At 43.6% G+C, this 144179-nt stretch overlaps 1 protein-coding gene across 2 annotated transcripts; it reads left to right on the plus strand.

The window, feature by feature from the left end:
• Positions 1–6590: 6590 nt before the first annotated feature.
• On the plus strand, positions 6591–80112 carry LOC123764085 (solute carrier family 49 member 4 homolog). 2 transcript variants are annotated; one of them, XM_069329846.1, is made up of 12 exons: positions 6591–6634; positions 11660–11743; positions 12505–12602; positions 12727–12880; positions 19237–19327; positions 32231–32343; positions 37623–37769; positions 51775–51910; positions 53277–53385; positions 61513–61699; positions 77825–78007; positions 78967–80112. In XM_069329846.1, the coding sequence occupies exons 2-12, from the start codon at positions 11704–11706 to the stop codon at positions 79116–79118; spliced, it is 1410 nt and encodes a 469-aa protein (XP_069185947.1). In that variant the 5' UTR covers positions 6591–6634; positions 11660–11703; the 3' UTR covers positions 79119–80112. The 2 variants fall into 2 exon arrangements, with proteins under 2 accessions (XP_069185947.1, XP_069185946.1); XM_069329845.1 differs by having other exon boundaries at positions 6626–6766.
• Positions 80113–144179: the final 64067 nt, after the last annotated feature.

The raw sequence follows: 144179 nt of genomic DNA on the forward strand, positions 1-144179 counted from the left end.
TAGTACGCGCAGCGTTTCGGGCAGGTCCTTAATCTAAGAAAATTTTAAGTAGGTAAATACTTGCAAAATTTATAAAAAAAAAATGATAACAGTTACATGGCAAGAAAAAAAAAGATGGGAGAAAATTGTAGGTACAGTATATTAAAGTACATAGGTAGCTAAGATTGATTGCAATGACAGCTTGAATGGTAGTTGACAAAAATTGGTAGGCACAATACAGCATATGGCTAGCACATAAAAGAAGACAGCAATGAACACAATGATAAGGTTGTTTGGGTTAAATACATAAAAATTAGGAGATTGGGTAACACTAGGTACAGAGCAAATTTAAAGCTCAGTGTAGGAAACTAAGAAGAAGAAATTAGGTACTTTTTGGTTTTGCTTTTAAATAAGCCAAAAGTTTTACAGTTTTTCAATTCACTAGGGAGTGAGTTCCATAGACTAGGTCCCTTAATTTGCATAGAGTGTTTACACAGATTAAGTTTGACCCTGGGGATATCAAAGAGATATTTATTTCTGGTGTGGTGATAATGGGTCCTATTACATCTGTCCAGGGAGAGTTTCAGAGCATGGTTTGCATTTAAGAACAGGGTTTTGTAAATGTAGTTGACACAAGAGAATGTGTGGAGGGAGTTAATATTTAGCAAGTTTAGGGATTTAAACAAGGGAGCTGAGTGTTGTCTGAAAGCAGAGTTAGTTATTATTCTGATAGCAGATTTTTGCTGCATGATGATGGGCTTAAGGTGGTTTGCAGTGGTAGACCCCCATGCACAGATACCATAATTAAGATAGGGGTAGATTAGTGCATAATATAGTGAGAGGAGAGCAGAGTTAGGAACATAATATCTGATTTTGGAGAGTATACCAACTGTCTTAGAGACTTTCTTAGTTATGTGTTGAATGTGGGTGCTGAAGTTGAGTCTCTTGTCTAGGAATAGGCCAAGAAACTTGCCATCATTTTTATTACTGATGTTAATGTTGTCTATCTATAGCTGAATTGCATTTGATGATTTGCTTCCAAATAAGATGTAGTAAGTCTTTTCGATGTTTAATGTTAGTTTGTTCGTTGACATCCATAAGTGGACTTTTTTTAATTCATTATTCACAACATTATTTAGTGTATGTGGGTTGAGGTTTGAATAGATAAGGGTAGTATCGTCAGCAAACAATATAGGTTTGAGAATATTAGAGACATTAGGCAGATCCAGGTGCAGGCGATGAGTCACAATAACGTGGCTGAAGTAAGTTGACCAGACCACACACTAGAAGTTGAAGGGACGACGACGTTTCGGTCCGTCCTGGACCATTCTCAAGTCGATCGACTTGAGAATGGTCCAGGACGGACCGAAACGTCGTCGTCCCTTCAACTTCTAGTGTGTGGTCTGGTCAAATTAGGCAGATCGTTTATATATATATAAGAAATAGAAGAGGTCCTAAGATACTGCCCTGTGGCACTCCAACGGTAATTGGTAGAGTGGAAGAAGTTGTATCATTGATGGTTACATATTGGCGTCTGTCACTAGGATAGGATTTTGTTATATATAGTTGTAGGAAGGAAAAGGGGAATGTCACTGTTGTAGCGAGTAGATTATCCCAATAATATACTCGCTCCAAATGCATTGTTAATATTCCTGTCAACCTTTGGAGATGAATGAGGTGAGGCGTTGCCCGGGCAACACGGTGAGGTGTTGCCCGAGCATATAAGCAGCAGAATAGCAAACATTAACTAGTCTACTTTCCAGTGTGATCTAGAGCAGACACTTGCGAGATACTGTACCGACGCTCAGTGCGCTCAACTCACACCAACGTATCACCTGTGTACTTCTGTATATTCGACCAAATATATATATAGTATCTTAGTATCTTACTACAGCATGATTTAAATGATCTCCGTGAGGAAAGCAACCTTCTGAAAACTGATGAAGCCATTAAAAAACAGGAGGAAGCCCTCAACAAAATGACTGCATGTATCAGTACATTTTCAGCCCAGCGTTCTGTCTCCCAGGATGAACAAGACCAGCAAAAGCTGCTAGACTCTGTTATAGTGTCGTCCCAAGATATACCTGTGGAACATGATGGTGAAAACTGTGTCGAAATAGCTCTGGATCTCATAAAAGACAAATTGCAGCTCATTCTAAACAAATCTGACGTTATTGCTGCCTACAGAGTAGGCAAAAAGAATCCATCAAGTCACAACCAACGGAAAATTCGCCTGAAGCTGTCTTCCCAGTTCACGAAATCCAATCTAGTCCGGACAGCTGTAGCCCAACGGACGGGATTATACATCAACGAGTGCTTGACTAGGAACAGACAGCACCTCCTCTACCGCCTGCGTCAAATCCGTCAAAAAAACCCAGATGCGATTCATCAGTGCTTCGTTAGAGATGGACTGATAAAGGTGAGAAAAACCGCAGAGGGCAAAATGTTCACAATTACTAAAGAAGAGAACCTCAACGCTTTCCTCTCCCAATGTGGTTTGTCTCAGCTCATTATCACTCCCAGTGAATTAACTTAATTAACCCCCTGTCAACTAGTGGGGCTAGGTTTCCTAAGTCTCATTGTTTCATTTTCTGACTTAATTTTTAACTTACTCTTAACTAGTCATTTACTGAAATTTTTTTAATTGAGTGCATAAATAGTTCTTCAGGTCTTATTAATTATACAGTCATAACTGAACTATTTATAGTTAATAATCATTAGCTTAAATTTGCCTATGCTTATTATTCAACTTTTCTTTGATTCCATTTATTACCTAGGTTGCCTAGCCTCGCCATGCTCCCTTACTCCATTGTACCCCTGGCTTTGCCTGTATCTCAAATTGTAAATTGTTACTTACAGTGTACCGAGAGTACTTGTAAGCAATCTACCTCATTTTTCATTTTTGCTCAATTTGTTTTTGTATTGCTTAGTCTTGTTTATATTTTTGTTTTGTATTTCTATATCTTGTGTTTTGTATAGTCCATGTTTATATGTTTTTTCGTTAATCTCATTTATTACCTAGGTTGCCTAGCCTAGCCATACTCCCTTACTCCATTGTACCCCTGTAAGCCCCTTTTGAGTTTGCTTTGTTCTGTATTGTGTACATCTTTTTCCCTATTTTATAGCTTATTTCTACCTTGTTATTTGCCTTTCTTCCCTTGTTTTTCCTGCAATCAGCTTTTTTTATGCAGACAAGTATAGACCCTGAACTTAACCTCTTATCCACTATCTATGACAATTATCACTTTAATGATCTAAATTGCAGATATTTTGCAGCACATGATGTAAACAATGTATTAACTCATAATCACAATATCTCTGTAATCAATTTGAACGTTAGATCCCTAGGTAAACACTTCGACGATGTTAGTGCCTTGATTGAAGCTATTGACAACAAATTCTCTTTTATTATACTTACTGAAACATGGTTGAAAGAGGATACTACTCAGCTCTTTAACATGCCTAACTACTCAGCAATTCACAACTGTCGTCAAATTCAGAGAGGTAGTGGCACTGCTCTTTACTACCACCAAGAACTAACATGCTTAAAAGAAATTAGAACCAGAGACTGCTATGGGGAGTATATCTTCGCCAGCTTCAGAGTCAAGGGTGCCGAGTCTGTCCTGACTGTGGGTGCAGTTTATAGAATTCCTAACACTGATGTGTCCGAATTCAACTCAAACCTTAGAAATCTAATACTTGATAACAGACTGAACAAAAACCACCTAATTATCGCAGGGGACTTTAATATTGACCTCTGCGAGCCTGAACACCCCACTGCTGTTAGCTTCCTCAACTGTATGAATTCCTGCTTCCTCATACCCTTAATCACTAGACCTACTAGAATCACTGATAGCACTGCCACGACGCTCGATCACATCTGGACAAACGTAACCTCTCCGCTTACTTCAGGTATAATCACCGATAGCACTACAGATCATTACCCCACATTTCTCTTAACTAACATTAGCAAACCACCTCTTGAGTCAAGAGTGATACGTTTTAGACTACACAATGAAACTGCTATAGACAATTTTATAACTGCTGCTGATAATGTCAACTGGGAGTCCGAGTTAGGTAACATAGTGGACATCAACCTTGCAGTACAATCTTTTCTTCAAAAAACTCTTAGCCTTTATAATACCCACTGTCCTATGCTTACAAAACAAGTCACAACCAAAAGGCTTAACAATCCCTGGCTTACAAAGGGAATACTTAAATCTATTAATAAAAAACATGACCTTGAGAAGAAGTATAGGTTAGGAATTGTCTCCAAAGAATTCTCAAAGAATTACTCATTATTGCTGTCTAAGATAATTAGACGAGCCAAAACTAAATACTACGAAGATAAATTTACCCAAATAAAGAGCAACATTAAACAAACTTGGAGAACAATTTCTCAAATATTGGGATCAAAGAAGTCTTTAAATAACAAACTGACTCTCCTGTCTAATAACGATGGTCAGCTTTCAGCCTCTGATTCTGCTACTGAGTTCAATAGGTTCTTCTCTTCCATTGGTTCATCCCTTGCAAATGATATTCCATCTTCCAGTACAGACATTAATGACTATCTTTCAGGTAACTATCCACAGTCTCTGTACCTAAAGCCTATTAATTCCACTGACGTCAATGAGATAATCCTTTCCCTTAAAACCAAGTCTAGTGCCCTTGAGGAGATACCAACTTTAATTTACAAAAAAGCCTCCAGATCTTTAGCCCCTGCTATTGCTTTGCTCTTCAACAAGTCACTTGAACTCCAAACCTTCCCAGATATTCTAAAAAAAGCGAGAGTAACGCCTGTCCACAAATGTGGTAATCTCACAGATGTTAACAACTACAGACCTATATCTATCCTGCCAAACTTGTCAAAAAATTTTGAAAAACTAATCTATAAGCAGCTTTACTCATATCTAGCCAAACTCAATATACTTAGCCCTTGCCAATATGGCTTCAGACCCAAAAAAAGCACTAACGATGCACTTATTAGTATGCTTAACTCGATTCATACAGCTCTTGATAAAAATGAGTTCCCTGTTGGGTTGTTTGTGGACCTGCGTAAAGCTTTTGACACTGTCAACCACCAAAACCTTCTTCTTAAATTACATCATTATGGAGTCAGAGGACACTCCCTACAATACCTCAAATCCTACCTTACTGACAGGCTCCAATATGTTTCTGTGAATAATACAATTTCTCCCACCCTACCCATCAACATTGGTGTTCCTCAGGGCAGCATACTTGGCCCTCTCCTCTTTCTCATCTACATTAATGACCTTCCAAATGCCTCCCAACACCTCAAACCAATTCTATTTGCTGACGACACAACCTTCATTTACTCCAGTCCTGATCCCCTTGCTCTAAATGCCACAGTAAATACTGAGCTAAATAAAGTCCATCTGTGGCTAACTGCCAACAAACTCACCCTTAACATTGACAAAACCTTCTATATTCTGTTTGGCAATAAATCCTCTAATCAAATAAATCTCAAAATAAACAATACCCAAATTTGTAACAAATTAGATGGCAAATTCCTTGGCATTCTCATTGACCACAAGCTTAATTTCCAGGGACACATTCTAAACATATCAAAAAAAGTTTCAAAAACTGTGGGCATTCTTTCTAAGATCAGATATTATGTACCACGCCCTGCCCTGGTGACTCTCTATTACTCTCTTATCTATCCATATCTCAACTATGGTATTTGTGCTTGGGGCTCTACTACCCAAAATCACTTACGTCCTCTAATTACTCAACACAAAGCTGCTATTAGGACAATATCCAATTCTGGCCCCAGACATCACTCGGTACCCCTACTTAAATCTCTGAATATGTTAGACATTAAGTCACTGCACATTCTCTCATGTGTATTATACATATATAAAACGCTAAACTATAATGCCAATCCTGATCTCAAAAGCTTCATAGAAGGTTGTATCAGAACCCATGAGCATCACACCAGAAATAAATACAGTTTTGATATTCCTAGAGTACGACTTAATCAAACTAGAAATGCTCTACAAATCAAGGGGCCCAGAATGTGGAATGACCTTCCCAACCATGTTAAAGACTGTACCTCTCTCAACCAGTTTAAGTTAAAAGCGAAGCTATACCTAATAAATTCCCTGTAACCTACCTTACCCTTCTATTGTCAACCAATGTCTGTTTTTTTTCTTTAAAGAGCGCTGTTTGTCGACATAATTGTATTTGTGCTGCTTTTTCATCTATGTTTTCATTTCTTGTTTTCATTCTACTCATTATGCTCAATTAGTATTAAGCTTGTCATTTAAGTTTATCATGCCCGAAACGCTTTGCGTAATAGTGGCTTTAGGCATTGTATGTACTAGCTCTACCTATAAGTCAAACAATCCTTGTAAATATTTATTGTATGTATGTACCTTACCTAAATAAAATTGTATTGTATTGTATTGTAGTGTCTGTATTTATTGTCACCATACTTTACGTAACAATAGAACCGTTACACTGTTAATAAGTTATTTTAATTAAAAAAAAGATTGATGTATTTTGAAGTACCTTACGGTACAAACGGTATATTTTCAACCGAAGTAGATTTTTTCCGAGATGTGGGAAGAGTGGAAGCAGTGTCCTCTAGCGTGTATATGTTGAGAGGTGTGAGGCGGGGAGCAGCTGGACAGAGGTAAACACAGGCAGTGTACGTCAGCTGGTCTCAGTGGGCGGACGGTGGCTGGTGCTGACGGACGACCTCTACTCTACACTCCATCACCTCTCTTTATCTGCCCCTTTACAACAATCATACTCTACCGATATAGTAAGATTTAACCATAGATGCGATAAAATTACCCCAAAATTATGATGAGCGCTCTCAAGAGTTCATTCATCACGTGGACACAGTGCATTGCATCAAATCTATTTACTGCTTGTAATTTTTAAGATAAAATATATATGTATAATTTAGAGTAGCCAAGCTAATCACATTGGTAGTGAGACAGGATGTGCGCATTCTTGTACTAGGACCAGCAAGCTGCGAGGTTATATTTCGTCACGAGTGAGGCCCATCACCTCACTCGGCCCTGTTACTGTTGGACAATAATGTCCAACAACCACTTGCTGGACATTACTGTGGGATAACCTGTGGGATAACCTGTGGTGGCCACCTGGCAGGCGCGGCCTCGGACACTTTTCAAGTGGTATAATTGTGTCGATAATATATATATATATATATATATAGTTATACATGTTTAATATAGTGGCGTGAGTCAGCCAGGAGAGTCATGTGACAACCAAGTCCTCCCAAAACATTAAAAAATATTTGATTATGACTATTTTTATCGCTCTTGTGGCTATATATTATTTATATTATCTGAGTTTTATACCACATTTCAAGATGGCTGGGTATACAACCTCATCTTATCTAAAATTGTTAAGAAATAAGTTATTTAAAGATTAAATATAGGAGTAAGGTGTGGTGGTAGTTGTTAAGTTAGGGGGGGTAGTTTAACACTGCTCTGAACTCTAAATGGCTTCTGCTCACTTTTTAAAACAAGTGACAACAAAACATTTTTTTTTTTTTATAAAGAAAATGTGGGACACAAAGATCTAACCCAGCCTAACCCATGCTAGCAGTTAAGAATATAGTATATTAAGGGTAGATTAAGGACCTGCCTGAAATGCTATGCGTGCTATTGGCTTTACAAGAATGTCAAAACATTTAATGCTATGTACTCTCATAAACCCAATGTATATATAAATATAAATAAAATATCAAAATAGAAATACAAAATAAATAAAAATAAACATAATTTAAAAAATAATTTTTTTTATTTATTTATTTACACTAGATATTAGAGTTCTTACATTCTTGTAAAACCACTAGTATGCATAACATTTTGTGTAGGTCATTAATGCTAATTTTCCCTGAAATACGACCCGCCAAATCGTTTAACAACCGGGTACCCATTCACTGCTGAATTAAGAGGTTACAAGTAAGGATTGGTGCCCAGTCAATCTTCGCCGGCCATGAAACAAACCGAGGCCAAAGCGCTTGCAAGTCACCGGGTGAGTGCTTTACCACTGTGCCATGGGGACTGCATAAAGAATATACTGTAATTTAATTGTAAAAAATGGTTGCAAAATATGAATACAGTAAATACTTTTAAAATATATGGACAATGTATGGACAAAACAATAATTGTGCAAAATTCAGGTCTGTAAAATTACCATACTTGCCGGAAAAATGGTTATCATCGCCGGTTGCCCCATTTCTAACAGGACTCTTTCAGGTAGTTATGTTCTAGGATTTCTGGGCAGTTAGGTTAGGTTTTAAGTCAAGAGAGAGTTGCAAATGAGGAGGCTCCATGTGTACCTTTTTTTTTTTTTTTTTTGAGATATATACAAGAGTTGTTACATTCTTGTACAGCCACTAGTACGCGTAGCGTTTCGGGCAGGTCCCTGGAATACGATCCCCTGCCGCGAAGAATTGTTTTTTCATCCAAGTACACATTATACTGTTGCATTAAACAGAGGCTACAGTTAAGGAATTGCGCCCAATAAATCCTCCCCGGCCAGGATACGAACCCATGACATAGCGCTTGTGGAACGCCAGGCGAGTGCCTTACCACTACACCACGGAGACTGTAACTCCGGAGAACCACGGAGACCTAACCGGAGACTGTAACAGTGTATCTTGTATCTTGTAGCCATCAGTGTACCTTGTACACTGATGGCTACAGTCTGAATGGTTTAGTAGTCACCCTTGGAGGTCTGGTTTCAAGTTGAGGCTGAATGTTGAAAAATTCTCAAAACAGGTAACATACAGAAATAACTAGGCTGTTAATTTTTGGATTAATCATTACGATTAGTGTAATTTTAATATAAGATCTTTAACAGTGGCGAATCTGTTGTTAGGGTGAGGTCTGATACATTGCATTGTACCCAAGACGGTTAACCTAACAATCTAAAACCTACCGTTATCTAATTTGCATACAAGACTGTTTGCCACTGGATTTTAAAACCGACCTAACCATTAAAACCCGAGCCAAACCAACCTAAACTAATAGTCCTTTCCTAATGATATATTGTAATATATGGTTTTGACTAAATATATAGTTTTTGACTAAATATTTAGTTTTGGCTAAATATACTTAGACTAAAACTTAAAAGTAATCGAGCTTAAAGTATAAATTGCATTGAAAGAAAAAAAATAAAAGATAAAAAAGGGGGAACATGGTAGAAAATAGCCAATATACAAGTTGGTCAACAAACAGCATTGTTTAAAAAAATGAGTAAGACATGGGTTGACATTTAGGGGTAAGGTATGTTACGTTGAGTTAATTAGGTAGTACCGTACTTAGTTTTCATCTTAAACTGGTTGAGAGAGGTACAGCCTTTGACGTGATTGGGAAGGTCCTTCCACATTCTGGGTCCCTTGATTTGTAGAGCATTTCTAGTTTGATTATGTCGTACTCTTGGAATATCAAATAGGTATTTGTTTCTGGTGTGGTGCTCATGGGTTCTGTTACAACAGTCTAAGAAGCTTTTAAGGTCAGGATTGACATTACAATTCAGAGTTTTAAATATATAGAGTACACATGAGAGGATGTGCAGTGACTTAATATCTAACATATTCAGAGATTTGAGTAAGGGTTCCGAGCGCTGTCTGGGGCCAGAGTTTGATATTGTTCTAACAGAAGCTTTGTGTTGGGTAGAGGACGTAAATGATTTTGGGTAGTAGAACCCCAAGCACAAATACTGTACCATAGTTGAGATAAGGATAGATGAGAGATGATGATGATATAGATTCAGCTACTCGGAACAAGTTCCAAGAAGCACGGGCTATGGTGAGCCTGTAGTGGACTTACCTGATACAGGAGCGGTGCTGAATGTGCTGTGGTTAGATGAGAGAGTAATAGAGCGTCACCAGGGCAGGGCGAAGTACATAATATCTGATCGTAGAAAGAATGCCAACAGTTTTCGAAACTTTTTTTTTGCTATATTTAGAATGTGTACCTGGAAATTCGGCTTGTTATCGATGAGGATACCAAGTATATATATATATATATATATATACTGTATATTATGTATTTATGTATAATACAATACCAGATGATAGACATTCTTAGCTATTAACGACTTTATCTGTGAATTGCGGCCTGGTCTATCTTCATAGCTTACATACATTACTCATAAGGACTATCAGTAGGATGTAGGTAGGTCAGGTACGTAGTGATACTGATACATAACACTTACTATATTATTAATTAAACAGATAAGATGTAACTTATTATCTTTGTCTCGACTTTGAATGAAAGAAAGTAAATGTAGGTAATGTATGTCTTGAATTAGAGATCAAAGCACTGTAAAATTCTTTTTTAAATAGCATTATTGCAGTTAATTTTTTTTTATAATGGTTTTGTAACTTCAGTTTGTGCAGTATAAATTATAGTAGAATGAAATACAATATTCAGCGAAAGATGGAATTAGTGTAGCATGAAAAGTACTATGCAGTACACGTAACCAAAAATATGATTTGCAGAAAGATCAATATGCATGGAAGAATTTTATTTTAAAACTATTTTACACACATGGCAGGCCTTGAATTGAATTTGTATGGTTTTCATTATAAAGTGGTACCTTGGTTTTTCAATTTAATCCGTTTCCAGTGACAGGTCTTGTGCCAAAAATTCACAACCCAAAACACATTTTCCCATGAAAGGTAATTTAAATTTAATTAATCCATTCCACACTCCCCAAAACATTAACTTCTAAATACATTTCATACATAATACACACAAATATTTTGTACTGTACTATAGGTATAGCTTGCCCTTTATTGTACTGTACTATAAGGTATAGCTTGCCCTTTATTGATGACTCTTGTTGACATATGGAAGATGGTGAGGAGGAGAGGTGTTTAGAAGGGGGAGTCCCCTTTCATTATAACATCAGATAGTGATGACTTCTCTGGGGGTGCTTTCTCTCCTATGGTTTGCAGGCATACCACTAGAACCTGCTTGTGGCTTACTGCTTGCTTGTCTTACTAAGAATCTGTCAAAAGACACATGTTTTGTCCTACATTTTAACACTTGTCTGTAGTGAGACATCACATTGTCATTCTAAAGGTCACTGCAATGGCCTGCTACAGCTTTATCTGAGTTTTTTCAACAAAGCATTGCAGTTTCTTCCCAAACTTCACGCATTTATTAATGAAGAAGAGACATCCTCTACTCACAACTATTTTCTTAGGTTGAACCTTATCATGACTTTCTTGGGGCCCATGGCATTATAATAATTACTTTCATGCTCAAAAATAAAAAAAGCAGAAAAACAATTAACTTCTTTACAAAGAATTCAAGCGCGATTGTCACTAAGTGGGAGGCACTGGTAAACTGAAGCATGGTTGCTCGTGCCATCAGGAACCATGCGCTCAATTGACCTATACATGTATCAACAAAGTCGCAAGGCGAGGCAAAGGTCGTAACATGATTCAAATTTTCCAACAAAATTGAGACCATAACCCAAGGAATTTATAAAAAAGGATGTTCGCTACCCGAGGTTCCACTGTAGTTGTAAGATAAGCTGGTCCTTGAGTGTACAGCCTCTTAGATAAAGCTTTTGGCAGTACTGTATGTACAGTATTCACATCTGTGCACTATAGTTGCTCAAAATTATGTGTAACTACATCATTCACATCTATTATTTTCAGATTGCTCAACATCACTTCTAGGTTAAAACTACAGTATATTCAGTATGCCAGATTCCAGTGACTTAGAGACACTCTTGCCTGAAGGTATGTGTGTGTATTAGTCATGGTCACATTTTTTCAATTAATTATCTTATAAAAGACTTGAATTTGTTTACTTCTAGTACAGTATTTTATTGCTTTCAAATATGGAAAGTTACAATCTTTTTAAATGTCAAATATATATTTAAAAATATAATTGCTGTTAAACTATTTTTATGTGCATGTTAAAGCTCAGAATTTTTAATAGTGTATTTCCTTAAAAATAATGCTTTTTAATAAATGATGATAAAAAGATCCCTTATTGTCTCTTAAATGAGATTCATTATTTGGGCATTTCATATTATGGGCATATAATTAAATTTACTTTTTGTACTTTGCTCATGCCCTCATTTTTATTGATATCGGAAAAATGTCGGCCAAATTTGAGAAATATCAGGTAATAATTAGTGGCAGCAGTCTTCACACCTTAAAATTTTACTCCAGATTTGAAACGCCTTGTTCTCTAATTTTGTGAGTGTCTGAGATCAGTCCATTATCACCACACAGTAATCTGTATTGTTCCCTTCATTGGGATTGGGATGTGTACTTGTGTGTTATGTTTGCTTAGCCAGGTTAAAAAATAACATTTTTATCATCTATGAGTATATTTAGTTAATGATTATTTATTCCTTTTATCGTAAAAGTATTAGCTGTCCCAAATGACAGCAGAGTACAGTATATTACTGCATATGCAGTATTTGTTTCATTTGAACTCATTTAAGTTTGTATTTCAATTTAAAACATGCATTCTGTACTTTATTTTTCAGTTCATGAAGAATCTTTGTTGATATCAAGTGTTGAAGTGAAAGTATACAAACGACGATGGTGGATTCTCTTTTTGTTTGCTGGGATTGGATTCATGCAGGTAAGAGATTTATTTAATTTGAATGTAAATGTAGTTACTTTATTGAGTAGACCTAAACAGTTTTATTGGTGTTTAGTACTTGATGTATCTTCACTCTTTCAAATTTTATCATTGTGGTTTTCAGTGTGCAGTCTGGAACACATGGGGACCAATCACCTCTTCTGTAAAGATAGCTTATCCTAACTGGGATGATGCTGAAGTTGCTTTGCTTTCCATGTGGGGGACGATCACAATGATCATGGGGCTGGCCCCTATGACACTGCTGCTCCAGACAAAAGGTGCGTTGCATGGTAGAAGCTTGGGGCTCTGCTGAAAATACACGGCACAGACAAAAGCTGTACTTATATTGTTACTTTAATATTTTGTGTATATTGCCAGGTTTTTAAGGGTTTGAGGGACAGAGAGACTGAGAGGGACAGAGAGACTGAGAGGGACAGAGAGACTGAGAGGGACAGAGAGACTGAGAGGGACTTAGAGGGGAGAGGGACAGAGAGGGGGGGGGGGGAAGAGACGGGGTGAGAGGGGGGGGAAGAGACGGGGTGAGAGGGGGAGAGAGAGACGGGGTGAGGGGGAGAGAGAGAGAGAGAGAGAGAGAGACGGGGGGGGGGGGGAGAGAGAGAGAGACGGGGAGAGAGAGAGAGAGAGAGAGAGAGAGAGACGGGGGGAGAGAGAGAGAGAGAGAGAGAGAGAGAGAGAGAGACGGGGGGAGAGAGAGAGAGAGAGAGACGGGGGGAGAGAGAGAGAGAGAGAGACACGGGGGGAGAGAGAGAGACACGGGGGGAGAGAGAGAGAGACACGGGGGGAGAGAGAGAGAGAGACGGGGGGAGGGAGAGAGAGAGAGAGACGGGGGGAGAGAGAGAGAGAGAGAGAGAGAGAGAGACGGGGGGAGAGAGAGAGAGACGGGGGGAGAGAGAGAGAGAGAGAGACGGGGGAGAGAGAGAGAGAGAGAGAGAGAGAGAGACGGGGGAGAGAGAGAGAGAGAGAGAGAGAGACGGGGGAGAGAGAGAGAGAGAGAGAGACGGGGGGGGAGAGAGAGAGAGAGACGGGGGGAGAGACGGGGGGAGAGAGAGAGAGAGAGAGAGAGAGAGAGACGGGGGGAGGGAGAGAGAGAGACGGGGGGAGGGAGAGAGAGAGAGAGAGAGAGACGGGGGGAGGGAGAGAGAGAGAGAGAGAGAGACGGGGGGAGGGAGAGAGAGAGACGGGGGGAGGGAGAGAGAGAGACGGGGGGAGGGAGAGAGAGAGACGGGGGGAGGGAGAGAGAGAGACGGGGGGAGGGAGAGAGAGAGACGGGGGGAGGGAGAGAGAGAGACGGGGGGAGGGAGAGAGAGAGACGGGGGGAGGGAGAGAGAGAGACGGGGGGAGGGAGAGAGAGAGACGGGGGGAGGGAGAGAGAGAGAGAGAGACGGGGGGAGGGAGAGAGAGAGAGAGAGACGGGGAGAGAGAGAGAGAGACGGGGAGAGGGGGGGAGAGAGAGAGAGAGACGGGGAGAGGGGGGGAGAGAGAGAGAGAGACGGGGAGAGAGAGAGAGAGAGAGAGAGAGACGGGGAGAGGGGGGGAGAGAGAGAGAGAGACGGGGAGAGAGAGAGAGAGACGGGGAGAGAGAGAGAGAGACGGGGAGAGGGAGGGGTAGACAGAGAGAGAGACTGACTTGACTGGCTTACTGTCAATCAGTCAGATTGACCCGAGTGACTGACTTGACTGACCAGACCTGACCTGACCTGGCTGGGGCCGGGCTGGACTGAACCGGACATTTCAGTCTCGGAAAAGAAAAAAAGTCTATGGAAAGGTTCTTAGTGAGACAAATATGCAATGAGCCACAACTAGGTATGTAGGCAAAACGTAGGGGAGAGAGTACCCCCAGAGAAGTCCTCACTGCCTCTGTTCCCACCCCCCCTCTCCATACTGTCTTCCATATGCCAACAGGTCATCACTAAAGGTAAGCTATAACTAGTACATAATAAACACAAATATTTTGTACTATAGTATGTATGAAATGTATTTTGAAGTTAATATTTTTGGGGGTGTGGAACGAATTGATACAATTTACATTATTTCTTACGAGAAGATTTGTTTTGGGTTACGAGCCATCTCTGGGGGAACGGATTAAATTCATAAACAAAGGTACCACAGTACAGCCTCTGTACAGTGGGGATATCCAAAGAGAACTTGATGAGAAGCAGCCATGAAACTCTTGCATCTGAAGAGACGGGCCTACTACAGACCATATGGCAGCAGATACCACCCTCTAGGATGATACCCTATATTACACATACCCCAACAGTGTTAAAAACATACAGGGAGGAAATCAATAAATTATGGCAATGGATGGAAGACACCTTTTAAGGTTCACCCAGCATGAAGGAACTTCGCTTTGAACCCCCTTCCCCACCCCAATTGCGGTTTTTCACTTAGACATGCTGGTAAGGGCACATTTTCCTGCCCACCTGAGCTATTTTTGGAGGGACAGTGAATGGGAACCTAACCTTCGCCTAATTGAACCCCTCGCCTATCCGAACCCCTCGCCTCACCCGACCCCCACCTCACCCAACCCCCACCTCACCTAACCCCACTTCACCTGATCCCCCCACAACACCTGATCCCCCCTCACCTGACCCCCCCCACACCTCACCTCCACCTCCACCTAACCTCCACCTCCACCTAACCTCCACCTCCACCTAACCTCCACCTCACCCTCCCCTTATCTCATGTCACCCTCGCTTCACCTCACCCTCATCTCGCCCTCGCCTCGCCCTCACCTCACCTCGCCATTACCTCCTCTTGCCCTCACCTCACCCTAGCCTCACCTCACCCTCATCTCATGCCATTCTCACCTCACCCTCATCTCATGCCATTCTCACCTCACCCTCATCTCATGCCATTCTCACCTCACCCTCATCTCATGCCATTCTCACCTCACCCTCATCTCATGCCATTCTCACCTCACCCTCATCTCATGCCATCCTCACCTCACCCTCATCTCATGCCATTCTCACCTCACCCTCATCTCATGCCATTCTCACCTCACCCTCATCTCATGCCATCCTCATCTCACCCTTGCCTCTCCCTCACCTCACATCGCCCTCAACGCACCTAACCCTCGCCGCGCCCTCGCCTCACCTCGCCCTAGCCTCGCCGCGCCCTCGCCTCACCTCGCCCTAGCCTCGCCGCGCCCTCGCCTCACCTCGCCCTAGCCTCGCCGCGCCCTCGCCTCACCTCGCCCTAGCCTCACCGCGCCCTCACCTCACCGCGCCCTCTCCTCGCCCTCGCCTCACCTCACCTCGCCCTCCCCTCGCCTCGCCCTCACCTAGCCTAACCTATCCTGCAAACTGAAGATGATACTCTACAGACTGAAATACACATGGTTACAGATGCTTTAATATTTATGGAACCAAGCAACCACAAGAAGGCATTTCATTATGCAGGCAATGAGTCACAATAACGTGGCTAAAGTATGTTGACCAGACCACACACTAGAAGGTAAAGGGACGGCGATGTTTCGGTCCGCCCTGGACCATAACTGGCCGACCCCTCACAGTGTTCAAGAGAGAACTGGATAAGCACCTCCAAAGGATACCTGATCAACCAGGCTGTGACTCATACGTCAGGCTGCGAGCAGCCGCGTCCAACAGCCTGGTTGATCAGTCCGGCAACCAGGAGGCCTGGTCGACGACCGGGCCGCGGGGACGCTAAGCCCCGGAAGCACCTCAAGGTAAGGTAAGGTAACCATTCTCAAGTCGATTGACAATCGACTTGAGAATGGTCCAGGACGGACCGAAATGTCGTCGTCCCTTCACCTTCTAGTGTGTGGTCTGGTCAACAGGCATTTCATTACATTCAATGCTGGCGTATTGTCAATCCTTGGTGTGTGTGTGTGTGTGTGTGTGTGCGCGCGCATACTTGCCTAATTGTGCTTGCGGGGGTTGAGCTCTGGCTCTTTGGTCCCGCCTCTCAACTGTCAATCAACAGGTGTACAGGTTCCTGAGCCTATTGGCCTCTATCATATCTACACTTGAAACTGTGTATGGAGTCAGCCTCCACCACATTACTTCCTAATGCATTCCATTTGTCAACCACTCTGACCCTAAAAAAGTTCTTTCTAATATCTCTGTGGCTCATTTGGGCACTCAGTTTCCACCTGTGTCCCCTAGTGTGTGCCCCTTGTGTTAAATAGCCTGTCTTTATCTACCCTGTCAATTCCCTTGAGAATCTTGAATGTGGTGATCATGTCCTCCTAACTCTTCTGTCTTCCAACGAAGTGAGGTTTAATTCCCGTAGTCTCCGCGTAGCTCATACCTCTCAGCTCGGGTACTAGTCTGGTGGCAAACCTTTGAACCTTCTCCAGTTTACTCTTATGCTTGACTAGATATGTACTCCATACTGGAGCCGCATACTCCAGGATTGGTCTGACATATGTGGTATATAATGTTCTGAAAGATTCCTTACACAAGTTTCTAAAGGCCGTTCTTATGTTAGCCAACATGGCATATACCGCTGATGTTATCCTCTTGATATGAGCTTCAGGGGACAGGTCTGGCGTTATATCAACCCCCAGGTCTTTCTCTCTCTCTCTGACTCCTGAAGTATTTCATCTCCCAAATGATACCTTGTATCTGGTCTCCTGCTTCCTACCCCTATCTTCATTACATTACATTTGCTTGGGTTAAACTCTAACAACCATTTGTTCGACCATTCCTGCAGCTTGTCCAGGTCTTCTTGAAACCTCAAGCTGTCCTCCTCTGTCTTAATCATTCTCATAATTTTGGCATCGTCAGCAAACATTGAGAGGAATGAGTCTATACCCTCCGGGAGATCATTTACGTATATCAGAAACAGGATAGGTCCAAGTACAGAGCCCTGTGGGACTCCACTGGTGACTTATGCCAATCTGAGGTCTTGCCCCCTCACTGTAACTCTCTGCTTCCTATTGCTTAGGTACTCCCTTATCCACTGGAACACCCAGTTACCCCTGCCTGTTTCTCCAGCTTATGCATCAGCCTTTTATGGGGTACTGTGTCAAAGGCTTTCCGACAGTCCAAAAAAATGCAGTCCGCCCATCTTTCTCTTTCTTGCTTAATCTTTGTCACCTGATCATAGAATTCTATTAAGCCTGTAAGGCAAGATTTACCCTCCCTGAACCCATGTTGATGGGTTGTCACGAAGTCTCTTCTCTCCAGATGTGTTACTAGTTTTTTTCTCGCAATCTTCTCCATCACCTTGCATGGTATACAAGTCAAGGACACTGGCCTGTAGTTCAGTGCCTCTTGTCTGTCACCCTTTTTGTATATTGCCTGGATTGTATATTACCTACTTTGCCTATTGCTACATTAGCCGTCTTCCATATTTCTGGTAGGTCTCCCGTTTCCAGTGACCTACTATACACTATGGAGAGTGGCAAACAAAGTGCTCCTGCACACTCTTTCAATACCTATGGTGAGATTCCGTCCGGCCCAACAGCTTTTCTCACGTCCAGCTCCAATAGGTGCTTCTTGACCTCATCTCTTGTAATTTCGAACCTTTCCAAGGTCACCTGGTTTGCTGCCACCTCTCCTAGCGCCGTGACTTCTCCTTGTTCTATTGTAAAGACCTCCTGGAACCTTTTGTTGAGTTTCTCACACACCTCTTTGTCATTCTCTCTGTACCTGTCCTCACCCATCCTAAGTTTCGTCACCTGTTCCTTCACTGTTGTCTTCCTTCACATGTGACTGTGTAATAGTTTTGGTACGGTCTTGACTTTGTTAGCTATATCATTTTCATACCTATTTCTCAGCTGCTCTTCTCATACTAACATACTCGTTCCTGGTTCTCTGGCATCTCTCTGTCAGGTGTTCTGTTATTACGGAAATTCCTCCATGCTTTTTTGTTCAGCTCCTTTGCTTTCATACATTCCCTAGTAAACCATGGATTCTTCTTTTTCTTCTCTGTTTTTTCCTGTTGGGTCGGGACAAACCTGCTTACAGCCTCCTGACACTTTTGGGTAACATAGTCCATCATGTCTTGTACGGACTTGGTTCTGAATTCTGTGTCCCATTGTATATCCCTAAGGAATTTATTCATCTCCTCATAGTTTCCTTTTCGGTACGCCAGCCCTTTGTTTCCCAGTTCTTTTTTTGGGGAAATAATTCCTAGCTCAACCAGGTACTCAAAGCAGAATACACTATGATCACTCATTTCCAGAGGGGCTTCCAACTTAACTTCCCTTATATCTGACTCATTTAGGGTAAATATCAGATCAAGCAAGGCTGGTTCGTCCTCTCCTCTCATTCTTGTCGGTCCCTCGACGTGTTGACTTAGAAAGTTTCTTGTTGCCACGTCCAACAGCTTAGTGCTCCATGTGTCTGGTCCTCCATGTGGGTCTCTGTTCACCGAATCTATCTTCCCCTGGTTGAAGTCTCTCATGATTAGTAGTCTGGATCCATTCCTGTTAGCCACAGAAGCTGCTCTCTATTATATTGATGGTGGCCATGTTGTTTCCATCATATTCCTGTGTGTGTGTGTGTGTATGTACATATATATATTAATTATATAATAACAAATGACTTGATAATGGTCCAGGACGGATCGAAACATTGTCTATTCTCTATCTTCTGATGTGTGGTTTGGCCATCATAATAACTAGAACTTTCCACTGTTGCAGGTATTCGCGTTGCCTTGCTGTTAACAGCTTTTCTAATGGCTCTAGGAACCTCAGTTAGGTGTATTGCCACAGAGGAAAGAACCTTTACTATGTAAGTTAATTAAGAAATTTGTCATTATGGAAACTGATTATGAAAATTACTTTTTTTTTCTCAAACTTGTTAGGTGTATTTCCATGTGTGGAAAAAGATGCAAACATACAAATATTGCTTTTCATAGCTGCTTTTTTTTTTTTTTTTTCTTAATTTGTGAGTGCTAACACCTTAGTTGTTTCTGATTATACCTGTGTGCATCATGTAGGTGGTGGATCTAGTTGTGAATACAGTTAATCTAAAGGATAAGATAAATGACTTAAGTTTCTTTGATCACTATAATTTCTGAGCTTGCTTATTCAGCTGCTGGCAAATGATTTCCTATTGGTGGGAACAATAAGCCTGTTACACTTAATGAGTCCCCCACCCGAATGCCAACTTCTGACCTTTTCCAGGATGCAGCCCACTATAGTTGCCTAAATCTTGGGTACCTATTTACTGCTAGGTGAGCAGAGACCTTGGGTGAAAGGAAATGCATGTCCTGGTGCAAAAATCGAACCTAAGGACCTTCTGGTTATGAACCGACTGCACTGACTAAAACAAAGGTCAAGGTCAAGCCAGGTCTTAGCTTTTTGAACAAGTTTTCTGCCTGGGCTTTGGTGCCTTAAGGGTGCGGGTTGTTGTTGCAGAGTTTAGAGTTTTCAAATCCCCCTTCCATGTACAAATTTGATTTGAGGGAGACCCCCCTTTCCCCCTGGGTTCATTTCCGAATTCCTTTGGGTTCTTTGGTTTTGTCTTTCCGGAGGTTTTCTGCCTCTTGGATTTCCCTTGCGGATGTTTGGGAGGCTCTTGGTGCCTACCTCCTGTGTGACCCGGAATTTGCCTTTCTTATGGACTCGGTCTCTTTTGAGTTCTGTTCCTCTTCCCCATACTGGGTGCATTTTGAGGTCCCTATGTCTTCCTGGCTTGCAGACTGCCCTCTCTGTGCCGAGGGCTTGGCACAGTTTTTGTCGTACCCACGAGCTTGAGTGGCATGAGGTCTCATCGGTGCTGCAGGTTTTCTTGGGAGGCTCTCTTGAGTTCCTCAACGACGTCCTTTATGCCTCTGCATTTTCTCGTGAGGTTGCGTTGCAGTAGTTGTACACTCGGATCCCTGTGCTCTCGGGTGCCTTGGTTGCTGATGATCACCGTACTTGTGTTCATTTGGCTTCGGTCTTGCGCTTCTTTAGCCTTCTGGAACTGTCTCCGGACTGGCTTGCGGAGGATGTGGAGACGTCGAGTGCCGGGTCTTCGACTAGGGTTTTTGATTCCTTTTTGTCCGTTGTTGTTTTCTACAGACATTGCGACTCAGTTTTTGGTGGTGGAATCATCCAGTTGCCATCCTATTTCTGATTTGTTGGTGCCTTGGGGAAAGGGGGGTCATTCTCGCTCTAACTGGGGGGAAGTTGTTCCAGGGCTCGGGCTTTGGTAGCTCGAAGTGGGTCATTGGTGCCAGCTTCTGCACCTGCGTCTCATCTGTGACCTTCTTTGTCTGGTTGGCACTGTGGTTGTTCTGCTTGGAGGTCGGTTTCCCGGAGGTTGCGTCGGCCCTTTCGCAGGCGCCTTGTTGATGGGGCAATGGGGGGGAGGGGTGGGTGCGGTTGGTCCTATTTGACTGCGCTTGGTTCCATGATTCGTGTCCTCCGGCTTTGGTGTCACTGGGCGGCTGCTCATCCTCCTAGGAGGTTCAGTCCTGGTGGGGGCAGGCTTCCTCCCTGTCGCTTTGTCGGGTCATTCTGGAGTGGGTACGCTTGGGCGTGATTGAAACAATCTTGTTCCTCAAGTGGGTTTCTCGGCTGTTCCAAGTTCCGAAACGGGACAGCACAGATCTTTGGTTCATTTTGGATTTGTCCCGTCTGACCCTTTGGATTCCTTGATCCTCCTTTCGGATGACCATTCTCTGCCAGGTCTGGCTTCTTCTCAATCCGGATGCTTGGATGGTGTCCCTGGACCTCAAGGATGCGTATTGGCATGTTCCTATTCATCCGGGGTTCAGGGACTGGTTATGTTTCATCGTGGGGCATCAAGCTTATTGCTTTCACTTCCTTACATTTGGGCTGAATCTGGCACCTCACATTTTTATGCATCTTACCCGGGGATATGATGGCCCGTCTGCTTCTCCTAGATGTTAGAGTGTTGGCCTACCTCGAAGACTGGTTGGTCTGGGCTCCCAGCCGGTCTGCATATTTGGGATTTGGTTCTTTCCCAGCTCGTCGTGTTCGGGTTCCTGGTGAACTGGAGAAAGTGCCATTTGGTTTCTTCCCAGGTTCGGACTTGGCTGGGCCTGATTTGGGATTCTTGGACGGCGTTCGTGTCCCTCCCTCCCTCCTGCGGCGTTGCTCCAGCTGCGGTCCCGCTTTCGGCTGTTTTTGGAGGGGTCCCAGGTCACCTGTTGCTCTCTTGAGCAGCTGTGTGAGAATCTGAACTTCACCTTGCTGGTTTTTTTCCGCTGGGTTGTGTTTAGCTTCGGGGGCTGTTCTGGTTCCTTCAAAGCAGTCCCTTCTACTGCTCTCACGATTGCTGGGTTCATCTCAGAGGCCTTGCATTGGTTGCTGCATCTCCGGCTTCCTCTTCAGATTTTTGGGGAGTTCATTGCCTTGGTGCCTACCCGTTCCTTCGCTCAATGTGTTCACGGACACCTTCCCAGCAAACACAAATCATAACTGACCCTACTTTCTGCCTGTTACAACTTGTAATAAAGTTGTTACATCTTGGTACAACGTTTTTATGATGTATTAGAACGTTGTTACAACTTGCTATATTAGTTGTTACAACTTGTTAGGTGTTAAAACTTGTTCTAACGATGTAGCAATGTTGTAGTTTCATTATGTGTTTGGCAGGTCGTCCCTTAGCTGGGGTTTTGTGACCAGTGTTCACCAGGCCGTTCAGGGTCGTTGGGGTCTGTCATTCCATTGGGCTCACAGCACGGTGCAGGAGTTCGCGGCGGTGTGGCTCTTACTGCGGCGGATTCGGCTCGCTTGAGGCTGTGTGATCCGGTTCCATTTGGACTATGCCCCAGTGGTTTATTGTCTGTACTTTGGAGGGGGGTGGTGATTTGCTTCGACCCACAGTTTTGTGGGGCTGGTTGCTTTGACTGGCTCATCTACTGAGTTTTCTGGGTTTAGCTCTCCATGCAGTTCACATCCGAGGGGTGTCCAACGTCCTGGCAGACGCCTGTTCTGGTTCATTCCTCTGTCTGCGGAGTGGACGGTCGATGTAGACACCTCCAGTTAACTTTACTGGATGTTTGGGTACCTGGACGTGGACCTCTTTGCATCAGCTTGGTCTCGGTGTGTCCCAGTGTATGTGGCACCCTTCCCTGACTGTGAAACCTTTGCGGTAGATGCTTTTTGGCTTGATTGGTATAGGTGAAGTGTTCCTTTATCTCTTTCCCCTGGTCTAGCTGTTGCTTCGGGTTCTGGCTCAACTTGAATCCTTTTGGGGGCAAGTGATTCTCCTGGCTCCATGGTGGCCAGCCTAGCTTTGGTTTAAGGCACCGCTTGCTCGGCGTCCGAACCCGTGAGGTTTTCCGTGGGGTCCTCCTGTTTCAGCAGGTCGGGCCAGTAAGGTACGTTGCTGGTTTGCCCTACTCCTCCGCTCTAAGCATTTGGTGTTTTTGACACGAGTGTATTGTAACAGTTTAGCTGTTTTAAGAAGTTTATAGACCTTGTTTGATATTGTATACAGGAGCACATCCTAGTTGTGAGAGGCAAAGGGTAGTTTCTACCTGAGTTTCCAGAAAAGGGTTGTCCAAGGGGGTTCTGAGCACTGGAGGGCTTAAGCACAATTGTCATACCTTGCCTGTGAGGATAATTTATCAATTTAGAGAAATTCACACATTAAAGGGTATTGCAGTTAACAACTTCTCTCTATGTTTAGTGGTTATGTTAATTTAACGTCATGTTTGAGGAAAGAATCAGTCCCTCTAAGTCATCAAGGGGCATAAAGAGTTCATTTAGGATACAGTAATTATTTTCTGGGAGACACCAGACACGTATCGATTTAACAGTTCAACATAATATCCGAGATGGTAAATAGGTACCTACCATCTTGCTTGTTAATTCATGTAAATAAGAGAAATTCAATTGCATTGAATATTTTAATTAGCCTGGCTCAAGGGTCTGTGTAATTGTAATAAGTTTTGGAATAGGAATATGGTAACCTAAGTGACCAGAGAATGTGAATCTAGTAGGGTAATTATCTTGGAAAAATTAGTATTGGCTACTAGACCAGGTCAGCCTCACAGGGTGGAGAGCAGTCTTTAGTCAGTGTGGCGGACTGGCATCTGAGGTCAACCTCTACCTCCAGAAGGCCAGGCTGAACATCTGGCTTGGCTTGTGATAACGGTAAAGTGCTTACGAGTTGGAAACAGATTCTTTTAGATTCATTAATCAGTGCCTTTTTAGAAAGGCACTGATTTTAGAAAGAATTTCAGAAATTTTAGAAAGAATTTCAGTTAGAATATATATTTCAGTTTAGGGAGTGTTCATTTGTCCCATTATAAATATTTGTTTAAAAAAATTTGAGTGATTTCTATTTGTGTAGTGAGTTTTCCCTATAAATATATAGTCTGAATCACGGAATCCACGAGCCGGTGGTTATTGAATGAGTCGCCGGTGTACTTTTCAAGCAAGCCTTGTCTATTTAATATTGTATATATTCCCTTGATTTAAATTTTAAATATATTCCTTGATTTAAATTAATTGTAGTTTCGATTTAAACCACACTTAATGTAAATTCATCCTTCCCTTTTCAATTAATTGCGGATCAACCTTCTAGGAATTAATGTGCAATTGATAGATCCAGCCTGCAATCAATTAATAGTTACTGGTCACTCGTGTTGGTGGTGGCGGCGTTCTCCGAGTTTGCATTATAGCCGAAAAGTACGTCGTCTTGGGGGTTGAAGCATTTAGGCAAGTAATTGGCCAAGTTCACGAGGGTTGGACTGAAGTCTACAGTAGAAGTCTGGTTTCTTAAGTATAGTTAATTAACGATCAGCACTTGACCAGATTAAGTGAGGATAAAGGATGGGCCCCCCCATTACAGTATCACCATTTGTATGATGATCAGGTGGCTTCTCTGATGGTTTCCCACCTGCGGTATTCCTCTCAGCAACAGTATGAAGTCTCTTGGCATTCTTTCCACTATTTCCTTTCCCTTTGTAGGTTGTAGTCTGTTTCTGAGCATATTGTTTTGTCCTTTATGTCTTGGCTTTTTCAGGACCAGCATCTTATGCCGAATACTGTCGCTTCTTATCATGCAGCGCTGGCAGAGCCACTCCAGCTTGTGTTTGGGGTGGATGTCACTTCTGCTCTGTTCTGCAAGCTTTCTAGTACATTTTCTGGGGGGAGCCCTGTCAGCTCCCTGGAGCTATCCAGGCTGAATGGATATGTATAACTTTCTGGCATCAAAGTGCTAGGAGTTCTTGCCTACCGGGGACCACGAGCCAGAACCTGGCCCTCCCAGAGAGGCACGAGGTGCAATGGCCTATAGAAACCCCCTTGTAGTTGGGAGCATTCTATGTCTGCCATTGACCAGGATAGGCACCCAGAAAGGTAGGCGCCCCAAAACAAACCCCTATTCTGGTAAAAATATTGCTACCGAAAGCCGAACGAGTGGACAGAACTCTCCAAACAAAATTATCTAACTAGCATGACGTCATCACGTCGCCGCGCCACTGTCTGCGCAAACCCCCCTCCCCTCGCCCCGGGAGGGGGAAGGGGGAGCCCCAGACCCTCCACGCCGGCGATCCAACTGGCAGTTCTTGGCTGATGGAATTACTGGCTGGTCAAGTGCCTCTGGCTCTGGTTTTTGTTTCAGTTCTGAGCCTTGTGGTGTGGACTGTCTCTACCGGTGGGGTGTGAGCCAGGAGTAAGATTCCACGGTACTCGGGCTGCATGCGCCTAGGGCTATCTTCCCTAGGTTCCCTGTAAGTAGTGCCCTTGGGGCTTGGGGCCACCTTCCACAAGTCACCTTGGGTTCTACCTCCGCTGTATCCTTTACTGCTCGGTACTGGGCCGCCCTTGGAGTCGGCTGGGGGTTTGTTGCCCTGGTTTGTCTCTGGGTAGATGGTAGTTATCGTCACTGGTAGGGGCACGGGGTACTGCACAGCTAGTTTTCACCAAAACAGCGGCCGGCTCTGTTCCGCCTGGGTATGTTGTCCTCTTGCGGGGGTTTTTCTTTTGTTTTTGTTTTTGCCAGGTGGGGGGGGGGGGTCTGCCTTTGTGGTCTCCCATTCCTGTTCTAGGTGATTTCTTTCGATTCCTTCTGTTGGTGGTACTCCTCGCTTGGCCCCTGTGAGTGGACACGTCCCGGGGGTTCAGCTTTAGCAGTTTGTTGGTAGTATTGGGCGCCGGTTCGCGGTACCCTGCCTGGGCTTCGCTTAGTGTGTACCAATGGCTAAGGGCCCTGGGAAACCCCACGGGGGCTCCGTGGTCCTATAGGTGTGTCCCCAGAGTCCCTCTCGCGTCCTGCGAGTTTGTCGGTTGATTTGTCCCCTTGTCTCAGGGTGACACTCACCGGTTGTGCCTCCACCGTGCTGCCTGTTGGGTCATTGTTTTTTGTGACCCGGAGTCGTACGGCGAGTGTTGTCGGTACGTGCTCCCTTTCACCCAAGCCACTGGTCATGTTAATCGGGTGCTGGCGGCTGCGGCATTACTTGCTGTTGTGTGGCTGCGACGCTCTTGGTTGTTTGCGGCCCTGGGTGCCCCGAGGCTGCCCCGTTTTGGTGGTTGGGGTCCGGACTTGGGGGTGGGGGTCGCTTCGGCCCTGGCTCCTTCCGCTCCTTGTCCTTCTGCTCCTTGTCCTTCTGCTCCTTGTCCTTCTGCTCCTTGTCCTTCCGCTCCTTGTCCTTCCCCTTCTGTTCTACACACTTCCTCCCTTGCTTCCTGCTCCGAACCGTAGGAGGGTTTCAGGGTTGGGGCGGGGTCTGGTTGGGTTGAGACTCGGGGGTTTCCTCTTCCGGGGTGGCAGCGGAGGCATTCGAGTCAGTTCCTCCAGTCGTGCCGTATGGGTCTGACCAGTGGGCTCCCTTCCTTAGTGTTTGCACGGCTGCCCCGGCTTTTCCTTGTGGGGCTTTGGGGGTGCGGCTCAGCCCCGGGTCATGCCGTCGAGGTTCCCGGGGTTAGGGAGGGGTTACCTGGGGGGCCTCGGCCCCCCAGGTAACCCCCTCGGCTCGGCGAGAACCGCGTTGATGGATTTATATATTGTCTTGTACATACAATGCCTAAACCACTTCGTATCGTTGTCCCTGTGTGTCCCTTGCTCAGGGGTGCTTGTCGTGGTTCTCGTTGGTTTGCGAGTCTCTTCGTACCTTCCAATATTATTGGAGCGTCTGTTGATTTTCGATGAGGTTTCCCTCTAGTCTTTTGTCGGCCTCGTTGGTTACTTTCCGTCATCTGTTTTCTTTTGAGTTGTTTTCGCCTTGTTTTGTTTTCGTGTCGTCTCTACTTCCATTTTCGGCGTTCTTCATCTTCGTTACGCACGCCTTCCTGGTGTTTGTACGATGTGTGTTTACGTTGTCTGTACGTTGTGTGTACGATATGTGTGTCCGCCTGGTGTACGAGCCACGCCTCCCGGTGGACGGGTGGTGCATTCGTACCTCGTGTGCTGGGGCCGTGGTGTGCGTTTTTATTATGGGCGGTATGCTTGTGTGTTCGCGTCGTTTCTCGTGGTTTTTCCACGGCTTCTTGCTTGTTTTCTTCCTCCGGTCGTGGCCCTCTGGATGCTGAGGGTGTTCCGGATTTATGTCTGGGGGTGTCACTTCGTTCCTCTGCTTCCGGGTGTGGGATGGCTCGGCGTGGCTCCGCTTCCTCCCCCCTCTGTCCTGCTCTTTCTTCTGCGGGGCGCGTGCCTCTGGACGTATTTTCTCCTTCGACTTCCGTATTTTATTCAGGTAACAGTACATAACATGCCTACTCCCTCGAGTATGCTCGGCTTTCGGGCACACCATTAGCGCTCTCCTGGTATGTTACTTGGCTCGCCTGTGTTGTGGCACGGTCGTGTGTCTGCTCTGCAGGTGAGGTTGGCATGTTTGGCGCTTCTGTCGGCCATGGGCTGGTTCTCACTTTTTGGTGGGGAGCTTGCCTAGTTGTGCTTGTGGGGGTTGAGCTCTGGCTCTTGGGCCCCACCTCTCCTGTCAGTTGACAGTTGTGCAGTTTCCAGAGCCTCCTGGGCTCTGTCTTCTTTACGGTTGCTCCTGTGGGTGGAGTCTGCCTCCACCACATAGCTTCTTAGTGCTTTCTGCTTCCTTTCCTCTCTGACATTGATCGGGTTCTTTTTCGTGTCTTTTTTTTTTTTTTTTTTTTTTTTTTTTTTTGAGATATATACAAGAGTTGTTACATTCTTGTACTGCCACTAGTACGCATAGCGTTTCGGGCAGGTCCCTGGAATACGCCCCCGCCCCGAAGAATCGTTTTTTCATCCAAGTACACATTTTACTGTTGCGTTAAACAGAGGCTACAGTTAAGGATTTGCGCCCAGTAAATCCTCATCGGCCAGGATACGAACCCATGACATAGCGCTCGCGGAACGCCAGGCGAGTGTCTTACCACTACACCACGGAGACTGGCTGTGGCTCTGTGGCTCCTTTGGGTACTCGGCTTCCTCCTGTGTCCCCTTGTGCATACGACCATACGGACACAAGACCAGAGGAACTGCAGAGGGCCTATTGGACCGTACGAGGCAGCTCCTATTTCTTACCAACCATTCCCTCTCATATACATGTCCAACCCACTTTTGCACAAATCGTGGGGCCCCACAACCACGTTTCGCTGTAATTGGTTCCGCGAATCGCCGAACCTGTTACCGTGCCGGTCATTCCTCAGGTCTTTCCCGATTCTACGCTTATCCCTTTTATGGCCATTGTTTCGTGTCCAAAATGTACTGCAAGGGTGGCATGTGCCTCTGTCCCAGTTCTTTTGTTTCATGACGATTGGTGACAATAAACACAACCACTCAGAGGCTACATATGTTTTTTGTTGCGTATACAGTGGTATGTGGGTGTTATTTTGATGGGCAATGGTGCGAGTTCAGTGCACTGGGAGTCGGTACGGTTTCTTGCATGTGTCTGTTCTAGACCACACTTGCAGGTCGACTAGTTATTATTCACTACTCTGCTGCTTCTATGCTCGGGCAATACCTTGCCGTTCTCCAAAGGTTGGCAGGCATATTAACTGGAAGTTTGGAATGGTTTGAGTTCCATGATTGGTCCTCCGTAGAGCTTTGCTTCTCTCATTAGGTTCATGCGTTTGGAGCAAGTCTCTTATTGGGATACTCTGCTCACTCCACCACCCTTGTTCACTGCTCCATCCTTGTTTACTCTTCCCCGCTTGGCGGGATTGAGTCGATGGCTCCTAAAAGGGGTGTTTGGCGTGGTGTGTTTGGTCACTTTGCGTGGGTCTTCAGTGACTTTTGTCCCTGTCTTTTGTTCTTTGTTGTCCTGTGGGGCTCTGCCCCGCATTTCGGGGCCTTTGGTTTCGTTGTCGACACCTGGGTCTTTTCCCTCTAGGGACACTCATTCCTTGCCTAACTTCGGTGCCTGATTGCACCCTGCTGTCCATGAGGTCTGTCAGGTATGTACGCCCTCTACACAATTTGTGGTTGGTCGTGTGCCTTACTTCCCGGCCGCTCCTTGGGCTGTATTCAGGGTTTTCCTTACCTATTCCTGTTTTTCCTCCTCCCATGCTCCACCTATTTGTGTATCTGGGTCAGTGCTTTTGGCCTATCCTGTTTGGTGCTCAGGTGGGCCTCTGTCCATGTTCAGTTCCCTGCTTTTGGACTTCTCCGGTGTTCCGTTTTGGTACCAAGATCCTGCGATTTTCTGTGAGACTTCCTGCAGGCTTCGGTGTTGCCCTTTTGTGGGGGGGTTGTGGTCTTTTGGTCTGCCGCTCCTGCCTTTCTGGTTCCTTTTCTTGGAACCAGGTTTGCTGGGTTCCGGTCCTGGCTCTGGTTTTTCTTTGTTCCTTTTCCGGAACGGGTGTGTTTGCTTTCCTGCGGTTCACGTCCTGGGTAGTTTTCCTCTTGGATGCCTGTGGGACGCGTGCGTCTTTCTTTCCTGCTGGAGCTGGTTATCTTGCTCCTTTGGGTTGCGGGGTTGCAGTTTTTAGATTCGCATTTTGCGTCTTCGTATATGGTGCTAGTTTCTCGTCGTTTGTGTCGGCACTGGTGGGTTCCTTATTGGTCTCCCAGCTGCGTGTTTCGTCTCGGGGGCGGTGTGTGGTTTTCCTGGCGGTCCTTCCGGTTTTCCTATCACTACGAAGGGTCCTTCGGTCTTTGATAAGGTTGGCTTGTCTTTCCTTCGGGGTTGTTCCAGGTCTGTCGTCTGGGCTCGTGTCTTGTCACCTTGTATTGGGTGGTGCTGGCAGAGCCGCTCCTGCTTGCGTTCAGTGTTGCGGTTCCTTCTGCTCCGTTCCACGTGCTGTCCTGGGCGTTGTTCCCCTCTGGCCTGCTCTTGAGTTCTGGTGCCGTCCTGGTAGTTGACCTGGGTGGTCTATTTTCTTCTCATTTTGGTCTTTGTGTTGTCTGTGGTCTTGGTTTTTCGGTTAGGGCGCGTGGCGTCCACCTCCCGGTTCCTTCCCTGTTTTCCTTATCTGTGGTGAGGTAGCTCCGAGCAGCCGATGGGGCTCCCCCCTAGAAAACCAGCGTTGAATGTAATGAAACGCCATTTTCTGGGCGAGTCCCGGAGGCTCCCCAGCATTCCTCCCTTCCTCCGGTTGGCGGCATTTTTCGCGTATTTTGACATCCAGCCTAAGAACTGCCAGTTGGATCGCCGGCGTGGAGGGTCTGGGGCTTCCCCTTTCCCCCTCCCGGGAAGGGGGGGGGGGGGGGGGTTGCGCAGATGGTGGCGCGGCGACGTGATGATGTCATGCTAGTTAGATAATTTTGTTTGGGGAGTTCTGTCCAATCGTTCGGCTTTTGGTAGCAATATTTTTAACAGAATAGGGGTTTGTTTTGGGGCGCCTACCTTTCTGGGTGCCTATCCTGGTCGATGGCAGACATAGAATGCTCCCAACCACAAGGGGGTTTCTATAGTTCATTGCTCCTCGTGACTCTCTGAGGGGGCCAGGTTCTGGCTCGTGGTCCCCGGTAGGCAAGAACTCCTAGCACTTTGACTGATGCCAGAAAGTTATACATATCCATTCAGCCTGGAGAGCTCCGGGGAGCCTCTGGGACTCGCCCAGAAAATGGCGTTTCATTACATTCAACGCTGGTTTTTTCACCTCCGTCCTGCTCATGCGTTGCCTGAGCCATCCTGGTCTTTGGATCGGGTGCTCTCTCTTCTCCTTGGTTTGTTGTGGCCCCCCTTGGTTCAGGATTGTTTCAGGAAGGCGTTATTGTTTTTTTTTTAGCCTCTGGTGATTGGAGTGGGGAGCCTCATGCTCTTTTTTCTTGCGCTGAGGTTCATGCTCGTTTGGCCTCAGTGGGTCATTTTGCTCGTTTGCAGCCGTCTCCTTCTTCTCTGGTGAAGAATGAGACTGGGATTCCGGAGGGTCCATAGGTTATTAGTGCTTGGTTGGTCAGGCTGGAAGTGCATTATGTTTTGTGTCCGGTGGCGGCTCTCTGCTTTTATCTGTCCGCCACAGGTTCTGTATTCGTCGATGCACTTTCAGTAGATCTGGTGTCCCTCGTTCCATATTCCAGGGCTCAGGTTATCTCGAGATGATTTCGTGGCTTAGTGTCCCCACAGCCCAGTCCTCAACCATGCCTCCATTTTGTTACACATTGCCAGGAAGCAGCCCATAGCAGCTGTCTTAACTACCAGGTACCTATTTACTGCTAGATGGACAGGGGCATCAGGGGTGAAAGAAACTCTGCCCATATGTTTCTGCCTCCTCCGGGGATCAAACCTGGAACCTTAAGACTACAAATCCCGAGCGCTGTCCTCTGGTTGTCCCGACTCAGCTGTCAGGGGTCTCTTAGGTCGTCTGCAGGATTATCACATCTAGCCAGCCTGAGGTCTAACTTCATGCACGTAATGTGTGGAAGGTCGCTTCTGAAGGCTTCCTACCACCCTCCCTCCCAATGGTCAGCGGTTTGTTATCAGTCTATGAACTGCCGGTATCAGTGCTTGGCCGCCTGGGCGGGGCCCTCTCCCCCCTCCTGGGGGTGGGGGGGGTCACCTACGAGCAGGCGTGCTGGTTGAGTGGATATTTGTTAGTTTGTCGTTTCTTCTTAGGAGGAGTCCTTGGGTTCTGTTCGGTCTTAGGTTGCAATGTTTTACCAGTTGGGGTTTGTAATGGTCCTCCTACATTTCTGGGCGATACCCCCGGTTGATGGCAGACATGACTGTTCTCTTACAAAGTGGAGTGTTCATAAGCTGTTGCTCACTTTGCCTATTTGAGGGACCCAGATTCTGGCTCGTGGTTCCCGGTAGGCAAAGAACTCCAATTAACTGATGCTCTAGACTAACATAATGGATATCAGTCCATTACCTGCAGGGAGCCTCTGTAGCTCGACCCAGAAAATGGCATTTCATTACATTCAAATGTTGGTTTTTTGTTTTGCTCTCTTACTCGGTGTGAAGAGAAACTTCATTCTTGTATGTTGTAGTAATTTAGGTTTTACTTGGCAGCTTTTGTGTTATGTCAAAGTTCCTACTTGATCAGTAATTATTCCTGGAGTAAGCTCCTTTTTTTTCTCTCAAATAGGAACACTTGTAAAGTAGCTGAATGTGATTCTTTATTCGTCTACACTACATTGCCAAAGGGAACTAAAGTATAAATAATATATAAACTTTATAAACTTTATCCATAATTTGTCATTTGTTGTAAACCCTCACAACACCACATCCTACAGCATAATGTCATCATTCTGTCTTGTCGGGTATTGAACTAGACAATATTAACTTTAACTATTATTAGACATGGATAGAAGCATTTTTCCCTATAAGAACTCTCCACATATTGATCTGAATGTCTGTTACAGTTTGGCTCACGTTGGGGCTGTACTCAATGGGTTTGCTGGAATTATAATTGGTGCAGCCCCATCCTTGGTCTCCTCGAGGTGGTTTCCGCCAAACGAGAGGACAACTGCAACAGGTAAGTGCACAGACCAGTCGTCATCAGTGCGGTAATCTTGCTTATTCATTCTACTATCAACCCATATGCACTTTGGTATACTGTGCATCTCTAACTTTTTCTGTCTTCTCTGCTATTAGATCTTTAAGGAATTATTTTATATTTTCAGTGCTTTGGCTTGAAGCACTTTAGCTGTTACTTTAACAAAATATATTAATGTTTTTGTATATAAAATGCACTTAATGACATAATTTTCCAAAGACATGGTAAGAATTTTAGATTAACTAAATTTGTGTACATTTCTGGGGGGAGCCACTTCGGCTCCTCAGAGCTATCCAGGCTGATATGTATGTCCCTAAACTTTGACATTAGTCAGTGTGAATGGCGTTCTAGGCCTACCGGGGACCACGGCCAGAACCTGGTCCCCCTCAGAGGCACAAGGAGCAATGGCCTATAGAAATTCACATGGGATTTGGAGCATTCTATATCTGCCATCGACCATGACAAGCACCCAGAAAGGTAAGCACCCCAAAACAAACCCCTATTCTGGTTAAAATGACTAAAATAGACCAAACTAGTGGACAGAATTCCCCAAATGAAAGAGCAAACGAGCATGACATCACACGAGCCGTGACGCATGTCTGCCGCAGCTCCCCCCCCTTTCTGGGAGAGGGAAGGGGGTAGTTGACCAAACCACACACTAGAAAGTGAAGAGACGACGATGTTTCGGTCCATCCTGGACCGTTCTCAAGTCGAAGGAGGAAGCCCCAGACCTTCTGTGCCGGCGATCCACTCGCCAGTTCTTCTGCTGATGTGTTTGGGCATGGTTGTGTGGCTCCAGCTCCAGTTCTCTCTGTTGTGCTGTGCATTGTGTCCAGTACTGCTCTTACGGTGGCGTGCGAGCTGGGAGTATTATTCCAAGGTACTTGGGCTGCATGTGCTTATGGTTACCTTCCCTGAGTGCCCTGTAAATACTGCCCTCGAGGCTTGGGGTTATCTTCCACAAGCCGCCTTGGGTCTACCTTTGTTGGTCTTTTGCTACTCGATGATTGACCGCCCCGAGTGTGTTGAAGGGGGGGGGGGGCGGCAGGGGGTTTCCTCTCGTTACCTTGGGGTAAGAGGGGTGGTTTTTGCACTGGTAGAGGTGCAGGGTACTGCGCAGCTAGTTTTCACCTATGACTGTGGCCAACTCTGTTCCTCCTGGATAAGTTATCCTCTTGCAGGGTTTTACTTTTATTTTTGTTTTTTGCCTGGTGGTGTAGCAGTTTGTTTGGTAGTCTTGGGTGCTGGTTAGCAGTACCCTGCCTGGGATTACCATTAACAGTACCAGTCTAGAGACCCTGGGAATCCCTGCGGGAGCGCACGGAGTCCGATGGATGCGACCCCCTGCGTCCTCTCTTGCTTTGTGAGAGTTTGAGAGTTGCTCAAGCATTGTTACTTGTTTTGACTCGATTTGCCCAATCTACTGATGACATTCTTCGGGTTCAGACGGCTCGGACGTTGCAGACTAGGTAAATTTAGGTTGCTGCAACGCACTAGGTTGCTTCCCCGGATGCCCTGCTTTGCTTATAAGGACCTGGACTTAGGAGTGTTGGTCGCTTCGGCCTTGATTCGGTCCGCAACCCTTCGTTCTTCCCCTGCTGTGGTTCATTCTGTCCTCCCCCCCATTCCTGCTTCTGGCTCCTAAGCGTCTGAGGGATTCGGGGTCAGGGCAGGGTTTAAAGGTTTCAGAGACTCGGGCTGTTGCGGGGACTGCCCCTTCTGGAGTGGTGACGGAGGCATTCGAGTCGGTTCCTCCACCCGTAATGCCATGGTCTTACCAATGGGCCCCCCTCTCTTCCTTCTTTTTTGGCTGCCCCGGCTTTTTCTTGTAAGGCGGGACTTTGGAGGATGACTCGCTCCTGGGGCCTGACGTGGAGATTCCCAGGGTTGGGGAGGAGCTGACTTGGGGGCCTTGGGCCTCATTGGTCCCCGTCTGGAATTTCCGATCCTCTGAAGGGGGCTTACTGTTACAAGGAGTGGGGTTGTGGGGTTTTCTTTCCCGCTCCTCTGTGTGCGAGTTAGATTTGGGTTCGGCTCCTCCCCGGGTTCGGTTCCATATCCCTGCGGGTCCTTCAGTGCTGTCCTTCCAGAGGTTTTTGGCTTCCCGCGTCTCGCCTGCTGAGGTGCAGGCCATTACAGCTTACTTCCTGCGCGACCCGGAATATGCCTCTGTAATGGATCAGTCTTCCTTCAGGTTTGGGTCTTCGTCTCCATACAGTACTAGGTTTGTTATGAGGTTCCAGAGTTGTCCTGGCTAGTGAACTGCCCGTTGTTGTCGTTGGATGCTTGGGGTGCTTTTTGTCGTACCCGCATGCTTGAGTGGCGCAAGGGGTTGACTATGGTCCAGGTTTACCTGAGGGGCGACTTTGAACACTCTAATGAATGCTTGTTGGCTCCTGCCCTTCTGTGGGATGTGGACGCAACTCGCCTTCATGTGTGAGTGCCTTCCCTGTCGGCTGCGCTTGTGGCTGAGGTCTTGAGTGCTTGTGGCTTGCTGGCTTTGGTTTTGCGTTTTTTTCCCTTCTGTAGTTGTCTTCAGATTAGCTTGTAGAGGCACTTCCATTCCTCGGTCTGGTGCCTTGATCTCGGCAACCCGTTCTCGCAAATTCGTAAAGTCAATATTGACTTATTAAATATGTGCATAGGTGATATATTAAACATAATAGATACCCTTAAAAAGATTCATAGAAAACACCGACCTTACCTAACCTTGTTAGTATCTTAAGATAAGCATCTTATTGCTTCGTAATTACAATTATTACTTAACCTATACCTATTATAGGTTAGGTAATAATTGTAATTACGAAGCAATAAGATGCTTATCTTAACATACTAAGTAGGTTAGGTAAGGTCGGTGTTTTCTATGAATCTTTTTAAGGGTATCTATTATGTTAAGTATGTCACCTATGCACATATTAAATAAGTCAATATTGACTTATTAAATTTGCGAGAACGGGTTGGATCTCGGTTGCTCGTGCGTCATCTGCGCTGTTGAAGCTGTTTGCACAGATCCTGCGGGATGAGGTGTCATGGGTTTTTTGCTGCGCGTCTCTTGTGTCAGCAGATTGTGCTCGCTTCATCCTTGGAATCCGATTGAGGGTCCCGGGTGGGTTCCTTCCGGGGGTTCGTGCCAGGGTTCGGGGTTCCGCTCATCGGGGTAGGCCACAGATGTCAGTTTCAGAGCCTGCACCGCCTTTGGAACCATCTCCGCCTGGTTGGCGCAGTGATAGCTTTGTGAGCAGGTTGGATTCTCATAAGGGGTGTTGGCCCTTTTGCGGTTCGCCCCATTGATGGGGGCGATGTGGGGGAGGCTTGCTCTATTCGCTCACACCTGGTCTCACGATTTGTGGGCGTTTTGGGTCGTTTCTCGCAGCCTGCAGTGGCTTTGGGTGGATCCTCCTCCTCCTCCGTGGGAGGGTGCGGGGCTGGTGGGGCAAGCCTCTTCTCCTGCACTCTGTCGGGTTGTCTTGGAGTGGATCCACTTGGGCGTGGTCGAAACGACGTTGTCTCTCAGGTTGGTCTCCTGCTTGTTTCCAGTTCCAACAAGGGGATGTGCAGACATGCGGTTCATGCGGTTCATTCTGGACTTGTCCCATCTGAATCCCAGAGTTTCTTGCCCCTCTTTTTGGATGACCACTCTGTCCCAGGTTCAGCTTCTGTTGGAGCTAGGCGCTTGGTGTCCCTGGACCTCTAGGACGCTTATTGACACGTCCCGATTCATCTGGGGTTCAGGGACTGGCTCGGTTTTGTTGTGGAGTTACCGCTTGAGTTGTCTCTCTTCGGGTTGAACCTGGCACCGCTCATGTTCACACGCCATATCCAGGTCGTTGTGGCCTGTCTGCGTCTCTTTGGTGTTCGGGTGTTGACCTATCTCGACGACTGGCTGGTCTGGGCTCCCGGTTGGTCCACATGTCTGCTCGCCAGGTGTTTGGTGCTTTCCCAGCTAGCCGGGGTTGGGATCCTGGTGAACTGGCAGAAGTCCTATCTGGTCCTCCTCCTAGTTTAGTTTGACTTCGTTGGCTGTTCTGGTTCCTTTGGGGACATCCCTTCTGCCTCTCTCGTGATCGCTGGGTTCATCCCCCCCGGGGGCTTTGCATTGGCTGCAGTGATGCCAATACGTCAGGCTGCAAGCAGCCGCGTCCAACAGCCTGGTTGATCAGTCCAGCAACCAGGAGGCCTGGTCGACGGCCGGGCCGCGGGGACGCTAAGCCCCGGAAGCACCTCAAGGTAACCTCAAGGTAAGGTCGCCTGCTCTCTCTTCGGGTTTTTTGGGATTCAGTGCCATGGCGCCTACCCGAGCTCTTGCTTGATGTGTTCATGGACGCTTCGTCTCTTGACTGGGGCTTTGTGACCAGTGCTCACCAGGCCGGCCAGGGGCAGTGGTGTCTGTCCTTCTGTCGGACGTTCATAAGTTTGCTGCGCTTGCTGCCGTCTTTGGTAACTTTTTTTTTTTTTTTTTTTTTTTCTTAAGGAAATTCTTGCATGAGCCTTAAGCCTCTGGCTGGTCAACTAAATCATTCGGGCATGGGGGTTTTTGGCGGTCGAACAGGGTTTTGGCTGCACGCTACCCTGTAAATATTCCTGAACCTAGTCAGGCCTGTGTCGCTTTGGTTCGGTGGTTGCAGCCTGTTGTCTCGACTTTTGAGTTGAGGTGTGAGCACCGACTGCCTCCTGGGTAAGTTCTTCTCGGTTTTGTCTTTGGTGAAGTAGCCCTGGGAAGCCGAAGGGGTTCCCCCTAGAAAACCAGCATTTGAATGTACTGTAATGAAATGCCATTTTCTGGGCGAGTCCCGGAGGCTCCCCGGCAATCGTCTCTTCCCTCCGGTCGGCGTTTTTTGTGTGTTTTTGATATTCAGCCTCAGAACTGATGGATGGATCACCAGTGCGGGGGGTCTGGGGCTACCCCCTTCCCTCTCCCGTGGAGGGGGCGAGCTGCGCAGACATGCGGCACGGCGCAGCTCATGTGACGTCATGCTCGTTTACTTGCTTTCACCTTTCTGGGTGCCTGTCCTGGTCAATGGCAGATATAGAATGCTCCAAATCCCATGTGTATTTCTATAGGCCGTTGCTCCTCGTGCCTCTGAGGGGGCCAGGTTCTGGCCTTGGTCCCCGGTAGGCCTAGAACTTCATTCACGCTGACTGATGCCAAAGTTTAGGGATATACATATCAGCCAGGATAGCTCCGAGGGAGCCTCCGGGACTCGCTCAGAAAATGGCATTTCATTACATTCAATGCTGGGTTTTTTGCTTTATTTCAGGAATCGGATGTACCTTCAACCAGTTAGGAAATGCTGGTGGTTTCTTCCTGGGTCCATGGCTTGTTCATTTGCCAAAAAATGAAAGCCATATTGATAGTGACGATATAGATAACTTGAGAAAAAATATACGAGACTATATGTGGATCTGTGAGTAATGAATCAAAGTTGCTCACACAGCTATGTATCGCCATGCAGTACTCCTGGCATGGCCATTTCCTACCTTTCCTGTTACGTCATCTTTCTATTTCTATATGTCCTCATTTATTAAACGTTTGTATCTTATTCTGTAATAATTATTTAATTCTGCCAAAATTTGATTAAGCTGTTTAAGCCATTGTCATTTTATTTCCCATGTTTTCTTTTTCAAACTTCCTCTGTCTCTCAATCTTTTAATATAATTAAATTTTCTTTAAGAAAATAATTTTCTTCTGTTTGACTGCCTAATTTTTACTTGACTAAGACCAGATGAAGTCTGCTATGACATGGCCTTAGATGCCATGGAAGACAAAATGCTGATGTAATATACACAGATTTTGCAAAAGCTTTTGGCAGATGTGACCATGGAATTATTGCACACAAAATGAGTGCAAAGGGAATTAGTGCCAAAGTAGCGATAGTGTCACAGATGACTGAAAATCTATGTACAAGGTTCAGATATCAGCGAACACAATGCTAGTGCATCTACACATCACACAACATGAGTTCATGTTCCTTTAGAAAACATTTTTGTGGAAAATGATTCAGGTTTATAATTGAGTGTCAGGAATTGGATAATAATAGCAGTGTTGTGGCTAAATTTAGTGATGTGCTTAGTATAATGAAGGCATCTTACTTTGTCGGGTCATGCCGTCTGGTCGTAACGTGTGGCTCTATACTGTAGAGCGATTTCATTACCACCCCCACCAGAACTACTTGGTGTTTGTTATGGTTTATCAAAATATAGATAGCTATATATGATGTGTGTGTATAGTGTAATAACCAAAAACTGGGTTTTCTTGTTCAATGAATATAATATTGTGTGAATATTAGTGACAACTATATGTATACAGCTATATACTCTCTTTGATATAAATAGCATTATTGACAGCCCAATGCATTGTTGCACTTGAAAAACAAGTTAATTTCAATAAAATAAGAAGAAAATAAAGTTCATTGTGTGTTCTAAAGACTTGGTGCAAAAATAGTGTGGTGTTAGGCTGACCTTAGATCGTGGTCGAGATTATAACTGTCACCAGACCAGCTTAGCAGTTCGTTATGGTGCACAAATTGTATATACAGTAGTATAGTTCTATGTAATGTGTGTATAATGTAATAACAGCAAAAACAATTGTTTTTCTGTGGAAAGCCCCTTAGGCTTCCCGGAGCTATACCAGGCTGATGTGTATATATTAGACTGTGGCAACAGTCAATCAACAGTCAATCGAGTTCTAAGCCTACTAGGGACCAGAGCCAGAACCTGGCCCCCTCAAGAGAGGCACGAGGAGCAGTTGCCTAAAGACACGCCCGTGTAATTGGAAGCAGTCTTTGTCTGCCATCTACCAGGTCAGGCAACCAGAAAGGCAGGAATTCCAAAACAAACTACTGATTTAAATAATTTGCAATCCGAAAGCCGGACTAGCAACAGAACTCTCCAATCAAAACCAAGGAAACAAGCATGACGTCACCACACACTCCGCGCATCCGTCTGCACAACCCGCTCCCCCCTCCTCCCCAGGAGGGGGGACGGGGGGTTCCCAGACCTCCACGCCAGCAACTCCCCTCAGTTCACAGGCTGTTGTGAGGGTGAACGGTCGATCGACTCTGGCTCCATCCTTTGAGCAGTGCTGCAGTGCAGTGTTCCGTTTTGGTATTGTGCGAGCCAGGAGTAACACAAGAGTACTGGGGCTTCATGCACTTAGGGCTACCTTCCCTAGGTGCCCTGTAAGTGCTGCCTTTGCAACTTCAGGGTTATCTTCCCTGAGCCGTTCGGGAACTACCTTGGAGCGGTTCTGTTCTGTTGCTGCTTGGTGATTGCCCGCCCTTGGGGTTCTGCTGGGGTGGCTCTTGCTCCTGTTTTCACTTGGGTAGGAGGTAGTTTCGCCGCTGGGAGGGGCGCGAGTTACTGTGCAGCTGTCTGATAAACGCATAGCGACCGGTTCTGTTCACCTGGAGATGATGTGCTTTTACGGGGCTTTTCTTTTGTTTTTGTTTTGTTTTGCCTGGCAGGGGTCTGCCTGGTGTGGCGGTAGGACCACTTGTAGGATTTTGGTGGCCCTCCACTAGGTCCCCATGCTTACACACGTTGCAGTGGTTCAGCTAATAGTTTGTTTGCTTGGTAGCTCTGGGATAACTGGTTAGCAGTACCTCGCCTGGGCTTCCCTTAGCAGTTAGCCTAAGGGCCCTGGAAACCCCCTTGGGGGCTCAGTGGTCCGATGGAAGATGCCCCAGGGTCCCACCTCGCCTTGTGCAAATTTGAAGGTTGCTCTGTCCCCTTGACTCAGGGTGACACTCGCTGTCTTTGCCTCCGCCATGCTGCTTGTTGGGTCAATGACACCTTTGACCTGGAGTCCTGCGAGTAGTGTTCCTTGATTGTACTCCAATTCACCCAGTCCAATGAGATTGATATTCGGGTGCCATCAGCTTCGTCGTTGCATGCAAGTTACTGCAACGCGCAAGGGTGGTTGCCTTTCCGGATGGCCTGCAGCTACCCCGTGTTGGTTATAGGGACCCGGATTTGGGGGTGTTAGCCGCCTCGACTTCGGTTTCATCTGCACCCCCCTAGTCCTTCCCTGGCTGTGGTTCATCCTGCTTCACCCCCCCCCCTCCATGCTCCCAAACATCTTAGGGTTTCAGAGTCGGGGCATTGTTTACTTGGTGGCGAGTCTCGGGCAGCTTCAGAGAATGCTCCTTCCGGATCGGCGGCGGAGGCATTCGAGCCTGTTCCTCATGCTGGAGCCCTAGGGCCGTGCCAGCAGGCCCCCTTCATCCCGGCTTTTTTTGTGGACTCTGCCTTTTCTCCAGAGGCAGAGGATTTGGAGGACAGCTCGGTGCCGGGTCCTGACGTGAAGGTTCCCGGGGCTTGGGGAGGAGTCGACTTGGGGTGCTTGGGCCCCGTTCGACTCCGCTTGGGTGTTGGTACCCTCAGCGTGGGGCTTGTTACAGGGGGAGGGGTTTTCCTATATCCCTCCCTGTGCGATTTTGATATGGGTGCGACTCCCCTGGATTCAGTTCTGGGTTCCCTTGGGTTCCTTGGGTCCCGCCTTCCAGAGGTTTTTGGCTTCCTGCATCACGTCAAAGGTGGTGCGGGAAGCCCTTGCGGCTTACCTCTTGCGAGACCCGGATTACGCCTCGGTTATGGATCCTTCTTCTTTTGAGTTTGGCTCCTCTTTTTCTTTCTGGATGCGTTAAAAGGTGTTGGAGTCTTCCTAGTTGGCGGACTGCCCCTTCTGTTCGTTGGGGGCGTGGCATTCGTTCAGTCGGACCCATGTGCTTGAATGGCGGGAAGTGACTACGGTTGTTCAGGTTTACCTAGGAGGCAAATTTGAGCACCTCAATGCTTGCTTGTTCGTCCCCGTACTTCCTTGTGATGTCAGTCAGGTTCAGCTTCACGCACAGGTTCCCTCCTTTCGGTGTCCCTGGGTAGCCAAGGACTGACTTGCGTGCCCGTGGGCATTTGGCTTCGGTCTTGCGTTTCTTTTCTCTGCTGGAGCTGTCTTTGGACTGGCTCGGCGAGGATGTGCAGGAACTGGGATCTGGGCCGATGTCTGGTGTGTTTGCTTCGGCAGCTCGAGCGTTGGCTGCCGTGTTGAAGTTGTTTGCGCCGATTCTGAGGGAGGCGGTGTCCCTGTTCTTTGCTCTTAACTCGCGTGCTGACAGCCAGTGCTCATCCACTCTTTGGAATCAGCTTGGGCCCTGGCTCTTAGATTTTGTCCCCTTTTTGTCTTTTGCTGTTTGCAGAGTCTGCAGAGGTGCATTTTCTGCAAGCAGCTTCATCTAGTTGTCGGCCCTATGTCGAACTTGTTGGTTCTGTAAGGGGGGGGGGGGGGGCGTGGTGGTCCTGTCCGGAAGGGTTGTGCCAGGTCTCGGGGGTTCCTATGGTCGTCGTAAGCCAGTAGTGCCAGATTCTGGGCAGGCACCTCTTCTGGAGCCGTCGGCGTTGGATCGGCGCAGTGATCGCCCCGAGTGTCGATTGGGCTCTCGTAGGGGTCGTCAGCCCTTTCGTAGGTCGCCCCGTTGATGGGGCAATTGGGGGGGGGGGAGGCTCGCGCTGTTTGCTCTCACCTGGTCCCACGACTCGTGGGCATTTCGGGTCGTTAACCCTCCTGCCTGCGGTGGCCTTGGGTTGCTCCTCCTCCTTCGGGGGGATCGGGGCTGGCAGGGCAGGCTTCTTCTGCTGTGTCGAAACGACAACATCCCTCAGGTGGGTTTCCCGCCTGTTTTCAGTTCTGAAACAGGACTGTGCGGATCTGCGATTCACACTGGACTTGTATCGTCTGAATCCCTGAGTCTTTTGCTCCTCCTTTCGGATGACCACTCTGTCTCAGGTCCGGCTGCTTTTGGCGCCGGGTGCCTGGATGATGTCTCTGAACCTCAGGGATGCATATTGGCACGTCCCGATTCATCCGGGGTTCAGGAACTGGCATGGTTTTGTCGTGGGGCGACAAGCTTACCGCTTTCGTTGCCTTCTATTCGGCTTGAATCTGGTACCTCAAGTGTTCACACACCTTACCTGGGTCATGGTGACCCGTTTGCGTCTGTTAGGGGGTTCAGGTTCTGGCTTACCTCGACGACTGGCTGGTGTGGGCTCCCAGCCAGTCCGTGTGTCTGCTTGCCAGGGATTTGGTTCTTTCCCAGCTCGCCAGGTGAGAGTTCTTGGCGAACTGGAGGAAGTCCCATTTGGTTCCCTTTCGGGTTCGGACTAGGCTGGGTCTTGTGTGGGACTCTCGGACCGCTTCCTTGTCTCTCCCTCCTGCGACGCTGTTGCGGCTACGGTCCCGCCTCCGGGTAGTTTTGGAGGGCACTCGGGTCACGCTTCTGTTGTTCGAGCAGCTGTGCGGGAGCCTGAACTTTGTCGTGCTGGTCTACCCATCGGGTTGGATCTGGCATCGGTAAATGTTCTGGTTTCTTTGGGGTCGTCCCTTTCGCCGCTCTCACGATTGATGGGTTCGGATCCCGGGAGCCTTGCGTCGGCTGCTGTATTGCTGGCTTCCTCTGTGGGTTTTTCGGAGTTCTGTACCATGGTGCCTCCCCAAGCCCTCACTCGATGTTCACAGATGCCTCGTCTCTCGGCTGGGGCTTTGTGAAAAGTACTCACCAGGCCGGCTAGGGTCAGTGGGGTCTGTCCTTCTGCCAAGCTCACAGCATGGCACAGGAGTTTGTGACGGTGTGGCATTCGCTTCAGAGGATTCGTGTCGCTCGAGGGGCAACGATCCGACTCCATTCGGACTGTTCCCCGGTGGTTCATTGCCTGAACCGCGGGGGTTTGATGCGGGGTCGAACTAAGGCCACCAGTCCTTGGTTCTCGGGGTTTGACTTTCTTTGCGGTTCATGTTCACAGAGTGTCAAACGTCCCGGCGGACAGCCTGTTTCAGTTCATTCCCTTTTCCGTGGAATGGACGGTTGACGCAGACTCGTTCAGTTGGCTCTGCCAGACGTACGGGCGCCCAGAGGTGGACCTCTTCGCATCGGCATGGTCAAGGCGTCTTCCAGTTTGTGGTACCCTTCCCAGACTGCGAGGCCGTCGGGGTCAATGCCTTTCGGCTGGACTGGTTGAGATGGAGTTACCTGTACCTCTTCCTACCAGTCTGGTTGTTGCTCCGGATCCTGGCTCGGTTGGAGACTTACCAGGGGAGATTGGTCCTGTTGGCTCCTTGGTGGCCGTCCCAGCCCTCGTTTCAGCCGCTTATTGCTCGCTGTCCGAACCCGAGGATCTTCTCGCGGCTCCACCTTTTTCAGCGGATCGGTCCGGTCCGGTACGTGACTGGTTTGATCTTCTCCTCCACTCTTCGCGCTTGGTCTTTTTGACGCGGGTGTATCACCACTTGTATGGTGATCAGGTGGCTTCATTGATGGTGTCCCACCAGTGAGTTTCGTCTAGACGGCAGTATGAAATTTCCTGGCGGTCCTTTCTGCATTTTTTGTCTCTTCGTAGGTTGTCTTCGGGTTGTTTTGTCCTTTCACTCTTGGTTGTTTCGGACCGTCATCTTATGCCAAATACTCTCGCCTCGCATCATGCGACGCTGGCGGAGCCGCTGCAGCTTCCATTCGGGGTGGATGTCACTTCTGCTGTGTTCTGCATGCTTTCTCGGTCATTGTTTCGCATCCGGCCTGCTCATGCGCCGCCTGAGCCGTCCTGGTCATTGGACATGGTGCTCTCTTTTCTCTGTTCTCCTCGGTTTGCAGTGCCCCCCTCAGTTCAGGACTGTTTTTCTAAGGCTCTTTTCTTGTTGGCATTGGCCTCTGGGGGATCAGATCGGGGAGCTTCATGCTCTCCTCTGGCGCAGGGGTTTCTGCTCTTTCGGTCCTGGTGGTCGTTTCGTTTGTTTGCAGCCTTTTGGGTGCACCCGGTTTCCCTTCTTCCCTGTTCCAGGGCGCGGGTCTTCCTGGTCGTCCGCAGGATTATTCGGTCCAGCTAGCCTGCGGTCTATCCCAGTGCCCATGACATTCATAAGTTTGTGGCTTTGACTGCTGTTTTTTGGAATATGTCCTTTGCTAACATTCGGGCACGGGGCTTTTGGAGGTCAAACAGGGTCCTGGCCGCACGTTATCTCGTTAATGTTCCTGGCCCTTCTCAGGCGTGTGTAGCCTTAGGTCGCAGGTTGCAACCAGTTGTCTCGACTTTGAGTTGAGGAACGAGTGACGACCGCCTCCCGGGTAAGTCCCTCTTTTCTTTATCTTTGGTTAGGTAGCTCCGGGAAGCTGAAGGGGCTCTCTACAGAAAACCAGCGTTGAATGTAATGGAACGCCATTTTCTGGGTGAGACCCGGAGGCTCCCCGGTATCCCTCCCTCCCTACCTCCGTCCGGTCGGCGTTTTTTTCACATTTTTGATACTCGGCCTCTGAACTGAGGAGAGTTGCTGGCGTGGCGTTCTGGGACCCCCCCACCCCTGTGCCCCTCCTGGGGAGGTTGCGCAGATGGATGCGCGGAGTGTGTGGCGACGTCATACGTGTTTCCTTGGTTTTGATTGGAGAGTTCTGTTGCTAGTTCGGCTTTCGGTTTGCAAGTTATTTAATCAGCAGTAGTTTGTTTTGGAATTCCTGCCTTTCTGGGTGTCTGACCTAGTAGATGGCAGACAAAGACTGCTTCCAATTACACGGGGGTGTCTTTAGGCCATTGCTCCTCGTGCCTCTCTTGAGGGGGCCAGGTTCTGGCTCTGGTCTCCGGTAGGCTTAGAACTCCTTTGATTGACTGTTGCTACGGTCTAGTGTACACATCAGCCCGGTATAGCTCCGGGGAGCCTCTGGGTCTTGCCCAGAAAATGGCATTTCATTACATTCAACGCTTGTTGATTGTTCTAGGAATATAATTTACATGTTATGTGTGCTCTATATTTTTTAGTATTTTTCTTAGTTCCACACATGTTACTATATAAATTCCTTAAACTGCACACTATTGAATTATTGTATGAGTGTTAGCCTTTCCATTGGAGACTTTCGACACTGTGGAGAGGTAGGGGGGGGGGGGCCCTGCTGCATGGGTGACAGCATCTCCACCGAATCAATCTACCCTGACTTTGTGCCTTGGAGAGGCCACTCCAGACCAACAACCAGAGTGCAACTCCATAGTCTCCTGAGACTGATGGATGCCTAGTACTACTAGTGCAAAAAAATAGATAAAAACCATTCAGTGACATTAAAAAATTATGAAAAAAATTTCTTTGCAATTCTGCCTCACAGTGGGGATGGTGCAGACTGCAATGAGGAACTGCCTGAATATTGCCAGACTTCCTCGCTCCATTACTGCCAAAGAATGTCATGTGCACCCCAGAGGTTGGAAGAAATCATCCAAGTGACTGCCTCGAGAGTGAGACACATCTGGAACTGGGTGGTCATCCAGAAACGGGACAAGTATTGATCCGGATCAACATCAACTGGTCAAGGAAGAAGCGGAGATCCAGCGAGTCCTATTTCGTGACCATGAGAAGGCAGGAGACCCACCAAAAAAAAAAAAAAAAATATGTTTTGACTATGCCAGAAGCCACCCAACCAGAGATGACCCATCCCTACAGAGATGACCCATCCCAACAGAGACGAGGAGAGAAAGCCTATCCGAACAGCCCCAAACCCCTGCGAAGAGAGGGGACTGACTAATACCATCTCAGGCGAACAGAAACAACCTGAAAAGCCCATGAATCATGGGACCAGGCATTGGCACACTGAGCAAGCCACCCACTCCACTTCCCCCATCATAGTGGCAAACCGTGAAAGTGCTAGTGTGAATCCCGAGACAGCTTTGCAAGCAGAATGAGCACAACGCCAGCCACACACAAAAGAACTGGTCGAGGCACGTGCCTGCAGCCAAGTCACTGGCTCCAATAATGGCCTACCCCAACTAACTGGTGCAGCTCCTGCCCACCCAGGCCACTTTAAAGAACGAGAACGACCCTGCCAAATACACTGGTGCCGCGGTTAACAAATTTAATCCATTCTGGCACCGAGCTCATCATGTAAAATGCTCGCTTTGCGAAACGAATTTCCCCATTTAAAGTAATGGAAATAAAATTAATCCATTCCACTACTGAAAAACATCAATATGATATTCGATTTGTTTTATTTTTCATAGAATATAGAGCAGCCTACCTAACATACACTGAACAAACCTTTGTGACTTCAAGTTTTTTCAATTTAATTTTTTTTTTTTTTTTGACACACTGAACGAACCTTTTTACCCTCCTCGTTTTTTCATTTTTTTCATTTCTAAAAAAATAAATCGATGCTTTGCAACATTACAGCGGTTACCCATTTACATCCCAGCATCATTAGCATCTTTAAACAAAATTTCATTGATTTGCATTGTCGGAGGTTTCCGAGAATTTGAGAACCAGCAGTAACGCTAGAAAGCACCACTTTGTTTTCTTGTTAACACTTTCGCGCGCCCAGCGAAGGTAAAAAAAAAAAAGCGGTATGTGCGTGCGGCGTTTTTGTCGCGTAAGCGTAAAAACAAAAATGTGTATACTCTTTTTACTCTCCTGACCTTAGTTCTCGAGCTACGTATTTCATTTTGGTACCAACGTGTTCGCAATAAAATTCTATAGAAGAACATCAGTAAAAAAAGTCACGAAACGTATAGGGATACCAGCACCAAATAAATAACTACGAAGATGACTCGCCGTGAGCGCTCAACAGCAACAAAATGTTTTTACTCTTGGGATTGTTATCACCTCCACACTTGTCCTACAGCGTTAATTTTGGTATCAATGGACTCGCAATGAAATTCCCAACATGGTGATATGAATATAAACATAGAATAATGATCGCGGCCCACCCGCAAGAGTGTGGGAAGTGGTGAAATTGTTACCCGGTATCGGTGACGGGACGACACATGTGCGATACGGCGCTTTGAAAGTTTATACTTATTTCACTGTCCCGACATTATTATTCTATGTACGTCATTCATTTTTGTGTCAATGTGTTCGCAATAGAATGTTCTATGAACCCGTAGGTAAAAAAGATCAACAAAGCGTAAGATAGAATAGCGCCAAATATAAAACAACGCTGGAACATATCAATGAGCGTCAAACACACACGAAATGTTTTTACTTTTGTGATGTTTGTCAAGTTTATACTTGTTGCACACAGTAATTTTTGGTTGTACATTGATCGGAATAAAATTCCCTAAACAGACATATGCATATAATACATGATATGGGGGAAGCATTACCAGTATAAACGGCTAAAGTCACCCACCTGCAACCCGTTTGGGGCACTCATGCAGACACACGCTACACCCAAAAAAAAATCTATGAAGGTTCGAGTCTACTTATGGCAGTTTATGTGATAGTGTTCATTCTGGTATCAAAATACTCGTTTCAGTTTGTAGTTCATGCGATTTTCAGAATCAACTGAATCGCTGGAGGTTCAACATTTGAGTCGGAGTCATCTGACAAAACCGTCTCGTCAAATGGCAGTGTGCCAGACATCTCGGGTTCTGATTCGGTTGCTGCTTCAGCTTGAGGTGTTGAAGTGAATAAGGGCAGCCTCACACCAGATGGTCGAGGAGTTTGCATGGCATCAGCATAGGCAGGACCTGTGTCATCATTTATGTCTGGAGCGTGCCGCAAGTGTTGAGATACTGTTGCTGTTTGAGGCCACTCTTACGGGTCCCAGCACAATAGGGCCCAATTTGCCACCTCGTGGAACTGTATCAATGTTAGCTTTTTTTGATCAGTTGTGTTGTATTTGTACAAAACAAAGGCATTATGCAAAGCCATTTGCAGGAAATAAAACGTTATCTTTTAGGTCCACTTGTGAGTTTTCCTGGTAAAATGGTAATACCATTTGATCGAAGTGGTCCACACATTTCATGAACTTATTGTACCATGCAGCCTAGTGGTGAGAAAGAGAGCCTCATGGCGCGCAGTTTGAAACAAACCCAAAGTAAATCGGATTAAAATTGAATTTTATACAAATATTTTTTTCAGGACATCATTTTATGTCCACATCGCGGAAGCGGGTAGGTGGATCAGGACTCCGGGCGGAGTCCTGATCCGCACAAAGTGTTAACAGAGTGGAAGCTCGTCAATCAAGACAAATTGTCTGTAAGTGGCTTGCTCGTTACCGGAAATGCTCGTAGATAAAGCCGCTCGTCATCCGAGGTTCCTCTGTATGTAGAAGGTCCTGAATAAGCGGACAAGAAGAATTAACAGAGGACAAAAATTGAGTGACCGTATCCTCAAGGAAGAGGAACAGAGAAAGGGAGAAGTGGAAATAACGGTGAGGGCCCAAGTTGAATCAAGAGAGAAGGCCAGTAGAACCAGCCAACAAACAAGCCACTCTGAGAAGAACACGGCCTCTGCATCCTGGAAATAGGCACTCAAAGCAGGGAGAACCACAGAACGCCACAGCAGAAGCAAAGATCCCCATCAAGAGGACTACTCCCGAGCACCTCAACATTCTCCAGAAGCCAATCAGAATGACGCTCAAGGAGACTAAAAAAGCACACGATGCAGCCTAAGTGCTGATAGCCATGCAGGCCACCCACCACCACCAAAATGACAACTGAGGAACGTGCACATGAAGCTGGAGGATGCCCACATTCCAAGGCAGAGCAGGGGGCAAACAGGCAAGTACGAAGGGGGGCTCAGAAGTGAAGCCCTGCCCCCCCCCACCTCCACCCAAAAAAAAAAAAACCTGAAACATGATTGACACCCCGTGCCAACGAAGCATGTGAAGTGACAAAAGCCGCGCCAGACGTCAAGCGAAAACAACAAAATGTCCACTAGCCAAGGTAACTCACAATGCACCCAAGATGGGGAAGAGGACCCAAACTTAAGAAGAGGCAGGGCCCAATGGCGAGGCATAACTGGGTCATGCATTAAGCATGTAAGTACGGCTTCGTGAGACCGTTTAGGGACACGAAGACAACCTCTGGAAGAATAGCATTGGAGGCCCAAAGAAACCTGGAAGCGAAACCTGAGGGAGCAGCATTGAAATCCAATTTGTACAGGGAGGGGTATATGAAATCTCTCCCCTGCAACAGAAGATCCTCGGTGGCAAATGCGAGGAACCATGAAAGGCAAAAATGGGATCCAATGGATCCCACACTAGTAGTAGTAGTAGGCATCCTTCAGTCTCGGAAGACTATGGAGTTGCGTCCTGACAGGGCGCAAAGCCTGGGTAGGTAGATATGGAGGAGAAGCTGTTACCCATGCAGCAGGTCTCCCCTCTCCACGTTGCTGAAATTATCCAATAGAAAGGCAAATGCCAATACACATGGTTCCAGCAACGTCGCAGGAGCTGCCAAAACGAGGTCGACGTCAACAACGAACTGCCTTAGGGGCTCCAACTCCGGATTTTTCCTCGAGATTGACTCCTGAAGCCTTTCCCAAAAAAGGGGTATGGCCGCAAGGCAGCGGAGGTTTAAAATCAGGGTTTTCCTTCCCCTAGATGGGCTGCCTTCCCAGGCTATCGAGTCCCATCTACCTGGAGCAGCTGGTTTTATGGCGCCAGAGGCACGCCCTCGCTCCTTCTCCTGTCGGTAAAAGCAGTTCCACCGGACTTAAAGACTAAGCCACCTGTGCAGGCCAGGAGTTGGACTTGTCAGAGGCTATTGGAGATGCATGCCGTATAGGAGCATTTTATAGGTCATGGAAGCTTGTCCCCCCATTACCACCCCCTGGCTATGACAACCCCTTGGAACTAACTCCCCCAGAAACTGCACCAGAGGGCCCTGGCGTTGCATTATTATCTACGTCCACTGCCCAGGATAGAGTGAGAGAGACGGAGTCCAAAGGAGAGGCTTCAAAAGAGAAGTGGCTAGCCGATAAGAAGACCTAGAAGCCTCGATGGGACCGAGAGGCTCAACTGCCTCCATGCCCGAATCGGAAAGAGCAAACCTCCGGAGGTAACCAAACCATATTCCGAGAAAACTCTAGCCCAACTCCAAAGCCACCATGCACTACGGGGCCGGGAACAGAGGAAGGGTAAACCCCGCCAGACAGGAAGGGAAGAGGCAGTGTGGACTGAGTCAAGGTGGAGGTGACCAACACCCCCAAGCCCAAGGCCCCTAAATACCAGGCGGGGCAGCTCTGGGACATCCAATCTAGATCTCAACAAGACTTAAGATGAAGAGCGGTCAACACCTGATAAGCTCGAGCTTATCAGACAGCCTAGTAAGGAGAGCAACATGTTAAGAACACACACCACACGACACAGTCGAAGGTATCACAGACTAAGCAGGCAACATAGTGGAGGCAGGTGCAATGAATGTATGAATATCATCTCTTGACATAGCTGATAAATGTCTCTCAACTCGTCTATGGTGAGGGCATGATTTGGGGGCAGTCATTTCCCTTAGGACCCATAAACCTGCAGGGGATTACCAGCACCTGAAGGCTACAATCCAAAGAGGGCACTAGGACACTATGCTGGAACTTTCAAAAATGGCATGTTAGCTGACACAGCCTGGTTAAGGTGGCTATGAAGGCCGATCTCCGTGTGCTGAAGTGCAGTACGCATACAACCAGTGCACTTCACCAGCTAAGATACTCCAGCCTGGGGAAAGACAGAAGCCAAAGATGGCAGACTTACCTCAAGGTGAGGGACTCCACATTTGAAGAGGTCCTCTAGAGAAACATCATCCGAACACTCCAGGAAAGATGGCCCTGGCCGTGCAAAGGCAGCCCCAGGGAGAGCACAGGGAAGATAACCATGAGCACATACAGCTCTAAGTGCTCTCGACTCCTGGCCCATACTACATGAAAGTGTAAAGTCCAGCCACTAAGGCAAATGACCATGAGAAAGTACGCTGGGGCCTGAACAACAGAGGGAGCACCCGATGCATGCTATTATCAGAGAAGAACTGAGGGTGGAGCAGCTGGCTGACCTCAGCGTACCCCCCCCCCCTGCCCCCCCAAAAAAAAGAAAAAAAAGAAAAGAAAAGGGGGAAGGTGGAATGAAATCATGATCATGAAATGATTTCATGAAACAAGCAGGCACTTGTTTCATGAAATTTTGATATGTTTACATTGTTGGAGGAGTTCTGTAGGTGTTTCTATAGGCTGCGATCTCATTTAAAGCCAACAGTAGTTTGTTTTGTTTCACCGACTTTCTGGGTGTCTTCCTCTGTGATGGCATGAACGAGTAACTTAATAAATGCCACTGCTCCCTGCTCCTCTGTGAAGGGGACCAGGTTCTGGCTCTTGGTCCCTGGTAGGCCTCAGAATTCCTTGACTGGTGGGACTTAGTAATGTGACTCACTTTCAAAGATAGTAGCTTCAGGGAGACACCAATACTCGGCCAGATATACAAAACATTCAGTAAAATAATAATTGGATTAATGAAGTTGGTAGTACAATATATAATTTTTTATTCCTGTCACTAAATTATTACAATATAGTACTGTAATAAGCTTAGGTTTAATAAAATGTTATTTGCTGCAGCATAATGTATTAGATAGGTTACCTATCTTGTCTGCTTAAATAACAAAATTATAATTAGTCCCTCTCATTTTCAGCTGCAGGCATCTGCATTTCCCTCTTCATTGGGGTTATATACTACTTCCCAGACAAACCTAGGAAGCCTCCATCTCTCACTTCCTTCATCCGTGAACAACCCAATCCGTTTGTAAAAGACATAAAAATCCTTTTGAGGTAAGTGCTCTCCTTGACAAACTTTTAAGCATGGTTGATAGCTATAACATTACTCAAGATGCTAGCAAATAGACACAAGTAAGCAACATTGAAATAGGGAGCAAGTTAGGAAAAGTGATCATAAAGAAATGAGTACAATATAATGTGGTTATATAAATTGTGTAAGAAAACAATCATGCGCCGATTCCCTGAAGTTACCCGAGGGCCACCAACTCTAGTGGCCTCGATATTGACAGGAAGCAGGACCTGATTAATATAGATTGGAAGACTTTTAAACACAGAGGGTTGGCAGTCCTTCAGAATTCTTGACTCCAGCAACAGGTGGCCTCACACTGATTTATACTATCTGCTTGATGGGGCTCTGGAAGTTCTTCTACCCCCCAAGCTTGGCCCAAGGCCAGGCTTGACTTGTGAGAGCTTGGTCCAACAGGCGGTTGCTTGGAGCAGCCCCGCAGGTCCATATATTCACCCACAGCTTGATTGGTCTGGTACATCTTGAAGAAGACTATCTAGTTTTCTCTTGTAGATGTCCACAGTTGTTCCGGCAATATTTCTTGTACTGTACTCGCTACTAATACAGTATAGTAGAAACTAATTTTACAAAGTGTCTAGAAATATCTTGCTTTTAGCTCGGGAACATATTTCATAATTATATGAAGCTCATAGCATAAATGCAGTTGCCATTTCATTTTTTAACAAATTAATTTATGAGAGATTATGAAAAAAAAGCTTTATCAGTTTTAACACAGAAAAAATCAATTTTGTCGATACCTATTACTAAAGCATATATACACAGGCGTTCTCTGACAAAATAAATTTTTTTTTAGTCGAATACCAAATAATTTGTATTCAATTAACACCCACTGATAAACTACATGAGAAGGGGAATAGTAATATACACTACTGGTATATCGGTGAAAATTTAAAGTGTAGCATCAAATAAATTTATGAAAACTAAGGTGTGCACAAACTGTTTAGTGAGAAGACTTTACAAAATGAAAGGAAGGAATATCTGGGCAAAAATATATATTAGTGACTAAGCTTAGTCACTGGTGCAGCTGTACTAATAAAATAATAATGCATAGTGCAGTATTTTATTAAACTTCATTGATTATTTGATTGCTCATGCTGCAAGCATTTGCAAATGCAATGGACAGTGTGGAGTCCTGGTTATTTCAGACTATCTAGTCCGTTGTACTGGAGTTTTTATAAGCAAAGATTGGTGGTGTTAAGAGCATATTTTATACAATGTATTGAACTGTACTGCATTTGTGAATTATTGAAGTTTCAAAAAATATTTAGGGCTGAGGACATTAAATAACATCATACATTTATTTGTTATTAACTATTTGTTAACATTTTGCAGTAACAAAAATATTTGGTTGCTAGTGGTGCCATACAGTATTACCCTTGGGATCAATGTAGCCTGGTCCAGTGTCCTTGACATCAATCTCGCTCCATTCGGCATTTCACAGGTTAGTAAGATAGTTTCATATAATAACATATGATTGCGAATTAGACATAAATAAGTGTTCAAAAGCATCTTCACATAATTTTATTGCACATTTAAGAAATTTAAATAAATAAATTTGCAATACTGTACTAGGAATGTTAAGGAATTTGCTGGCATAGAAACGTTACTTAAAATTAAAACATGTTATTTTCCCCTTATACTGCACAACACATCAGTAGCTGTGGTGAATAACTGTAGAGGAATTGCACATCACAGCTATTGGTGTGTTGGAGTACTGCACAAGATTTAAAAGTCCCGCGGCTACATGGGGTTCACATAAGCTTCCTCAGAGCTCTTGTAAACAGACACCTTTAAAAAAAATAAAAAATCATGGTCAAAATTTCTGGGTGTCAGTACTGAGTGAGCCACCAAGACTGGCACACTCAGCATGAGCTAACAGCACTGCTATTCAGCTTGTGACCACAGCATCGCCTAAAAATGTCAAAATATATATGAAACTGGTATTATTTAGCGATGATAGTATTACAGAAGGCTCCCCCCCCTTGTCTGTGATAAAAAAGACCAGGATTCTGATAATAGGATTTCCTTCGGTCCTGGTGGTAGGTTTGTTCGGTTGCAGCCATCTCCTTCGTTTCTGGCGAAGAAAGAGACGGCTGCTTTCTGGAGGTGTCCTTGGGTTGTTGATGCTTTGTTGGTCAGGCCGGGGGTGCATCATGTGTTTTGTCCGGTTGCGGCTTCGCCGTATTTTACACGCCCCGGCTTCGGTGACCGGGGATGCACTTTGGATTGACCCAGTTTCTCTCTCTCCCTATTCCCGGGCTCGGGTCTCTCAGGTTGTCCACAGGGTTATTAAGTCTAGCCAGCCTGTGGTCTATCCCTGTGCCCATGACTTTCGTAAGTTTGCTGCTTGGGTTATCTTGGGTTAACATTCGGGCACGGGGTTTTTGGAGGTTGAATAGAGTCCTGGCCTCTCGCTACCTTGTCAATGTCCCTGGACCTGGTAGGGCCTGCTTTGCATTGGGTCAGCAGTTGCAGCCAGTTATCTTGACTTCGCGTTGAGGAGTGAGGACCGTCCGCCTCCCGGGCGAGTCCCTGTTTTTCCTTGTCTTTGGGTAGTTGGCTCTGGGGGAGCCAACGGGGATACCCCCAGAAAACCAACGTTGAATGTAATGAAATGCCATTTTCTGGGTGAGTCCCGGAGGCTCCCCAGCATCCCTCCCTTTGGTCTGTGGTTTTTTCACGTGTTTTGACCTCCAGTGTTAAGAACTAGTGGTTGGATCGCCGGCACGAGGGTCTGGGGTTCCCCCCTCCCCCCTCCCGGGGAGGGGTGGATTGCGCAGACAGGGGCGCGGCAATGTGATGACGTCATGCTCTTCTGCTAATTTTCGCTTGGGGGAGTTGTGTCCACTCGTTCGGTTTTCGGTACCAACAGTTTCACCAGAATAGGGGGTTTGTTTTGGGATGCCCACCTTTCTGGGTGTCAGATCCAGTCGATGGCAGACATGGAATACTCCCAGCCACATGGGGTTTCTATAGGCAATTGCTCCTTGCGCCTCTCTGAGACATTCAGGTTCTGGCTTGTGGTCCCCTGTAGGCAAGAACTCCATGCATATAGACTGATGCCAGAAACGTGTACATATCCATTCAGTCTGAATAGCTCCGGGGAACCTCCGGGACTCCCCCAGAAAATGGCGTTTCATTGCATTCAACGCTGGTGTTTTATCACAGTCGGGGATCTTCTGTAATATCATCGCTAAATAATATTTGTTACATATATTTCTGGGGGAAGCCCTGTCGGCTCCCCTGGAGCTATCCAGGCTGATATTGCTAATGTCAGACTTTGGCATCAGTTATGTGTATGGAGTTCTTTTAGGCCTACTGGGGACCACGAGCCAGAACCTGGCCCCCCTCAGAGAGGCACGAGGAGGAATAGAAACCCCCATGTGGTTGGAAGCATTCTATGTCTGCCATTGACTGCGTCAGGCACCCAGAAAGGTAAGCATCCTTAACCCTTAACATGCTCGGGGTTTAATATCATGTCATCCCCACAGGCGCATGTCATTTTGAAAAAAAAAAAAAATATTTTTTCTTCCTAACCTGTTAATTTGTGTTCACTGATCACGGGAAAAATAATAAAAAAATCGTAAGTGGCATATATTGCCCGCTATAGGGCGGGGAAGTCTGGCAAATTATAGGCGCTGACTCAGCGTGCGTCCCAGGCAGTCTGTTGCTCGCCAGCTGTCAGGCCAGAGTTGCCACAAAGAGATAATTACCGAATTATTTCAATGTCTCTGATTGATTTTTCATACTTTTTTTGCTGTAATATTATTCAATAGTGTGTAGTTTGATATATTTATATAATAAAATGAGTGAATCATTGCTGTACTCAAAAATATGGTATGCATATTGTTGATTCAATTTTGTTCATCAATCAGTGAACAAATACTTTGTCGGTTATTACATTATAAGCACAGGTTATATATAAGTATCTGCATGTTTTGTTCACTATAACGAACCACTAAGTAGCTATTATGAGTCAAAAAGTAACGAGGAGTGACCGCCGTTTACCAGCCAGCCACTCCCGCCCTCCCTCCAGTCATCTGACTCGCCCACATTCTCCTCCTACGATAATGTTTTTGCTATAATTCACTATATACAGACGTTATATATAAGTATCTACATGTTTTGTTCACCATAACTGTACATCTAAGCTTGTATGGTGAGTAAAGGCACAAAGATGTGGCTACTCACACAGTCAGCTGATCGGCAGCCGCCCTCAAGGCCAGACGCACTAATATTTCTCCTCCAACAATATTGTGTGGTGGTATTACGCTATATACACACATTATATATAAATATCTACCTGTTTTATTCACCATACTTGTACAAATAAACTGGTATGGTGCCCAAAGACCATCGTGGTAACCAGTAAACCACACCGACGCCACCGCCCTCACCAAAATGGCGGCTCCAAACCTTCTCTTGCTGTTTATACCCTCTATACACACGTTATATATAAGTATCTACATTTGTGTTCACCATAGCGAACCACTAAGCTGGTATGCTGAGTGCAGTCAATAAAAGGTGGCCGCACACAGTCAAAAGACATCGCCACCACCCTCCCTCCCACAGCATTACTCCTCCCTCCATGGCGCACAGCGCTAAATATCACCACAATCCTGCTATTATCAGAACCCTGGTCAGTTTTATCACAGTCAGGGGTCTTCTGTAATAATATCATCACTACATAATAGCATGAACAAGTATAATTTGGCATTTTTAGGCGATGCTGTGGTCACAAGCTGAACAGCAGTGCTGTTAGCTCATGCTGCATGCGTCAGGCTTGGTTGCTCACTCAATACTGAGGCCAATAACACCCGGGAGTTTGGCCCACGATTTTTTTTTTAAATGGCGTCTGCTTACAAGAGCCCTGATGAAGGTGTGGTGAACCCCGTGTATCCGCGGGCTGTTTAAATCTTGCGTAGTACTCCAACACATCATATGACGTGATGCGCAGTTGACTGGAACAACGTCCAGCACGTCATATAACGTGATGCGCACTCTAAGGGTTAAACAAACTCCTATTCTGGTTAAGAAATTGCTACTGAGAGCCGAATAAGTGGACAGAACTCCCAAATTAAAAACGAGCTAACGAGCATGACGTCACCACGTTGCCACATCGCCATCTGTGCATCTCCCCCCTCCCCCCTCCCAGGGAAGGGGAAGGGGGAGCCCCAGACCCCTCGGGCTGGCTACCCAAGACCCCAGTTCTGAGGCTGACGCTCTAGGCAGAGGTCGTATGCTCTGGCTCCAGACTTGGTTTCAGCTCTCTTCCTTGTGGCGTGGTGGTTGTCTTTTAGGGTGTTTGCGAGCCAGGAGTACTTATTCAGTACTCGGGCTGCATGTGCCTAGGGTTTCCTTCCCTAGATGCCCGGTAAGTACTGCCTTTGGGGCTTGGGGCCACCTTCCACAAGTTCCTTGGGTTCTGCCTCTGCTAGGCTGTTTACTGCTCGGTTTTTGCCCGCCCTTTGCGTGCTAGGGTGTTCTGACCCCCTTGTTCACCTTAGGGTAAAAGGCAGTTTGCACTGGTAAGGGTACTGCGCAGCTTGTTTTCACCAATCATAGCGCCCGGCTCTATTCTGCCTGGGTACGCTGTCTTGCGGGGTTTTTCTTTTTTCTTTTTGTTGCCTGCCTGGTGGGGGAGTCTGCCTTGGTTCTTGCCCCCTGTGTACTGAGTACTCTTCTCTATTTCAGTGGTACCCCTTGCTTTTTCCCCGTGAATGTACACATCTTGGGGGTTCAGTTCTTGGAAAGTTGTTTGGTAGACTTGGGCACCGATTAGCAGTACCCTGTCTGGGCTTCCCTGAGCATGAGTTCCGTCTCTTTGGGGGTGGTCGCTTCAGGTGACTCGTTTGCCGAGTTCTCGGGGTTTGGCTCTCCTGGCGGTTGACGTTCAGGGGCTGTCAGATGTCCTGGCGGATGGCCTGTCTCTGTTCATTCCCCTATCCATGGAATGGACGGTCGACACAGACTCGTTCAGTTGGCTCTGCCTGACATATGGGCACCTAGAGGTGGACCTCTTCGCAACGACTTGGTCGAGGCACTTTCCAGTGTATGTGGTGCCCTTCCCAGACTGCGATACCTTTCATAGCAGGCATCGACTGTGGTATCGATGCCTTTCGGCTGGACTGGTCGAGTTGGGGTTACCTGTACCTCTTCCCACCGGTTCGGTTGTTGTTCCGGGTCTTGGTTAGCTCAGAGAAACTTACCAGGGATTAGTAGTCTTATTGGGTCTTTGGTGGCCGGCCCAGCCCTTGTTTTCAGGCGCTTCTTGATCGGTCAGAACACGAGGGTCTTCCTGCGGCTCCGCCTCTTTCAGCAGATCGATCCATTCTAGTATGTGGCTGGTTCAATCTTCTCTGCTTCTCGCGTCTGGTCTTTTTGATTCGGGTTTATCACCATTTGTATAGTGATCAGGTGGCTCAGTTGGTGTCCCACCTGCAAGTTTCGTCTCGACTGCAGTACCATATGAGATTTCCTGGCGGTCTTGTTGGCACTTGTATCTTCGTAGGTTGTCTTCGTTTCCTGGTCGGGTTGTTCTGTCCTTTCTCTCTTGGTTGTTTCAGGACCGTCTTCTTATGCCTGATACTGTCACCTCGTTTCGGGTGGTGCTGGCGGAGCCGCTGCAGCTTGCATTTGGGGTGGATGTCACTTCTGCTCCATTCTGCAAGCTTTCTCGGGCTTTGTTTTCACCTCCGACCTGCTTGTGCACCACCTGAGCTATCCTGGTCATTGCACCAGGTGCTCTCTTCTCCCTTCTCCTCGGTTTCGGGTGTCCCCCTCGGTTCAGGACTGTTTTCTAAGGCTCTCTTTCTTGTTGGCATTGGCCTCTGGAGGTCAGGTTGGAGAGTTTCATGCTCACCTATGGCGCAGGGGTTTCTGCTCTTTCGGTCCTGGTGGTCTTTTCTTCATTTGCAGCTGTCTCTTTCTTTTCTGGCAGCAGAATGAGTCTGCTGCTTTCCGAAGGGGGTCCTTGGGTCATTGATGCTTGGTTTGTTTGGCCAGGGGTACATCATGTTTTGACTTTGTGGCTCTTCGCCGTTATTTGCGCGTTACGGCCTTTGTGGCAGAGGATGCCCTTTGGGTTGACCCAGTTTTCCTTATTCCATATTCTAGGGCGCGGGTCTCCCAGGTTGTTCGCAGGATTATTCTGTTTAGCCAGCCTGCGGTCTTTCCCCCGTGCCCCCGCCGTTCGTAAGTTCGGCATTCGGCTGCTGTTTTGGTAATGTCCTGACCTATCTTTTGGGCACGGGGCTATTGGAGCTCGAACAGGGTCCTGGCTGCACGTCACCTTGTTAATGTTCCTAGTCCTTCTTGGGCGTGAATTGCCTTGGGTCGCAGGTTGCAACCTGTTGTCTTGACTTTAAGTTGGGGAGTGAGTGACGACTGCCTCCCGGGCGAGTCTCCTTTTTTTTCTTATCTTTGGTTAGGTAACTCCGGGGAGCTGAAGGAGCTCTCCATAGTAAACCAGCTTTGAATGTAATGAAACGCCATTTTCTGGGTGAAACCCGGAGGCTCCCGGGCATCCCTCCTTCCCTCCGGTCGGTGGTTTTTCGCGTTTTTGATACTCGGCCTCTGAACCGAGGAGAATTGCCGGGATGAAGGTCTGGGACTGCCCTCTCCCATCCCCCTCCCGGGGAGGGGGAGGTTGTGCAGACGGATGCGCGGCGGTTGTGGTGACATCATGTTTGTTTCCTTGTTTTTGATTGGGGAGTTCTGTTTGCTAGTTCGGCTTTCAGTTTGCAATTTTTGACCAGCAGTAGTTTTTGAAATTCCTACCTTTCTGGGTGTCTGACCTGGTAGATGGCAGACAAAAACTGCTTCAATTACACGGGGGTGTCTTTAGGCCATTGCCCCTCGTGCCTCTTTTGAGGGGGGGGGGGGGGGGTTGGGCCAGGTTCTGGCTCTGGTCCCCGGTAGGCCTAGAACTCCTTCGATTGACTGTTGCCACGGTCTAATATATACACATCAGCCTGTTATATCTCTGGGGAGCCTCCGGGTCTCACCCAGAAAATTGTTTCATTTCATTCAATGTTTTTTTTTTTTTTTTTTTTTTTTAATATCTGTGATCAGGGAAGGGTATTTAACATTTTCAAAAACAAAAACAAATTTTTTGCCAAGAATTTATTTCCTGTACACGGGGGAGGGGGGGGGGGTGTTGCCATATTTGGAGCCCGAGCAGCACAGTGGTTAAGGGTTGATGCCCATGGTTCAGTCTATAATTTCAGATTCTAACTGTATCTTTTGTTTCTTTTATTCCCAAAAAATTGTCTCGATAAAATAAAAATTCTGTAATATTATTGTAATGCCTGCTGATTTATGTATTGAGTAACAATTTTATAAAAATAGTGAAGACTAAGGGCTTGCATTAAAAAACTCTTCTGGCAATTACGTAGGGTTGCAAATCCTTAGCATATCCATTTTAATTATGATTTGTAAATACTTTCCAATACTTGTATTTTTAGTTAATCTGATTTGGTTTTAGGTTTTCATATTAAAAAAAAATACACAAGAACTAGTTGTATACTAGTTGGCACCGTATACTACTATACTAGTTGGCACCGTATACTACTATACTAGTTGGCACCGTATACTGCTATACTAGTTGGCACCGTATACTGCTATACTAGTTGGCACCGTATACTGCTATACTAGTTGGCACCGTATACTGCTATACTAGTTGGCACCGTATACTACTATACTAGTTGGCACCGTATACTGCTATACTAGTTGGCACCGTATACTGCTATACTAGTTGGCACCGTATACTGCTATACTAGTTGGCACCGTATACTACTATACTAGTTGGCACCGTATACTACTATACTAGTTGGCACCATATACTACTATACTAGTTGGCACCGTATACTGCTATACTAGTTGGCACCGTATACTGCTATACTAGTTGGCACCGTATACTGCTATACTAGTTGGCACCGTATACTACTATACTAGTTGGCACCGTATACTGCTATACTAGTTGGCACCGTATACTGCTATACTAGTTGGCACCGTATACTACTATACTAGTTGGCACCGTATACTGCTATACTAGTTGGCACCGTATACTACTATACTAGTTGGCACCGTATACTGCTATACTAGTTGGCACCGTATACTACTATACTAGTTGGCACCGTATACTACTATACTAGTTGGCACCGTATACTGCTATACTAGTTGGCACCGTATACTACTATACTAGTTGGCACCGTATACTGCTATACTAGTTGGCACCGTATACTACTATACTAGTTGGCACCGTATACCACTATACTAGTTGGCAACGTGCCATCAGTACCAATTTTCTTGCGGATGAAAAAATCAAAATCAAATATTTAGTTGACTGATTTTTGACAATTAAAGCTGAAAATATAGCTAATAATCTAGGCTTTTAATATGGCAGTAGGAAAATGATGGAAATGACTGGCACCCCCATAAGAACTCTGTTTTTTTTTAGTTTACATTTAATAATAATAATAATGGGTTGAATATTATAATAATAAGTGTTTGAAGGTAACAGCCAACATGCAAATGAAGAATTAAGATGTTGATTAATGTCTTTCAGGATGAAGCCAGCTGGTTGGGCGTTTATGTAACATTAGGCGGTGTTGTGATGGCTATATTAGGTTCCAGATTTTCTGACCTTTTATTCGGGTACATGAAGGTGACAATTATGACGCTAATGGTGGTTGCGACAGCAGGATACACCTGGTTTCTTCTAATAATGAATCATTGCCTTCCATACAACAAAGGTAAAGTACAGTTATGTATTTTAACTGATGGCAATTTCTTTGTATCGTTCTCTTACCATGAGTGATAGTTTTTGTCAAATATATTCAATTTTAATGGGTGACTCAGACCATATTTCTGTGGGGAGCCCTGTTGGCTCCCTGGAGCTATCGGACTGATAATAGCTATATTAGTCAGATAGCTCCAGGGAGCCTTCAAGGCTTGCCCAGAAGATGGCATTTCATTACCTTCAACACTGGTTTTATATATTCACTCATATCCTGGATACCAAGGATGAATGGCAAATCATTAGTAAAAGATGTTAATGTAGCTTTTATATATTTTTCACTTCTCAAATGCATATGTAAATGGTTTCATAGGGGTGATTTAACTGATAACAACTCTCTCATTTGATATTTACCTGAAATTATGAGGGTCACTGATGTCGATGGTGAGGATTTTTTCCAACTGGATTTTGAATTGAAGTAATGTCTTGGCATTTACAGCTTCAGTGGGTAGGCTGTTTCTATGGGTTTATAACTCTATTGGTGAAAGGCCTCTCCTGTTTTCTGTGCTATATTAAGGTTTGTTGATCTTGAATCTGTTCCCTCTTGTATGTATTACAGGCGATAGGGGGAGGGGGGGGAGGCTTGCGCTGTTTGCTCACACTTGGTCCCACAATTTGTGGGTGTTTTGGGTCGTTTCCACCAGTCTTTGGCGGCGTTTTGTGCCTCCTCCTCCTCCAGGGGATTTGGGGGTCATGGTGCAGGCTTCTTCCCCGGCACTCCTTCGGGTCATCTTCGAATGGGTGCGCTTGGGTGTGGTCGAAACGACTCCGTGCCTCAGGTGGGTTTCCCCACCTATTTCCAGTGACAAAACGGGACTGTGCAGATCTACTGTTCATTCTGGACTTGTCCCATCTGAAACCCCCTAGATTCCTTGCCCCACCTTTCGGATCACTACTCTCACAGGTCTGGCTTCTCTTGGAGTCGGGTGCCTGGATGGTGTCCCTGGACCTCAGGGTACACCATCCACTGTCATGGTGTCATTCCTGCACGATGGGGGAATTCGCAGCAGTTTGGCTGTCGCTTCGGAGGGTTCGGGTTTTTGCTCCGGGGGTTCATTGTCTGAACCGCGGTGGTTCTCTTTGGTCCTTGGCTCTTTGCAGCTGGTCGCTTTGAGTGATTCGTCTGCTGGATTCTCGGGGTTTGGTTCTCTGTGTGGTTCATATCCAGGGAGTGTCCAACGTCCTGGCGGACAGCCTGTCTTGGTTCATTTCCCTGTCTACAGAATGAACGTTTGACGCCAACTCCTCCAGTTGTCTCTGCCGGACGTACGGGCATCCAGAGATGGACCTCTTCGCGTTGGCAGGGTCTAGGCACCTCCCTATATGTATATGTGGCGCCCTATCGCGACTGCAATGCTGTCGTGGTGGACGCCTTTTGGTAGGACTGGTCAAGGTGGGGTTCCCTGTACCTCTTTCACCCCGTCCAGCTGTTGCTTTGGGTCCTGGATCATTTGGAGACTTGCCATGGGTGAATAGTCCTATTGGTCTGTTGGTGGCCACCCCAGCCTTGGTTTTAGGTGCTGCTCGGTGTTCGAACCCGAGATGTTTTCCACGGCTTTGCTTCTTTCAGCAGATCGGACCGGTCTGGTACATGGCTGGTTCGATTTTCTTTTCCGCTCTTTGTGTCTGGTCTTTTTGATGGTTTATCACCATTTGTATGGTGATCAGGTGGCTTCGTTGATGTCCCACCTGAGAGCTTCGTCTCGACGACAGTATGAAGTTTCCTGGCGTTCTTTGTGCCATTTTCTTCTTTTTTGTAGGTTGTCTTTTATTTGTGATCGGGTTGTCTTGAACTTTTCAGAACCCTCATTTGATGCCAAATACTGTCGTCTCAAATTGTGTGGCGCTGGCAGAGTGGCTCCAGCTTGCGTTCGGGTGGGTGTCACTTCTGCCCTGTTCCATAGCTTTCTTGTGCTTTGTTTCACCTCTGGCCAGTTTGTGCTGCCTGAGCCATCCTGGTCTTTGGACAGGGTGCTCTCCTATCTCATCTCTTCTCAGTTTGTAGTGTGTCCCGTTTGGTTCAAGATTGTTTTCCCAAAGCTCTTTCTGTTGGCATTGCCTTCTGGGGATTGGGTTAGTGCGCTTCATGCTCTTCTCTGGCACGGGTTTCTGCTCTTTCGGTCCTGGTAAAAGTTTTGTTCAGTTTCAGCCTTCTCCTTCTCTTGCGAAGAACGAGATGGCTGCTTTCCAGAGGGTCCTTGGTTCATTGATGCTTGATTGGTCAGACCAGGGGTGTGTGGAAAACCTTCCAACATATAGTTTACTATAAACATAAAATAATTAATAATTTGGATGAATATTATTGAGTGGACTGTATGAATTTTAAATGTTAGATAATGCCACTTCCACAAATTTTGGGGATAGATTTAATACTGCTAGATCTAACTAATAAACATAATATATTGCATAATTTCAATAATAAAATTTTATCAGGAAATAAGGGTTATGGAGTTAGTAAACTAACTACAATATCATAACAAGTAATGATCAGCTTAGCTGCCGAGTAGATAAGGAGAAGTGTGTCTGACAGTCCACCGAAATAGGTAATTACAGGATTCTACCGAAGTTAATTACCTAAGTGTAGTTACAGGATGAGAGCTACGCTCGTGGTGTCCCCGTCTTCCCAGCACTCTGTCATATAACGCTTTGAAACTACTGACGGTCTTGGCCTCCTCCACCTTCTCACCTAACTTGTTCCTACCGTCTACCATTCTATTTGCGAAAGTCAATTTTCTTATATTTCTTTGGCATTTGTGTTTAGCTAGTTTAAATCTATGAACTCTTGTTCTTAAAAGTTCCAGGTCTCAGGAAATCTTCCCTATTGATTTTATCAATTCCTGTTACTATTTTGTATGTAGTGATCATATCGCCTCTTTTTCTTGTCTTCTGGTTTTGGCATATTTAATTCCTCTAACCTCTCCTCGTAGCTCTTGCCCTTCAGTTCTGGGAGCCACTTAGTAGCATGTCTTTGCACCTTTTCCAGTTTGTTGATGTGCCTCTTAAGATATGGGCACCACACAACTGCTGCATATTCTAGCTTTGGCCTAACAAAAGTCGTGAACAATTTCTTTAGTATATCGCCATCCATGTATTTAAAAATCTCAATGTGATGGCGTCATGGACATGTGGTTCACCAGTCAAGGTGATCTGCTCTCGTCGCCTTAATTCCACGCTGTGAAAGGCATAAATTGTAATTTCTATTGAACTACAGTTACATTAACTAATACCCATTGAAGGAATTAACCGATTCCCAGTATTAGACTTACTAGGTTTATTTGATTCTACATCCTAACGATTGGATAATCTATCACTGTGTTCATGGCCATAAAAATGATAAGATTACTCATCCAACTGGACGTGGTGTCCTCGATGCTAGGTGAAGCAGGCAGCAACGTCTGGAACTCATTAACCCTTAGGCCGCTAAGAGGCTTTTTGCCTTCTTCACCCACAGGCGCAACAAAAAAAAAATCCAAAAAATTCTTTTGTCTTATAAAAGTATTTGTGTCCCTGATCACGGGAAAAATAAAAAAAAAACAATCGTAGGTGGCATATTTTGGGCGCAATATGGCGGGGAAGTCTGGCAAAAAAGGGGCGTTGACAAAGCAGGTGCCAGACGAAGTCTGCTCCGCCCGAGCTGTCAGACGGGAGTTGCCACAAAGATATTACCTAATTATTTCAGTGTGTCTGATAGTTTTTTTTTTTTTTTTTTTTTTTTTTGCAGTAATATTATTCAGTAGTGTGTATTGTGATATATTTATATAATAAAATGTGTGAACCATCGCTGTACTCAAAATTATGGTATGCATATTAGTGATTCAATTATGTTCATAAAACAATAAACAAATAGTTTTGCTGTTATTACACTATATACACATGTTATATATAAGTATCTGCAAGTTTTGTCCACCATAATGAACTACGAAGTTGGTATTGCGAGTCAAAAAGCAACAAAGAGTGGCCTTCACTCACCAGCCAGTCAGCCACTCGCCACCACTCCCTCGCTCACCTCCTCACTTGCCAACATACTCCTCCAACCATACTGTTTTTGCTTTTATTCACTATACACAGATGTTATATATAAGTATCTACATGTTTTTTTTTCACCATAACTGTACATCTAAGCTTGTATGGTGAGTTCAGGTGATAAGAGACGTAGCTACACACAAAGTCAGCTGGTGGCGGTCAGTCACTGGTTCAAGGCCAGACGCACTAATATTTCTCCTCCAACAATACTGTTTGTGGTGTTATTACACTATATACACACATTATATATAAGTATCTACGTGTTTTATTCACCATACCTGTACAAATAAGCTGGTATGGTGCCCAAAGACCATAGTGGTCACCAGTAAACAACATGACATGTTATGCAGGCGACGCACCGCCCTCACCAAAATGGCGGTTCCTAACACACTCCTATTGCTGTTATTACACTCTATCACATGTTATATATAAGTATCTACATTTGTGTTCACCGTAGCGAACGACTAAGCTGGTATGACAAGTCCAGTCAATAACAGGTGGCCACACACAGTCAGCAGACGACGCCACCACCCTCCCTCAGCATTACTCCTCTCACCATGGAGCATAGTACTAAATATTACCACAATCCTGCTATTATCAGAATCCTGGTTAGTTATATCAGTCAAGGGTCTTCTGTAATACTATCATCGCTAAATAATAGCATGTATGTATATATTTTAACATTTTTGGGCGATGCTGTGGTCACAAGCTGAACAGCGGTGCTGTGAGCTCATGCTGCGTGCACCAGCCTTGGTGGCTCACTCAGTACTGAGGCTCTCAAACTTGGGAATGTTGTCTGCGATTTTTTTCTAGTTGGCGTCTGTTAACTATTGGTTGTGGCTGGACTATAGCTGCCCCTATCCCTTGCGGGGCATTTAAAATCTAGCACTAGACATTCCAACATCTATTGATGTATTGCGAGGTATCGGTAAAGTTACCCCCATCAGCTATATATGTATTGCGCGGTCTAAGGGTTAATGCACGGATGATCCTTATATTTTGCAATGCTAAAGGGCGAGCTTCTCGAGACACCAGCCAATATGGCTATTACTCAGCAAAAGATGGCTTAGATTTTCATCCCCTTTTTGTCCGTTGCTGTTTGCAGAGTCTGCGGTGGTGCATTTTCTGCAGGCGGCTTCATTAGTTGACGGCCTTTGTTGAACTTGTAGGTTCTCCAGGGAGGCCATGGAGGTCCTCCCCGGAAGGGTCGTGCCAGGTTTCGGGGTTCCTTCGGTCATCGTAAGCCAGTAGTGCCAGATTCGAGGCCGGCACCTCCTCGGAGCTGTCGGCGTCTGGTCGGCGCAGTGATTGCTCTCGGCGTTGGTTGGGCTCTCGTAGGGGTCGTCGGCCATTTTGCAGGTTGCCCCGTTGATGGGGCGAAAGGGGGGAGGCTCGCGCTGTTTGCTCTCGCTTGGTCCCACGATTCATGGGCATTTAGAGTCGTTTCCTACGGTCTGCGGTGGCTTTCGGAGGTATCGAGGCTGGCAAGGCGGGCCCTTTCTCCTGTGCTCTGCCAGGTCATCCGGAAGTGGATTCGCTTGGGTGTGGTCGAATTGACAACGTCCCTCAGGTGGGTTTCCCCGCCTGTTTTCAGTTCCGAAACGGGACACTGTGGATCTGCGATTTCGGAGTTCTGTGCCGTGGCGCCTCCCCGAGCCCTTGCTCGATGTGTTCCCGGATGCCTCGTCTCTCTTGGCTGGGGTTTTGTGACAAGTGCTCATCAGGCCAGCCAGGGTCGGTGGGGGTCCGTCCTTCTGTCGAGCTCACAGTACGGCGCGGGAGTTTGCGGTGGTGTGGCATTTGCTTCAGAGGATTCGGGTCGCTCGAAGAGCAACGATCCGGCTCTATTCAGACTGCTCCCCGGTGGTTCATTGCGTGAACCGTGGGGTTCAAAGCGGTCCTTGGTTCTTTGGGGCTGGTTGCTTTGGGTGACTCGTCTGCTGAGTTCTTGGGGTTTGGCTTTTCTGGTGGTTCATGTTTAGGGGTTGTCAAACTTCCTGGCGGACGGCCTGTCTCTCTTCATTCTGTTTTTTCACGCAATGGAAGGCCAACGCCGACTCGTTCAGTTGGCTCTGTTGGATGTACAGGCGCCCAGAGGTGGACCTCTTCGCATTGGCGTGGTCGAGGTGTCTTTCAGTTTATGTGGCACCCTTCCCAGACTGCATGGCTGTCGGGGTCGATGCTTTTCCGCTGGACTGTTCGAGGTGGAGTTCCCTGTACCTCTTCCCTCCGGTCCGGTTGTTGCTCCGGATCCTGGCTCGGTTGGAGACTTACCAGGGGAGTAGTCCTGTTGGCTCCTTGGTGGCCGGGCCAGCCTTTGTTTCAGGCACTTCTTGCTCGCTGTTCGACCCAGAGGGTCTTCCCCTCGGCTCCGCCTCTTTCAGCAGATCAGTCCGGTCCGGTACGTGACTGGTTCGATCTCCTCCTCCACTCTTCGCATCTGGTCTTTTAGACGCGGGTGTATCACCACTTGCATGGTGATCAGGTAGCTTCTTTGATGGTGTCCCACCTGCGAGTTTCATCTAGACGGCAGTATAAAATTTCCTGGTGGTCCTTTCGGCATTTTTGTCTTTGTAGGTTGTCTTCGTTTTCTGATCAGGTTTTGTCCTTTCTCTCTTGGTTGTTTCAGGACCGTTATCTTGAGTCAAATATTGTCGCCTCGTATCGTGCGGCGCTGGCGGAGCCGCTGCAGCTTGCATTCGGGGGTGGATGTCACTTCTGCTCCGTTCTGCAAGCTTTCTCGGGTGTTGTTTAACCTCTGGCCCGCTGCCTGAGCCATCCTGGTCTTTGGACCGGGTGCTCTTTTCTCTCTTCCCCTCTGTTTGTGGTGGCCCCCTCGGTTCAGGACTGTTTTTCGAAGGCTTTTTTCTTGTTGGCATTGGCCTCTGGGGGTCGGGTTGGGGAGCTTCATGCTCTCCTCTGGCGCAGAGGTTTCTGCTTTTTTGGTCCCGGTGGGTATTTCATTCGTTTGCAGCCTTCTCCTTCTTTTCTGGCGAAGAATAAGCCTGCTGCTTTCCGAAGGGGGTCCTTGGGTTGTTGATGCTCGATTGGTTCGGCCGGGGGTGCATCATGTTTTGTGTCTCTGGCTCTTCACCGTTATTTGTGCGCCACGTCCTCTGTGGCTGAGGACGCTCCTTGGGTTGACCCTGTTAACCTTCTCTCAGCTTGTCTGCAGGATTATTCGGTCCTGCCAACCTGCAGTCTATCACTGTGCCCGCGCTTTTCGTAAGTTCGGCATTCGGCTGCTGTTTTAGTAATATGTCCTGGCCTATCTTCGGGCATGGGGCTTATGGAGTTTGATCAGGGTCCTGACTGCACGTTAACTTGTTAACGTTCTTCTCGGGCGTGTATAATCTTGGGTCGCAGGTTGCGACCAGCTGTCTCAACTTTAAGTTGAGGAGCGAGTGATGACCGCCTCCTGGGCGAGTCCGTGTTTCCTTATCTTTGGTTAGGTAGCTCCGGAGAGCCAAAGGAAGGCTCCACAGAAAACCTGCGTTGAATGAAATGAAGCGCCATTTTCTGGATGAGACCCGGAGGCTCCCCAGCATCCCTCCCTCCGGTCAGTTTTTTTTTCACATTTTTGATACTCAGCCTCTGAATTGGGGAGAGTTGCCGACGTGGAGGTCTGGGACCCCCCCTTCCCCGTCCGGGTTGTGCAGACGGATGCGCGGCGGGTGTAGTGACATTATGGTGTTTCCCGGTTTTTAATTGGGGAGTTCTGTTTGCTTTTTCGGCTTTCTGTTTTCAATTTTTTGGCCAGCAGTAGTTTTTTAAATTCCTACCATTCTGGTTGCCTGACCTGGTAGATGGCAGACAAAGACTGCTTCCAATTACACAGGGGTGTCTTTAGGTCATTGCTCCTTGTGCCTCTCTTGAGAGGGCCAGGTTCTGGATCTGGTCCCTGGTAGGCTTAGAGCTTCTTCGATTAACTGTTGCCACGGTCTAATATATACACATCAGCCCAGCATAGCTCCGGGGAGCCGAAGCGGCTCTCCATAGAAATATATGTAACTGGTATTATTTAGCTATGATAGTATTACAGATGATCCCTGACTGTGATAAAATCCCTCTCTCGTGGGGGGTTTGGGACTGTCGGCTTGACGCATACTGTCACCTTGTGGTGGAGTCGCTGCAGTTTGCTTACGGTTTTATTATTCCTTCTGCTCTCTTGCACGGGTTTTCTTGGGTGTTGCTTGCCTCCGGCCTGCTCATGCACCACCTGCGCCATCCTGGTCTTTGACCAGTGTGCTCTCGTTCTATCATCGCCTCGGTTTGTTGTATCCCCTTCTGTTCGAGTTTGTTTTTTCGTAGCTCTTTCTTGTTCCTTTTGCATTCGTCTCGTTCTTTTTTGGCGATGAATGGGTCTCCTGCTTTGCGGAGGGGTCCTTGGGTTGTTGATGCTTGGTTGGTCGGCAACACAAGATGCACCAGAGGTGCATCTTGTGTTGCCCCCTCCACTATTATTTAAGTGCCACGGCTTCTGTGTCCGGGGACGCGCTTTGGGTTGATCTGGTTTCTTTTCTTCCCCTGTTCGCTGGTACGGGTCTCTTAGATCGTCCGCAGGGTTATTAATTAAGTCTTAGCTGGCCTGCGGTTTCTTCCTGTGCCCTTTACGTTCGTAAGTTTACTGCTCTTGCTACCATCTTTGGTTACATGTCCTGGGCTGACATTCGGGCACGGGGGTTTTTGGCGGTCAAACAGGGTCCTGGCTGCACGCTACCTCGTTACCGTTCCTGGGCCTAATCGGGGCTGTGTGGCTTTGGTTGGCGGCTGCAGCCTGTCTCGACTTCGAGTTGAGGTGTGGTGCACTGACCGCCTCCCAGGTATGTCCCCTTCTTTATTTTGTCTTTGATGAAGTAGCTCTGGGGAGCTGTTGGGGCTCCACCCAGAAAACCAGCATTGAATGTAATGAAGCGCCAGTTTCTGGGTGAGTCCCGGAGGTTCCCCAGCAACCCTCTCTTCCTCCAGTTTTTTTTTTTTTTTTTTTTTTTTTTTCCATACAGTATTTTGATATCCAGCCTTAGAACTGAAGGTGTGGGAGTCTGGGGCTTCCCCTTCCCCCTCCTGGGGAGGGGGGAGTTGTGCAGACACGTGGCTAGTTAGACGTCATGCTTGTTTGCTCATTTTCAATTAGGGAGTTCTGTCTACTCATTTGTCTAGTTTTGTTGTTTTTAACCAGAATAGGGGTTTGTTTTGTGGCGTTTACCTTTCTGGGCGCCTGTCCCGGTCGATGGCAGATATGGAATGCTCCAAAATCACATGTGCATTCTATGGGCCATTGCTCCCTGTGCCTCTCTGAGGGGGGGGGGGGGGGGGGCAGGTTCTAGCTCGTGGTTCCCGGTAGGCCTAGAACTCTGCCCATGTCGACTGATGCCAAAGTTAAGGATATCCACGTCAGCCTAGATAGCTCTGGGGAGCCTCCAGGACTCGCCCAGAAAATGGCGTTTCATTACATTCAATGCTGATTTTTTGTATTTTTAGGGGATGCTGTGGTCACAAGCTGAACAGCAGTACTGAGAGCTCATGCTGCATGCGCCAGCCTTGGTGGCTTACTCAGTACAGAGGCTCTCACACCCCGGAATGTTTCCCACGATTTTTTTTTTTAATAACGTCTGTTTACAAAAGCCCTGAGGAAGGTGATGTGAACCCCGTGTAGCTGCAGGCTGTTTAAATCTTGCGCGGTACTCCAAAAGTCATATGAAGGGGTGAACACTTTTGCGTCAGTTACTCAACACGTCATATGAAGTGTTGCACAGTTTAAGGCTTAAACAAGCTATGAGGATGAAGGAAGATGTTCCTTCAATGCTGGATTTGATATTCACCAGGAAAGAGGAAGAGGTATTTGACATTCAGTACCTTTTCCCCTTTGGTAAAAGTGACATGTCCATTTGGAAATAAAATATGCAACATGTTATAATCTAGAAGAGAATGATGAAAATGAAGCAGTTAAAAAAAACTGATTTCAGGAGAGGACACTATTGGGAACTTGGAAAGTTCTTTAATGAATTTAATTGGAAAACTTATTGTTATCCAAAGAAGTAAATAAGATATGTCAAGTTTTGTGAAATATGATGAAGGCACAAAAAAATTTATAACAGAACAAGAGAAGCAGAACTAGGAAACAGGATTGGTTCAACAGACATTATGAGGGGGCCAGAGACCAAAAGACACAAATATTACTCAATATGGGAAGAGGCCAAACTGTCAAACACACCAGCAATACAAAGAAACAAGAACAACTACATATCAGTGAAAAGAGAGGTAGAAAAAATTTCTGAGAAAGGTTAGTAGAAAAATGTAAAATAGAACCAGACCTTCTCTATAGTCATTAAAAGCAAATTGCAGGTAAAGGATAAAATTCAAAGGTTGAAAATGGAAAATAGATTCATGGAAAATGAAAAATGAAATGTGTGTGAAACATTAAATGAATAGCTCCAAAGTGTGTTTGTGCAGAATTAAATTTTCAGAGATCCAGAAACAATAAGAATTCCAGAAAACATAGAGCACACAGAGGTGTCTAGAGATGAAGTGGAAAAATGCTCAAGGAGCTAAGTAGAAATAAAGCAGTTGGCCCAGATGGAGTTTTACCTTGGGGTCTGAGTGAATGCGCACCTGGGCTCTGCATTCCACTTAAATTGATTTTTCAGGCATCTCTGTACACGACCCCTGGCAGACATGTGGAAAATAAGCAAACAGTTCAAATCTACAAAAATGGCAGCAGGAAGACCCCCCCCCCCCCCCTCCCCCGACCATAATGACCTGTGTCACAGGTCAATGACCTGTGTCATTGACAAGTGTATTAGTCAAAATACTGGAAAAATAATTAAAACCAAAACACTTGGAGAAAAATTATATAACAGATAGACAGTATGAGTTTTGATCTGGAAGATCCTGTGTAATGAGTTTGTTTAGTTTATATGATAACCACAGATTATACAGGAAAGATGACTGGATTGACTGCATTTATCTGGACCTAATGGCTCTTGACAGAGTCCCACATAGAAGGTTGTTCTAGAAACGAACATACTGGAGGAATGACAGGAAGGCTTCGGACATTGATAAAAAAATTCTGACAGAAAAATGAGGGCAGTAATCAGAGGCAATGTATGACTGGAGAAATGTCAAGAGTGGAGTACCACAGGGTTCAGTTTTTGCACTGGTAATGTTCATTGTCTACATAAACTATCTACCATAAGGAATACAGAATTATACGAACATGTTTGCTGATGATGCTAAGCTACTAAGGAAGATAAGAAACTCTGACAGTTGTCAAGCCCTTTAACCACCGTGCTGCGCCGAGTTTATTGTGAAATTCCCCTGGCGCGCATGAAATAAAGTGTTGACAAAAAATTCTTTTTTCTTTTTAAAATAATAAATTCCCTTCCCTGATCACGTGTATATAAAAAATAATGTTAAATTCCACTTACTTTGGCCGTGAGGAGGTGGACAAGGTGCGCTGTGACGTCGTCATGGGCTTGCCACTGGGGTGTGACTCGCCCAGACTTGGTCGCGCGGGCCAAGTGTCACGCTGGTGTGTGACTCATGTTAACCCTCAAACCGCGAGGGGTCCAAATGGCTTCAACACCCACAGTTGCAACAAAAAACAAAAATCCAAAAAATTCTTTTGTCGTATAAAAGTGTCCATTTGTGTTCCCTGATCACGGAAAAAAAAAAAAAAAAAAATGTAGGTGGCATATTTTAGCCGCAATAGGGTAGGGAAGTCTGGCAAAAAAGGGGCGTTGACAGAGCCTTCGCCAGGTGAGGTCTACTCCCCCTCGAGCTGTCAGACGGCAGTTGCCACAAATATATTATTACCTAATTATTTCAATGTCTGATTTATTTTTTCTTAGTTTTTTTTAGTAATATTATTCAATAGTGTGAATTGTGATATATTTATATAATAAAATGTGTGAACCATCGCTGTACTCAAAATTATGGTGTGCATATTAGTGATTCAATTATGTTCATAAAACAATAAACAAATAGCTTTGCTATATACACAGGTTATATATTAAGTATCTGCATGTTTTGCTCACCATAACGAACCACTAAGATGGTATTGTGAATCAAAATGCAACAAGGAGTGACTGCCACACACCAGCCAGCCACTCACTGCCACTCACTCCCTCAACAACACCTCACTTGCCCTCATTCTCCTCCCACAATACTATTTTTGCATTTATTCACTTTACACAGACGTTATATATAAGTATTTACATGTTTTGTTCACCATAACTGTACATCTAAGCTTGTATGGTGAGTAAAGGCAATAAGACATAGCTACTCGCACAGCTGGTGGCGGTCGCCCTCAAGGCCAGACGCACTAATATTTCTCCTCCAACAATATTGTTTGTGGTGTTATTACACTATATACACACATTATATATAAGTATCTACCTGTTTTTTTCACCATACCTGTACAAATAAGCTGGTATGGGGCCCAAAGACCATAGTGGCCACCAGTAAACATGACAAGTTTACACACAGAAATCACAATAACGTGATGCATCAATGAACAAATCCACAAGGGCCGTGACGAGGATTTGAACCTACGTCCGAGGCCATCCCAGATGCTGCCTTAACCCTTAAATGGCGCATAGCTATATACCATTTGACACCCACAAGCGCATACCAAAAAAAAAAAAATTATTTTTTCTTCCTAACCTGTTAACCCTTACACTGCTCAGGGGTCCTTGGGACATTTACACCCCTGTGTGCAAGAAAAAAAAAAATTCAAAAAAATGTTTTCGTCTTCTAAACATGTTAATTTGTGTCCCCTGAGGACGGAAAAAAAAAAAAAAATCGTAGGCGACATATTTTGGGTGCAATTGACCGAGGAAGTCTGGCAAAAAATGGGCGTTGACAGTGGTCGTCAGACCCGGTCAGCGTCACCCGCACTGACAGATGGGAGTTGCCACAAAGATATTATTACCTAATTGTTTCAATGTTTCCGATTGATTTTTTCTTAGTTTTTTTGCAGTAATATTATTCAATAGTGTGTATTGTAATATATTTATATAATAAAAGTGGTGAATAATCGCTATACTCAAAAGTATGATGTGCATATTAGTGATTCAATTATTATGTTTATAAAACAAAAAACAAATAGTTTTGCTGCTATTACACTCTATACACAGGTTATATATAAGTATCTGCATGTTTTGGTCACCATAACGAACCACTAAGATGGTATTGAGAGTCGAAAAGCAACGAAGAGTTACCGCCACACACCAGCCAGCCACTCGCTGCCACTCCCTCAACACACGCACTAAACTTTCTCCCCCAACAATGCCATTTGTGGTGTTATTACACTATATACAGACGCTATATATAAGTATGTATACATTTTGTTCACTACAACTGTACAGCTAAGCTGATATAGTTAGTTCAGGCACTAAGAGTCATCGCTACACACACAGTCAGCTGGCGGCTCCCTCACTCCTTCAAGGTCACACGCACTAAACTTTCTCCCCCAACAATACCGTTCGTGGTGTTATTACACTATATACAGACGTTATATATAAGTATGTATATATTTCGTTCACCACAACTGTACAGCTAAGCTGATATAGTTAGTTCAGGCACTAAGAGTCGTCGCTATATACAGATGGCGGCTGGCGGCTCCCTCACTCTTTCAAGGTCACACGCACTAAACTTTCTCCCCCAACAATACCTTTTGCAGTGTTATTACCCTATATACACATATTATATATAAATATCTACATGCTTTATGCACCGTAACTGTACACCTAAGCTTGTAGTGCGCCCAAAGAGCATAGTGGCCACCCTCTAAACAGCTAGACAAATCGTGCAGACGACGTCACCTCCGTCACCCATATGGCTCCTCCCAGCATAATCCTTTTGCTGTTATTACACTAATACACACATTATATATAAGTATCTACATTTGTGTTCACTATAGAGAACCACTGACCTGGTATGGTGAATGCAAACAATAACAGCTAGCCACACAGTCAGTAAACGATGCTGTCTCCCTCCATCTCTTGGCATCACTCCTCCCACAGCGCTAATTATTACAACAATCCTGCTATTATCACAACCCTGGTTATTTATATCACTGTCATGGGTCATCTGTAATATTGTCATCGCTAAATAATAACAATTATATATTTATTTTGACATTTTTCGGCGATGCTGTGGTCACAAGCTGAACAGCAATGCTGTTCGCTCATGCTGCGTGCGCCGGCCTTGGTTGCTCCAACAGTACTGTGCCTCTCACACCTGAGAATATTGCCCACGATTTTTTTTTTAAATGGCATCTGTTTACAAGAGCCCTGAGGAAGCTACTGTGAACCCCGTGTAGCCGCGGGCCATTTGAATGAGGCCTGGCACCCTATGGCGTATATATACGCCATGCGCACCATGGGACATGTTACTCAGGGCGTATATATACGCCATGCGCAGTTTAAGGGTTAATTTGTGTTCACTGATCACGGGAAAAATAATAAAAAAATTGTAAGTGGCATATATTGCCCACTATAGGGCGGGGAATTCTGGCAAAAATCGGACGCTGACTGAGCGTGCGTCCCAGGCGGTCTGTTGATCGTCAGCCGTCAGGCCAGAGTTAAAACAGAGATAATTACCTAATTATTTCAATATGTCTGATTGATTTTTCGTAGTTTTTTTGCTGTAATATTATTCAATAGTGTGTAGTGTGATATATTTATATAATAAAAATGAGTGAATCATCGCTGTACTAAAAAATATGGTGTGCATATTGTTGATTCAATTATGTTCATCAAACAGTGAACAAATACTTTGTCGGTTATTACACTATATACACAGGTTATATATAAGTATCTGCATGTTTCGTTCACCATAACGAACCACTAAGTTGGTATGCTGAGTGGCAGTGACTGGCTGCCACTCCCTCCCTCACCTCACCTGACTTGCCACAATTCTCCACCCACCATACTGTTTTTGCTTTTATATACAGGCGTTATATATAAGTATTTACATGTTTTGTTCGCCATAACTGTACATCTAAGCTTGCATGGTGAGTAAAGGCACAAAGACGTAGCTACTCACACAGTCAGCTGGTGGCGGCCGCCCTCAAGGCCAGACGCACTAATATTTCCCCTACAACAATACTGTTTGTGGTGTTATTACGCTATATACACACATTATATATAAATATCTACCTGTTTTATTCACCATACTTGTACAAGTAAACTGGTATGGTGCCCAAAGACCATCGTGGTCATCAGTAAACAACATGGTAAGTCCTGCAGACGACGCTCCTCCTTCACCAAAATGGCGGCTCCCAACCTCCTACTCTCGCTGTTATCTCACACTATACACACGTTATATATAAGTATCTACATTTGTGTTCACCATAGCGAACCACTAAATTGGTATGGTGAGTGCAGTCAATAAAAGGTGGCCACACACAGTCAGAAGACGACGCCACCACCCTCCCTCCCACACACAGCATTACTCCTCCCTTCCATGGAGCACAGCACTAAATATCACCACAATCCTGCTATTACCAGAATCCTGATAAATTTTATCACAGTCAAGGGTCTTCTGTAATACTATCATTGCTAAATAATAGCATGAACATATATATTTTTACATTTTTAGGCGATGCTGTGGTCACAAGCTGAACAGCAGTGCTGTGCGCTCTTGCTGCGTGCATCAGCCTTGGTGGCTCGCTCTATACCGACACTCTCACACCCAGGAATGTTGGCCACGATTTTTTTTCTAGGTGGCATCTGTCAACTATCAGTCATGGCTGCACTATAGCTGCCCGTATCCCACGCGGGGCATTTAAATTAAGGCGCTAGACACTAAAATGGCTATTAATGTATTGCGTGGTTTTGGTTTTGTTACTGATATCATCTATGTATGTATTGCGCGGTTTAAGGGTTAATGCTTTATTGTGTGTGATGATTTGGAGAATTGATAAATTATATTTATCTTTACCTATACTGTTTCTGTACTTTCACTTGACCAATGATTTTTAACCATATAAAAAGTGAGAAATGGGGTAAAGGTGATAACTAGTGATATCTAATTATTTCACATTTCTTCCCAGTTGGCATGTTTGTCAGTGTAATCATTGGAGCATCCTTCAACTATGCCTGTTCGCCATTGTTCTTCGAATTAGCTGTGGAATTGGCATACCCAGTGCCCGAGGGTGTAGTTGGAGCATTTCTTACGATGACGTGGAATATAGTTTGTGCTATTTTCCTTCTTACTATGCAGACAAAAATGAAAAGTAAGTTAAAATATGAAAATATTGTATATTTTGTCACTGGCTTATGTCTTGCATGCCAAATATTGATACCAGGTTTACTACTACTGTATTACTATTTGTATTTAGTAAATAATATCTCAGATCCCCCTTGTTCTTGTCATCTTTCCTGGACCCACTGGCTCGTATTTCTTTCCCTGTACCCCAGCAGTTCATATTTTCTATGGTGCCATGTTCTAATAATAATAATTCTTTGTGTCAGGGGACAGGAAGCCAGTGTGCATTTATACACGTTAGGCTTACATCAAGGTTGAATTACTGACCCCGCCCAGGATGCAACCCCATAACAAGCTGACTAACTAATGAGTACCTACGTACTGCTAGGTGAACAGCAGCATTAGGTGAAAGGAAATGTTACCAACCATTTCTGTCCCGCCTGGGATTCGAACCCGAAATTCTCAATTGTGCATCGAGAACGAATGCGTCTGTACTACCAGGACCCTGTTGTTCTCATTCTCATTGAAAATTCCCATTTTGTATTGCACCACATAACATTTTCTATGATGCTATATTTTATTTTCTACTGTCATATTCTTATTTTGTATAGTACATATTCTAATTCTCTTATGATGCAATATTCTATTTTCTGTGACGGAATATTCTTTTTTCTACTCTATATTATAGTTTCTGCAGGGCCATATTCTAATTTCTGCAGTATAATGTTCTAATTTCAGCAGTGCCATGTTGTATTTTCTCTGATGCCATATTCAGTTTTCTATGATGCCATGTTGTATGGTGCCATGTTCTGTTGTTCTGTAAAGGTGTTTTAATGATGTCATGTTCTGTGATCTCTACAGCCAATTTGTGTACAAATACTTGAAGAAAGTATCTACCCATAGCAAATGCTAACACAGTGAAATTATATAATTTAACTCTTTAATATATCAATAAGATTTTAATTAACATGTATATTTTTTGATCAGGTGTGATATGGATGGATTATATATTAGCCATTCAAGGAATGGTCGTCGTGCTACTGCTCATTTTCTTGAAAGAAGAATACAAGCGAACAGCTGTTGACCGGAATACAAATGCCACACGTGCTCCAAGCAATGCTCCTGAGGTGGAGGCGTAGTGCACTCATAATAAAACTGTACCAAAGAGTCTTTGTGTGTGTGTGTGTGTGTGTGTGTGTGTGTGTGTGTGTGTGTGTCAAGTATCATAAGCCTGCCAGATCAGAATCATGGATTCATCTTGGGCTTGTAATGCTTGACAACTGTATAGTAGTGAACAATTTTTTATCGAGAAATATATATTTTCTCTAAGCAATCTCAAGGACAAACCTGTTCTAGATAGTACATTCATGTAATATTAGTGTAGAATTTAGTGTTTTGTGCGTGTGTGTGATATTCACGTAGGCCAATGCCTGTATGACCCCTTCCAGTTGAGTTGGATATATTTATGTACATTCCCCTCCCCTTCCTCGGCCCCATTCAGTTACTTGCATCATCAAAGGTTCAAGCAATTTACCAGTGTTGTATTATCTACAAACTGTTGAAACATTTCTAATGTATAGCAAGCATTAATATGTTCACTTAATGCATTTTTAGATTTTCATTGGCAATTCCTACAGGTCTGTTAATTTATCTAAATGCAGGTGTATAGTTTAAAGAGTCCAGAGCTCTCTGGTGTGTTAGTAACCAAGTGTGGGATGTCATTCTGGGTCTTATAAGTGTTACTCTCTTCCCAACTAAATTGGGAGGAGTAATATACTGCTGTAGTTTTTATTTATTTATTATATAAAGAATATTTGCATGATAAATGTATTTTGTTTTAAATTTGTTTTCAAGAAGTATATACATGAGTATATATATAATTACATCTAGTGTGTGTGTGTGTATTCACCTAGTTGTGCTTGCGGGGGTTGAGCTCTGCTCTTTCGGCCCGCCTCTCAACTGTCAATCAACTGTTTCTACTACTTTTTTTTTTCCCACACCACATACACCCCCCCCCCCAGGAAGCAGCCTGTGACAGCTGACTAACTCTCAGGCACCTATTTACTGTTAGGTAATAGGGGCATAGGGTGAAAGAAACTGCCCATCGTTTCTCGCCGGCAGCCGGGATCAAACCCGGGACCACAGGATCACGTGTCCAGCGTGCTGTCTGCTCGGCCACTGGACCGAGTGTGTGTGTGTGTGTGTGTGTGTGTGTGTGTGTGTGTGTGTGTGTAAAATTACCTAAGTGTAGTTACAGGATGAGAGCTATGCTCGTGGTGTCCTGTTTGCCCAGCACTCTGTCATAATGCTTTTAAACTACTGACAGTCTTGGCCTCCACCACCTTCTCACCTAACTTGTTCCAACCGTCTACCACTCTATTTGCGAAAGTGAATTTTCTTATTTTTTTCAGCATCTTTGTTTAGTTAGTTTAAATCTATGACCTCTTGTTCTTGAAGTTCCAGGTCTCGGGAAATCTTCCCTATCAATTTTATCAACTCCTGTTACCATTTTGTACGTAGTGATCATATCACCTCTTTCTTCTGTCTTCTAGTTTTGGCATATTTAATGCCTCTAACCTCTCCTCGTAGCTCTTGCCCTTCAGTTCTGGGAGCACTTCGTAGCATATCTTTGCACCTTACCTTGAGGTGCTTCCGGGGCTTAGCGTCCCTGCGGCCCGGTCGTCGACCAGGCCTCCTGGTTGCTGGACTGATCAACCAGGCATCAACCTGGTGTCGATCAGGTATCGATCGGGTATCAACCACCTTTCTCAGTTTGTTGATGTGCTTTTTAAGATATGGGCACCACACAACCGCTGCATATTCTAGCTTTGGCCTAACAAAAGTTGTGAACAATTTCTTTAGTATTTCAGCCATCCATGTATTTAAAAGCAATTCTGAGGTTAGAAAACATAGTGTAGGCTCCTCGCACAATGTTCTTTCTGGTCCTCAGGTGATAGTTTTCTATCTAGAACCACCCCTAGATCTCCCTCTTTATCAGAATTCTTTAAAGATTTCTCACATAATATATAGGTTGTGTGGGGTCTATGTTCTGCTATTCCACATTCCATAGCATTGCATTTATTCAAATTAAATTCCATTTCCCGAGTGGTGCTCCATATACTTATTTTGCCCAGGTCTTCTTGAAAGGCATGACAATCATCTAAGTTTCTTATCCTTCCTATTATCTAAGCATCATCAGCAAACATGTTCATTTAATAATGTATTCCATCTGGTAGATCACTTATGTAGACAATGAACATCACCGGTGCAAGAACTGAACCCTGTGGTACTCCACTTGTGACATTTCTCCAGTCCGATACATTGCCTCTGATTACTGCTCTTATTATTCTATCAGTCAGAAAATTTGTCATCAATCTTTGGAGTTTACCTGTCACCCCTCCAATATTTTCCTGTTTCCAGAACAACCTCTTATGTGGAACTCTGTCAAAAGCTTAGGTCTACATGGATGCAGTTAACCCAACCATCTCTTTCCTGTAAAATCTCTGTGGCTCGATCATAGAAACTGAGTAGATTCGATACATAGGATCTTCCAGATCGAAAACCATACTGTCTGTCTGATATTATATCATTTCTCTCCAGGTGTTCTAACAATTTAGTTTTATTATTTTTTCCAATATTTTGACTATTACACTTGTCAATCATACAGGTCTATTGAGGATGGGGGGTCTTCCCTGCTGCCCCTTTTGTAGATTAGAACTATGTTAGCCTTTTTCCACACATCTGCTACGACTCCTGTACACAGGGATGTCTTAAAAATCAGTTGAACTAGAATGCTGAGCGCGGGTGCACATTTTCTCGGAACCCATGGTGAAACTTCATCTGGGCCAGCTGCTTTGTTCTTTCTTAGCTCCAGGAGCATTTGTTTCACTTCGTCTCTAGACATCTCTGTGCTGTATGCTGTTCTCTGGAATTCTTATTGTGTCTGGTTCTCTGAAGAACTCATTTTGTACAAACACACTTTGGAACTTTTTGTTTAATGTTTCACACATTTCATTTTCATTTTCCATGTACATGTCCCACATTTTCAACCTCTGAATATTATCCTTTACCTGCAGCTTGCTTTTAGTGAATTTATAGAAAAGGCCTGGATCTGATTTACATTTGTCTACTATACCGTTCTCAAAGTTCCTCTCTGCCTCTTCTGTTACTGACGTGTAGTTGTTTCTTGCATCTTTGTATCGCTGGTATGTTTGGGGGTTTGGCCTCTTTCTATAATGATTCTATGCTTGTGTCTTTTGATCTTTAGCCCTCTCGCAATTTTTGTTGAACCAACCCTGTTTCCCAGGTCTGCATATCTGTTTTGTATGAATGTTTGTGTGCCTTCATCATATATTTTGCAAAATTTGGCATACATCTCATTTACTTCTTAACTAGCAACATGTCTGTCCAATTATACCCCATGAAAAAAAAAAATCTAAGTGTGTGTGTGTGTGTGTGTGTGTGTACTTGCCTATTTGTGCTTGCAGGATCGAGCATTGACTCTTGGATCCCACCTTTCTAGTCATCGGTTGTTAATAGCAATGACTTGTCCTATTTCCCTATCATATCTAGTTTTAAAATTATGAATAGAGTTTGCTTCCACAACTTGTTCCTTAAGTGCATTCCATTTCTCCACTACTCTCACGCTAAAAGAATACTTCCTAACATCTCTGTGACTCATCTGAGTTTCCAGCTTCCACCCATGTCCCCTCGTTCTGTTACTATTACGTGTAAACATTTCATCTATTTCCACTTTGTCAATTCCCCTGAATATTTTATAAGTTCCTATCATATCCCCTCTCTCCCCTCTTTTTTCTAGTGTCGTAAGGTTCAGTTCCTTCAGGCGCTCTTCATATCCCATCTCTCGTAACTCTGGGACACGCCTTGTCGCAAACTTCTGAGCCTTTTCCAGTTTCCTTAAGTGTTTCTTCAGGTGGGGACGCCATGACGGCGCGGCATACTCTAAGACTGGTTGGTCCCACGTAGGCACTGTAAAACGCCCTAAAAGCCCCTCACTTAGGTTTCTGAATGAAGTTCTAACTTTCGCCAGTGTAGAGTACACTGCTGTCGTTATCCTATTTATATGTGCCTCAGGAGTTAGGTTAGGTGTTACGTCCACTCACAGGTCTCTTTCTCGAATCGTTACAGGTAGGCAGTTCCCCTTCATTGTGTACTGTCCCTTTGGTCACCTATCACCCGATCCCATTTCCATTACTTTACATTTACTCGTGTTGAACTCTAGTAGCCATTTCTCTGGACCATCTCCACAACCTGTTCAAGTCCTCTTGGAGGATCCTACAATCCTCATCTGTCACAATTTTTCTCATTAATTTTGCGTCATCCGCGAACATTGACATGTAGGATTCCACTCCTGTAAACATATCATTTACGTAAATTAGAAAGAGGATTGGTCCCAGCATCGATCCTTGAGGTACTCCACTCGTTACTGTTAGACCGTCTGACTTCTCGCCCCGTTACCATTACTCTCTGGCTCCTTCCTGTTAGGTAGTTCCTTACCCATGTTAGGACCTTTCCTCTTACTCCTGCCTGCCTCTCCAGTTTGTATAGCAGTCTCATGTGCGGTACTGTATCAAAGGCCTTCTGGCAGTCTAGAAATATGCAGTCTGCCCAGCCTTATCCTTGTTATTTTATCATAGAATTCCAAAAGGTTTGTTAGGCATGATTTCCGTGTCCAGAACCCATGTTGGCGTTTGTTTACAACTCCAATGCTCTCTAGGCGTGCAACAAGTCTTAGCCTAATTATTCTTTCAAGTATTTTGCAGGGGATGCTTGTCAGTGATACGGGTTTGTAGTTAAGTGCCTCCTCCCTATTTCCTTTCTTGAAAATCGGTACAACATTTGCCTTCTTCCAGCAACTGGGCAATTCTCCCGACATAAGTGACTCATTAAAGATCATTGCCAGAAGCACGCTGAGGGCCTGCGCTGCCTCTTTTAGTATCCACGGTGATACTTTGTCTGGTCAAACCGCTTTAGTTGCATCCAATGTTGTCAATTGTTTCATTACCTCCTCTGTTGTCATCTCTATATCTGATAGTCTTCCGTCTAAGGTAATCTCTTCTAACAATGGGAGCTGCTCGGGCTCAGTTGTGAACACTCCGTGGAAACTTGCATTCAGTACCTCACAGATTTCATTGTCACTTTCTGTATATGCCCATTGAGTTTTCCTCAGTCTTGTCACTTGGTCATTTACCGACATCTTCCTTCTTATATGGCTATGTAGTAATTTAGGTTGGTTTTTCGCCTTGATTGCAATGTCATTCTCGTAATTTCTTTCCAGTACTCGTCTTATGTTAATGTAATCGTTCCTAGCTCTGTTACATCTAATCCTGTTGTCCTCTGTCCTTTGTCTTCTGTACTTCCTCCACTCCCTTCTGCTTTTTTCCTTTACTGTTGGAATAAATCTCTCTTCAGCTTTCTTGCATTTCCATATGACTTAGTACATCATATCTTGCACTGTTTTTCCTCTAATTTCTTCCTCCCACTGCACTTCTCCGGTGTAGTCCCTTATCCGTCTGTAGTCCCCTTTCCTGTAATCAACTCTCCTTTCCCGGACCGCTTGTCCTTTGGTCACAACTTTGAGTTCCATCATGTAGTCAAAGACTAGGGCACAATGGTCGCTGGCTCCTAGTGGTATTTCATGTTCCAAATTCTCGATGTCTTCTACATTCTGGGTGAAAATTAGATCTAATAGGCTCGGCGTATCCCCTCCTCTTTCTCTTGTATCTTCCTTCACATGTTGTGTTAGGAAATTCCTGTCAATAACGTCTACTAACTTCACTCCCCACGTTTCCTCCCCGCCATGGGGATTCCTTGTTTCCCAGTTTATCTCTCCATGATTTAGGTCCCCCATGACCAGCAACTTCGCTTTCATTCTTTGCGCTATTGTAGCTGCCCTCTGCAGTTCATCTACACATGCCTTGTTGCTGTCATCATACTTATGCCTGGGCTTTCTACTGTTTGGTGGGGGATTGTAGAGTATCAAGATCACAATCTTCTTCCCATCTGCTGTCAGAGTTCCATGTATGGAGCTTGTGCTTTCATTGGTACCCGGATTTTCCAGGTCATGAAACTTCCATTTCCACTTTATTTGGAGTGCCACTTCCCCTCCCTGTCTGTGTCCTTTCTTATCACCTGGTACCCCTCTGGAAAGATTGCATCAGAGATCGTGCCATTTATTTTGGTTTCCACTATTGCAACATGTCTGGGTCTGCCTTACTCTCTCTTATCTCATCTGCTTTGTTGGATACCCTATCAGCATTGGTGTACCAAACCTTGAGACTCTTCTTAGAAACTCTGGTGCCAGAGTTCCCCTTTTCACCGGGGGGATGGGGGGGGGTCTTGTAGGCAAAAAGGGGCTGGGCATCTAAGGGGGTAGGAAGGGCATAATGCATCTGAAAATTAGGGAGGGTCTGAATGGCATAGGGAGAAGTAGAAATGGTTGAGAAGTAGAGTTAGGCTGGGAGTCAGATAGAGGTTGAGAGGTTGTGGGGGGAGAGGGATAGTGGGGGGCAGAAGGCTGAAGGAAGAATGGAGCATAGGTGCTGGGAGTGGAAGAGAGGGTGTATTAGCCAGGGGAAAATCAGGGGTAGGTGGAGGTTTTGGGGTAGAAGAGGGAATGAGGGAGATGGGGGAAAGGTATTAGGGGGTCACAAGGTGAGGGGGGTTATATGGCAGCCGGGGGTGCAGAGGAGGGGTGAGGGTTGGGTGGAGTTTGGGGGTAAGAGGAAGAGGTGCAGTGGAAGCTGGGATGGGGCAGGTGCAATTCAAGGCATTGGGGTAGGGAAGGAGGAGGGGTGGGAAGGTGGGTTTGGGGAGGGTATGGCTTGTCCTGTGAGGGTTGTTGACATGTGCGATATAGCAGGGGCAGGGGAGTTGTTGGGGAAGTGCAAATGTGGAAGGGGCAGGGAAGTTGTTAGGGGCTGAAGTAGGGGGGAAGGTATAGGAGGGGGAGGGTGTGGCCTGGGAGGTGAGGCTACGTGAAAGGCTAGGGTTACGGTGCCGTGTTTGCCATCTCGCCTTGTGGGCTATTTGTTCATCTTTTGTCATATACCTCTCAATAAACACATTGTAATATGTTTCACTGCCTCCGAGTAAATGCTTGCTCTTCATTATGTACTCTACTGCTGCTTCATTAGAGAATTGTACCAGAACAGGTCTATTCTTGGTACAATTGTTAGGTCCAACCCGGCGGCTGAGTTCCACCTAGTTTTCTGCTATCTCGACCCTAATACATCCCAATATCTTGTGCAATTCATATTTTTCTATCTCTATCCTTTCTTGTCTTGTTTTTGCCCCAGATTCGAATAATCCTTGTATTATAATACTACGCCTTCTCAGTGAGTCGCTCTCATGCTGGTAACCCCGTCTTTGGATATCCCCCATTCCAACTGCACTCACTAATCCATCCCCCACTAATCCCCTGTCCCTAGACATGCTGTTAATCCTTCCTAATTCATTTGTGATCCGAACATATTCCCTCTCCCAGTCTTCTCTGCCCTTCCTAATCTCTTGCTGAATATAGAGCACAAGTTCTTGTTTGTCTCTGAATCGCATCCTGTATTTTCTGAAATAACTCGCTTTTAATCCCTTGGATTAGATCCTCCATCCAATCGTTCCTTCTCTACAAATTTACCTATTAATTTGTCTATAAATCTGTCCTCCTCCTCCTCCATGCTGGTGATTGATCTTGAAGCCCTTCCTGACCTTCCCATTGCAGTAAACACGTAACCAAAACAGGCGCTCCAAAGCTCCAAATTACCTTGCCTGATCTGCTACACAAATAGGTGAGCAAGTATTCTACACGGTGCGTCAGGTGTGAGATCCCGGTCGGTCCCAGCTGGTGAGCTCACGTCCATGCTTGGTCGGCTCCACTATTCCACAATGCCACAATGTGTTTAACATTTATTACCAATGGTGCTATTTCTACTTTTTCTTCACTTTCTTGTGGTTTGAGCCAGCTTACTAGCTATTCAATCACTCATATACACTTTTTCATTTCAATGTAACTTGATTATCCCTCTCAATTCACTGGCTTCCCAAGAGTTTCCCAGACCCACTTCTTCCCACCACGGTTGTCTGACCACAACTCGGACCACAACTGACAACAACTCAGAGTGTGTGTGTGTGTGTGTGTGTGTGTGTGTGTGTGTGTGTGTGTGTGTGTGTGTGTGTGTGTGTGTGTGTGTGTGTCACTTACCCTTACCATAATGAGAGAAATTATATAGTTTGGTGTTAATTTAAGTTTTGTCATTTAAGGGGCCAATAGATTGGTTTTTGAAAGTTGTTCAATATCAACCAATTTTTTTTTTTTTTGACTAGTTGTATATGAAAAGGGTTTCATCTGGTCCAAATCTCGGCACCGTAGCATAAATAGGAAGGGAGAAAAAAATATTGAATTGTTTCAAAAAATTTCCAAAATGGTCAAAAATGATTATCAAACACAAGTGTCAACTGAAATCATGTCTCTGACTCTCAGCTATCACAATAGCATATATTAAAAAAATTATAATTAGTTTTATTAAAAAAAAAAAAGCTGAAAAAAGTTGACTTTTTTTTTTTAATTTTCTTTTTTGTTTATCGGACGATTTGCATGAAACTTGTACACCTGACTGCACGTAAGCCTATCTGTAAGGATGTCAATTTTGGAGGAAATGGGTTGATGTCAACCTCAGCCACAGATAGCTGTACCTTAGACTTTTATTTTTAACTTATTTTCTTCAAGTTACCTAAATCTTTGTATAACTTTTTCATTGTTTACTCAATTTACATGAAACATACACCTAATATGTAAAGTTTGTCTCTAAAATCCAGCGCCAGCATTTTTTCCTAAGTTCATTTGTTGATTTTATAATAGCAATAAAACATGATATATTTGCATAATTTTTGGGGGAACTTTGACTATTTGTATTAGGAAAACTAAAGATTTTTTTGGAAAATCCTCAGCATAAGATCCTTTATTATATGCTAATGTGTCAGAAAAGTGTCATAGAAATGATTTCATTTGAAACTTGTGGTTGTTATACGGATTTGAAAATGTGTAAAATTCATTGAAAAAACAAATAAATAAATAACAAATCTTCCGTTCTATTTAGGCTGCAGTACTGAAACTTGGAATAATTGCAGCCCTTTTCATATACAACTAGTCAAAAAATATTTGTTGACATTGAACTACTTTTAAAAAACTATCTATTGGCCCCTTAATTTGTATCAAGTATTATTAGACTAATATCCAGTAAATTATGAACTTGCGTAATAGACAAAATTAGCTCCTATATCCAAAAAATTCAGAAACCTAAAATTAAAAAAATATTAAAAAATAGTACATTTGTATCTAACATTAGTTTCATAGTGGAGAGTGTTGACCTGTGATGACTACTTGAAAGTCTCTCATGATTATAGTTGAATGAATGTTGCATGATTACTGTAATTGAAAAAGTATTGAAGTGAACAAGTGTCACTTACAATACTGTTAAAAGCTTAAATTTTTAAAGAGCTGTGTTCATTGCTGTGCCTCTCATGCATGCTTTGTGTAATTGTCTTGGCTTGACGAATAAATAAACGCATTATTTCTTTTTTTATACGCTTGCAAAAGTCAAATATTTTTCATGTAAAATTCAAAATGTCAATGAACCCTAGAATTTTGTTACAAAAATGTACAATGGCTTTCCCAAGGCATCAACTGTTTCTTCTAAGGTTGCATTCATCTGCAGAAATTTGGAAAAACAAGATCAGACCCATATTAAAGAAGTTACCATTCATACCCTAATATTTCCCACACGGGGAATTTTTGTCGAGCAAAAATTTTATTTCAGCTCGTCCTATTATACATAGCTACCAAAAGAATCTGACTAAAGAGAGTTCACCTTCATTGCTAGTATTTCTCAAAATCCAACCTCCTTAACACTTTCGCCCGGGCATGACGCAGCATTGCGTCATCCGTTTACTGTCGGTAATGACGGGCATGACGCAGCATTGCGTCATCCACTTTAAATAATCGCCAAAAATCTGGTTTTTATTATATTTTTTTGGGACTGGTTTTAAAATGCGTGCCAATGTCTTCCCATTTTCTTTGTTGCGCCTCCTGGCCTGCAGGCGGCTCGGCACACGCCGTCGGCCCATTGTTTTCGCTCCACTGTTGTGACCAGTGTCGCCTCCCCTCGCATCTCAAACGTGTGAACATTTCGGCTATTTTCCGTGGCTATATTTCTTACTGCGGCTTCAGAAACTATCTACGCTCGCTCCACGATGGATAGTGATCATGAACAAGGCCCTTCCAGGAAGAAAATTGCGAAAGAAAGGCATGAAAAGGGCGGGAATTGAGAGTGTAGCTGGAAGGCGTCTGAGCACTCACTTGCGGCTAACGCGTGGCCCGTCTTCAACTCGTTGGCGGTTGGAGCGTGACCAGGTTTTTTATTTTATGTGCTAATGTTCCTATAGAGAATTCTATTGCGAACCCATTGAGACCAAAATGAAAGACCTAGGACAAAAATTGAGGTGACCAGAGTGAAAATAGTGAAAACATTTTATCGCTTTTGCGCTCTCCTGGGTAACTCGTTCGCACTTTCTCTGTTTGCTGTGGGTAATTAGCCGGGCTTTTGGAGTTTATATGCATTTAGTGCTGTAGAGAATTCTATTGCAAACACAATGATACCAAATTTAATCTCGTAGGACGAGAATTAAGGTGACAAAGTTGAAGAGAGTATACACTTTTCAGAATTTACACGCGCTCCCGTGAAACCCTGGGACCCAAATCGCACAGTTGAGGGGTGGCGCGCGGGGTATGCCAAAGTGTTAAATTTTCTTTTATAAAAGTAATCTTATGGCCCCAAACTGGAGTAAATGGACAAGGCTCAGTGACTCCCTTGTTCAGTATTCTTTGGACCTTCCATAGGACTTTTCGTCCCTGTGCTGTGACGCGTTATGCCTGCAAGTTTTTCAAAGGTGTGATCATTCTTTGTCTTGTGTGGTTCTTGGAACACTTCGCTTCCTCCTCCTCCTCTCATTTTGGCTTCTACACATGTAGCAGCACCACTGACATTTTGGTGGACCTCGCGGTCTACATTCATTTTGCCCTGCCGTGAAGCAACCTGTCCTCTTAAAAAATGTCGCTTTTGGCCGTTTGCTCGTTTGGTCGAAAGTGGACGTAATTTGAAAATGAAAAAAAAAAAGAATGATTTTTTGTTTCAACAACAGTTAGTTAAGGGTCCTCTGATAGGTTAGGTGGGCAGGAAATTCTCATAAAGTTTCAAAACGTTATGAAAAGCGTTAAGTGAAAGTTTCCTCTCCTAACCTTTCCGAGTAAGCCGGACGACTCAAACTGAAAACGGGACATTACGTCACTTTCGTGAGTCGATTTCATTTCAAATTACATCCACTTTTGGCTATAGCGCGCATACGAGCCAAAAGTTACGTTATTTTCAAGAGGACGGGTTGCGTGAAGACCTCTGTGGTTGCCAAAAGGCTGATGATACCACCTTGAGGTAAATATTTTGTCCCAGCTTCATTGTTTTTGTCCTTCATGGCACTCTCCTGCTCTTCCTTTCCAGCTTCCTTTCTCATCATTCCTTTAGTGAGACTATGCATCTCCTTTTCCCCAGTTCAAAGGTGTTCCCCAAGGTAGCATTCAGGGTCTTAATTTATCTGGATATGATAAACCAAGTTTATTATATCTAGATAAATTAATTCAGCGATGTATTAATTTGACAGCCTCCATGGTTTGGGGTATTGGAGCTCCAAAGACCAAGCAGACACTGAATCTTAAGTATCTGCAAATGTTGAAAATAATGCAGAGGTATGTCACTTTCTCTAATTGTTGTGTTCAAATATTTCCATTGAATATTAGATTAAAATTATATTAAGGGTGCTCACACCATGTCCAAAGGAAACATTAAATCGGCATCTGCTTGTGGTGTTATCATATTACAAATTTTCCAAGGAAACGCTGAAGTATACACTTTTGCTAAGCCATACGAGTTTGGACTGCAATGATCACATTACTGTATATATAAGTATGTCAGAATTGTAACTGTAAAATATGATAATTGTAATTTCACGAAAATGTGACATATAGTAACGATATTGTAGTGTGATGTTTTTAGTACAAAGTTCTATAGTTGGACTGTTCTTCAGATAAGGAAAAACAATTCAGTGACATCACCTAGTGTATTATTTGTTACACATTGTGTGTAAGTACAGGTTGAGAGGCTGGTGGCCCCCAGATAGCCTCTAACCATGTGCTTCAGTTATTTACAAATCATTAATTGAATGAATATTGAATAATCTCCAAGTCTCTGATTAGAGTAACACTTTCAGCAACCCTGATCTGAAGCTGACTTAAGTAGGCTCTTTGGAACTTGATAGGTGTATGTAAAACTCCAATGATATGTATGCAGTTGTGAAAAAATTCTCAAATTTGCTTATCTGTAAACTGTGTTCATCCCTTCTGGCACTCTACAAACTCTGATCAGTGCCAACAAATGCAAGGGTAGAGCAATAGTTTAATTTTTATAAAAAATCAGCATAACTGTTTAGGGGCTAGTGATCACAAACTAATTATAATTTAAAAACCATTTTATTTGTGTTTTCTTAGTGTTCAAAATGTACTGTACAGTATTTTGTAACTTGAAAATCAGTTTTGACCATGGTAGTAAATTGTACATTTGCGGTTAAGAATGTTTAAGGTTGATTCATTAAGTTTCATTGACAATTCTGAAGTCATGAGTGAATTATGATGGCTTGTTTTAGGCCTAGGGTCAGAAAATTCATATTAATCCCTCTAAAATTTTGAGATAAATTTTAGCACCCCCCCCCCCCCTTTCTTATTTTACATTTGATGAATATGTTAATGTAACATTATGATAGTGTAAGCAAAGTTTTTACTTGTGATAACTCCTTTAATGTGTACTGAGATGATGTGCATACTTAAATCTTCATGTTGAACATTGTTAAATTATTTTAGCAAGTCATACAAAAGGTAAACAAAACTGATATATTTTTAGAAATACATACTATATTTTTGTATTCCACTTCTCCAGTTTTTAGCAAAAGAATGTCTTGGGTGTCTTTTATCCTGGTCATCAGACACCTCAATCCCCATTTCATGAATTTTCAGCCATTTTTCACCAGTGGTTTGCTGATTGTTTAAGATTCGGCTACTGGGAACAAAAGTTCCAAGTAGCACAGGCTATGGTGAGCCCCAGTGGTTTGCCTTGGAGAAGTGCATATTGAGGTCCAAGTTTTGAGCGTGTGTGTAATTAAAATACCAGTACAAAGCTTTAATAAAAGCTAATGTACTTAAATGTTAGTTTAGTTGTATATTATGTTCGTTTTGTATTGCCATTTTGTTTAAATAAAGCAAGTTTGGAAGATGGGAGAATGTGCCATTGCCTGTGCAGACAATCCATATTCTTTAGTCATATGCTGGTACTCATAACCATGAGAAAGTGGTTCGGATAGATGCTACATTCTTATAAATGTTAATTTACTTATAAAATCATTAAACTATAAAATTACTGAATTTGTTGTCACAGGTAATAAAAAAAATCATATGTATTGCAATAATTTAAAGTAAAATAAATCTTCAAGAGGGATCTTGTCTTGCTGATTAGTTGCAAAAGAATCCCAATATCAGGAAATAATACTGAATTGGTAAAACGCTAAATTGCCTAGAGATAAATTAACAATATTTCCTTCATGAAAGTAGATATTAATTTAAAAATTAATTGTTCCATCCAAGAAACTTTTATCAGATTAACAAGTGGTGATGCATATAAAAAGATGCATTTATAAAATGCACTCATGGCAAATGGCCACATGGAAAACTTGCACTGAAAAATTAACACCTGTTAATAGTGGTTCAAATTTTGGTGTTATTAATGGTATGAAATTTGTAGGCAAAATAATTTGAGTTTAATTTTACATGAATTGGTAAATCATGACCTTGTATAGGTATTTCAAATACTTATTACATAAAACATGCTGCCTCTTGCATAAAGTGAGCTGTAGTTTTGTATATGTTGTAAATAATAGTTATGAAATGCAGTCTTCTCATCTGTTATATATTCTCATCATGTACATGACTATATCTTTTATATTCTGAACAAATATATATATATATATATGCTTAACAAATTTTTAATTGTACCTGTTTTAATATAGTGTGTACACAAGTGTACGGCACATACTGTATATGTAAAATACAGCCATAAATAAGAACACAAATCTTAAAAAAAAAGAAACTTTATTGGTCCATGTGAATCGGCTCCTATTCAACCAAACTTGTTCATATTTTTTTTATACATGTTAGACTTAAAATAATCCAGCAATTCTGGTAGTTTGTTCCTATAAATTAACAGCTATGTATTTCCAAACTAATATTTACTCATGTCTTTCCATGATTTAAACTTATCTAACGGATCCATTTATTGTTCTATTTTGTGCTGATATATTTAACACCTGAGTAATAGCCTGCCAACCTACTCAGGCATCTTTTTCTGATGTAACTGGGTAAGGCCTCAGGGATGCTTTGGGTGGCCTAAAGTGGGTCTGGGTGTCCTTCCATTCTTCTTGGTATCTAGTACCATCTTCTAAATGTTGCTCAGTAAATGTTTACTTCTAAATGTATAGTACCAGTACCAAAACCATTTTGGTACTGACATATTGGCTGATAGTGCCTTTGGCAGCTTCTCGTTAGCCATTCTTCTCTTTAACTTCTTTGGAGTTTGGTCTCATGGTGCCTTCTTCCTCCCATGCTTGACTTGTTTATGGACACCTTGAACTTGGGCTGGGGTTTTGTGACTAGTGCTCACAAGGCAACTTAGGGCTATTGGTCATTTCCTCTTTGTCAGGAGTTTGCTGCGGTTTGACATGCTCTTCTGCTCATTTGTCTCCCTCTAAGTTCCATGATCCAGCTCTACTCAGACTGTTCTCTAGTGGATCATTTTCTGAATCATGGGGGGTTGTCATTCTCTTCGACTGTGTGGCTGGATTCTACTATTGGCTCATCTTAAGGATTTTGGGGGTTTTGCTCCCCATATGTTTTACTTGTGCAGGGTGTCCAACATGGTTGTGGACAGTTTCATTTATATCCCATCACTACAAAGTGAACAGTTCTATTGTTTGCTTTGCAAGACATTCGGCTGTCCTGAAGTGGACCTCTTCACATCAGTGTAGAACTGATGACTTCCAGTACATGTGGATCATTTTCAGATTGTGAGGCCTTTTGCAATGGATGCCTTTTGCTTTGATAGGAGTCTGTCCGATTTTCCTAATCCCTTCCATCCGGTTTGGTGGCTTCTCATCATTCTTTCCAGACATGAGACTTGCTGGCAGGGTGGTCTTTTGGTGCCTTTGATAGTTGGCTCAGACTTTGTCTTTGGTACTTTGGGCTGGTTTTTAAACAGCTCCCTATTTCAGATTAGTCTGGAGTTGTTCCTTCGTGGTTCATGGCCCTCTCTAGGTCGGGACTTTAAAGGAATTTTCTTGCAATAGATGTCAAGTTGGTTAATAGTTCAACACAAGTAATATATCCTCTTAAATCCTGGCATCACATTCGCAACCCTCCATGATTCCGGTACTTTGTCTGACTCCAATAATTTTTAAATGTGCAAGACAAATGCTCGATGATGGTGGCAGTGATTTAGAATTATATAAAAGTACATAAATTTGATACCTACAAACTCTCCACTGTCTTATGTAAGAAATCTACATCCCATGGTCACTAATGTACAACACATTTTTCGTGCAATATAAAAATAATTTACCTGTATTTTTTGAGAGGAGCCCCGTTGGCTCCCTGAAGCTATTAAACTGACGTGTGCCATAATAGTTTGATGTCACAAGTCCTTGGAGTTCGTGTGCCTACCGGTGGGCCATGAACCAGAACCTGGCCCCCCTCAGAGAGGTGTAGGGAGCAATGGCCATATGAGCTCTCTACACTTAGTTTGTTATTTCTGCCATCGACTGGGGAAGGCACCCAGAAACCTGGACGTGTCTATCCCCACAGGCAAGCACATGATCACCACCTAACCAGAATACATAATACAATACCGGCAAACACTATCATCATTGTATAAATATGCATAAAATATAATACTATAGCACTGAAAAACATGTAATTTTATTCATATATGACAAACTGAGGTGGGATGCGTATATAATTATACATACATGAACAACATGAACAGTGAGAAATAGCATAACTACCTGGTTCGTAACATCCCTCCATCTCTGAGAGAGAAAAAAGTTATTAATTGTAGATTAACTGCATTTTTACTAAAGTACAATATTCAGTACTTGAGCCATCAAAGAGGTCAATTAATAAATGTAGACAATGAACTTCATAAGAACTACAGTACAGTCTGAAAAAAACATAAAAAGTATATGACAATTGAAATTAAAATAAAAACACATGTCAACATCTTAGGAACACGTAATAAAACAAGAATATAGTATTAAACAAGGTACATCTTGCAAGGAAAAAATCAATTTACATTACCTTCTAAAGTGGTAATTAGTTACTTAACTCCAACAGAATTACTGTATTAATCCCCAAATTTAAAGTTTGACATTACACTCTTCACATGAGAACGCTCACAAATCACTGTACCAACTAAACAATATACGTTCCTCTTAACACAACCGAATCCAAAGTCTTCACACTTTAGTGTATCCACACCTGTAGATATTGGATTTGCAACACATTTATCTCAAGGACACTATCGTATTCTGTCCTCCCAAATACATGAGGTATTTGGGAGGACATCCCACTCATCTATCAACACACATATTCATCCCATAATCATACCACTTATCAAGGTGCAAATGGGAATTAAGTTCAATCCATACTCCGACAGAGATGATGAAAAACAAAGTTTAGTAAATAAGTTTTCCACTTAGCTGTTTTCACTCTTATACTCACATTAGTCCAATAACATCAAAGTACTAACTTTATGAAAGGTAAACACTTTGTAATACACCAGTCTCACAAGGTAAAGTACTTACTCAACATACCACAATACGCTACATGAGATACACAAATAGTACAGATCAAACAAATGTTTTCATCCTAGAGCACTTTATCAGGCAGACACCATCTTCCTGGCCAAGGATGTAGAGAACTCGACACTTATAGTTCACTTTATGGTCCCATGAGCACTTCTTGATCTGCACATCCTGTTCTGCATGACTTTATCAATTTTCCACCGGTGATTACTCTTTTTTTTCAGAGTTAACCCACTAATATGGAGTAGAATATATGAGGGAATTCTCCTGGTTAATGAAGTTGACTGGGCAGACACTTTCCAGATCTGATATAACCCTTTCAGGAAAAGCTGGTCCCCCCTCACTCTTTATCTTCTGTGAAACATACAGCCTCGGCTAAATGTCACTAAAAATAGAAGAAACAGGTTCATTAGACCACTCCAGTTCATTAGACCACTCCAACACATCCGAAACTTCTTCACTTTTAGAACCACCAACAACACAACAGGACCAAGAAGTAGATCTCTTATATCTGTCGCAACAGACAAGAACAAGAGAAAGAGTGCAAGGATCACCTGTCTGAACTGACTCAGGTGATAACCAGTGTTGGACAAATAATTCAGTCTTCCCAACTCTGCAAGAACCATCAGAGTGATAAGACATGACAACTTTCAAACAGGTATGAAAACCACAACCATAAGAACAAGCTCACACCCTCTGACTGTGAACTTTATGACAAAGCAATCCTTAATAGCCATATTGGCCTCCCATGAAAGTAACAGAACCACTCTGGAACTTGAATAGCACTTACTATAAATTACACTTGGTAAGTGCCTACCTCATGGTGACGTCACCCCCTACCTCATGGTGACGTCAAATAATCCAACAACAGTGTTAGGGGTCTCATATCACCCCTCATCAGTCTAAGCAGTAGCGTATATACTAAGCCTACAAACATCGGATTATGCCTAAACAGTAGGAGTGAGTGCTCCCAAAGACACAAAGCCAGTGTTCTAAACACTTATATTCGTCGAGTCCTTACCCACTGCTCAGAATGGAGCAACGTGAGTAGGAAGTTTGAAAGTTAACTGAAGTGTTGGTGAACAATGGATATAGCAACAAAGATATAAACGCGACATAAGATGACACCTGGACCAGGTACAATCCTGAGCCTAGAACAGAAACCACAACACCTCCAATAATATTATATTACAAATCGGATTTGGAAGGAAGGATTGGGCTACAGGAAGGATTGGTCTACAGGAAGGAATGGGCTACAGGAAGGATTGAGCTACATCTCCAAATGTATATTTGCCAGATAATTTGGCACTAAAAACAAAACGCATATATTATTGTTTAGACTAAATCCGCTACTCATTACTTTCCTGAAGTTGTCGTATATACACTTCAAAATCTGCGTGTAAATCACGACAATTAACACGTGATGAAAATGTGACAGTGTCAGACCACGAAGGAAGAATTGAAACAGGAATTTCCTTAAGTATTTTCGTATTTAATAATACATCTTCAGAAGGGTGTTTCAAGTCTTCCTTCGAGGTCTGACACTGTCACTACAGAACATTAATGTATTTACACGTTGCAACAATGAATAATGAGAACAATCATTATATGGATGGCGTAATAACAGGGGAGCATTAGCGCCTCTGGTGGTCACATGCTTAACTGTATTAGAGGTTGACAGTTTAGATATTATGGTGAAGTAAGGGTGAGTGGCGCGTCTGGGAGTCCCGCTTCTTAACGTGTGGCTCATTTGTCGACCAGCCGCCGCCTGGCAAGGGTCACGTTGATTACCAGTGAGCAAAAAATAAATGTGTTACAGATATCATTAATCAATCATAATATAGAAAGGATTGTTCGGGGTGTGTACTTCATGTTGTTATTCGTTATTATTTCGTATATTATATGTATTTAGACAAAATATAGAGGTGACTGTCAGGTGGCAGCCATAGGTGTACCCGCTAGTTAAGTCATTAGGGCGCTTGTGGTGGCCTTAATAGCCATGCCAGTAGTTAGCCAGCAATCTTAAGGTTATCTTGAGATGATTTCGGGGCTTAGCGTCCCCCGCGGCCCTGTCTTCGACCAGGCCTTCTTTTTCTTACACATCCCCAGGAAGCAGCCCATAGCAGCTGTCTAACTCCCAGGTACTTATTTACTGATAGGTAAACAGGGTCATCAGGGTGAAAGAAAGTGCCCATTTGTTTCAGCCTCCAACGGGGGATCGAACTCGGAACCTCAGGATTATGAATCCGAAGCGCTGTCCACTGGGCTGTCATGCCCCTTAAAACAACCCAAAGAGAAATCTTCGACATATTTTGATGAAAATCTGAATGAAACGAAAAATGTTGGCCACAGATTGTGTGAAGATGGTGGAGGGGATTGAGGGGGTGCAGGTTAATATGATGAGCATGATTCAGAATGATGGAAGGAGAAGGGCTCCTATGATGAATTGACCTAAGGGTCACCACCTACAGTGGCCTCGACGGGGACAAGACGGCGGCGCCTTGTCAAAGTTCAGCCTTCCTACCCCCCCCCCCTTATTTTATTGAGGATTTGTCTTGTGTATATTGGGAACAAGAGGAATGACTCGGCATTTCAGACTTGAGTGGTTAAGCGGGTTCATGGGTTAATAATCCTTTGAGGGAAACAACACCCCTATTGTCTGTGTTACATTGTGGCTTATTGAGCTTGAAGCTGTTGTCCAGCCTGTCTGTGTCAAATATGACATTTTAGAGAAGTGGTCTGTATTAATGACCTCCAACTTGGTCAGTATTACAAAGGCCTCGGCTGTTATTTATTTATTTATATAACTACAAGTTATATTGGGTTTCTGATCAACCCGTCCTCTTAAAACTAACGTCACTTTTGGCTGGTATGCGCGGCGCTATGGCCAAATTTGGACGTAATTTGAAATGAAATCGACTCACAGAAGTGACGCACTGTTCCGTTTTCTGTTTGAGTTGTCCGGCTTACTCGGCAAACTTAGAAGAGGATTCTTTCCATTAACATTTTTCATAACGTTTTGAAACTTTATGAGAATTTCCTGCCCACCTAACCTATCAGAGGACCCTTAACTTATTGTTGTTGACAAAAAAAATCCCAAATTTATTTTCATTTTGTTTTCATTTTCAAATTATGTCCATATTCGGCCATACGGGTAAACGGCCAAAAGCGACGCTATTTTTAAGAGGACAGGTGACAAGGAGTACATAGCCCTATGTGTTTACATTCTTGTAAAGCAACTAGTACGCATAGGACTTCGGGCAGGTCCTTAATTTAACAGATAATATTAAGTAGGTAATTTCTAGGAAAATTTATAGGCTAATCTATCTAAATCTATAACAATTTAAACTTTTATAGTGTTAGTCCTTCAAAGATTCGAGGTAGTGACAGTTGAACAAGTTCTGGCATGATTGTTGTTGTTGTCTTGAACTTTATCCAAAGCGGAAAATCATTGATGTGTTTTTGAAGTGAGGTTTCCATATTAGGACACAGTAGGCCAGATGGGGCCACAAGAGACTCTTACAGTTCAATATTCAATGTTGTTCGTTTAAGTCAATGATTCGTTTAACTATTCTTAAGGATTGTTTTCATATTAACTGTGAGTCCCAGATGTTTAATGGCTGGTACATCATAACTCCTAGGTAATATTTACTTAAATTTACCAGAGGGCCACCATTTCTCCATGGTGCCATCTACGGCAACAGGAAGCCGGCGGTTTGTCAAAAGATCCCCTACGGTTCCCGAGGAGTTTGTCAATCTGTATTTTGAGCGCGCAAACTGCTGCATTATGACATTAAAGGTAGTTTCATAATATGTTCACGGTCTCTTGTAGCTAAGCTAAAGGTGGCATATGATGTTTAGCAACAAGTCGCCCTAGATTGTTTAGTGTTAACGACTAGGGCGATGGAGTGGTCATAGCAGGATAGCAATTGTGCAGATAAATGGGGAAGATAATTGCAGACGAGGAGTCACAATAACGGGGTCTGAAACATGTTGACCAAACCACACACTAGAAAGTGAAGGGACGACTAGATAATTGTTTATCTAATAGATGGAAGATGTTAATTGTTTGCATCTTGTTTACTCTGCGATGTAAAATGAATTCACCTGTAAATGGTAATTTTTGACAATGTAATCACTAGGCTTCTAGCGTTAGTTTAGTGCTCAGAGACCATATACTGTACTTAAGAGGTTTAAACATGTTATTTATATAATTTAGGCCAATAGACAGCTATATGAATTAATAATACACAGCACTTTTATCTAAGGTTAGCTAAAGGTTTGTTTTAGTGGAAGACCCTAATAAGGTAATGTGTTTCTATGTAACTTTAAAAGAACATTGATGCTTAACTATAGCCTCATGAGTCGGAGACAAAAATGTATTCCGTTAGGCTATTGCAGTCTTATCAGTCTTGCCTACTCGCTATTGTTGATACAATCTGTAATTAATCTCCATTGCAATTTCACCTATTCCAGTGATTGGTTCCAGTGTTCTTGAAATTCATAATTGTATTTTCCTACTCGATTGTATTTGAAATAAACTGTTTATACTTACCCTGGTGCTACATAGTCTAACTGGTTTGGTGCATTCTTTTGATAATTACTTATACTTGCCCTTAATATATGTAAAAAATATTTTTTCAGGAGTGTGGCACGTGTGGACAAGTATTGGATCAGAGGAGTCAAGGTAAAGTTAACAACTAGTTCTGGGGAGGAGCGGGTGGAACTAGATGGACGTAGAAAACTTCACATTCTTGTTACACTAACACTGGTTTGTGCCTCGGAGAGGCTGCAGGATCCAGTAAGTTCAGTAGAACTTCGGTTTCAACTCCTTTTGACCAGGCCGTAAGCTCAGTCGATTACGGCAGCGTCTGGGATGCTCTCTGATGCAGGTTTGAATCCTCGTCCCCGCCCTTGTGGATTTGTACACTCTTGTTAGCAGGCTGAGAGCTTTTCTTTCCCATAGATTTATTTATAGAAGAGTTAGCAATAAGTCGGCTGGGTTTATTAACGTATGGTTTTTAGGTCCCATTTAGATTATGCCGTTCAGTTTTGATCGCCATGCTAAAGATTGGACATAATTCACTAGAACACGTCAGTTAGGATGACAAAGTTAATCCCGCAAATTAGAAAGCTTCCGTATGAAGAGATGTTGGAAAAACCTTAACTGAATGAAAAACAAGTGGATGAATGGCATAACAATGAAGCTATTGATAAGGCTTTAAATGAAGATAAGTTCAGATTTAGGAAATACCTGGGTAAATACTGGTTTGGTAACTGGGTTGTGGATTTGTGGAACAAATTACTGGATCATGTGCAGACGACGAATCACATTAACGTGGCTGAAGTATGTTGACCAGACCACACACTAGAACGTGAAGGGACAACGACGTTTCGGTCCGGCCTGGACCATTCTCAAATCGATTGTGGATCATACTACTGGATCATGTATAAATAGGAAGTGCCACGTGCCGGACAATAGGCCATCTGCAGTTTCTTGACTTACGTTCTACTAGTTTACACTCAGAACGCGACTACCCAATCAGCTTACATCTGTATCCTCAATTGCTGCTAGGTGATCAAGGGCAAACATTTAACCTTGAATGTTTAATACAAACCAAATGATGGGTAGCAAAGATGTATGATAAGGTAAAAGCTGGGTGGCGAGGCAAGTTTTGGGGTAGTGAAGACTTAGAATATTGTTCAATGTGGGTGACAAAGACTTGCTGTGAAGAGTAGGTAAAGAATACATTGAGAGATAGGAGAATAATCTTAAGATTAGACTTGGACTGGCTGGCATATGCATTATATATCATTAATGCATATGCCAGGGGGGGGGGAGATCTCACCAAAGGCATAAACTGCTAGGTCAGGTCATCCACAAACCCATATCCAATGACTCCAAGGTCATGGGAAGCTTGACCTTCCCATGAAGTTGGAGGATTGTTGATAGGTTTGTGGATTTGGAATGAGGGAAGAGGCGGGCTGGATGAGGCAGTTTATGTCTTGGGAAATATTTGTAATCATTTCATTTAGAGATGAGTGTGAGCAGAAATGACACGCTATAGTAGTCATTTATAGTGAGGATGATAATGTATTTTCCATATGAGAAAAAAATATGCGTGACGAAAACTTAAGTTGAGATAAAAGTATGTTGTCAACAGCTCTACAATAAAAGATTTCGTTGTGGAGGAGATTCCCGCCCGAAAGGTCGGCCATCTTGACGCGCAGTTTGAACGCTCCTGGCTGGACTTTCTATCCACACCTCGCCTGGAGCTCATCTTTGAATTCAGCTGGCTTTTTTGGGCCAGTGTGTGCTCACTGCAGCTACCCAGGGACTCACAGAATCGGGGGAGGCGAGAGCCTCCCTAATGGAAGCCTCCCCGAGCAGGGGCGCAAATGTACGTTGACAACAAGTCCCAGAGAGGAAAACGGCGTTTGGTCATATTTGTCCCAAACCTCCCTGCAGTTTTCAAAACATCCCAAACATCCAAACTTCGAGGCCTGAGCATTATTTTGGAGCCAAATTCTGGCTCTCTGCCGTATTCGCAGTTTGATATTACGAATTTTTATACCCAACATATGCCAAGTACTGAAAGTGGCAGTGAGTCACCTTTTGCACAAACTCCTCTGCAGTTTACAAAATATACCAAACATCCCAATTTCAAGGCCTGAGCCATATTTTGGAGTCAAATTCAGGCTCTCTGCACGTATTCGCAGTTTGAAATTACGAATTTTATACCCAACATATGCCAAGTACTGAAACCAGCGTTTGGTCACATTTGTCCCAAACCCGCCTGCAGTTTTCAAAATATCCCAAACATCCCAATTTCGAGGCCTGAGCCAAATTTTGGAGCCAAATTCTGGCTTTATGCACGTATTCGCAGTTTGAAATTACGAATTATTATACCCAATATATGCAAAGTCCTGAAAGTGGCAGTGAGTCACATTTTGCTCAAACTCCCCTGCAGTTTTCGAAATGTCCCAAATATCCCAATTTCGAGGCCTGAGCCATATTTTGGAGCCAAATTCTGGCTCTCTGCACGTATTCGCAGTTTGAAATTACGACTTTTTTATACCCAACATATGCGAAGTACTGAAAGCGGCGTATGGTCACATTTGTCCCAAACCTCCCTGCAGTTTTCAAAATATCCCAAACATCCCAATTTCGAAGGCTGAGCCATATTTTGGAGCCAAATTCTAGCTCTCTGCACGTATTCGCAGTTTGAAATTACGACCTATTTTACCCAACATATCCCAATTACTGAAAGCGGCAATGAGTCACATTTTGCACAAACTCCCCTGCAGTTTTCAAAAAACCCCAAACATCTCAATTTTGTGGCCTGAGCCAAAATTTCCAGCCTAATTCAGGCTCTCAGCACGTATTCGCAGTTTGAAATTTTGAATTTTTATACCGAACATGTGCCAAGTATTGAAAGCGGCAGTGAGTCACATTTCGCACAAGCTCCCCTGCAGTTTTCAAAATATCCCAAACTTCCCAATTTCGAGGCCTGAACCATATTTTGGAGCCAAATTCTGGCTCTCTGCACGTATTCGCAGTTTGAAATTACGACTTTTTTATACCCAACATATTTGAAATACTGAAAGCAGCAGTTGGTCACATTTGTCCCAAACCTCCCTGCAGTTTTCAAAGTATCCCAAACATCCCAATATCGAGGCCTGAGCCATATTTTGGAGCCAAATTCTGGTTTTCTGCACGTATTCGCGGTATGAAATTACGAATTTTTATACGGAACATATGCCAAGTAATGAAAGCAGCGTTTGGTCATATTTGTCCCAAACCCTCCTGCAGTTTTCAAAATATCCCAAACATCCCAATTTCGAGGCTTGAGCCATATTTTGGAGCCAAATTCTTGCTCTCTGCACGTATTCGCAGTTTGAAATTACGACTTATTATACCCAACATATGCCAAGTACTGAAAGCGGCAATGAGTCACATTTTGCACAAAATCCTCTGCAGTTTTCAAAAATTCCCAAACATCCCAATTTTGTGGCCTGAGCCATATTTTGGAGCCAAATTCAAGCTCTCTGCACATATTCGCAGTTTGAAATTACGACTTTTTATTCTCAACATATGCCAAGTACTGAATGCGGCAGTGAGTCACATTTGGCACAAACACCCCTGCAGTTTTCATAATATCCTAAACTTTCCAATTTCGAGGCCTGAGCCATATTTTGGAGCCAAATTCTGGCTCTCAGCACGTATTCGCAGTTTGAAATTGCGACTTTTTTATACCCAACATATGCCAAGTACTGAAAGCGGCGTTTGGTCACATTTGTTCCAAACCTCCCTGCTATATTCAAAATATAACAAACATCCTAATTTCGAGGCTTGAGCCATATTTTGGAGCCAAATTCTGGCTCTATGCCCGTTTTCGCAGTTTGATATTACGAATTTTTATACGGAACATATGCCAAGTAATGAAAGCTGCGTTTGGTCATATTTGTCCCAAACCCCCCTGCAGTTTTCAAAATATCCCAAACATCCCAATTTCGCGGCCTGAGCCATATTTTGGAGCCAAATTCTGGCTCACTGCACGTATTCGCAGTCTGAAATTGCGACTTTTTTATGCCAAACATATGCCAAGTGCTGAAAGCGGCGTTTGGTCACATTTGTCACAATCCCCCCTGCAGTTTTCATAATATCCTAAAATTCCCAATTTCGAGGCCTGAGCCATATTTTTGAGCCAAATTCTGGCTCTCTGCACGTATTCGCAGTTTGAAATTGCGACTTTTTATACCCAACATGTGCCAAGTACTGAAAGCGGCAGTGAGTCACATTTTGCACAAACTCCCCTGCAGTTTTCAAAATATCCCTAACGTCCCAATTTCGAGGCCTGAGCCATACTTTGGAGCCAAATTCAGGCTCTCTGCACGTATTCGCAGTTTGAAATTGCGACTTTTTTTATACCCAACATATGCCAAGTACTGAAAGCGGCGTTTGGTCACATTTGTCCCAAACCTCCCAGCAATTTTCAAAATATCCCAAACAGCCCAATTTTGAGGCTTGAGCCATATTTTAGAGCCAAATTCTGGCTCTATGCACGTATTCGCAGTTTGATATTACGAATTTTTATACGGAACATATGCCAAGTAATGAAAGCTGCGTTTGGTCATATTTGTCCCAAACCCCCCTGCAGTTTTCAAAATATCCCAAACATCCCAATTTCGAGGCCTGAGCCATATTTTGGAGCCAAATTCTGGCTCACTGCACGTATTCGCAGTTTGAAATTGCGACTTTTTTATACCCAACATATGCCAAGTACTGAAAGCGGCGTTTGGTCGCATTTGTCCCAAACGTCCCTGCAGTTTTCAAAATATCCCAAACATCCAAATTTTGAGGCTTGAGCCATATTTTGGAGCCAAATTCTGGCTCTATGCAGGTATTCGCAGTTTGATATTACGACTTTTTATACCCAACATATGCCAAGTCCTTAAAGCGGCAGTGAGTTACAATTTGCACAAACTCCCCTGCAGTTTTCGAAATATCCCAAACATCCCAATTTCGAGGCCTGAGCCATATTTTGGAGCCAAATTCAGGCTCTCTGCACGTATTCGCAGTTTGAAATTACGAATTTTTATACCCAACATATGCCAAGTACTGAAAGCGGCAGTGAGTCACATTTTGCACTAACTCCCCTGCAGTTTTCATAATGTCCCAAACTTCCCAATTTCGAGGCGTGAACCATATTTTGGAGCGACTTTAACTGCGAATACGTGCAGAGAGCCAGAATTTGGCTCCAAAATATGGCTCAGGCCTCGAAATTGGGATGTTTGGGATATTTTGAAAACTGCAGGGGAGTTAGTGCAAAATGTGACTCACTGCCGCTTTCAGTACTTGGCATATGTTGGGTATAAATATCATAATATCAAAGTTCGAATACTTGCAGAGAGCCAAAATTTGGCTCCAAAATATGGCTCGGGCCTCGAAATTGAGATATTTAGGATATTTTGAAAACTGCAGGGGAGTTTGTGCAAAATGTGACTCACTGCTGCTTTCAGTACTTGGTAGATGTTGTTTATAAAAAGTCGTAATTTCAAACTGCGAATATGTGCAGAGAGCCAGAATTTGGCTACAAAATATGGCTCAGGCCTCGAAATTGGGATGTTTGGGATATTTTGAAAACTGCAGGGGAGTTTGCGCAAAATGTGACTCACTGCCACTTTCAGTACTTGGCATATGTTGGGTATAAAAATTCGTAATATCAAAATATGAATACATGCAGAGAGCCAGATTTTGGCTACAAAATATGGCTCACGCCTCGAAATTGGGATGTTTGGGATATTTTGAAAACTGCAGGGGAGTTTGCGCAAAATGTGACTCACTGCCACTTTCAGTACTTGGCATATGTTGGGTATAAAAAGTCGTAATATCAAAATATGAATACTTGCTGAGAGCTAGACGTTGGTTCCAAAATATGACTCAGGCCTCGATATTGGGATGTTTGGGATATTTAGAAAACTGCAGGGAGGTTTGGGACAAATGTGACCAAACGCCGCTTTCAGTACTTGGCATATGTTGGGCATAAAAAAGTCGCAATTTCAAACTGCGAATACGTGCAGAGAGCCAGAATTTGGCTCTAAAACATGGCTAAGGCCTCGAAATTTGGAAATTTTGTAAATTTTGAAAACTGCAGGGGAGTTTGTGCAAAATGTGACTCACTGCTGCTTTCAGTACTTGGCATATGTTGGGTATAAAAAGTCGTAATTTCAAACTGCGAATACGTGCAGAGAGCCAGAATTTTCCTCCAAAATATGGCTCAGGCCTCGAAATTGGGATATTTGGAATATTTCGAAAACTGCAGGGGAGTTTGTACAAAATGTGACTCACTGCCGCTTTCAGGACTTGGCATATGTTGGGTATAAAAAGTCGTAATTTCAAACTGCGAATACGTGCAGAGAGCCAGAATTTGGCTACAAAATATGGCTCAGGCCTCGAAATTGGGATGTTTGGGATATTTTGAAAACTGCAGGGGGGGAAGGAGACAAATGTGACCAAACGCATTGGCATATGTTGGGTATAAAAAAAGTCGTAATTTCAATCTGCGAATACGTGCAGAGAGCTAGAATTTGGCTCCAAAATATGGCTCAGGCCTCGAAATTGGGATATTTGGGATATTTTGAAAACTGCAGGGGAGTTTGTGCAAAATGTGACTCACTGCTGCTTTCAGTACTTGGCATATGTTGGGTATAAAAAGTCGTGTTTTCAAACTGCGAATACGTGCAGAGAGCCAGAATTTTGCTCCAAAATATGGCTCAGGCCTCGAAATTGGGATATTTGGAATATTTCGAAAACTGCAGGGGAGTTTGTGCAAAATGTGACTCACTGCCGCTTTCAGTACTTGGCATATGTTGGGTATTAAAAAGTCGTGTTTTCAAACTGCGAATACGTGCATAGAGCAAGAATTTGGCTCCAAAATATAGCTCAGGCCTCGAAATTGGGATGTTTAGGATATTTTGAAAACTGCAGGGAGGTTTGGGACAAGTATGACCAAACGCCGCTTTCAGTACTTGGCATATGTTGGGTATACAAATCCGTAATTTCAAACTGCGAATACGTGCAGAGAGCCAGAATTTGGCTCCAAAATATGGCTCAGGCCCCGAAATTGGGATGTTTGGAATATTTTGAAAACTGCAGGGGGGATTGAGACAAATGTGACCAAACGCATTGGCATATGTTGGGTATAAAAAAGTCGTAATTTCAAAATGCGAATACGTGCAGAGAGCCAGAATTTGGCTCCAAAAATAGCCTCAGGAATCGAAATTGGGATATTTGGGATATTTCGAAAACTGCAGGGGAGTTTGTGCAAAATGTGACTCACTGCCATTTTCAGGACTTGGCATATATTGGGTATAAAAAGTCATAAATTCAATCTGCGAATACGTGCTTAGAGACAGAATTTGGCTCCAAAATATGGCTCATTCCTCGAAATTGGGATGTTCGGGATATTTTGAAAACTGCAGGGAGGTTTTGGACAAATATGACCAAACGTCGCTTTCAGTACTTCGCATATGTTGGGTATATAACACCGTAATTTCAAACTGCGAATTCGTGCCGAGAGCCAGAATTTGGCTCCAAAATATGGCTCAGGCCTCGAAATTAGCATGTTTGGGATATTTTGAAAACTGCAGGGAGCTTTGGGACAAATGTGACCAAACGCCGCTTTCAGTACTTGGCCTAAGTTGGGTATAAAAAGTCGTAATTTCAAACTGCGAATACGTGCACAGAGCCAGAATTTAGCTCCAAAATATGGCTCAGGCCTTGAAATTGAGATGTTTGGGATATTTTGAAAACTGCAGGGGGGATTGGGACAGATGTGACCAAACGCTTAGTACTTGGCATATGTTGGGTATAAAAAGTCTCATTTTCAAACTGCGAATGCGTGCAGAGAGCCAGAATTTGGCTACAAAATATGGCTCAGGCCTCGAAATTAGGATGTTTGGGATATTTTGAAAACTGCAGGGGAGTTTGCGCAAAATGTGACTCACTGCCACTTTCAGTACTTGGCATATGTTAGGTATAAAAAGTCGTTATTTCAAACTGCGAATACGTGCAGAGAGCCAGAATTTGGCTCCAAAATATGGCTCAGGCCTCGAAATTGAGATGTTTGGGATATTTTGAAAACTGCAGGGGGGATTGGGACAGATGTGACCAATCGCCGCTTTTAATACTTGGCATATGTTGGGTATAAAAAGTCGTAATTTCAAACTGCGAATACGTGCAGAGAGCCAGAATTTGGCTACAAAATATGGCTCAGGCCTCGAAATTGGGATGTTTGGGATATTTTGAAAACTGCAGGGGGGATTGAGACAAATGTGACCAAACGCATTGGCATATGTTGGGTATAAAAAAGTTGTAATTTCAAACTGCGAATACCTGCAGTGAGCCAGAATTTGGCTCCAAAATATGGCACAGGCCTCGAAATTGGTATGTTTGGGATATTTTGAAAACTGCAGGGGGGATTGAGACAAATGTGACCAAACGCATTGGTATATGTTGGGTATAAAAAAGTCGTAATTTCAAACTGCGAATACGTGCATAGAGCCAGAATTTGGCTGCAAAATATGGCTCAGGCCTCGAAATTGGGATGTTTAGGATATTTTGAAAACTGCAGGGAGGTTTGGGACAAATATGACCAAACGCTGCTTTCAGTACTTGGCATATGTTGGGTATATAAAGCCATAATTTCAAACTGCGAATACGTGCAGAGAGCTAGAATTTGGCTGCAAAATATGGCTCAGGCCTCGAAATTGGGATGTTTGGGATATTTTGAAAACTGCAGGGAAGTTTGCGCAAATTGTGACTCACTGCCACTTTCAGTACTTGGCATATGTGGGGTATAAAAAGTCGTAATATCAAAATATGAATACGTGCAGAGAGCTAGACGTTGGCTCCAAATTATGACTCAGGCCTCGATATTGGGATGTTTGGGATATTTAGAAAATTGCAGGGAGGATTGGGACAAATGTGACCAAACGCCGCTTTCAGTACTTGGCATATGTTGGGTATAAAAAAGTCGCAATTTGAAACTGCGAATACGTGCATAGAGCCAGAATTTGGCTCCAAAACATGGCTAAGGCCTCGAAATTGGGATATTTGGGATATTTTAAAAACTGCAGGGGAGTTTGTGCAAAATGTGACTCACTGCTGCTTTCAGTACTAGGCATATATTGGGTATAAAAAGTCGTAATTTCAAACTGCGAATACGTGCAGAGAGCCAGAATTTGGCTCCAAAATATGGCTCAGGCCTCGAAATTGGGATATTTGGGATATTTCGAAAACTGCAGGGGAGTTTGTGCAAAATGTGATTCACTGCCACTTTCAGTACTTGGCATATGTTGGGTATATAAAAGTCGTGTTTTCAAACTGCGAATACGTGCATAGAGCAAGAAATTGGCTCCAAAATATGGCTCAGGCCTCGAAATTGGGATGTTTAGGATATTTTGAAAACTGCAGGGAGGTTTGGAACAAATATGATCAAACGCCGCTCTCAGTACTTGGCATATGTTGGGTATATAAAGCCATAATTTCAAACTGCGAATACATGCAGAGAGCCAGAATTTGGGTCCAAAATATAGCTCAAGCCTCGAAATTGGGATGTTCGGGATATTTTGAAAACTGCAGGGAGGTTTGGGACAAATATGACCAAACGTCGCTTTCAGTACTTGGCATATGTTGGGTATATAAAACCATAATTTCGAACTGCGAATACGTGCAGAGAGCCAGAAATTGGCTCCAAAATATGGCTCAGGCCTCGAAATTGGGATGTTTGGGATATTTTGAAAACTGCAGGGGGGAAGGAGACAAATGTGACCAAACGCATTGGCATATGTTGGGTATAAAAAAGTCGTGTTTTCAAACTGCGAATACGTGCAGAGAGCCAGACTTTTGCTCCAAAATATGGCTCAGGCCTCGAAATTGGGATATTTGGAATATTTCGAAAACTGCAGGGGAGTTTGTGCAAAATGTGACTCACTGCCGCTTTCAGTACTTGGCATATGTTGGGTATAAAAAAGTCGTGTTTTCAAACTGCGAATACGTGCATAGAGCCAGAATTTGGCTCCAAAATATGGCTCAGGCATCGAAATTGGGATATTTGAGATATTTTGAAAACTGCAGGGAAGTTTGTGCAACATGTGACTCACTGCTGCTTTCAGTACTTGGAAGATGTTGGGTATAAAAGTCGCAATTTCAAACTGCGAATACGTGCAGAGAGCCAGAATCTGGCTACAAAATATGGCTCAGGCCTCGAAATTGAGATGTTTGGGATATTTTGAAAACTGCAGGGTAGTTTGCGCAAATTGTGACTCACTGCCACTTTCAGTACTTGGCATATGTTGGGTATAAAAAGTCGTAATATCAAAATATGAATACGTGCAGAGAGCCAGACGTTGGCTCCAAATTATGACTCAGGCCTCGATATTGGGATGTTTGGGAGATTTAGAAAATTGCAGGGAGGATTGGGACAAATGTGATCAAACGCCGCTTTCAGAACTTGGCATATGTTGGGTATAAAAAAGTCGCAATTTGAAACTGCAAATACGTGCATAGAGCCAGAATTTGGCTCCAAAACATGGCTAAGGCCTCGAAATTGGGATATTTGGGATATTTTAAAACCTGCAGGGGAGTTTGTGCAAAATGTGACTCACTGCTGCTTTCAGTACTAGGCATATATTGGGTATAAAAAGTCGTAATTTCAAACTGCGAATACGTGCAGAGAGCCAGAATTTGGCTCCAAAATATGGCTCAGGCCTCGAAATTGGGATATTTGGGATATTTCGAAAACTGCAGGGGAGTTTGTGCAAAATGTGATTCACTGCCACTTTCAGGACTTGGCATATATTGGGTATAAAAAGTCATAAATTCAATCTGCGAATACGTGCTGAGAGCCAGAATTTGGCTCCAAAATATGGCTCAGGCCTCGAAATTGAGATGTTTGGGATATTTTGAAAACTGCAGGGGGGATTGGGACAGATGTGACCAATCGCCGCTTTTACTACTTGGCATATGTTGGGTATAAAAAGTCGTAATTTCAAACTGCGAATACGTGCAGAGAGCCAGAATTTGGCTACAAAATATTGCTCAGGCCTCGAAATTGGGATGTTTGGGATATTTTGAAAACTGCAGGGGGGATTGAGACAAATGTGACCAAACGCATTGGCATATGTTGGGTATAAAAAAGTCGCAATTTCAAACTGCGAATACGTGCAGAGAACCAAAATTTGGCTCCAAAATATGGCTCAGGCCTCGAAATTGGGATATTTGGGATATTTTGAAAACTGCAGGGGAGTTTGTGCAAAATGTGACTCACTGCTGCTTTCAGTACTTGGAAGATGTTGGGTATAAAAGTCGTAATTTCAAACTGCGAATACGTGCAGAGAGCCAGAATTTGGCTACAAAATATGGCTCAGGCCTCGAAATTGGGATGTTTGGGATATTTTAAAAAATGCAGGGGAATTTGCGCAAATTGTGACTCATTGCCACTTTCAGTACTTGGCATATGTTGGGTATAAAAAATTCGCAATTTCAAACTGCGAATACGTGCAAAGAGCCAGAATTTGGCTCCAAAACATGGCTAAGGCCTCGAAATTGGGATATTTTAAAAACTGCAGGTGAGTTTGTGCAAAATGTGACTCACTGCTGCTTTCAGTACTAGGCATATATTGGGTATAAAAAGTCGTAATTTCAAACTACGAATACGTGCAGAGAGCCAGAATTTGGCTCCAAAATATGGCTCAGGCCTTGAAATTGGGATATTTAGGATATTTCGAAAACTGCAGGGGAGTTTGTGCAAATTGTGACTCACTGCCACTTTCAGTACCTGGCATATGTTGGGTATAAAAAGTCGTAATATCAAAATATGAATACGTGCAGAGAGCCAGACGTTGGCTCCAAATTATGACTCAGGCCTCGATATTGGGATGTTTGGGATATTAAGAAAATTGCAGGGAGGATTGGGACAAATGTGACCAAACGCCGCTATCAGTACTTGGCATATGTTGGGTATAAAAAAGTCGCAATTTCAAACTGCGAATACGTGCAAAGAGCCAGAATTTGGCTCCAAAACATGGCTAAGGCTTCGAAATTGGGATATTTGGGATATTTCGAAAACTGCAGGGGAGTTTGTGCAAAATGTGACTCACTGCCACTTTCAGGACTTGGCATATGTTGGGTATAAAAAGTCATAAATTCAATCTGCGAATACGTGCATAGAGCCAGAATTTGGCTCCAAAATATGGCTCAAGCCTCGAAATTGGGATGTTCGGGATATTTTGAAAACTGCAGGGAGGTTTGGGGCAAATATGACCAAACGTCGCTTTCAGTACTTGGCATATGTTGGGTATATAAAACCATAATTTCGAACTGCGAATACGTGCAGAGAGCCAGAAATTGGCTCCAAAATATGGCTCAGGCCTCGAAATTGGGATGTTTGGGATATTTTGAAAACTGCAGGGGGGAAGGAGACAAATGTGACCAAACGCATTGGCATATGTTGGGTATAAAAAAGTCGTGTTTTCAAACTGCGAATACGTGCAGAGAGCCAGACTTTTGCTCCAAAATATGGCTCAGGCCTCGAAATTGGGATATTTGGAATATTTCGAAAACTGCAGGGGAGTTTGTGCAAAATGTGACTCACTGCCGCTTTCAGTACTTGGCATATGTTGGGTATAAAAAAGTCGTGTTTTCAAACTGCGAATACGTGCATAGAGCCAGAATTTGGCTCCAAAATATGGCTCAGGCATCGAAATTGGGATATTTGAGATATTTTGAAAACTGCAGGGAAGTTTGTGCAACATGTGACTCACTGCTGCTTTCAGTACTTGGAAGATGTTGGGTATAAAAGTCGTAATTTCAAACTGCGAATACGTGCAGAGAGCCAGAATCTGGATACAAAATATGGCTCAGGCCTCGAAATTGGGATGTTTGGGATATTTTGAAAACTGCAGGGGAGTTTGCGCAAATTGTGACTCACTGCCACTTTCAGTACTTGGCATATGTTGGGTATAAAAAGTCGTAATATCAAAATATGAATACGTGCAGAGAGCCAGACGTTGGCTCCAAATTATGACTCAGGCCTCGATATTGGGATGTTTGGGAGATTTAGAAAATTGCTGGGAGGATTGGGACAAATGTGACCAAAAGCCGCTTTCAGAACTTGGCATATGTTGGGTATAAAAAAGTCGCAATTTGAAACTGCGAATACGTGCATAGAGCCAGAATTTGGCTCCAAAACATGGCTAAGGCCTCGAAATTGGGATATTTGGGATATTTTAAAAACTGCAGGGGAGTTTGTGCAAAATGTGACTCACTGCTGCTTTCAGTACTAGGCATATATTGGGTATAAAAAGTCGTAATTTCGAACTGCGAATACGTGCAGAGAGCCAGAATTTGGCTCCAAAATATGGCTCAGGCCTCGAAATTGGGATATTTGGGATATTTCGAAAACTGCAGGGGAGTTTGTGCAAAATGTGATTCACTGCCACTTTCAGTACTTGGCATATGTTGGGTATATAAAAGTCGTGTTTTCAAACTGCGAATACGTGCATAGAGCAAGAATTTGGCTCCAAAATATGGCTCAGGCCTCGAAATTGGGATGTTTAGGATATTTTGAAAACTGCAGGGAGGTTTGGAACAAATATGACCAAACGCCGCTCTCAGTACTTGGCATATGTTGGGTATATAAAGCCATAATTTCAAACTGCGAATACATGCAGAGAGCCAGAATTTGGCTCCAAAATATAGCTCAGGCCTCGAAAATGGGATGTTTGGTATATTTTGAAAACTGCAGGGGGGATTGAGACAAATGTGACCAAACGCATTGGCATATGTTGGGTATAAAAAATTCGTAATACCAAAATGCGAATACGTGAAGAGAGCCAGAATTTGGCTACAAAATATGGCTCAGGCCTCGAAATTCGGATGTTTGGGATATTTTGAAAACTGCAGGGGAGTTTGCGCAAATTGTGACTCACTGCCACTTTCAGTACTTGGCATATGTTGGGTATAAAAAGTCGTAATATCAAAATATGAATACGTGCAGAGAGCCAGACGTTGGCTCCAAATTATGACTCAGGCCTCGATATTGGGATGTTTGGGATATTTAGAAAATTGCAGGGAGGATTGGGACAAATGTGACCAAACGCCGGTTTCAGTACTTGGCATATGTTGGGTATAAAAAAGTCGCAATTTCAAACTGCGAATACGTGCAAAGAGCCAGAATTTGGCTCCAAAACATGGCTAAGGCTTCGAAATTGGGATATTTGGGATATTTTAAAAACTGCAGGTGAGTTTGTGCAAAATGTGACTCACTGCTGCTTTTAGTACTAGGCATATATTGGGTATAAAAAGTTGTAATTTCAAACTGCGAATACGTGCAGAGAGCCAGAATTTGGCTCCAAAATATGGCTCGGGCCTCGAAATTGGGATATTTGGGATATTTCGAAAACTGCAGGGGAGTTTGTGCAAAATGTGACTCACTGCCACTTTCAGGACTTGGCATATGTTGGGTATAAAAAGTCATAAATTCAATCTGCGAATACGTGCATAGAGCCAGAATTTGGCTCCAAAATATGGCTCAAGCCTCGAAATTGGGATGTTCGGGATATTTTGAAAACTGCAGGGAGGTTTGGGACAAATATGACCAAACATCGCTTTCAGTACTTGGCATATGTTGGGTATATAAAACCATAATTTCGAACTGCGAATACGTGCAGAGAGCCAGAAATTGGCTCCAAAATATGGCTCAGGCCTCGAAATTGGGATGTTTGGGATATTTTGAAAACTGCAGGGGGGAAGGAGACAAATGTGACCAAACGCATTGGCATATGTTGGGTATAAAAAAGTCGTGTTTTCAAACTGCGAATACGTGCAGAGAGCCAGACTTTTGCTCCAAAATATGGCTCAGGCCTCGAAATTGGGATATTTGGAATATTTCGAAAACTGCAGGGGAGTTTGTGCAAAATGTGACTCACTGCCGCTTTCAGTACTTGGCATATGTTGGGTATAAAAAAGTCGTGTTTTCAAACTGCGAATACGTGCATAGAACCAGAATTTGGCTCCAAAATATGGCTCAGGCATCGAAATTGGGATATTTGAGATATTTTGAAAACTGCAGGGAAGTTTGTGCAACATGTGACTCACTGCTGCTTTCAGTACTTGGAAGATGTTGGGTATAAAAGTCGTAATTTCAAACTGCGAATACGTGCAGAGAGCCAGAATCTGGCTACAAAATATGGCTCAGGCCTCGAAATTGAGATGTTTGGGATATTTTGAAAACTGCAGGGTAGTTTGCGCAAATTGTGACTCACTGCCACTTTCAGTACTTGGCATATGTTGGGTATAAAAAGTCGTAATATCAAAATATGAATACGTGCAGAGAGCCAGACGTTGGCTCCAAATTATGACTCAGGCCTCGATATTGGGATGTTTGGGAGATTTAGAAAATTGCAGGGAGGATTGGGACAAATGTGATCAAACGCCGCTTTCAGAACTTGGCATATGTTGGGTATAAAAAAGTCGCAATTTGAAACTGCAAATACGTGCATAGAGCCAGAATTTGGCTCCAAAACATGGCTAAGGCCTCGAAATTGGGATATTTGGGATATTTTAAAACCTGCAGGGGAGTTTGTGCAAAATGTGACTCACTGCTGCTTTCAGTACTAGGCATATATTGGGTATAAAAAGTCGTAATTTCAAACTGCGAATACGTGCAGAGAGCCAGAATTTGGCTCCAAAATATGGCTCAGGCCTCGAAATTGGGATATTTGGGATATTTCGAAAACTGCAGGGGAGTTTGTGCAAAATGTGATTCACTGCCACTTTCAGGACTTGGCATATATTGGGTATAAAAAGTCATAAATTCAATCTGCGAATACGTGCTGAGAGCCAGAATTTGGCTCCAAAATATGGCTCAGGCCTCGAAATTGAGATGTTTGGGATATTTTGAAAACTGCAGGGGGGATTGGGACAGATGTGACCAATCGCCGCTTTTACTACTTGGCATATGTTGGGTATAAAAAGTCGTAATTTCAAACTGCGAATACGTGCAGAGAGCCAGAATTTGGCTACAAAATATTGCTCAGGCCTCGAAATTGGGATGTTTGGGATATTTTGAAAACTGCAGGGGAGTTTGTGCAAAATGTGACTCACTGCTGCTTTCAGTACTTGGAAGATGTTGGGTATAAAAGTCGTAATTTCAAACTGCGAATACGTGCAGAGAGCCAGAATTTGGCTACAAAATATGGCTCAGGCCTCGAAATTGGGATGTTTGGGATATTTTAAAAAATGCAGGGGAATTTGCGCAAATTGTGACTCATTGCCACTTTCAGTACTTGGCATATGTTGGGTATAAAAAATTCGCAATTTCAAACTGCGAATACGTGCAAAGAGCCAGAATTTGGCTCCAAAACATGGCTAAGGCCTCGAAATTGGGATATTTTAAAAACTGCAGGTGAGTTTGTGCAAAATGTGACTCACTGCTGCTTTCAGTACTAGGCATATATTGGGTATAAAAAGTCGTAATTTCAAACTACGAATACGTGCAGAGAGCCAGAATTTGGCTCCAAAATATGGCTCAGGCCTTGAAATTGGGATATTTAGGATATTTCGAAAACTGCAGGGGAGTTTGTGCAAATTGTGACTCACTGCCACTTTCAGTACCTGGCATATGTTGGGTATAAAAAGTCGTAATATCAAAATATGAATACGTGCAGAGAGCCAGACGTTGGCTCCAAATTATGACTCAGGCCTCGATATTGGGATGTTTGGGATATTAAGAAAATTGCAGGGAGGATTGGGACAAATGTGACCAAACGCCGCTATCAGTACTTGGCATATGTTGGGTATAAAAAAGTCGCAATTTCAAACTGCGAATACGTGCAAAGAGCCAGAATTTGGCTCCAAAACATGGCTAAGGCTTCGAAATTGGGATATTTGGGATATTTCGAAAACTGCAGGGGAGTTTGTGCAAAATGTGACTCACTGCCACTTTCAGGACTTGGCATATGTTGGGTATAAAAAGTCATAAATTCAATCTGCGAATACGTGCATAGAGCCAGAATTTGGCTCCAAAATATGGCTCAAGCCTCGAAATTGGGATGTTCGGGATATTTTGAAAACTGCAGGGAGGTTTGGGGCAAATATGACCAAACGTCGCTTTCAGTACTTGGCATATGTTGGGTATATAAAACCATAATTTCGAACTGCGAATACGTGCAGAGAGCCAGAAATTGGCTCCAAAATATGGCTCAGGCCTCGAAATTGGGATGTTTGGGATATTTTGAAAACTGCAGGGGGGAAGGAGACAAATGTGACCAAACGCATTGGCATATGTTGGGTATAAAAAAGTCGTGTTTTCAAACTGCGAATACGTGCAGAGAGCCAGACTTTTGCTCCAAAATATGGCTCAGGCCTCGAAATTGGGATATTTGGAATATTTCGAAAACTGCAGGGGAGTTTGTGCAAAATGTGACTCACTGCCGCTTTCAGTACTTGGCATATGTTGGGTATAAAAAAGTCGTGTTTTCAAACTGCGAATACGTGCATAGAGCCAGAATTTGGCTCCAAAATATGGCTCAGGCATCGAAATTGGGATATTTGAGATATTTTGAAAACTGCAGGGAAGTTTGTGCAACATGTGACTCACTGCTGCTTTCAGTACTTGGAAGATGTTGGGTATAAAAGTCGTAATTTCAAACTGCGAATACGTGCAGAGAGCCAGAATCTGGATACAAAATATGGCTCAGGCCTCGAAATTGGGATGTTTGGGATATTTTGAAAACTGCAGGGGAGTTTGCGCAAATTGTGACTCACTGCCACTTTCAGTACTTGGCATATGTTGGGTATAAAAAGTCGTAATATCAAAATATGAATACGTGCAGAGAGCCAGACGTTGGCTCCAAATTATGACTCAGGCCTCGATATTGGGATGTTTGGGAGATTTAGAAAATTGCAGGGAGGATTGGGACAAATGTGACCAAAAGCCGCTTTCAGAACTTGGCATATGTTGGGTATAAAAAAGTCGCAATTTGAAACTGCGAATACGTGCATAGAGCCAGAATTTGGCTCCAAAACATGGCTAAGGCCTCGAAATTGGGATATTTGGGATATTTTAAAAACTGCAGGGGAGTTTGTGCAAAATGTGACTCACTGCTGCTTTCAGTACTAGGCATATATTGGGTATAAAAAGTCGTAATTTCGAACTGCGAATACGTGCAGAGAGCCAGAATTTGGCTCCAAAATATGGCTCAGGCCTCGAAATTGGGATATTTGGGATATTTCGAAAACTGCAGGGGAGTTTGTGCAAAATGTGATTCACTGCCACTTTCAGTACTTGGCATATGTTGGGTATATAAAAGTCGTGTTTTCAAACTGCGAATACGTGCATAGAGCAAGAATTTGGCTCCAAAATATGGCTCAGGCCTCGAAATTGGGATGTTTAGGATATTTTGAAAACTGCAGGGAGGTTTGGAACAAATATGACCAAACGCCGCTCTCAGTACTTGGCATATGTTGGGTATATAAAGCCATAATTTCATACTGCGAATACATGCAGAGAGCCAGAATTTGGCTCCAAAATATAGCTCAGGCCTCGAAAATGGGATGTTTGGTATATTTTGAAAACTGCAGGGGGGATTGAGACAAATGTGACCAAACGCATTGGCATATGTTGGGTATAAAAAATTCGTAATACCAAAATGCGAATACGTGCAGAGAGCCAGAATTTGGCTACAAAATATGGCTCAGGCCTCGAAATTCGGATGTTTGGGATATTTTGAAAACTGCAGGGGAGTTTGCGCAAATTGTGACTCACTGCCACTTTCAGTACTTGGCATATGTTGGGTATAAAAAGTCGTAATATCAAAATATGAATACGTGCAGAGAGCCAGACGTTGGCTCCAAATTATGACTCAGGCCTCGATATTGGGATGTTTGGGATATTTAGAAAATTGCAGGGAGGATTGGGACAAATGTGACCAAACGCCGGTTTCAGTACTTGGCATATGTTGGGTATAAAAAAGTCGCAATTTCAAACTGCGAATACGTGCAAAGAGCCAGAATTTGGCTCCAAAACATGGCTAAGGCTTCGAAATTGGGATATTTGGGATATTTTAAAAACTGCAGGTGAGTTTGTGCAAAATGTGACTCACTGCTGCTTTTAGTACTAGGCATATATTGGGTATAAAAAGTTGTAATTTCAAACTGCGAATACGTGCAGAGAGCCAGAATTTGGCTCCAAAATATGGCTCGGGCCTCGAAATTGGGATATTTGGGATATTTCGAAAACTGCAGGGGAGTTTGTGCAAAATGTGACTCACTGCCACTTTCAGGACTTGGCATATGTTGGGTATAAAAAGTCATAAATTCAATCTGCGAATACGTGCATAGAGCCAGAATTTGGCTCCAAAATATGGCGCAAGCCTCGAAATTGGGATGTTCGGGATATTTTGAAAACTGCAGGGAGGTTTGGGACAAATATGACCAAACATCGCTTTCAGTACTTGGCATATGTTGGGTATATAAAACCATAATTTCGAACTGCGAATACGTGCAGAGAGCCAGAAATTGGCTCCAAAATATGGCTCAGGCCTCGAAATTGGGATGTTTGGGATATTTTGAAAACTGCAGGGGGGAAGGAGACAAATGTGACCAAACGCATTGGCATATGTTGGGTATAAAAAAGTCGTGTTTTCAAACTGCGAATACGTGCAGAGAGCCAGACTTTTGCTCCAAAATATGGCTCAGGCCTCGAAATTGGGATATTTGGAATATTTCGAAAACTGCAGGGGAGTTTGTGCAAAATGTGACTCACTGCCGCTTTCAGTACTTGGCATATGTTGGGTATAAAAAAGTCGTGTTTTCAAACTGCGAATACGTGCATAGAACCAGAATTTGGCTCCAAAATATGGCTCAGGCATCGAAATTGGGATATTTGAGATATTTTGAAAACTGCAGGGAAGTTTGTGCAACATGTGACTCACTGCTGCTTTCAGTACTTGGAAGATGTTGGGTATAAAAGTCGTAATTTCAAACTGCGAATACGTGCAGAGAGCCAGAATCTGGCTACAAAATATGGCTCAGGCCTCGAAATTGAGATGTTTGGGATATTTTGAAAACTGCAGGGTAGTTTGCGCAAATTGTGACTCACTGCCACTTTCAGTACTTGGCATATGTTGGGTATAAAAAGTCGTAATATCAAAATATGAATACGTGCAGAGAGCCAGACGTTGGCTCCAAATTATGACTCAGGCCTCGATATTGGGATGTTTGGGAGATTTAGAAAATTGCAGGGAGGATTGGGACAAATGTGATCAAACGCCGCTTTCAGAACTTGGCATATGTTGGGTATAAAAAAGTCGCAATTTGAAACTGCAAATACGTGCATAGAGCCAGAATTTGGCTCCAAAACATGGCTAAGGCCTCGAAATTGGGATATTTGGGATATTTTAAAACCTGCAGGGGAGTTTGTGCAAAATGTGACTCACTGCTGTTTTCAGTACTAGGCATATATTGGGTATAAAAAGTCGTAATTTCAAACTGCGAATACGTGCAGAGAGCCAGAATTTGGCTCCAAAATATGGCTCAGGCCTCGAAATTGGGATATTTGGGATATTTCGAAAACTGCAGGGGAGTTTGTGCAAAATGTGATTCACTGCCACTTTCAGGACTTGGCATATATTGGGTATAAAAAGTCATAAATTCAATCTGCGAATACGTGCTGAGAGCCAGAATTTGGCTCCAAAATATGGCTCAGGCCTCGAAATTGAGATGTTTGGGATATTTTGAAAACTGCAGGGGGGATTGGGACAGATGTGACCAATCGCCGCTTTTACTACTTGGCATATGTTGGGTATAAAAAGTCGTAATTTCAAACTGCGAATACGTGCAGAGAGCCAGAATTTGGCTACAAAATATTGCTCAGGCCTCGAAATTGGGATGTTTGGGATATTTTGAAAACTGCAGGGGAGTTTGTGCAAAATGTGACTCACTGCTGCTTTCAGTACTTGGAAGATGTTGGGTATAAAAGTCGTAATTTCAAACTGCGAATACGTGCAGAGAGCCAGAATTTGGCTACAAAATATGGCTCAGGCCTCGAAATTGGGATGTTTGGGATATTTTAAAAAATGCAGGGGAATTTGCGCAAATTGTGACTCATTGCCACTTTCAGTACTTGGCATATGTTGGGTATAAAAAATTCGCAATTTCAAACTGCGAATACGTGCAAAGAGCCAGAATTTGGCTCCAAAACATGGCTAAGGCCTCGAAATTGGGATATTTTAAAAACTGCAGGTGAGTTTGTGCAAAATGTGACTCACTGCTGCTTTCAGTACTAGGCATATATTGGGTATAAAAAGTCGTAATTTCAAACTACGAATACGTGCAGAGAGCCAGAATTTGGCTCCAAAATATGGCTCAGGCCTTGAAATTGGGATATTTAGGATATTTCGAAAACTGCAGGGGAGTTTGTGCAAATTGTGACTCACTGCCACTTTCAGTACCTGGCATATGTTGGGTATAAAAAGTCGTAATATCAAAATATGAATACGTGCAGAGAGCCAGACGTTGGCTCCAAATTATGACTCAGGCCTCGATATTGGGATGTTTGGGATATTAAGAAAATTGCAGGGAGGATTGGGACAAATGTGACCAAACGCCGCTATCAGTACTTGGCATATGTTGGGTATAAAAAAGTCGCAATTTCAAACTGCGAATACGTGCAAAGAGCTAGAATTTGGCTCCAAAACATGGCTAAGGCCTCGAAATTGGGATGTTCGGGATATTTTGAAAACTGCTGGGAGGTTTGGGACAAATATGACCAAACGTCGCTCTCAGTACTTGGCATATGTTGGGTATATAAAACCGTAATTTCAAACTGCGAATACGTGCAGAGAGCCAGAAATTGGCTCCAAAATATGGCTCAGGCCTCGAAATTGGGATGTTTGGGATATTTTGAAAACTGCAGGGAGGAAGGAGACAAATGTGACCAAACGCCGCTTTTACTACTTGGCATATGTTGGGTATAAAAATTCGTAATTTCAAACTGCGAATACGTGCAGAGAGCCAGAATTTGGCTACAAAATATGGCTCATGCCTCGAAATTGGGATGTTTGGGATATTTTGAAAACTGCAGGGGAGTTTGCGCAAAATGTGACTCACTGCCACTTTCAGTACTTGGCATATGTTGGGTATAAAAATTCGTAATATCAAACTGCGAATACGTCCAAAGAGCCAGAATTTGGCTCCAAAATATGGCTCGGGCCTCGAAATTGGGATATTTGGGATATTACGAAAACTGCAGGGGAGTTTGTGCAAAATGTGACTCACTGCCACTTTCAGGACTTGGCATATGTTGGGTATAAAAAGTCATAAATTCAATCTGCGAATACGTGCATAGAGCCAGAATTTGGCTCCAAAATATGGCTCAAGCCTCGAAATTGGGATGTTCGGGATATTTTGAAAACTGCAGGGAGGTTTGGGACAAATATGACCAAACGTCGCTTTCAGTACTTGGCATATGTTGTGTATATAAAACCGTAATTTCAAACTGCGAATACGTGCAGAGAGCCAGAAATTGGCTCCAAAATATGGCTCAGGCCTCGAAATTGGGATGTTTGGGATATTTTGAAAACTGCAGGGGGGAAGGAGACAAATGTGACCAAACGCATTGGCATATGTTGGGTATAAAATAGTCGTGTTTTCAAACTGCGAATACGTGCAGAGAGCCAGAATTTTGCTCCAAAATATGGCTCAGGCCTCGAAATTGTGATATTTGGAATATTTCGAAAACTGCAGGGGAGTTTGTGCAAAATGTGACTCACTGCCGCTTTCAGTACTTGGCATATGTTGGGTATAAAAAAGTCGTGTTTTCAAAATGCGAAAACGTGCATACAGGCAGAATTTGGCTCCAAAATATGGCTCAGGCATCGAAATTGGGATATTTGAGATATTTCGAAAACTGCAGGGGAGTTTGTGCAAAATGTGACTCACTGCCGCTTTCAGTACTTGGCATATGTTGGGTATAAAAAAGTCGTGTTTTCAAAATGCGAATACGTGCAGAGAGCCAGAATCTGGCTACAAAATATGGCTCAGGCCTCGAAATTGGGATGTTTGGGATATTTTGAAAACTGCAGGTGAGTTTGCGCAAATTGTGACTCACTGCCACTTTCAGTACTTGGCATATGTTGGGTATAAAAAGTCGTAATATCAAAATATGAATACGTGCAGAGAGCCAGACGTTGGCTCCAAATTATGACTCGGGCCTCGATATTGGGATGTTTGGGATATTTAGAAAATTGCAGGGAGGATTGGGACAAATTTGACCAAACGCCGCTTTCAGTACTTGGCATATGTTGGGTATAAAAAAGTCGCAATTTCAAACTGCGAATACGTGCAAAGAGCTAGAATTTAGCTCCAAATCATGGCTAAGGCGTCGAAATTGGGATATTTGGGATATTTTAAAAACTGCAGGGGAGTTTGTGCAAAATGTGACTCACTGCTGCTTTCAGTACTAGGCATATATTGGGTATAAAAAGTCGTAATTTCAAACTGCGAATACGTGCAGAGAGCCAAAATTTGGCTACAAAATATGGCTCAGGCCTCGAAATTGGGATGTTTGGGATATTTTGAAAACTGCAGGGCAGTTTGTGCAAAATGTGACTCACAGCTGCTTTCAGTACTTGGCATATGTTGGGTATAAAACTCGTAATTTCAAACTGCGAATACGTGCAGAGAGCCAGAATTTGGCTCCAAAATATGGCTCAGGCCTCGAAATTGGGATATTTGGAACATTTCGAAAACTGCAGGGGAGTTTGTGCAAAATGTGACTCACTGCTGCTTTCAGGACTTGGCATATGTTGGGTATAAAAAGTCGTAATTTCAAACTGCGAATACGTGCAAAGAGCCAGAATTTGGCCCCAAAATTTGGCTCAGGCCTCGAAATTGAGATGTTTGGGATATTTTGAAAATTGCAGGGGGGATTGGGACAATTGTGACCAAACGCCGCTTTTACTACTTGGCATATGTTGGGTATAAAAAGTCGTAATTTCAAACTGCGAATACGTGCAGAGAGCCAGAATTTGGCTACAAAATATGGCTCAGGCCTCGAAATTGGGATGTTTGGGATATTTTGAAAACTGCAGGGGGGATTGAGACAAATGTGACCAAACGCATTGGCATATGTTGGGTATAAAAAAGTCGTAATTTCAAACTGCGAATAAGTGCAAAGAGCCAGAATTTAACTCCAAAACATGGCTAATGTCTCGAAATTGGGATATTTGGGATATTTTAAAAACTGCAGGTGAGTTTGTGCAAAATGTGACTCACTGCTGCTTTCAATACTAGGCATATATTGGGTATAAAAAGTCGTAATTTCAAACTGCGAATACTTGCAGAGAGCCAGAATTTGGCTCCAAAATATGGCTCAGGCCTCGAAGTTGGGATATTTGGGATATTTCGAAAACTGCAGGGGAGTTTGTGCAAATTGTGACTCACTGCCACTTTCAGTACCTGGCATATGTTGGGTATAAAAAGTCGTAATATCAAAATATGAATACGTGCAGAGAGCCAGACGTTGGCTCCAAATTATGACTCAGGCCTCGATATTGGGATGTTTGGGATATTAAGAAAATTGCAGGGAGGATTGGGACAAATGTGACCAAACGCCGCTATCAGTACTTGGCATATGTTGGGTATAAAAAAGTCGCAATTTCAAACTGCGAATACGTGCAAAGAGCTAGAATTTGGCTCCAAAACATGGCTAAGGCCTCGAAATTGGGATGTTCGGGATATTTTGAAAACTGCTGGGAGGTTTGGGACAAATATGACCAAACGTCGCTCTCAGTACTTGGCATATGTTGGGTATATAAAACCGTAATTTCAAACTGCGAATACGTGCAGAGAGCCAGAAATTGGCTCCAAAATATGGCTCAGGCCTCGAAATTGGGATGTTTGGGATATTTTGAAAACTGCAGGGAGGAAGGAGACAAATGTGACCAAACGCCGCTTTTACTACTTGGCATATGTTGGGTATAAAAATTCGTAATTTCAAACTGCGAATACGTGCAGAGAGCCAGAATTTGGCTACAAAATATGGCTCATGCCTCGAAATTGGGATGTTTGGGATATTTTGAAAACTGCAGGGGAGTTTGCGCAAAATGTGACTCACTGCCACTTTCAGTACTTGGCATATGTTGGGTATAAAAATTCGTAATATCAAACTGCGAATACGTCCAAAGAGCCAGAATTTGGCTCCAAAATATGGCTCGGGCCTCGAAATTGGGATATTTGGGATATTACGAAAACTGCAGGGGAGTTTGTGCAAAATGTGACTCACTGCCACTTTCAGGACTTGGCATATGTTGGGTATAAAAAGTCATAAATTCAATCTGCGAATACGTGCATAGAGCCAGAATTTGGCTCCAAAATATGGCTCAAGCCTCGAAATTGGGATGTTCGGGATATTTTGAAAACTGCAGGGAGGTTTGGGACAAATATGACCAAACGTCGCTTTCAGTACTTGGCATATGTTGTGTATATAAAACCGTAATTTCAAACTGCGAATACGTGCAGAGAGCCAGAAATTGGCTCCAAAATATGGCTCAGGCCTCGAAATTGGGATGTTTGGGATATTTTGAAAACTGCAGGGGGGAAGGAGACAAATGTGACCAAACGCATTGGCATATGTTGGGTATAAAATAGTCGTGTTTTCAAACTGCGAATACGTGCAGAGAGCCAGAATTTTGCTCCAAAATATGGCTCAGGCCTCGAAATTGTGATATTTGGAATATTTCGAAAACTGCAGGGGAGTTTGTGCAAAATGTGACTCACTGCCGCTTTCAGTACTTGGCATATGTTGGGTATAAAAAAGTCGTGTTTTCAAAATGCGAAAACGTGCATACAGGCAGAATTTGGCTCCAAAATATGGCTCAGGCATCGAAATTGGGATATTTGAGATATTTCGAAAACTGCAGGGGAGTTTGTGCAAAATGTGACTCACTGCCGCTTTCAGTACTTGGCATATGTTGGGTATAAAAAAGTCGTGTTTTCAAAATGCGAATACGTGCAGAGAGCCAGAATCTGGCTACAAAATATGGCTCAGGCCTCGAAATTGGGATGTTTGGGATATTTTGAAAACTGCAGGTGAGTTTGCGCAAATTGTGACTCACTGCCACATTCATTACTTGGCATATGTTGGGTATAAAAAGTCGTAATATCAAAATATGAATACGTGCAGAGAGCCAGACGTTGGCTCCAAATTATGACTCGGGCCTCGATATTGGGATGTTTGGGATATTTAGAAAATTGCAGGGAGGATTGGGACAAATTTGACCAAACGCCGCTTTCAGTACTTGGCATATGTTGGGTATAAAAAAGTCGCAATTTCAAACTGCGAATACGTGCAAAGAGCTAGAATTTAGCTCCAAATCATGGCTAAGGCGTCGAAATTGGGATATTTGGGATATTTTAAAAACTGCAGGGGAGTTTGTGCAAAATGTGACTCACTGCTGCTTTCAGTACTAGGCATATATTGGGTATAAAAAGTCGTAATTTCAAACTGCGAATACGTGCAGAGAGCCAAAATTTGGCTACAAAATATGGCTCAGGCCTCGAAATTGGGATGTTTGGGATATTTTGAAAACTGCAGGGCAGTTTGTGCAAAATGTGACTCACAGCTGCTTTCAGTACTTGGCATATGTTGGGTATAAAACTCGTAATTTCAAACTGCGAATACGTGCAGAGAGCCAGAATTTGGCTCCAAAATATGGCTCAGGCCTCGAAATTGGGATATTTGGAACATTTCGAAAACTGCAGGGGAGTTTGTGCAAAATGTGACTCACTGCTGCTTTCAGGACTTGGCATATGTTGGGTATAAAAAGTCGTAATTTCAAACTGCGAATACGTGCAAAGAGCCAGAATTTGGCCCCAAAATTTGGCTCAGGCCTCGAAATTGAGATGTTTGGGATATTTTGAAAATTGCAGGGGGGATTGGGACAATTGTGACCAAACGCCGCTTTTACTACTTGGCATATGTTGGGTATAAAAAGTCGTAATTTCAAACTGCGAATACGTGCAGAGAGCCAGAATTTGGCTACAAAATATGGCTCAGGCCTCGAAATTGGGATGTTTGGGATATTTTGAAAACTGCAGGGGGGATTGAGACAAATGTGACCAAACGCATTGGCATATGTTGGGTATAAAAAAGTCGTAATTTCAAACTGCGAATAAGTGCAAAGAGCCAGAATTTAACTCCAAAACATGGCTAATGTCTCGAAATTGGGATATTTGGGATATTTTAAAAACTGCAGGTGAGTTTGTGCAAAATGTGACTCACTGCTGCTTTCAATACTAGGCATATATTGGGTATAAAAAGTCGTAATTTCAAACTGCGAATACTTGCAGAGAGCCAGAATTTGGCTCCAAAATATGGCTCAGGCCTCGAAGTTGGGATATTTGGGATATTTCGAAAACTGCAGGGGAGTTTGTGCAAATTGTGACTCACTGCCACTTTCAGTACCTGGCATATGTTGGGTATAAAAAGTCGTAATATCAAAATATGAATACGTGCAGAGAGCCAGACGTTGGCTCCAAATTATGACTCAGGCCTCGATATTGGGATGTTTGGGATATTTAGAAAATTGCAGGGAGGATTGGGACAAATGTGACCAAGCGCCGCTTTCAGTACTTGGCATATGTTGGGAATAAAAAAGTCGCAATTTCAAACTGCGAATACGTGCAAAGAGCTAGAATTTAGCTCCAAAACATGGCTAAGGCCTCGAAATTAGGATTTTTGGGATATTTTAAAAACTGCTGGTGAGTTTGTGCAAAATGTGTCTCACTGCTGCTTTCAGTATTAGGCATATATTGGGTATAAAAAGTCGTAGTTTCAAACTGCGAATACGTGCAGAGAGCCAGAATTTGGCTCCAAAATATGGCTCAGGCCTCGAAATTGGGATATTTGGGATACTTCGAAAACTGCAGGGGAGTTTGTGCAAATTGTGACTCAATGCCACTTTCAGGACTTGGCATATGTTGGGTATAAAAAGTCATAAATTCAATCTGCGAATACATGTATAGAGCCAGAATTTGGCTCCAAAATATGGCTCAGGCCTCGAAATTGGGATGTTCGGGATATTTTGAAAACTGCAGGGAGGTTTGGGACAAATATGACCAAACGTCGCTTTCAGTACTTGGCATATGTTGGGTATATAAAACCATAATTTCAAACTGCGAATACGTGCAGAGAGCCAGAATTTGGCTCCAAAATATGGCTCGGGCCTCGAAATTAGCATGTTTGGGATATTTGGAAAACTGCAGGGAGCTTTGGGACAAATGTGACCAAACGCCGCTTTCAGTACTTGGCATAAGTTGGGTATAAAAATTCGTAATTTCAAACTGCGAATACGTGCAGAGAGCCAGAATTTGGCTCCAAAATATGGCTCAGGCCTTGAAATTGAGATGTTTGGGATATTCTGAAAACTGCAGGGGGGATTGTGACAGATGAGACCAAACACCGCTTTTAGTACTTGGCATATGTGTGGTATAAAAATTCGTAATTTCAAACTGCGAATACGTGCAGAGAGCCAGAATTTGGCTACAAAATATGGCTCAGGCCTCGAAATTGGGATTTTTGGGATATTTTGAAAACTGCAGGGGAGTTTGCGCAAAATGTGACTCACTGCCACTTTCAGTACTTGGCATATGTTGGGTATAAAAAGTCGTAATATCAAAATATGAATACGTGCAGAGAGCCAGAATTTGGCTACAATATATGGCTCAGGCCTCGAAATTGGGATATTTGGGATATTTCGAAAACTGCAGGGGAGTTTGTGCAAATTGTGACTCACTGCCACTTTCAGTACCTGGCATATGTTGGGTATTAAAAGTCGTAATATCAAAATATGAATACGTGCAGAGAGCCAGACGTTGGCTCCAAATTATGACTCAGGCGTCGATATTGGGATGTTTGGGATATTTAGAAAATTGCAGGGAGGATTGGGACAAATGTGACCAAACGCCGCTTTCAGTACTTGGCATATGTTGGGTATAAAAAAGTCGCAATTTCAAACTGCGAATACGTGCAAAGAGCTAGAATTTAGCTCCAAAACATGGCTAAGGCTTCGAAATTGGGATGTTTGAGATATTTTGAAAACTGCAGGGGAGTTTGCACAAAATGTGACTCACTGCCACTCTCAGTACTTGGCATATGTTGGGTATAAAAAGTCGTAATATTAAAATATTAATACGTGCAGAGAGCCAGACGTTGGCTCGAAAATATGACTCAGGCGTCGATATTGGGATGTTTGGGATATTTAGAAAACTGCAGGGAGGTTTGGGACAAATGTTACCAAACGCCGCTTTCAGTACTTGGCATATGTTGGGCATAAAAAAGTCGCAATTTCAAACTGCGAATACGTGCAGAGAGCCAGAATTTGGCTCCAAAACATGACAAAGGCCTCGAAATTGGGATATTTGGGATATTTTGAAAACTGCAGGGGAGTTTGTGCAAAATATGACTCACAGCTGCTTTCAGTACTTGGTATATTTAGGGTATAAAACTCTTAATTTCAAAATGCGAATACGTGCAGAGAGCCAGAATTTGGCTACAAAATATGGCTCAGGCCTCGAAATTGTGATGTTTGGGATATTTTGAAAACTGCAGGGGGGATTGAGACAAATGTGACCAAACGCATTGGCATATGTTGGGTATAAAAAAGTCGTAATTTCAAACTGCGAATACGTACAGAGAGCCAGAATTTGGCTCCAAAATATGGCTCTGGCCTCGAAATTGGGATATTTGGGATATTTTGAAAACCGCAGGGGAGTTTGTGCAAAATGTGACTCACTGCTGCTTTCAGTACTTGGAAGATGTTGGGTATAAAAGTCGTAATTTCAAACTGCGAATACGTGCAGAGAGCCAGATTTTGGCTACAAAATATGGCTCAGGCCTCGAAATTGGGATGTTTGGGATATTTTGAAAACTGCAAGGGAGTTTGCGCAAAATGTGACTCACTGCTGCTTTCAGTACTTGGAAGATGTTGGGTATAAAAGTCGTAATTTCAAACTGCGAATACGTGCTGAGAGCCAGAATTTGGCTACAAAATATGGCTCAGCCCTCGAAATTGGGATGTTTGGGATATTTTAAAAAATGCAGGGGAGTTTGCGCAAATTGTGACTCACTGCCACTTCCAGTACTTGGCATATGTTGGGTATAAAAAATCGTAATATCAAAATATGAATACGTGCAGAGAGCCAGACGTTGGCTCCAAATTATGACTCAGGCCTCGATATTGGGATGTTTGGGATATTTAGAAAATTACAGGGAGGATTGGGACAAATGTGACCAAACGCCGCTTTCAGTACTTGGCATATGTTGGGTATAAAAAAGTCGCAATTTCAAACTGCGAATACGTGCAAAGAGCCAGAATTTGGCTCCAAAATATGGCTAAGGCCTCAAAATTGGGATATTTGGGATATTTTAAAAACTGCAGGTGAGTTTGTGCAAAATGTGACTCACTGCTGCTTTCAGTACTAGGCATATATTCGGTATAAAAAGTCGTAATTTCAAACTGCGAATACGTGCAGAGAGCCAGAATTTGGCTCCAAAATATGGCTCAGGCCTGGAAATTGGGATATTTGGGATACTTCGAAAACTGCAGGGGAGTTTGTGCAAATTGTGACTCACTGCCACTTTCAGTACCTGGCATATGTTGGGTATAAAAAGTCGTAATATCAAAATATGAATACGTGCAGAGAGCCAGACGTTGGCTCCAAATTATGACTCAGGCCTCGATATTGGGATGTTTGGGATATTTAGAAAATTGCAGGGAGGATTGGGACAAATGTGACCAAACGCCGCTTTCAGTTCTTGGCATATGTTGGGTATAAAAAAGTCACAATTTCAAACTGCGAATACGTGCAGAGAGCCAGAATTTGGCTCCAAAATATGGCTCAGGCCACGAAATTGGGATATTTGGGATATTTCGAAAACTGCAGGGGAGTTTGTGCAAAATGTGACTCACAGCCACTTTCAGGACTTGGGATATGTTGGGTATAAAAAGTCATAAATTCAATCTGCGAATACGTGCATAGAGCCAGAATTTGGCTCCAGGCCTCGAAATTGGGATGTTCGCGATATTTTGAAAACTGCAGGGAGGTTTGGGACAAATATGACCAAACGTCGCTTTCAGTACTTGGCATATGTTGGGTATATAAAACCGTAATTTCAAACTGCGAATACGTGCAGAGAGCCAGAATTTGGCTCCAAAATATGGCTCGGGCCTCGAAATTAGCATGTTTGGGATATTCTGAAAACTGCAGGGGGGATTGTGACAGATGAGACCAAACGCCGCTTTTAGAACTTGGCATATGTTGGGTATAAAAAGTCGTAATTTCAAACTGCGAATACGTGCAGAGAGCCAGAATTTGGCTACAAAATATGGCTCAGGCCTCGAAATTGGGATTTTTGGGATATTTTGAAAACTGCAGGGGAGTTTGCGCAAAATGTGACTCACTGCCACTTTCAGTACTTGGCATATGTTGGGTATAAAAAGTCGTAATATCAAAATATGAATACGTGCAGAAAGCCAGAATTTGGCTACAAAATATGGCTCAGGCCACGAAATTGGGATGTTTGGGATATTTAGAAAACTGCAAGGAGGTTTGGGACAAATGTTACCAAACGCCGCTTTCAGTACTTGGCATATGTTGGGCATAAAAAAGTCGCAATTTCAAACTGCGAATACGTGCAGAGAGCCAGAATTTGGCTCCAAAACATGACAAAGGCCTCGAAATTGGGATATTTGGGATATTTTGAAAACTGCAGGGGAGTGTGTGCAAAATGTGACTCGCAGCTGCTTTCAGTACTTGGTATATGTTGGGTATAAAACTCGTAATTTCAAACTGCGAATACGTGCAGAGAGCCAGAATTTGGCTCTAAAATATGGCTCAGGCCTCGAAATTGGGATATTTGGAATATTTCGAAAACTGCAGGGGAGTTTGTGCAAAATGTGACTCACTGCCGCTTTCAGGACTTGGCATATGTTGGGTATAAAAAGTCGTAATTTCAAACTGCGAATACGTGCAGAGAGCCAGAATTTGGCTCCAAAATATGGCTCAGGTCTCGAAATTGAGATGTTTGGGATATTTTGAAAACTGCAGGGGGGATTGGGACAGATGTGACCAAACGCCGCTTTTACTACTTGGCATATGTTGGGTATAAAAAGTCGTAATTTCAAACTGCGAATACGTGCAGAGAGCCAGAATTTGGCTACAAAATATGGCTCAGGCCTCGAAATTGGGATGTTTGGGATATTTTGAAAACTGCATTGGGGATTGAGACAAATGTGACCAAACGCATTGGCATATGATGGGTATAAAAAAGTCGTAATTTCAAACTGCGAATACGTGCAGAGAGCCAGATTTTGGCTACAAAATATGGCTCAGGCCTCGAAATTGGGATATTTGGAATATTTCGAAAACTGCAGGGGAGTTTGTGCAAAATGTGACTCACAGCTGCTTTCAGTACTTGGTATATGTTGGGTATAAAACTCGTAATTTCAAACTGCGAATACGTGCAGAAAGTTAGAATTTGGCTGTTAAATATGGCTCAGGCCTCGAAATTGGGATATTTGGAATATTTCGAAAACTGCAGGGGAGTTTGTGCAAAATGTGACTCACTGCCGCTTTCAGAACTTGGCATATGTTGGGTATAAAAAGTCGTAATTTCAAACTGCGAATACGTGCAGAGAGCCAGAATTTGGCTCCAAAATATGGCTCAGGCCTCGAAATTGGGATATTTGGGATATTTTGAAAACTGTAGGGGAGTTTGTGCAAAATGTGACTCACTGCTGCTTTCAGTACTTGGCATATGTTGGGTATTAAAAGTCCTAATTTCTAACTGCGAATACGTGCAGAGAGCCAGAATTTGGCTACAAAATATGGCTCAGGCCTCGAAATTGGGTTATTTGGAATATTTCGAAAACTGCAGGGGAGTTTGTGCAAAATGTGACTCACTGCCGCTTTCAGGACTTGGCATATGTTGGGTATAAAAAGTCGTAATTTCTAACTGCGAATACGTGCAGAGAGCGAGAATTTGGCTACAAAATAAGGCTCAGGCCTCGAAATTGGGATATTTAGGATATTTTGAAAACTGCAGGGGAGTTTGTGCCAAATGTGACTCACTGCTGCTTTCAGTACTTGGAAGATGTTGGGTATAAAATTTGTAATTTCAAACTGCGAATACGTGTAGAGAGCCAGAATTTGGCTACAAAATATGGCTCAGGCCTCGAAATTGGGATGTTTGGGATATTTTGAAAACTGCAGGGGAGTTTGCGCAAATTGTGACTCACTGCCACTTTCAGTACTTGGCATATGTTGGGTATAAAAAGTCGTAATATCAAAATATGAATACGTGCAGAGAGCCAGACGTTGGCTCCAAATTATGACTCTGGCCTCGATATTGGGATGTTTGGGATATTTAGAAAATTGCAGGGAGGATTGGGACAAATGTGACCAAACGCCGCTTTCAGTACTTGGCATATATTGGGTATAAAAAGTCGTAATTTCAAACTGCGAATACGTGCAGAGAGCCACAATTTGGCTCCAAAATATGGCTCAGGCCGCGAAATTGGGATATTTGGAATATTTCGAAAACTGCAGGGGAGTTTGTGCAAAATGTGATTCACTGCCACTTTCAGGACTTGGAATATATTGGGTATAAAAAGTCATAAATTCAATCTGCGAATACGTGCATAGAGACAGAAATTGGCTCCAAAATATGGCTCAGGCCTCGAAATTGGGATGTTCGGGATATTTTGAAAAAGCAGAAGAGTTTGTGCAAAATTGTGACTCACTGCTGCTTTCAGTACTTGGCATATGTTGGGTATAAAACTCGTAATTTCAAACTGCGAATACGTGCAGAGAGCCAGAATTTGGCTCCAAAATATGGCTCAGGCCTCGAAATTGGGATATTTGAAATATTTCGAAAACTGCAGGGGAGTTTGTGCAAAATGTGACTCACTGCCGCTTTCAGGACTTGGAATATGTTGGGTATAAAAAGTCGTAATTTCAAACTGCGAATACGTGCAGAGAGCCAGAATTTGGCTCCAAAATATGGCTCAGGCCTCGAAATTGAGATGTTTGGGATATTTTGAAAACTGCAGGGGGGATTGGGACAGATGTGACTAATCGCCGCTTTTACTACTTGGCATATGTTGGGTATAAAAAGTCGTAATTTCAAACTGCGAATACGTGCAGAGAGCCAGAATTTGGCTCCAAAATATGGCTCAGGCCGCGAAATTGGGATATTTGGAATATTTCGAAAACTGCAGGGGAGTTTGTGCAAAATGTGATTCACTGCCACTTTCAGGACTTGGCATATATTGGGTATAAAAAGTCATAAATTCAATCTGCGAATACGTGCATAGAGACAGAATTTGGCTCCAAAATATGGCTCAGGCCTCGAAATTGGGATGTTCGGGATATTTTGAAAACTGCAGGGAGGTTTGGGACAAATATGACCAAACGTCGCTTTCAGTACTTCGCATATGTTGGGTATATAACACCGTAATTTCAAACTGCGAATACGTGCAGAGAGCCAGAATTTGGCTCAAAAATATGGCTCAGGCCTCGAAATTAGCATGTTAGGGATATTTTAAAAACTGCAGGAAGCTTTGGGACAAATGTGACGAAATGCCGCTTGCAGTACTTGGCATAAGTTGGGTATAAAAAGTCGTAATTTCAAACTGCGAATACGTGCACAGAGCCAGAATTTTGCTCCAGAATATGGCTCAGGCCTTGAAATTGAGATGTTTGGGATATTTTGAAAACTGCAGGGGGGATTGGGACGGATGTGACCAAACGCCGCTTTTAGTACTTGGCATATGTTGGGTATAAAAGGTCGCATTTTCAAACTGCGAATACGTGCAGAGAGCCAGAATTTGGCTACAAAATTTGGCTCAGGCCTCGAAATTGGGATGTTTGGGATATTTTGAAAACTGCAGGGGAGTTTGCGCAAAATGTGACTCACTGCACTTTCAGTACTTGGCATATGTTGGGTATAAAAAGTCGTAATATCAAAATATGAATACGTGCAGAGAGCCAGACGTTGGCTCCAAAATATGACTCAGGCCTCGATATTGGGATGTTTAGGATATTTAGAAAACTGCAGGGAGGTTTGGGACAAATGTTACCAAACGTCGCTTTCAGTACTTGGCATATGTTGGGCATAAAAAAGTCGCAATTTCCAATTGCGAATACGTGCAGAGAGCCAGAATTTGGCTCCAAAACGAGACTAAGGCCTCGAAATTGGGATATTTGGGATATTTTGAAAAAGCAGGGGAGTTTGTGCAAAATGTGACTTACTGCTGCTTTCAGTACTTGGCATATGTTGGGTATAAAACTCGTAATTTCAAACTGCGAATACGTGCAGAGAGCCAGAATTTGGCTCCAAAATATGGCTTAGGCCTCGAAATTGGGATATTTGAAATATTTCGAAAACTGCAGGGGAGTTTGTGCAAAATGTGACTCACTGCCGCTTTCAGGACTTGGAATATGTTGGGTATAAAAAGTCGTAATTTCAAACTGCGAATACGTGCAGAGAGCTAGAATTTGGCTCCAAAATATGGCTCAGGCCTCGAAATTGAGATGTTTGGGATATTTTGAAAACTGCAAGGGGGATTGGGACAGATGTGACCAATCGCCGCTTTTACTACTTGTCATATGTTGGGTATAAAAAGTCGTAATTTCAAACTGCGAATACGTGCAGAGAGCCAGAATTTGGCTACAAAATATGGCTCAGGCCTTAAAATTGGGATGTTTGGGATATTTTGAAAACTGCAGGTGGGATTGAGACAAATGTGACCAAACGCATTGGCATATGTTGGGTATAAAAAAGTCGTAATTTCAAACTGCGAATACGTGCAGTGAGCCAGAATTTGGCTCCAAAATATGGCTCAGGCCTCGAAATTGGGATATTTGGGATATTTCGAAAACTGCAGGGGAGTTTGTGCAAAATGTGACTCACTGTCACTTTTAGGACTTGGCATATGTTGGGTATAAAAAGTCATAAATTCAATCAGCGAATACGTGCATAGAGCCAGAATTTGGCACCAAAATATGGCTCAGGCCTCGAAATTGGGATGTTCGGGATATTTTGAAAACTGCAGGGAGGTTTGGGACAAATATGACCAAACTTCGCTTTCAGTACTTGGCATATGTTGGGTATATAAAACCGTAATTTCAAGCTGCGAATACGTGCAGAGAGTCAGAATTTGGCTCCATAATATGGCTCAGGCCTCGAAATTAGCATGTTTGGGATATTTTGAAAACTGCAGGGAGCTTTGGGACAAATGTGACCAAACGCCGCTTTCAGTACTTGGCATAAGTTGCGTATAAAAAGTCGTAATTTCAAACTGCGAATATGTGCAGAGAGCCAGAATTTGGCTACAAAATATGGCTCAGGCCATGAAATTGAGATGTTTGGGATATTTTGAAAACTGCAGGCGGGATTGGGACAGATGTGACCAAACGCCGCTTTTAGTACTTGGCATATTTTGGGTGTAAAAAGTCGTAATTTCAAACTGCGAATACGTGCAGAGAGCCAGAATTTGGCTACAAAATATGGTTCAGGCCTCGAAATTGGGATGTTTGGGATATTTTGAAAACTGCAGGGGAGTTTGCGCAACAAGTGACTCAATGCCACTTTCATTACTTGGCATATGCTGGGTATAAAAAGTCGTAATATCAAAATATGAAAATGTGCAGAGAGCCAGACGTTGGCTCCAAAATATGACTCAGGCCTCGATATTGGGATGTTTGGGATATTTAGAAAACTGCAGGGAAGTTTAGGACAAATGTGACCAAACGCCGCTTTCAGTACTTGGGATTTGTTGGGTATAAAAAGTCGTAATTTCAAACTGCGCACACGTGCTGAGAGCCAGAATTTGCCTCCAAAATATGGCTCAGGCCTCGAAATTGAGATGTTTAGGATATTTTGAAAACTGCAGGGGAGATTGGGACAAATGTGACCAAACGCCGCTTTCAGTACTTGGCATATGTTGAGTATAAAATTCGCAATTTCAAACTGCGAATACGTGCAGAGACCCAGAATTTGGATCCAAATAATGGCTCAGGCCTCGAAATTGAGATATTTGGGATATTTTTGAAAACTGCAGGGGAGTTTGTGCCAAATGTGACTCAATGCCGCTCTCAGGACTTGGCATATGTTGGGTATAAAAAGTCGTAATTTCAAACTGCGAATACGTGCAGAGAACCAGAATTTGGCTCCAAAATATGCCTCAGGCCTCGAAATTGGGATATTTGGGATACTTTAAAAACTGCAGGGAGGTTTGGGACATTTGTGACCAAACACCGCTTTCAGGACTTGGCATATGTTGGGTATAAAAAAGTCGTAATTTCAAACTGTGAATACGTGCAGAGAGCCAGAATTTGGTTCCAAATTATAGCTCAGGCCTAAAAATTAGGATATTTGGGATATTTTGAAAACTGCAGGGGAGTTTGTGCAAAATGTGACTCACTGCTGCTTTCAGTACTTGGCATATGTTGGGTATAAAACTTCGTAATTTCAAACTGCGAATACGTGCAGAGAGCCAGAATTTGGCTCCAAAATATGGCTCAGGCCTCGAAATTGGGATATTTGGGATATTTCGAAAACTGCAGGCGAGTTTGTGCAAAATGTGACTCACTGCTGCTTTCAGTACTTGGCATATGTTGGGTATAAAAATTCGTAATTTCAAACTGCGAATACGTGCAGAGAGCCAGAATTTGGCTCCAAAATATGCCTCAGTCCTCGAAATTGGGATGTTTGGGTTATTTTGAAAACTGCAGGGGGGTTTGGGACAAATATGACCAAACGCCGCTTTCAAAACTTGGCAAATGTTGGGTATAAAAAGTTGTAATTTCAAAGTGCGAATACGTGCAGAGAGCCAAAATTTGGCTGCAAAATATGGCACAGGCCTCGAAACTGGGATGTTTGGGATATTTTGAAAACTGCAGGGGAGTTTGTGCAAAATGTGACTAACTGCCACTATCAGTACTTGGCATATGTTGGGTATAAAAAGTCGTAATAGCAAACTTTGAATACGTGCAGAGAGCCAGAATTAGGCTCCAAAATATGGCTCATGCCTCGATATTGGGATGTTTGGGATATTTTGAAAATTGCAGAGAGGTTTGGGACAAATATGACCAAACGCCGCTTTCAGAACTTGGCAAATGTTTGGTTTAAAAATTCGTAATTTCAAAGTGCGAATACGTGCAGAGAGCCAGAATTTGTCTCCAAAATATGGCTCAGGCCTCGAAATTGGGATGTTTGGGATATTTTGAAAACTGCAGGGGGGTTTGGGACAAATGTGACCAAACAACGTTTTCAGTACTTGGCATATGTTGGGTATAAAAAGTCGTAATTTCAAACTGCGAATAGGTGCAGAGAGCCAGAATTTGGCTCCAAAATATGGCTCAGGCCTCGAAATTGGTATGTTTGGAATATTTCGAAAACTGCAGGGGAGTTTGTGCAAAATGTGATTCACTGCCGCTTTCAGGACTTGGCATATGTTGGGTATAAAATGTCGTAATTTCAAACCGCGAATACGAGCATAGAGCCAGAATATGGCTTCAAAATATGGCTCAGTCCTCGAAATTGGGATGTTTGGGATATTTTGAGAACTGCAGGAAGGGGGTTTGGGACAAATGTTACCAAACGCCGCTTCCAGTACTTAGCATATGTTGGGTATAAAAAAGTCGTAATTTTAAACTGCGAATACGTGCAGAGAGCCAGAATTTGGCTTCAAAATATGGCTCAGGCCTCGAAATTGGGATATTTCGAAAACTGCAGGGGAGTTTGTGCAAAATGTGACTTTACTGCAGCTTTCAGTACTTGGTATATGTTGGGTATAAAAATCGGAATATCAAACTGCGAATACGTTTAGAGAGCCAGAATTTGGCTCTAAAATATGGCTCAGGCCTCGATATTGGGATGTTTGGGATATTTTTAAAACTGCAGGGAGGTTTTGGACAAATGTGACCAAACGTCTCTTTCAGTACTTGGCATATGTTTGGTATAAAAAAGTCGTAATTTCAAACTGTGAATACGTGCAAAGAGACAGAATTTGGTTTCAAAATATGGGTCCGGCCTCGAAATTGGGATATTTGGGATATTTTGTAAACTGAAGGGAGGTTTGGGACAAATGTGACCAAACGCCGCTTTCAGTACATCGCATATGTTGGGAGTAAATATCGTAATATCAAACTTCGAATACTTGCAGAGAGCCAAAATTTGGGTCCAAAATATGGCTCAAACCTCGAAATTGGGATGTTTGGGATATTTTGAAAACTGCAGGGGGGGTTTGTGACAAATGTGACCAAACAACGTTTTCAGTACTTGGCATATGTTGGGTATAAAAAGTCGTAATTTCAAACTGCGAATACATGCAGAGAGCCAGAATTTGGCTACAAAATATGGCTCAGGCCTCGAAATTGGGATGTTTTGGATATTTTGAAAACTGCAAGGGAGTTTAGCAAAATGTGAGTCACTGCCGCTTTCAGTACTTGGCATATGTTGGGTATAAAAAGTCGTAACTTCAAACTGCGAATACGTGCAGAGAGCCAAAATTTGGTTCCAAAATATGGCTCAGGCCTTGAAATTGGGATGTTTGGAATATTTCGAAAACTGCAGGGGAGTTTGTGCAAAATGTGACTCACTTCTGCTTTCAGGACTTGGCATATTTTGGGTATAAAAAGTCTTAAATTCAATCTGCGAATACGTGGATAGAGCCAGAATTTGGCTGCAAAATATGGCTCAGGCCTCAAAATTGGGATGTTTAGGATATTTCGAAAACTGCAGGGAGGTTTGGGACAAATATGACCAAACGCCGCTTTCCGTACTTGGCATATGTTGGGTATATAAAGCCATAATTTCAAACTGCGAATACGTGCAGAGAGCCAGAATTTGGCTCCAAAATATGGCTCAGGCCTCGAAATTGGGATATTTGGAATATTTCGAAAACTGCAGGGGAGTTAGTGCAAAATGTGACTCACTGCCGCTTTCAGGACTTGGCATATGTTGGGTATAAAAAGTCGTAATTTCAAACTGCGAATACGTGCAGAGAGCCAGAATTTGGCTCCAAAATATGGCTCAGGCCTCGAAATTGGGATGTTTGGGATATTTTGAAAACTGCAGGGAGGTTTTGGACAAATGTGACCAAACGTCTCTTTCAGTACTTGGCATATGTTAGGTATAAAAAAGTCGTAATTTCAAACTGCGAGTACGTGCAGAGAGACAGAATTTGGCTTCAAAATATGGCTCCGGCCTCGAAATTGGGATATTTGGGATATTTTGTAAACTGAATGGAGGTTTGGGACAAATGTGACCAAACGCCGCTTTCAGTACATCGCATATGTTGGGAGTAAATATCGTAATATCAAACTTCGAATACTTGCAGAGAGCCAAAATTTGGCTCCAAAATATGGCTCAAACCTCGAAATTGGGATGTTTGGGATATTTTGAAAACTGCAGGGGGGTTTGTGACAAATGTGACCAAACAACGTTTTCAGTACTTGGCATATGTTGGGTATAAAAAGTCGTAATTTCATACTGCGAATACATGCAGAGATCCAGAATTTGGCTACAAAATATGGCTCAGGCCTCGAAATTGGGATGTTTTGGATATTTTGAAAACTGCAAGGGAGTTTAGCGAAATGTGAGTCACTGCCGCTTTCAGTACTTGGCATATGTTGGGTATAAAAAGTCGTAACTTCAAACTGCGAATACGTGCAGAGAGCCAGAATTTGGCTCCAAAATATGGCTCAGGCCTTGAAATTGAGATGTTTGGGATATTTTGAAAACTGCAGGGGGGATTGGGACAGATGTGACCAAACGCCGCTTTGACTACTTGGCATATGTTGGGTATAAAAAGTCGTAATTTCAAACTGCGAATACGTGCAAAGAGTCAGAATTTGGCTACAAAATATGGCTCAGGCCTCGAAATTGAGATGTTTAGGATATTTTGAAAACTGCAGGGGAGATTGGGACAAATGTGACCAAACGCCGCTTTCAGTACTTGGCATATGTTGAGTATAAAATTCTCAATTTCAAACTGCGAATACGTGCAGAGACCCAGAATTTGGATCCAAATAATGGCTCAGGCCTCGAAATTGAGATATTTGGGATATTTTTGAAAACTGCAGGGGAGTTTGTGCCAAATGTGACTCAATGCCGCTCTCAGGACTTGGCATATGTTGGGTATAAAAAGTCGTAATTTCAAACTGCGAATACGTGCAGAGAACCAGAATTTGGCTCCAAAATATGCCTCAGGCCTCGAAATTGGGATATTTGGGATACTTTAAAAACTGCAGGGAGGTTTGGGACATTTGTGACCAAACACCGCTTTCAGGACTTGGCATATGTTGGGTATAAAAAAGTCGTAATTTCAAACTGTGAATACGTGCAGAGAGCCAGAATTTGGTTCCAAATTATAGCTCAGGCCTAAAAATTAGGATATTTGGGATATTTTGAAAACTGCAGGGGAGTTTGTGCAAAATGTGACTCACTGCTGCTTTCAGTACTAGGCATATATTGGGTATAAAAATTCGTAATTTCAAGCTGCGAATACGTGCAGAGAGCCAGAATTTGGCTCCAAAATATGGCTCAGGCCTCGAAATTGGGATATTTGGGATATTTCGAAAACTGCAGGGGAGTTTGTGCAAAATGTGACTCACTGCCACTATCAGGACTTGGCATATGTTGGGTATAAAAAGTCATAAATTCAATCTGCGAATACGTGCATAGAGCCAGAATTTGGCTCCAAAATATGGCTCAGGCCTCGAAATTGGGATGTTCGGGATATTTTGAAAACTGCAGGGAGGTTTGGGAGAAATATGACTAAACGTCGCTTTCAGTACTTGGCATATGTTGGGTATATAAAACCGTAATTTCAAACTGCGAATACGTGCAGAAATCCAGAATTTGGCTCCAAAATATGGCTCGGGTCTCGAAATTAGCATGTTTGGGATATTTTAAAAACTGCAGGGAGCTTTGGGACAAATGTGACCAAACGCAGCTATCAGTACTTGGCATAAGTTGGGTATAAAAATTCGTAATTTCAAACTGCGAGTACGTGTAGAGAGCCAGAATTTGGCTCCAAAATATGGCTCAGGCCTTGAAATTGAGATGTTTGGGATATTTTGAAAACTGCAGGGGGGATTGGGACAGATGTGACCAAACGCCGCTTTTAGTACTTGGCATATGTTGGGTATAAAAAGTCGTAATTTCAAACTGCGGATACGTGCAGAGAGCCAGAATTTGGCTACAAAATATGGCTCAGGCCTCGAAATTGAGATGTTTGGGATATTTTGAAAACTGCAGGAGAATTTGTGCAAAATGTGACTCACAGCTACTTTCAGTACTTGGCATATGTTGGGTATAAAAAGTCGTAATATCAAAATATGAATACGTGCAGAGAGCCAGACGTTGGCTCGAAAATATGACTCAGGCGTCGATATTGGGATGTTTGGGATATTTAGAAAACTGCAGGGAGGTTTGGGACAAATGTTACCAAACGCCGCTTTCAGTACTTGGCATATGTTGGGCATAAAAAAGTCGCAATTTCAATCTGCGAATACGTGCAGAGAGCCAGAATTTGGCTCCAAAATATGGCTCAGGCCTCGAAATTGGGATATTTGGAATATTTCGAAAACTGCAGGGGAGTTAGTGCAAAATGTGACTCACTGCCGCTTTCAGGACTTGGCATATGTTGGGTATAAAAAGTCGTAATTTCAAACTGCGAATACGTGCAGAGAGCCAGAATTTGGCTCCAAAATATGGCTCAGGCCTCGAAATTGGGATGTTTGGGATATTTTGAAAACTGCAGGGAGGTTTTGGACAAATGTGACCAAACGTCTCTTTCAGTACTTGGCATATGTTAGGTATAAAAAAGTCGTAATTTCAAACTGCGAATACGTGCAGAGAGACAGAATTTGGCTCCAAAATATGGCTCCGGCCTCGAAATTGGGATATTTGGGATATTTTGTAAACTGAATGGAGGTTTGGGACAAATGTGACCAAACGCCGCTTTCAGTACATCGCATATGTTGGGAGTAAATATCGTAATATCAAACTTCGAATACTTGCAGAGAGCCAAAATTTGGCTCCAAAATATGGCTCAAACCTCGAAATTGGGATGTTTGGGATATTTTGAAAACTGCAGGGGGGTTTGTGACAAATGTGACCAAACAACGTTTTCAGTACTTGGCATATGTTGGGTATAAAAAGTCGTAATTTCATACTGCGAATACATGCAGAGATCCAGAATTTGGCTACAAAATATGGCTCAGGCCTCGAAATGGGATGTTTTGGATATTTTGAAAACTGCAAGGGAGTTTAGCGAAATGTGAGTCACTGCCGCTTTCAGTACTTGGCATATGTTGGGTATAAAAAGTCGTAACTTCAAACTGCGAATACGTGCAGAGAGCCAGAATTTGGCTCCAAAATATGGCTCAGGCCTTGAAATTGAGATGTTTGGGATATTTTGAAAACTGCAGGGGGGATTGAGACAAATGTGACCAAACGCATTGGCATATGTTGGGTATAAAAAGTCATAAATTCAAAATGCGAATACGTGCAGAGAGCCAGAATTTGGCTCCAAAATAT

The sequence above is a fragment of the Procambarus clarkii genome, chromosome 23 (assembly GCF_040958095.1).
Source record: "Procambarus clarkii isolate CNS0578487 chromosome 23, FALCON_Pclarkii_2.0, whole genome shotgun sequence".
In the NCBI taxonomy this organism is placed as follows: Eukaryota; Metazoa; Arthropoda; class Malacostraca; order Decapoda; family Cambaridae; genus Procambarus; species Procambarus clarkii.

What these genes read in the sequence shown, in the direction of transcription:
- LOC123764085 (XM_069329846.1), top strand. Translation starts at nt 11,704, where the DNA reads ATGCCAGATTCCAGTGACTTAGAGACACTCTTGCCTGAAG. An exon ending in ACGAGACTATATGTGGATCT is followed by an intron (nt 37,770 to 51,774) that starts GTGAGTAATGAA and finishes TCTCATTTTCAG; the next exon opens with CTGCAGGCATCTGCATTTCC. An exon ending in TTGCCTTCCATACAACAAAG is followed by an intron (nt 61,700 to 77,824) that starts GTAAAGTACAGT and finishes ATTTCTTCCCAG; the next exon opens with TTGGCATGTTTGTCAGTGTA.